The sequence below is a fragment of the Sinohyriopsis cumingii genome, unplaced genomic scaffold (assembly GCF_028554795.1).
Source record: "Sinohyriopsis cumingii isolate HCF-2022 unplaced genomic scaffold, ASM2855479v2 utg001628l, whole genome shotgun sequence".
NCBI lineage: Eukaryota > Metazoa > Mollusca > Bivalvia > Unionida > Unionidae > Sinohyriopsis > Sinohyriopsis cumingii.
This window is the reverse complement of record NW_028316029.1, coordinates 272,818-376,020: the sequence shown is the minus strand read 5'-3', so window position 1 is coordinate 376,020 and position 103,203 is coordinate 272,818. Positions and strand designations below refer to the sequence as shown.

Sequence of the window (103,203 nt, the reverse complement as noted above, 5' to 3'; positions counted from 1 at the left end):
TAGAAATAAAGAAAGAAAAGAGCCATATTCGGGCAGCTCAACGTAATTAAAGCAAGGCGCAACGTACTGTATGAGCAGAGTCAGTGGCACAGATTACCCGTTGGCGCACTTATTACAACAACAAAGAAAAACAATACATAGGCTCATAGTTTTCGATACTGTGAGAAAGACAGTTAAGTGATTGAGAGTATTATGGCGGCAAACTCAGTTTGATTTGGAAGCCACGGGCGAAAGGTTTTATTGCTGTACGAGTTGTCTCCCTGGACTCGTAGAGCCTGTGTATCATTTCGATATCTTCCATATTTCCATCGTTGGATATTATGAACGTTGTTGTGCAACAGACCTCTGCAGTTTTGTCAACTTAAAACAATGACTAAGCGAGACCTTTAAGCGAGTACTATTTATCATGTAACAGCAATGAACTCTGACATTGCAATGGATATAATGAATTTTAATATTTTACATTAACAAGTTTGGGAAAAATGAGCTACATTCACTCACCATCATTATTACCAGGAGGCTTGGCATTAACGATTTCACTGTCGCATTTAGACCTTTTAGAAACAAGATTGAAGAGATCATACACGGGTTCGCTATTGTGAAATGTTTTTCACTTAATCACGAGAACAAGGTTTTAACGAGGGCTTTCCAGTATTGGAGATTTTGAGATTCTTTTATTCACGTAGTTGCCGAACACACAAATGAAAACATTACAGGTTTTGTTTGCGGGATAGTCAATCAGACTGGAACGTTAACTTTCTGCGATCACTGACATTGTATTGAAAGTAATTTTGTTTGAAGTTCAAATTCGGTTGCAAGGTTGTTCATACACGTCAAATAAAACAGCTTTCCTGCATGTAAAAGATTTAAAATTATGTAGCATCTTAACAATTTATCTCCATGTTTGTTCTTGCTCTTATTCTTTGTGACAGCGGCTTTGAAAATAAAGCTGTTCTGTTATTGATTTTAAAAGAAAATAATAATATAAACCCCGAGGCTGAGGTAAATGAATCTTTCCTAGCCAAGGTTTCGATATGATAACCCTATCTATACCTAGGCGTATAGAACAGATATGTCTGTGCTTCGGGTCTCTCATTTTCATTTGATGCAGCGGCAAGCTACAAAAATCCAGTCAAAATTAAGTTCCTACATGATGAGACAAGGAGAGTACTCAACTTGAATGGACTAATAAATAAGCAATTTTCCACTGCCGGTCCGTGTTTGTACAAATACATTTCACTCAAATAAACCTATAATGGCTTCCGTCTGGTACGTGGTCATACTGTCGATGTAAAACTTAAAATGTATCCTTTTGAAGTAAATTGCCTCCACTATTTTTGGTAGATGCACAATGCACCGCTGTTAAACGATATTGCTTAGTTGATATTATACGCTAAGGGAGGCAACTCATGAAATCCAATCGATATCGCTAGGACAAAGCACTAAAATATCTATTCGATCCGCCAAGGTGTAGATAGGATCATCATATCGAAACAGTGACTGACGAAGATGGGTGAATGATGTACAACATAACAATTCTTACACCCTCGTAAACTAACTAACCGCCCAAAACATCCTGCTGAACGGCTGACGAATCATTAGTGTTTAATCAAAAGACTTTCTTTCATATCTTTTCATTTATTTCTTTTGTTTCAGGCATTGGTGTTGGTTGTGGGGTATTTCCCCATATAATAAACGACACAGTAATTTACTTCTACATATGATTTGCCAAGTTGCTATTGACAGTCGTCATTTGCGGTACTTACAACCTGCTTGTAATTCACATGCTCAACTCATGACCTTGGATTTCTTACACCCTGCTTGTAATTCACATGATCAACTCATGACATTGGATTTCTTACAATCCGCTTATAATTCACATGATCAACTCATGACTTGGATTTTCTTACAATCCGCTTGTAATTCACATGATCAACTCATGACCTTTGATTTCTTAAAACCCCGCTTGTAATTCACATCATCAACTCATGACCTTGGATTTCTTACACCCCGTATGTAATTCCCATGATCAACTCATGACCTTGGATTTCTTACACCCCGCTTGTAATTCACGTGATCAACTCATGACCTTGGATTTCTTACACCCCCGCTTGTAATTCACATGATCAACTCATGACCTTGGATTTTTTACACCCCCGCTTGTAATTCACATGATCAACTCATGACCTTGGATTTTTTACACGTGCTTGTAATTCACATGATCAACTCATGACCTTGGATTTCTTACAATCCGCTTGTAATTCACATGATCAACTCATGATCTTGGATTTCTTACACCCCGCTCGTAATTCACATGATTAATTCATGACCTTGGATTTCTTACACCCCGCTATAATGGAATTAAAAGATATTGTGGGTTTTATGTTTTGAAAATGTATTAATTATATTACTAGAATGTATTTATGAGGTAATACAAGAACTGTGCTGTTCCGTGGAAAATGTTATCGGAAGTGTGATTGCCAATAAAAAACAAAATGATTCCGATTGACTTGTGTTTGATAACGTTTTAACATTTAGATGTATCATTATCACAGACGGAATGGGCTTGTTACGGCCATGCCAGCATATTACTTTTTTATTGGGTACTCCTTATAAGACTGCACTCACTAATTTCGTTCTTTGCATAAGGTTTAATTTTTAAAGAAAAAGAATTACACAGGTATTCCTCACTGACAATCACGGTTAGTTAAAACAAAATTTGCATATCTTAGGTGTTGTTACAAGAACTTTTGATTCTCCTTATTTTTGTGTATTGTTGGTAGGTATAGTTTGGATTATAGAGAAAACAGTTTGGCCTTACTTCCATTGGCACCTCTCAAAAATGCTATCTCTGCTTGGATATTTTCACTTCCTGGACGACTTCAAGGGTAATCAAGGGAAGAAAAAAAAGTACTAGTTAATAGCTTTTCTACTTTCTGCATATTTTATAATTAATTTCTTACACTTTCAGAAGCTGTTATTGTCTAATCTGGCAACACTCATTTTTCCCTATTTTAATAACTGCTAAATTTAGTATATGTTGGACTAACCGAGGCTAATATATCGAGCATATGGAGGCAGCCATTTTAATCAGCTTTCTGATATGATAACCCTATCTACAGTTACATTTAAGTCACAGTACATGAAAGTTTCATAGAGGTATGCCAGAATCCCAATATGCATGATGTCAATGCGGTCAACGTCATGTTATAATGTTGCCTCTCTCTCAAGTACATACTGACTGTACAGCATGATCTAAATGTACTCCAGCAAGAGGGACCTTGAGTGGCCGAGTAGTCTAAAGCGCTCACCGTTACGAATCATTGCCATCTCACCTCTGTCTGCATGAGTTTGAGTCTCGGGCTTGGCCAGTGTAGGTACGTGAGAAAGGTTGCGATTAGCTTCTCGTGGGTCGATGGTTCTATCCGGGGTTTTCCTGGGTTTTTCCTCCACCATTTATACAGGTGGCTATGACTAGCCTATCTTGTGCTGAGAAATGGCCTTAAACCCTATAACAACAACAACAACTATAGCAATATTTGCTCTCCTTGGGAACTCTTCTTATAAAAGGCTCAGAGGTTTTCCATTCATATTTAAAAACGGATTTATCTCAAAACTTTTTTTGCAATGATATTTGTTTGATTTTATTGAGTTTTCAATATACTGATTTAATTTATTTCCCTTAAACTTAATTTAACGTGGATCACTGTTAGTATAGTGTTTTGTTGCTAGGTTTTGCTTTATCTATTTGAATCGCGGTGGTAGAGCAACGGTTACGTAGATACGTAAGGACGTATTTGCATGATATTTTCGACAGCTGTCGAAAATCTTATTTCTCGCGCAGTTATGAGGTCATTATTGCTGTTGCCCGTAAAGAAACTAATTGGAGAAAATGCATCTCTAGGTATTAGTTTCGAATCTGATTAGCCAAGAAGCAGCAGATTCTTGCAGTATATTATATTCTTAGGCATATGATAAAATCGTTAGAGCTCACTTTATCATACTCCATAAGCCAAGTAATTATGATGCTTTTCTGCCATTTATCAGAAAATTGATTCATTAGTACGTCTGGAATGGCGGGTTAGAATGAAATATCAGCTTAATTTTTTTCTTTAATGAAAGCGACATGTCATTTTAAGTGCCTCGTCACCGCAATCCAGTTTTGAATAGATAATGTAAGTGGTTCGCCTTGCGATATAGTTAAAATTATCGTTTTCAGTTTAACGTGTTTGATTTATGTAAAATATTTGGTGCATGACGTTCTTCTTTAGATTTATACATGACTGCACCGCTACTTAAAAAAAAACAAACAAAAAAAACCCCCACAACGTCGATACGTGAGAAAGCTTATAACTTCACGTGAATCGGCGGTTCTTCCCGGGTTCTTCCTCCAACAGTTCTACTGTCCGTTATCATGTGCTGAAAAATGGCATTTTGCCCACAAGAACAGCAACAATTAATAATAGCATGTACTTCCTGTTTATGACAAAACTAAACGCAGCAAGCACAAACATATATATTTTCAAGAGCTTCTGGATTGATACGACGTTTAGCATTTGTCAAAATATGTTTTGACATTTAACGTGTGTGTGTGTGTGTGAAAGTTCAATACACCTGTAACAAGATAACCGGGTTCTATTTCGGATTTATAACAGAACACTTTTGATGGTGAAGCTGGTACAATGTTTAATGATGAATGACTTGAATGAGAAAATAATTGTGATTAATACGTGCGTGTATAGGATCCAGATATTGGACAAATTGACATATTCCGCACAAACCTAATAATGCAACAAATGAAAATACAAATAAATGACCTTACACAGTACAAGGACAAAGGTGAAAGATTCACAGTAATTTCACACAACGAAAAGAATGATGTGTTTTACTCAAATTTTAACAATGAAATCACTCAAATTGTAACAAATGCGGTATTTTACTCAAATAATAAAATGATGAAAACAAATCGACAGATATCATACGAAATAGCTTTACAATCCCAAAACACTGGGTATTACAAACCCCCAAATTAGCCCACGGCTAGAAGATTACATGGATGGAGTTACACACTCCGTCACCAGCACACTAGACTACCAGTCACACTGGTCAATCAAACAGTCAGTATTCCAGGTAGTCACCGACCACCATTCATCCCTGATGGTCAGCTGTTATATCAATGGGTCTAGATGCATATCCTTTTCCTATTTGCCTTTCCACCCTCCACCCACTCATTCATACGTAAAACTAGTATCAATTCCATTTCATGTATTGTTTTTAAAGATTCGTATGTAGTACTGCTGTCAGGAATCTATGTCATGTAGATTTCACATCCTTTTTATAAATTATTAAGAAGTAATCTTTTCAGAATTTCATGCCATGTATAATTCGTATTGTCCTTAAAGATTAGTAATAAATATTCTTTTCAGTATTTTCATTTCATTTGTTTTGCTCTGCATTTATCTTAATAGAAAGGAAACATTTAAAGTAGTCGTTATATCAACGTTCCAGGACTGACAGATGACAAAAATATTTTAAATCTTCACAATTTCTTCGATCTGTTATTTGCACATGTCATGATGCTGCCATATCAAGATGGAACAATCACATACAAATTTAGAAGGAATGTTCTTTTTGCGTTTCTTCTTTTTCATACTGGTAAATTGTTAATTTTCTTTAGGTCGAAATTGACGTTTTTCAATTACATCAAGTATATATCTAGTTAAAATATGAATATAAGATCCCGAGTTCTTCAGTCATAAAGTTGTATCGCATTTACGGTTGTGATCTAGTTATTGTCCTGTTAAATCTCATTTCTCATGCAATTATTAGGTCATTATTGCCCTTTTACAGCTGTCGTAAAATCTCATTTCTCATGCAATTATGAGGTGATCCTTGCTCTCTTTCAGCTGTCGTAAAATCTCATTTCTCATGTAATTATGGGGTCATTATTGCCCTCTTACAGCTGTCGAAAATCTGATTTATCATGTAATTATTAGGTAATTATCGCCCTCTTACAGCTGTCGAATATCTCATTTCTCATGTAATTATGAGATCATTATCGCCCTCTTACGGCTGTCGAAAATCATATTTCTCATGCAATTATGAGGTCATTATTGCCCTCTTACAGCTGTTGAGTATTTCATTTCTCATATAATTATAAGGTCATTATTGTCCTCTTACAGCTGTCAAAGATCGTATTTCTTATGCTTTTATGAGGTCATTATTGCCCTCTTGCAGCTGTCGAGTATTTCATTTATCATGTAATTATGAGATCATTGTTGGCGTCTTACAGCTATCGAAAATCTCATTTCTCATGTATTTATGAGATCATTATTGCCCTCTTACAGCTGTGGAGAATCTCATTTTCGCATGCAATGCTAATATTTAAAGGACTTTGGTTCGTATGACATATCAGTTTATAGTAGAGCGACAATTTCGATCTTTATTCGCAGATATAACATAACAAGGAATGAAATAACACCCAGGCTGTAGACAAAATGTATCAATAGTCTAGTCGCTTATTTCCCCGAAGGAAAGTGCCGCGTTGGCTCAGTGGTATTAGTTATTTATATGAGAGTGCGAGACATCTAGTGGACTTTAGATTTTATGAAACCAAAAAAGGAAAAAATAAGACTATCTAAATTCTAATCACTGCACTCTCATATACATTCAATTTGATATGCTGGTAAACTTATTAAATTCAAATGATCATCCAGTGGATGTGTACACAAAATCATCTAGTGTATGCGTACACAAAATCATCCAGTGTATGAGTACACAAAATCATCTAGAATATGTGTACTCAAGATCATCTAGTGTATGCGTACACAAAATCATCCAGTGTATGAGTACACAAAATCATCTAGAATATGTGTACTCAAAATCATCTAGTGTATGTGTACAAAAAATTTGTCTCTACAACACTTGCACCGAAAGAGCAACGAGAATATTTCATGGATGCAATTTAGAATATTTCGTAAATGGTACATTTAATTTAGAACATTTCATAAATCATAAATTTGATTTAGTACTATCTTCTACCAAATAGCTGGGCCAGAATAGATTAAACAAAATAAAAAATATTCTTAAAACAGCATAACTAATGGCAGGAAACGTAATTCAGATAAAATCAACAACTGTTATAGAAGCAATATAAATATTTTTTGAGTTTAACATAAAACCAACAATCTCTGTATTAGCCAGAATTGTGCATTTCTGTACAGGTTTGGATGGAATGAAACTATTTTCAGAGTTAGGTGGCATATATATGTTAATTGTAAATATTAAAAATAGATTATGCAATGCTTGAGAAAAGATTCGGATATACAGATCACATTTATTGAAAATATCGTTGATAAAAGCAGCATCAGTCATGACCGGAAGATGGTCAAAACTGCGCGAAGAAGGGATACGTTACATACTTGATGTTAATGAATGCACAAATTTGTATTAGAGTTTTACAAAACAATTTGAAGATCACGTATCTTTGGAAATAAGGTAAAATGGACTAATAGAATAATCTGAATTGAAAGATTGTTTAATTGAAAAATCTACCTACCCAGTACACTTGAAGATCACGTATCTTTGGAAATAAGGTAAAATGAACTAATAGAATAATCTGAATTGAAAGATTGTTTAATTGAAAAATCTACCTACCCAGTACACTTGAAGATCACGTATCTTTGGAAATAAGGTAAAATGGACTAATAGAATAATCTGAATTGAAAGATTGTTTAATTGAAAAATCTACCTACCCAGTACACTTGAAGATCACGTATCTTTGGAAATAAGGTAAAATGGACTAATAGAATAATCTGAATTGAAAGATTGTTTAATTGAAAAATCTACCTACCCAGTACACTTGAAGATCACGTATCTTTGGAAATAAGGTAAAATGGACTAATAGAATAATCTGAATTGAAAGATTGTTTAATTGAAAAATCTACCTACCCAGTACACTTGTAAGCTGGAAACTGTTTCCATACTGAAGAATATATGTAAGTCACCTGGATGGCCAATGTGAGACAGACATTGATGATATGTAACAATGTGAAAAATACAACGAAAGATGCAAGTTCATTTCGACGGTGATATATATTTTCTCAAAAGACAATTGAGCTCAAAATATACAACCCAAAATATGGACATAATGTACAGAGACATCGTTTCAGATAGAAGGAATGGAACGATGTAATTACACGAAGGACAAAACTATTAGGGATTTGCTGCAAAATAAAGAAATCGAATACTTTTCAGCCAGGAAAGAAAACAACGAAATACATTTCAAGCTAGTCAGGCACAGACAAATATGTATTTGACAGTTTCAACTCAACTCTAAAGACTAGAATATGGAACTCAAAATGAAAATAGAAACGCGGTTGACCTTTAGCAAAACTAACTGAGAAAAATTCTAATTAAAGATCAGTAGCAAATAAAGTACACCTCTCCGGAGGAGGAGGAGGTACAGTGAACAAATATCAGTATAGCTATGCATGAACAGTGTGGGTTTTTGAAAGATAAAGAGTTTATAGAAAGTGACAGATCTGAAAAAATGAGAAAACCAGAAAAGGAGTTAAAATATAGCATGTGAATTTGTGCTGTTAAGCAATTAAACAAAAGTAAAACTGGCACATATCAAAACTGTGATAAGACGACTACAAAATAGCCAATGTCCAAGCCGAGGTATAAAAGATACCATAAAACAAAAAATAGACAACATTGAATAATATATTAATTGAAATGTAAAAGACTAAGTCTAGGTCTAGAGACTTTTGAAAAATATAGATGGAAATAAAAATCGCATAGATGCAAGAACGAAGACATACGATCTTTCTTCAAATTCTATTCAGAGACGGTAGCAGCGATTAGCAGTTATGCTCGAATCTTACGTTGAACAATAATTCATCCTTAATACCTTCAATCATTAAAATAATTACCACAAAATTAACCACAATCATTTTATATGAGAAGTTGATTCCGATGATGTAAAACTAAACGCTTTTAATTTTATTTATAAATTTTAGGAGATTTAGTTTTGGCAGAACTGTAAGTAGACATTTAGTAGTATTTGAACTTCAGCAACACAAATAAGTGGTACAATCTAGCAATATGCATGTTTGCATTGTATCACCACTCTGTGCAATGACAGTAGATGTATACTCAAACTGAGTCAACCATTTTTAAGAAAATTCTTGCATAAACAATTTTGATAACTGTAATACTGTACATCCGCCAATAATCAGTTTGAATAATTGCATTTTTTCAGGCTGACTATCATCAAATAGTCATCTAATTTGTTTTTTCTGTCATGTATCTTTTTAGGCACTTGAGACATTTACTTTTACCTTTAAGCATTTTACAGTTGTTTTGTTTCTCGAATTTTCTTTTCATTGAGACACTGCGAAACTCCTCAAAGATATCACATCGAAGTGTGTTTTCAGACTGAAATATTCCATGATAGAATAAAAACGCTGGAATCGTCTTTCGATATGTTCGAATTGTTCAGTGATGAGTGAAACTTCTACGTAAGAGTGATATAGACTTCTCTTTAAATAGTTCAGAATATTACATGTTATCATAGAAATTTCTACATATGAGTGATATACATTTCTCCTTAAATAGTTCAGAATATTACATATTATCATAGAAATTTCTACGTATGAGTGATATAGATTTCTCTTTTAACAGTTCAGACTATTACATGTTATCTTAAAAATTTCTACGTATGAGTGATGTAAATTTCTCTTTAAATAGTTCTGAATAGTACATGTTATCATATAAATTTCTACGTATGAGAGATATAGATTTCTCTTTTAATAGTTCAGACTATTACATGTTATCATAGAAATTTCTACGTATGAGTGATGTAAATTTCTCCTTAAATAATTCTGAGTATTACATGTTATATAAATTTCTACATATGAGAGATATAGATTTCTCTTCAAATAGTTCTGAATATTACAATTTATCAGAGAAATTTCTACGTATGAGAGATATAGATTTCTCCTTAAATAGTTCAGAATATTACATGTTATCATATAAATTTATACGTATGAGTGATATAGATTTCTCTTTAAATAGTTCTGAATATTACATGTAATCATATAAATTTATATGTATGAGTGATATAGATTTCTCTTTAAATAGTTCTGAATAGTACATGTTATCATAGAAATGAACATCTTCATCCAGGTATATTACAGTCTTTCTTTAAATTGTTCATCACTCAGATTTACAGCCAGCTGATTGATAGATTCTCTCATCAGCTGTTCACTATCTACAAATCTAATCGTTCCTTTTACAGTTTTTTCCTCTACATCCTTTAAGTATATATCGATCACGAAGTTTGCATATATATTCAGTTGTAGCCAGAGTGAGCTAGATTGTGTGCTTGTTTGTGTGCTTGCTTGTATGGTTGCTTGTATGCTTGCTTGTGTGCTTGCTTGTATGCTTGCTTGTTAAGTGAACATGATCTCTAACTATGCATTTAAATATTTCACTGTCAATTAAAATCCATCTTACCTTCATTTGTGAATGCAATACGTTTTGTAATTTTCTGTCTTAATTCTTCATATACTAGTTTAGCGATATTACACAACCAGTTGTAAAACACCACCTGAATATAAGTAGTTACATTTCTTTCTTGCAAAGATACAAAATTACATTTCCCAAGCTGAGTTCATATATCTTGGGGATTTTTTTTATACTGCACGCATCGCGCTATGTGGATTGCACTTATATCGACGTAAAAATATCACTGTTCTCGATATGTATTACAGTATCGTTACAAATCTAATCTTGAACGAATTATATTAAAGTGCTCTTTGCGACTGTAGACCATCAAATCTGGTTATATACTTTTATTACTTCCATTCCAATGTATCATTCATGAGCTAATCAAATTTGGATTCTCCCAAATCACGATTGATTGCAGCTTGGAAATATTTGGATGGGATGGGTAGCTAAGTTACCGGTGTGCAACAGACGATTAATTTAATGCTGCAATAAAACAGAAATATTTTAGTAGCCGCTCTTTTTCATCAAGTTATCTCTGAAATATATAATTAATTTTGGAATATTTACATCATGTTCATCAGGATCATGCAATCTACATAGATCATGCACTCTACGCAGATCATGCACTCTACATTATCAGCACTCTACACAGATCATGCACTCTACATAGATCATGCACTCTACACAGATCAAGCACTCTACATAGATCATGCACTCTACATAATCAGCACTCTACACAGATCATGCACTCTACACAGATCATGCAGTCTATACAGTTCATGCACTCTACATAATCAGCACTCTAAACAGATCAAGAATTCTATATAATCAGCACTCTACACAGCTCATGCACTCTACATAATCAGCACTCTACACAGATCAAGCATTCTACATAGATCAAACACTCTGCACAGATCAAGCACTCTACATAATCAGCACTCTACATAGATCATACACTCAACACAGATCATGCACTCTATAAAGTTCATGCACTCTACATAATCAGCACTCTACACAGATCATGCACTCTACATAATCAGCATTCTACACAGATCATACGCTCTACATAATCAGCACTCTACACAGATCAAGCACTCTACATAGATCAAACACTCTACACAGATCAAGCATTCTACATAATCAGCACTCTACATAGATCAAGCACTCTACATAACCATCACTCTACATAGATCATGCACTCTACATAATCAGCACTCTACACAAATCATGCACTCTACTCAGATCATGCACTCTACACAGATCAAGCACTCTACATAGATCATGCACTCTACATAATCAGTAATCTACACAGATCATGTACTCTACACAGATCAAGCACTCTACACAAGTCAAGCACTCTACACAGATCAAGCACTCTACATAATCATCACTCTACATAGATCAAGCACTCTACATAATCATCCCTCTACATAATCATCACTCTCCATAGATCATGCACTCTACATAGATCATGCATTCTACACAGATCAAGCACTCTACACAGATCATGCACTCTACATAGATCATAAACTCTACATAGATCATGCACTCCACATAGATCATGCACTCTACACAGATCATGCACTCTACATAATCAGCACTCTACACAGATCATGCACTCTACATAATCAGTACTCTACACATATCAAGCACTCTACAGAATCAGCACTGTACACAGATCACGCTCTCTACATAATCAGCACTCGACATAGATGATGCACTCTACACAGATCAAGCACTCTACACAGATCAAGCACTCTATATATATCATGCACTCTATACATATCAAACACTCTACATAGATCAAGCACTCTACACAGATCAAGCACTCTACATAATCAGCACTCTACATAGATCATACACTCTGCTCAAATCATGCACTCTACATAATCAACACTCTACACAGATCATGCACTCTACACAGATCATGCACTCTACATAATCAGCACTCTTCACAGATCATACACTCTGCATAGTCAGCACTCTACACAGATCATGCATTCTACATACTCAGCACTCTACATAATGCATGCACTCTGCACAGATCAAGCACTCTGCACAGATCATGCACTCTACACAGATCAACCATTTTACACAGATCAAGCAGTCTACACAGATCAAGCACTCTACACAGATCATGTACTCCACACAGATCATGCACTCTACCTAGATCAAACCCTCTACACAGATAATACACTCTACACAGATCATACACTCTACACAATCAAGCACTATACACAGATCATACACTCTACACAGATCATGCACTCTACATAATTAGCACTCTACACAGATCATGCACTCTACACAGATAAAGCACTCTACACAGATTAAGCACTCTACATACATTAGACTAAATCAGAAACATAGTTAAGTTTTAAATATTTAACTCATGTTCATCAGGCTAAAAAAATTATATGTGGGGCTCAAGTTACCGGACCAACCAAAGTGTTTAGCCTCCGATCCTAACGTTCTTTTATTTTATTTTTTTGCTAAACAAAGCTTTTCCCTGAGTCGCCACCACCGTCGCAAACTCCGCCTGCGACGATGACTATTTGTACCGATTTAGACCATACCAACGTAGCAGCCGTCAAATCAATGGTGGCAATTATTTATTGTCCGTGAATCATGGTTGGACATTCATGGACCTGTTTCAGTCAAAACACCCAGTCATCATCCTGAAAGAAGACCGGGTGCTCTGTTCGGTTTCGTCGGCAACTGCAGACAAGGACTGATACTCCTTCTAAACAGCAAGAGATGATATACTGATCAAACCTGGTAGACATTTGGAAAGGAGATTTAAGTCAAATTAATTTTGTAAGAGTTAGTCGGTTAGTCATTTTTTTATGTATTTAGTCTATTTGGATATGGTTTTGTGGTGTCATATTCTCCTAGATGACTAATGATATCTCGATAGAACTTAGTATACGGCAATGAATCTTCTGTATCACCTATTTTTAATGTTCTCTTTTGTGATTTCTTTCGTAAAACAATAACTTCAGACTTGGCTATTTTATGAAGCTCAGCTTCAAAAAGTGGTTTATACTTCACTCCAGTACTTATTCAGAAGTCAACAGCTCCGTATGTATTAATTATAACATGTATAGTAGAGAATGTATTGCCTCATTAGGCGTCTCTCGTTATTCCGTGGCAGATACAGAGTTGTTTTTCCATGTTAAGTGTGTACATTAAAACAAATAGCCAGCAAATTAAAACATATAAAACAGATAATGATGTTATGTGTGAGTTGTCACCATAATCTCCAGAGGTTCAAATCCACTTGAGCCAGTTTGTGAGAAAATTGACATTTGTTTGCAGAAGGTTCTTGGTTCTACACTTGAAAATGGACTGAAGAGCACCTGGAGTATTCTTCCATCTGCAAAACTTGATGCCGAGGGTACATTAATACATAAAGATGCTTCTTAAGGAGGAACGTTTACTCGCGGTGAACCTTAATTATAATACACATACTTGTATTCGTGTGTGTGTGTGAGGGGGGTATTGTATTTAAAAAAAACTCCTACCCATTACTCCATATCCTACTCTGCTATGATCCTCTCTGGAACTGTGTCCAGATCACTGCTACGATCCTCTCTGTGACTGTCGTTCTATGACAACTTCTATGATCCTCTTGGAGACTGTGTCGTATACAGATCACTGCTATGATCCTCTCTGGGACTGTGTCGTATTCAGATCACTGCTATAATCCTCTCTGAGACTGTCGTCTTCAGATTACTGCTATGATCCTTGGACTGTCGTCTTATTATTACTGCTATGATCACTGCTATGATCCTGTCTGGGGCTGTCGTCTTCTGATCACTGCTATGACCACTGCTATGACCCGCTCTGAGACTTTGTCGTCTTCACGTCACTGCTCTGATCCGCTAGGAGACTTGTATTTTTAATACTATGTGATAGTTAACAACCCTTGGCTAGCGTTGGTCACGGTCACTGGAAATAATGACCATGCCATGGAGACAAGACAAAGACAGATATGTCAATATGTGGAAGTCCATGTCAATAAATTATTAATTATTGGTATAGGGAAGGAAACGGTGGACCAGCTTAGTCAGGGACCTTCGAGCACGACCAAACCAAATTAAAAAAAATAATCAAAGAGAAACCTCTGCAACTAAAACAACTATGTAACTAAACTTTTATTTCAAAATTCCGTTTGAATTATTTTTTTAAAAAAAATGGAAAACAACATGCAACATCGGTGGTGGATGTATGAAATCGTAAAAGCCTTTAAATGTTTCGGAAAATCCATAAGTGAGACACACCTGAGGCCAATAGCTTTTCATAGTTAAAGGTAGAAGGCGTGCTCACATAAAATGATGGATTGCAAAGATTCGTGCTAGTCATTGTGGGGCCATTTGACAAGTCTAATGAAAGTAAACACGCGCTACCTAAAGTCGAATGATCAGTTGGAAGAAAGAAAAGTTGGAATTAAAAGGGTTAATTCATCACGGTTGGGTATTTATCGAAGTGCCAGTTTTGCCTGATTACTCACAAAGTAGGCTAAATGAAGTCCGATTGACGTTTTGTTAACTTCGTGAGCGATTATGTACAATTTAACGTCGATAAATGACATTTATCATCTTCAAATGTATGTTAAAATGCATGAAAAACATGGATATGTAGCGTCAACAACATCACTTTTCCTTAGCTCGATCTTTCTGTACAGTATATCAGAAATGTTCGATGCTGACGTTGAATACATGTACTTTTGTTGCCAATACATGATTCCTATCATGCCAACAAGATATTCCCATTAAAAGAAATCGAAATGAATTGGCATGGTGAAATCTGATAATGACTTCGGTTCCAATTAGCCCCATGTTTTCATTTTTGTATTTTTGTTTTGCTGTTTGTAATTTTATGGGCAGTGGACCTGTCGTTGTTGGTGAGTAGGTAAGGATAAAACCATATCCCGTCGTTTCTGGTGAAATCTCAACTAGTCGAGCTTAAATTAGGTCGTAATCTACTTACATGTCGTTTTGGCGTCGCCAGGCAACCCAAGCTGAATCGATTGACCTCGGTTCTATTTGTAACAGATAATTAAGTTTGAAACGAGCTTCGAAACTCTATCAGTCTGTTAGGCTTGCTGACTATAAAGTAAAAGTAGATGTGTGCTCTTGGGTACTTCCTGATTGTTTGCTTCGTCGGTGCTTTTAATAACATGACAAGGAGATTCCTTTATACCGAGGTTTAATAAATCGATCAAGGAAATTCCTTTATACCGGGGTTTCAATAAACTGATCATGGAAATTCCTTTATACCCGGGTTTTAATAAACTGATCAAAAAATTTCCTTTATACAGGGGTTTTAATCCAATAATATAAAACTGTATCCTACCTTAAACAAAGCAAAAACAAAAAGAAACAAAAATTGAACAACAAAAATTTAGATTCTTTAAACTATATTTGGTATGGAAGCTGATATTGTTTTCTTTGAAATTTGAATATATTACTTAAGGAAATGGTGGTGGGGGTTTGTTGCCTTGAATTTAATTTCACAAGTGCACTTATCTTCCATGAATCACTAATGCCTGCCTACCTACCTACCTACCTCTACCTACCTACCTACATGCATATATGCATACGTACGTACTTTCTTACTTTTGATGAAAATACTATGGCAAATAAGTAAAGAATATTTTCGGGATTTATTAATATTTCAACCACTTGTCTCTGCTTAATTTAAGGATATGGTTTTTCTTCTTACATACGTGAAAACTTATACTTTAGCATTTTGTGCATATTGTCCAGCTTTTACTCGCCAAGGCTCGAAAAAGCTGGTCATTATCCAACGAGTTTCATCAATTTAATATTAAATCCTTACCTATTTGAGATTCTGTTTATCGCATAGTTTTTATTTTTGTGGAAATTATTCGTATACAAAGAACGAATTATTTCGTTCATTCTGACAGACGTTGCACGTTTCATTGCTGTGCATCAGAAAATGGTCCCGAAGCTGAACTAGTATTAACCTTTAAAAGTAGATTATGCTTTTCTTACAAACTATAAGTCAAAGAACAAGCATCCATCCAAATAAACAGAACATCTGACACCGACATAATAATTTCTCAACACAGAATGTCCAGTGAGCCTGATGTCACATTGTTTGACGCATTGCACACTAGAATGCAGTAGACGAGCTATGTTTTACATAACCTAACATGTCACTTTCACAACTAAACATTACAATGTATCAGTATTCATATGGAGGAATGTTTACCGGATGCAGAAATTCCCATATTTACTGTAACGTATTTTGTGACCGGCTGTTTGCAGTACTTGACTTGCAACAGTAGGCTACAGACTATGTATACAAAATTTCACTTTGAGTCGGAATTGCATCAAATATTTACCGCGTAAATATACAGTGGTTGGCCCAAATTTCTTTTAGTTTGGAGACCTGTTTATGTCCATATTCTTCTGTCAACAGAGGTGAGTTCATTTACTTCTGTAAGTTAACATTGTCTCATGTTTGTATATAGGGTAGATTCCATGCTACAGGTTTACCGCTCTCCTCCACCCACATGCCGCAAACCCGCCATCAACTTAGCAATATCTTTAGTTTTACTTTTTGTTTTTGTTGTTACTGACTTTGTGTTTTAGCCATGTTCCATGTTATGATATGTTATACATGACATAAGGAGCCCCTGTGTTGGTAAATTGGCCATATTTAGACAGACGAGACTATTTTTCCCAAATTCTTTTCGTGACTCGAATCGAAAAATGGCCGCTAAAATGTTAATTGAAAACAAACAATTCCATAAGTCGGGATTAAAAAGGTTTCTCCACGATCGCAATCAGAAAAGAGAATACTGCACAATAATAGCATGGGCTTATTTTGACCAATCACAATCACATAAAGTGATATGCTCACATGTTATAATATAAACAAATATTAAACTGCACATACTGTAGGTAAAGCGTACCGAGTACGTGATAAAAAAAAGAATAATAAACTTTATCACGTATAAAAATAGCTTCGCTAGCCAAGGTTTCGATAACCCTATCTACACCTTGGCATATCATCAGAGAGTTCTGTGCTTCGGGTCTGTGAATTTCATTTGATGCGGCGGTAAGCTAACGCATCCAATCAAAATTAAGTTGTTCAAATCTGAACATTGTTCCTACGTGATCGAGACAAAGGGAGCACACAACTAGAATGCACTGATAAATAAGCACTTTCACAGTGGTGGTCCATGTTTGTACAAATACCTTTCACTCAAATAGACATGTAATGGCTTCCCTCTGATACATTGCCATGCTTTCTATGTTAAACTTAGGTCATTTTAGGACAATGCACCAATATAACTGTTCGATTAGCCAAGGTGTAGATAGGGGTATCGGAACCTTGGCTTGCGAAGATGGTATAAAAAGGAAACAAAACGGAGTTGTTATAATGGAATCGCTGTGGCATAATCTTGAAACGGATTTTCCTCCCATCTGGTCGATATTCAAGAGGGTCAGCTACCTTTGAATCAACAAACGTATTTTTGAATTTTCCTTTCATTGACAATTTTGTAAGCAACTATATCGATCTAAAAATTTTAACAATCAGTGCACGTGTATTCATTGCGAGTTGGATTTTTGAGGCTTGCAAACAGTTATTTGACATGTAGGATAGTATATCGTATTCGGGGCGTTTTTCTATTTATTTGACATGTAGGATAATAAATTGTATTCGAGGAGTTTTTCTATTTATTTGACATGTAGGATAATACACGTTATAAGGTGTGTTATGCCATTTATTTGAAATGTATTTGAATATTTCGCATTAGTTGTTCTCTGAGAATACATGAAGCAAAAAACCGTTTGCCAAGTACATGCTACACGTGCATGTTACACACGAATGACCTCTTTTTGAACTTGGTTAGTACGTGTTAGCAGATTTCGTGCTTAACGTTTCACGTGGTGATCATCTGCATATGTCTGTTGATGGAATAGTCTAATATGTCTTCAAAGATGGACAATGTCCGAGGAAGATAAATGCTTGTTATTTTAGTTCGGCAGTGTCCGAGGAAGGTAAAAGCTTGATACTATACTTTGACAATGTCCGAGGAAGGTAATCGCTTGGCAGTGTAGTTTTATTTTATGCACTCAAAGAAACAAAGAATTTTTTTGTATCACTGTAAAGGAAATACCTGTTGGTGCAATTGACATAAGAACCACGAGTTTTGTAATTGGTACATTACATTGGTTATACATTCCCACGTGTTTTAAATCCTGAAACAAGTTTCACTTCGGTCGCAACTCTTTTAATAAAATTTTGTATTGTATGTACTTGATTACCAATTGTTTGATGTTTAGTTTCAATTACTTGCAAAACCAATGCAAAGAGATAAGTGTAAATTTAAGAAGCACATGAAACCATTATTGATCTTCACTAGCCAAGGATCGTAGAACCTCTTTGCTACACACCCATCCTTGGCAATAGTAGGTACTGTTTTAAACAAGTACCCTCTTGTGGATTCAAGAGTTATTTCCGGTAATAACCAAATCAGTTGTCCGATGAGCGATCTTGTTTCAGATGTTAGGTATTAAATATGTCGGCTTGCATGATGCGAACATGTCTTTACTCTAAAGAAAAGCTTCATTGCGAAGGATTTAAAGACGAGAAAAAGGCATGTGACATTTTTAGTTTTAGTTATCTGAAAATGCCGCAACATTTATTCCCAACTATATTTCTTGATAAATACAACGCGCATTCTGATTCAATATATTTCTTTCTCAATCGAATATATATGGTGAAAAAGCTAAATTTTCAAATCAAAGGAAGCTAATATAATATGCTGGTGAAACTGAACTGCATACAAGTATTTAAAAAATGGAGTGTTCAGCAAAAAACATAGAAAGACCTGTCGGACATTCAGTGCATTCTTTAATCTACATTTTACTAAATACTTTCTCTTTATCATACTTTAACAAACAAAATGCTTATTCAGTATTGATTTCGTCAAAAATTAAAGAGCTTTACAGATTAAATTTCAGAAAATGTAGTTATTTGTTTTAATCATCGTCTTTCCTTTTAAGAAGCTAAAGACCGTAATTATTTTCTTTTGTAATTATACCTAGCTTTTGTATTTCTTCTCATTAATGAAGATCTAGGACATATGGATTAAATCAAAGAAAGCTTACAACTCATTACTTTCCTTCTATCCTGTCATCAGTGTTAAAATGTAATCAGCATTGCCATTGGAAAGTTTTCCTTCAACGCAACTTTATAACATGGTTAATGGAACATGACAAGTCTAATACAGAATCGGGACTCTTACACCCACATAAATACAAGTTTTTTGAATATAAAATAAATGTTATGAATTCTGAGAAATCTTTTCTGTAAACTCTACAAAACATAACCATCCATATACCTTCTTATCCAGCCAATTAACACACGTATCCCATATGTGACGTTAGAAATGGTCTTAATACGCTTTGAAAATAGAATTATATCAGTTTGTTTTTCTTCTCACATTCAGTAAATTAAATGTTTTCATACCGGAGGAAACTATTTGTTATCTATAAGGAGGGTTAAGACGTTATGTAAGTAACAGTAGTTAGTGCAAAAGCTACCGCTGATGGACCGAAAGCAATATTGAATTTTAGAAATAATTATATGTTAAAATTTAATATATCGTTACGTGTTAAGGCTCTCATAAACAAAATAGCAACAAGAAAAAAGTGAAAACAGCAAGCTTTGTAAAATTTACCAACTAATTTATTTCCCTAGAAAATAAAAGGTAAAAATGAGGAAAAAAGTTACGGATTTATGAATCTAAAATCCAAAAAGAATCCAAGATTAATCCAAGAATTAAAAATTAGAAGTCCTATTAATAAAATGAAATGTTCTAATGAATTTGAATTCGAATCCCGAAGATCCAAAATGGAAGGTGATAACGTATGCTATAGCCAGTAAAGTACTGATGGATCTACAGTTCTTTGTTGTACCACAGAAAATAATATTCCGGTGTTTGAATTCCGAATACATTTTTAATAAATGTCTTTGTCCAAGAATTCTCTGCAAGCACTTAAATATTCACAGAGAATAGAATTAATCTCTTAGAATCAAAATAATTTGAAGAAAAATTAAAATTTAACTCCAACTGGTCACAGCACAAACGAACACCTTGACGTCTAAGTGTTTAAAAGCCCAACTAAAATTATTTCTCAATACATTACTATTAAATCTGACTACTGCGTAATTCCGGTAAAAACAGAATTCCAAAATAGAGGCTATTCACATGTCTAAAGTCACGTACATCCTCGATTCCAGCATACAAATCCACCATACAAATTCCGCAATAAAAAGAAAATAAAAAAAGAAGTTACTTACTCCAACTCTTACTAATTCTGAATCAAGGTCAGGAACTACGTCAGCATTAAGATACGCAGTTCTAATAATAGGTGTTTACGAAAAAAAACCAGTCGGGTCAAGCTAATTTCTGGGAAATGTCAAATTCTAGTAAACAAAATTACATTACTATAACATGTACAGGAATAAAAAAAAATTAAAAACTAACAAACAAACAATTAAATCAAATCAAATATACATAACAATATATAACTATATATATATATAACTATATATATATAACTATATATATATATATATATATATATATATATATATATATATATATATATATATATATATATATATATATATATATATATACTATATATAACTATATATAACTATATATAACTATATATATATATATATATATATATATATATATATATATATATATATATATATATATATATATATATATATATATATATAACTATATATATAACTATATATATATATGTATATATATATATATATATATATATATATATATATATATATATATATATATATATATATATATATATATATATATAACTATATAACTATATATATATATATAACTATATATATAACTATATATATATATAACTATATATACATATAACTATATATATATAACTATATATGTATATATATATATATATAACTATATATGTATATATATATAACCATATATGTATATATATATAACTATATATGTGTGTGTATATATATATATATATATATATATATATATATATATATATATATATATATATATATATATATAATGCCATTTAAAGGGAGACATAATGGTACAGATAGATCCAGTACAACTGATATGACACTGCATATTGTAGTAACAATAAAGATTTGCAACTTACATGTGCTTTCATAAATGGTTTTGTTCAGTCGATCTTGCATTTATTTGTTTCCATCTGTTTCGTTTTTGTCTACATTCTTCTTAATCAGTAACAAACATAAGCTTATCATATTATATTTTGCAGGAATTCTGAAGCCAAACATAATTTTATTAGCAATTTTGCCTACTTGCATAATACATTTGTCGTTCTATTAGTAGTAATGTGAAAATAAGTAATATTACTGTCCTGTATAAGCACGTTATCAATCGATTAATAAAACATCAAATGAATTAAATAAATTCGGTGCATAATCTAAGCATTTTCACTCGGTAAGTGCCTGCGTTTTTAAGTTCCACGTGCCTTGCTAGGCTTTACATTATAATTGATTTATCTCCACGTACCTTGCTAAGATTTACATTATAAATGCTCTAATCTTCGTGTACCCTGCTAGGCTTTACGTTATAGATGATCTAAGCTCCACGAACCTTGCTAGTTTTTACATTATAAATGATCTAAGCTACACGTGCCTTGCTAGGCTTTACGTTACAGATGATTGAGAATACACGTGGCTTGCTAGGCTTTACATTATGGATGAGCGAAGCTCTACGTGCCTTGCTAGGCTTTACGTTATATATGATCTCATCTCCACGTGCCTTGCAAGGCTTTACGTTATATATGATTGAGGCTACACGTGCCTTGCTAGGCTTTACAATATGGATGAGCGAAGCTCCACGTGCCTTGCTACGCTTTACGTTATATATGATCTAATCTCCACGTGCCTTGCAAGGCTTTACGTTATATATGATTGAGGCTACACGTGCCTTGCTAGGCTTTACATTATGGATGTGCGAAGCTCCACGTGCCTTGCTAGGCTTTACGTTATATATGATCTAAGCTGCACGTGCCTTGCTAGGCTATACATTAGATTATATGCGCTCGCAAAGCAAATCGTGGTAGGGGAAGGTCATTGTAAATGAGATCATTTTTTTGCACAACCATAATATTAATTTTGACAGTTTTAATTATGTGAAAAGGTAAGGATTGAATTAAGTCGTCCAAATTATCATCAGAACATTAAGGTTATTGTAATAATCATCAAAACAATTATCCGATATCAAAACAAAATGTGAGAAATTACTAGTTCGGGAAAGAAATACACATTACCTAATACACATTACCTGATCATATTACCTGAACATATTACCCTTTCGTCTTAGCGTTGAATAAGATACACAGTAACTAACACACTCCAAAGGCTCTAAGTACAAGTTGTAATTAAAGCAGGTTCATGGGGTTCATCTACGATATTAAGTTAACCTCTAGCTTGAAATATCAACTGGTTACTAAACAGGTAACTGTCTTCGAATTTCGATAACAGAAACGCATTTAATGTTTGTTAAAATAAATTGCTTCCTTGAGAGTTTTGTCAGATGTTACAACTGTAAATAAACTAATTCATACATAATGTGCACTTATTGTTAACCACATTTAAACTAGGCACTGCGCCTGCACGTCAAAACTCAGCAAAACCTGAACAAAAGACGCATTATTAGTTCCCACATAAGTGCCAGGTTATATTGAGGCGTACCTTTAAGACTTTTTAGTACAAATTTTCAAGTTCAAACTTCATTGTGTTCATGCAACAAGGGCACGATTTACACAGTTAACACGGACCTACATTCGTTTATGTTTTCAACGAGAGCAAATTCAAAACATATCATTCTCGTGTTTTACTTTGTTTTTCATTTTTCCTAACTAATAGTCGCCGTATAATAGCTTTACAGTTTTAAAATTGCCAGTAGAAAACTAATTTTTAAGCGATTATGTTTATTATATATGTATGGAACACACAAAAAGGCAAGGTTTTGCTGTTTTCATGCTGTTTGTCTGTATAGTTTATATGTAAAACATAAATGCCCTTGAATGTTTATAGTTAATCACAAAAGCTAAAAATGAAATGTCAATTACAGTTCTCAAATCTTATCAAACTGTTTGTTCCTTTTATTTTATTTGTTTCGTGTATTTTGCTATTTCGATCATTTGCGGACATAAGAAGACATTCCGTGTAGTGCAATTATAAACGTAGATATATGCATCATGCCAAGTACTAGTAATTTCCTATTCTTATGTTACGTGTTTAGGCTTTAATAAACAGTAACAAAAGAAACAGTGAAAACAACAAGATTTGAAAAATTTACAAATAATTTATTTCCCTGGAAAAGAACAATGTAAAAATGAAGAACAAAAAGGAACTTACGGCTTTAAGGAATCAAATCCAAAAATAATCCAAGAATAATCCACGAATCACATTTTAGAAGTCTTAGTAACGAAATGTTCTAATGAATTCAAGTTCAAGTTCGAGTCCCGCCGAAAAAATGCATATTAGAAGGCGATGACGTATACTGTAGCTAGTAATGTGCTGTTGTGTCTACAGTTCTTTGTGAACCATAATGAATTCCGAATAAAATTTAAAGAAATATCTTTGTCCACGAATTCTGTATGAGCACTCAAATATTTCTAGGAAAGAGAATTAATCTTTTAGAATCCAAATAACTTGAATAAAAATTAAAATGCAACTTCAAACTGGTCACAAACAAACACTTTTCCAGGGTCCAAGGTAAAAGTCCAGACTGAGAAATATCTTTCTAAACATCACTATTAAATCTAACTACTGGGCAATTTCGGAAAACCCAGAATTGCGAAATAGAGGCTGTTCACATCTAAAATCACGCAATTCCAGTATTACCTTGATAACAAACAATAATTTTACTCCGAGAATAAAATAAAAATAGACATTTGTTTACTTGTCCCAGTGATTTCTAATTCAAGGTCGGAAACTAAGTCAAAAATAGAAACATTGATTCCATTATTATGTGTTTATGAAAATGATCATGTCAAACTGAATTTTTTGGAAAATATCAAATTCCTAGTAAACAAAATTACATTACTTTGACATGTTATGAAATTAAAAATAAAAAGATTTTAAAACTTACAAACAATCAAATTAAGTCAAATATAAATTCAATAAAATATACGTAACACTATGGCAATGGTGTGAAACCTTCTTTCGATAGAGCTGGGCTCAAACATATCTTATTTCACTTCGTGGTAATAGCCCGCAGTTCTAGACTGCGTTATTTTAGATGAGTATACGATTAACTGCATAGCTTCTCAGTAGCTCTGATTCGCCATTGATTTTTCACGTCCTATCTTATTTCAACAATCCTTCGCAATGAATGTGTCACTATTTAAAATGTGGGATAGAATCATTACGAGCAACATTTAGACGCACTTAGTGGATTTACAACACGAACATGACGAATCAACTTGTAAATTTGCTTCTGTGTTTCCTTTTGTTAGGAAAATGCTCCTGTCTTGCCCCATCTAAATACCTTGATGAAAAGCAATGGACCAGGCAAGCATCTGTCATATGTTGATTGCACTGCCAAGATTGAAACAAAGCGACTTCATTCCTGTTTGTTTGCTTGGCGGGACCTATTTCTTCAAAGTATACACCTACATGGTGGTTGCATAAGAATGTTAATAGCAGGAATTTTTTGATGTCTTCATGCACTTTCAGGGATAGATAGGATGTCTTACATTAAGACAAGTGCCAAGTGTATCTTTCCTCCTCGCGGAGATTACTGGTTTTAGACGACAAAAGAGGGCATAGTGCATGTTTTACATGGAATATTTGATCGGTTTAAATCAATTTTCAGAGACGGATTCGATTAAATGACGTGTCGAAAACCTATTTATCCATAGAGGAATATTGCTAGTGGAATTCAGTATTCATATCGTTTTTTTTTTATATAAATTTGCGTAAAGAGTTAGAAAGCAATATTGAACAAAGGACATTTTTAACATTATTGGGGGCCATCTGTTGATCAATATAGATAGGACATTTAAACGTTCACATTTCGCTTCTCTCCAATCACGCTTTTGAGTGGTTACCGTCAACTTTTCCTTGGAGTTACTTTGAACGCTTTACGTTTTATTAGTTGCTATATGTAAATTTTTTTATTTATAAAAAACAACATTTCTTTGGATTAAGCTGTTGTATGAGATTCGTGTTCTAATACTGGTTGGATTCTAATACATGTTGATTCAAAATGGGAGCGATTTATGACAAGATCTCAGATGGTAAATATGAATTTTCATATACTTTTGTACTTCTCACTTCAATTCATTCCAATAATTGAGCTTTAAACCACGAATTACTATTGCATGCGACTCCTAAAAGGACACCTAAGTATTTTTAGGTACTATATCTGTATGGGAAAATAAGAGAGAGAGAGAGAGAGAGAGAGAGAGAGAGAGAGAGAGACGGACAGACAGAGAGAGAGAGTGAGTAGAGGTATTTTAGAGCGACACGGCACGATGATGGCGGTTTAGTATAGCTCAGATAACATGAGTTCACAATTTTTCCATTAAAATGTGGCAACTTATTAATTACATGCTTACTTTTATATATCATGGAGTGATTAAAAATAAGAAAACATGTCGTAGCCCCTATACAATGCATATAGAAAAAGAGAAAATAAATCTGAACAGATTGCTCCTTCTTAGGCCTGCATAGGTTACCAACAGCAACGCGCTTTGTGACGTAATATCACTACATCGTAACTGACTCGCTAAGGTATTATTTAAAATTGCAACGTCGAGAAAAAGTATTTACCAATTGAAATGGATGCCTATTTTGAACTAATTATGTACTAACTAGTGAAAAGGGAACAGTATTCTGAGCAAATTAGTTTGATTTCTGTTCATTTAGATAGAATACACACCAGTAGGAAAATAAAACAATCGAGTAATCAGACGTGTCTTACGCGAACTTGTTCACGTGCAGCGCAAGAGTTGCACAGTCTACGATGCTGTAGTCTAAAGCAATGAAAAGTGAATGGAGACGAAAATGAGCGTACAAAAAGTTTAGGTTACTTCATTTGTAATGGAAAATATGTTTATTTCTGAGTGATACTGTACAACATTTGGAGTACAGTATAGTTCTGTTTTTGAAACGAGTTCATATTTTCTGTTCAAATGTAATGACTTATTTATCATATTCTCATGATTTATCTCTTTGAGTGATTCTCAGATAAACCTATTTCGTTTTCCTATACAAGGTATGGAAAAAGGGGAACTTATCTTTCACAACAGACGCTACTATATGAAGCCTGCAGATCACCAAAAGTAACGCGCTTTATGACGTAAAGGTCCGACGTCATCAATGTCGCGTTATATAATTACTTAAAATTGCAAGATTGAAAACAAAAATTATTCCTGGACACATGTGTCATTTACTTTGGAGCAGTGTAATATTTATAGGTTACTGCCTTTATATGGGAAATTATGAACGAGTTTTTTCGGATAAATACTGCAGGACCTTTGGGAGTGAAATAATCATCTGAGAAAACGAGTTCATATTTTCCCATGCAAATACACTGACCTTTTTATTATATACTCATTTTCGTATTCTACCTAAGGCTTAATTATAAAATATACACAACAAGAAACATATGTAATTGAATTTATGCTGTACTCGAAGATAAATACACAACCGCAGATTTATTAATACACAATAACACCATTAATGCGCGCATAACACATCCAGCGACCCTTGACCTTATCGCGCGCCCGACAGTAGTTTCAGAAATAATTGTCATTTTAGTTACTTTAAATTGACGTTTAGAATTATGTTGTGAAAGAATACGCATGGATTTTGTTTCTATGTTGATCCAACTCAATTCTGCTTTTCTGATAATGAGGGACTGGTTTATTGGGTCAATTCAGCGAAGAAAGGAGAATGGATTCAGCTTCAAATGTACTCGAAACTCCAGGACAGTTTCGGTGTGCATCAGGTTTTGCAGGACATGTCATTTGCATTTTCAGAACTAAGAACGTACATTTTGAAGAAATTGAAGATGCTTAAATGTTAGTATATTTATCATCATTGTTATTACCAGCTGAAGAAATGTTTCTGACTCACTTGCATGTCGCTGTTGGAGGGATGCCAGCCATGACATATATCGTACAGTGGGGTGTGTGTGTCTTCTATCGCTAGCCTAACATTGTAAAGTTAGTGGGGACAAAAATGAACATATAATAATTATAGGTTACTGCATTTGTATGGGAAAACTGAACGAGTTTTTTTTTCTTTCCTGAGCAATACTACACGACCTCAGGAATAAAATATTACTCAGAAAACACGAGTACATATTTTCGCATACAAATGTACTAACCGTTTTATTATATACCCATTATGCATCTTCTACCTACGTCTGAGTAATGAAAAAGGATACTACACGAAACAAAGTAATTGAACTCATGGTGGATTCCAAAGTAAATACACATTTGTAGGTTCAACAATTCATTGTAACAGTAATACTGCACACATTGCACAGCAAAGCTAATTTAAAACTTTGTAAAGCGCCTAATCATTCGTTTCAGTTATAAATATCGTCGTCGTCTACTTAAAAATGAAATTTATAGTCATAGTGTGAATGAATGGGCAACGAAATAAATTTTCCAGTTGGTCTGGAATGGAGCGACTTTGTTTTTCTGTCTATCCAAAATAAATTCTACTTTTATATTCGCTGGGTCTATTCCGCACGATGTACAGAATGACAGGCACGTATGCATCTGAAATGGTGTTTTAATTATGTCATTGATTGTTTGGAATCATAATGTGGGAAAACATATCAATTGAAATACTCATAAAGACGCGGTATTAAATATTGTTTGCTAGGGAATATCTCATTTACTGCGTTGTGAGTGCAATAAGGAGAATGTGATCACTGTTGGAAATGTAGAGGAAATTAAAGTAAACTTTCGCACGTGGATCAATTTTTGCAACCCATGTAATTCTGATGAGCAGAAATAAGTAAGAAAGTGCATTGGAGGAAATTCAAGATACAAAAAAGTAAGGATATTTATTGTCATCGAAAGACGACATATTTTTATGCCGTGTCTCTTGCATGATATTCATTGGAGGTCATGACCTTTATGACTTCTATTGCTACTATAAATCCAAATTTTGTTTTAAAAAGCAAAACGGGGAAAATTGTAACGCAGCTGTGGTGTGACTGACCATTTCGCTAGCGAAGATAAGATTACTTAGTCGTCATGGCTTGTTTTTCTACCAAAACCCAGCCTTCTTCAGTTGCACTTCTTCTTCGTATTTGTTGTTTCAACTGACTGGTATGTTGGTACGTCTCTGAGCGAGACAGAATTGCCGTGGCCATAATATGCCGTTCTATGCTATTTTTATTGACCCTTGAGAGCACGAATCATAGTCTGAACCATTGGATTTGCTGATAGTTATGAAAATTATCCTAAATAATCGTTTAAATGATAAGAATGGTATTGTCAATACTACGTGTTTCACGTTTGTTTTGAACATTACGGATATCACGTTGATTCGTTCGCTTGGTTAAAAAAAAATTTTTTGTATGTGTGCGTGACTCAGTGACTAATCCACACCGTTAACTTTGATCTATTCTTTATTCAAATAAACCAAAAAGCTTGTTTAGTTTATCCACAGATAAATCTAAAAAATCAAAAGCTATGAGTGTACATTGTTTGTTTACTACCAAAAGCAGTTCTTAACACATGATGCTATTTTTAGACTCGCATGACGTACGGTATGAAAAAATGCAGTATGGAAAAATACTGCATATTCTGAGAGTGTAAAATTAACGGAGAAGAAATGAGCATATAAGACTGACAAATACTCTATAGTTGCGAGAATGTAAAGTTAATGGAAAAACGAGTATATAATATTGTAAGAAACCTGGAATATGCAATATTTGTATTTGCGTCTCCGTTTATAGCCGTGTAAGATTTCAATGATTATTTGTTGATCACGTGGGGTCGGTGTTGAAAAGATGTTTCTCAAATCGAGTAATAAGTCCGTAATGGACAGACGTCGTAATGTGCAGTATTCGCGAGACATTATGGTAGCATGGATTAGTCACGGAAAATGGACCTGCTTTAATTTCTTAACACCATGAATTCTCGGAATATTCGAATGCATAAGTGGCTATTAATCTGAGATAGGAATAATTCTTTGTAGTAAGGTGTTGGGTTGCATTTTGTTGTTCATGGCGTAAAGTACCAATCTAATGCTTGGTAAGTCTTGATGATGGGTCATACAAGTGTGAAAGCAAAAAGAAAGAAACATGCAAGTGTGAAATTACAGTTTTGCGATGTGCGATCATTTGCCGATTCGATAATGATTTGTAGTAACTGCGCATTTAAGAACCTTTCAGTTGACAATGAGTATTGTCGTAAGGTCATTGGAAATAGAGAAAATATGGACCTCAAGCCAGACTAACGCAGGAACTGTTCGATTCGTACTCTGTGTGTGTGTGTGTGTGTGTGTGAAATGAATAAATCTATGACGTCGTTAAACAAATATTTCGTGGTTTATCATGTCTCATTTATGGTGTTCGGATGTAAAATACTAATGTCTGATTTTTGATACGGATTAAGTTCACAGTAAGTACTTGCATTTTTCGATATTCATGATCACTTGTACATCTGGGTAGTTATTTTTGGCGCATGTGAATAAAACCAGAAAGCTAAAATGGTTGATGGAAATGATATACTTTGTCCACATTATTAACAGTCTTTTGTCTGCTATGTGGATATAAAGTGGAAATGGCTGATGGAAGTGATACACTTTGTCGACATTATTAGTAGGTTTTCATCTGGGGATATAAATCAAAGAGGACTGAACTAAAGCGTACATGTGGTCATCATATATACATACTTACACATTCCATTCCCAAAAGTTCATCTAAATTGCTCATACATTCATGTGGCTATCATATACAATATATACACTTTGCTTCCTACAGAATTCATATACATTTTCGATATATATGTTCTTGAATTTTCATTTTTCAAACGACCGGAAAATGTCGGCACTCCAGTCAATGCAAACCAGTATACTGAAATATGAAATCTCATTGCACCATGTGATAGAAGAGTTAGGCTGAATTAAACTACAAATCAAGTTTCCAGTGTTGACCAAGAGCGGATCCGGAAATATTGAGCTGGGTTATGGGGTGTAAACAAGTAGGCATGGGGGGGTCTGTGAGACAGAACATTAGGTGAGGACCCAGAGGTAGAAGAGTAGGAAACTCCTGCACTTTAAGCGTTTCCAGGACACCATTTGCATTTTATTTTTGCTCTGTTTTTTGTTTTTTTTGGGGTGGGGGTGGGTGTGTTGGGGCGAACAGATTCGACTATTCTCCCTCTCCCCGAGTCCGCCCCTGTTAACGCTGCATTTGACCATAATACACATTGTCTTGTGCACAGTGTTGACCTACAATCGTATTGTAATACTATGTAATCGATTTGAAATAGAGAGACTCTTAACACTGTGAAATCGATTTGAAATAGAGAGACTCTTAACACTGTGAAATCGATTTGAAATAGAGAGACTCTTAACACTGTGTAATCGATTTGAAACAGAGAGACTCTTAACACTGTGAAATCGATTTGAAATAGAGAGACTCTTAACACTGTGAAATCGATTTGAAATAGGCTAGCTCATAACACTATCAAATCGATTTAAAATAGACTGCCACTTAACTATGTGTGTGAGAGTGTGTGTGTGTGTGTGTGTGTGTGTGTGTGTGTGAGAGAGAGAGAGAGAGAGAGAGAGAGAGAGAGATTTGAATTTTTAATTTAACCATAACAATTTTTTTAGTCGTATCGTTACGATGTCTGCATTGTGGCAGTATATAATGATGTATAGCACTGGGGCAACATGCCACAGATATGTAGCATGATGTCCCACCCATCCCACCCAGTCACATTATCCTGACACCAGGCCGACCAGTCCTAACACCTATTGATGCTGAGTGCCAAGCGAGGCAGCTGCTAGTACCATTTTTAAAAGTCTTTGGTATGACTCGGCCGGGCTTGACCTCCTGTATCTGAGGTGGACTCTCTAACCACTTAGGCCACCAGAGCGGCCCCTCTTACCTGTATAAATTAATTTGAAATAGACAGCCTTTTAATACTATCAAATCGATGTGAAAAAGACTTAGCCTCGTTTTGAGAGAGAAGGTGCATTTGTAAAAGTGAGTCACTCTTTTGCAAAATATCTTTCTACAGGTTCGATTTTAATCTTTCATTGACAAAAATAGGCAAAGAAGGGTTATTTCGATTTTTCGATTTGCTTGGTTTGGGCTTTTTTGGGGGTGGGTGGGTGGGATTTGCTCCGAGGTCATGGAGGTTAACTACATTATTTAGCTTATAATCCATACCAGGAAATTCACAATACTACTATTACCATTAAATTAATTAGGCTGGTTAATTATGCACATGATCAGAAATCACCATTTTAGCAGTTTTTGCAATACAGCTTGAACATATGTAAATATAATGTAAACAGAAGCTGATGTGACTCATTCCTCCTTAAAGAAGTATGATTAGTTATACATGTCTCTAAAGAAGCTGTTATTAACACAGGGAATTCTTCCTTCCTTACCTAATCCCACCACGCCCCCCGGATATATGGATTTTCATTTTCATTTTTATTTTCTTTTTTATTTTCTTCGTTTCTTACATTGGCCAGGACCATTAACGCTATATTATTTTTTATCAACCCGTCGATGTGCGCGTGGCTGTAGCACGAGGGTCATACATTCGCTTGGGTTTCGGTCCTGGAAATAAAATATATATCTAGAACAATAACAGTCAGTCATTAATAGCACGTGAAATCAGAGTTTAATGCACCGATTCGGTTGCATTTGTTTACCTCAGGCATCATATTGTTGTATACAAAATTAGCATAGCCTGTGTATTCTGCACAATCATATACAATTTTAGCATCAGTTCTAGATCCAGTGACCCCTTGTAATCGTACGATTTCAAATGAGGAGCACCGCTGTGTAAGATCGATTTTGAAACCGTTACTGATCGACAGGCCCAGTTTGAGTTCCGCCATTGCATCGACACTGTTTGGTTTTATAAATTATAAATGACTCTTTCTACTTGCTCTGTTCATGGTAAAGCGATCTTATTGTACTTCAAAGCCTACACTTGGTTTGTCATATGCGTTTTATCGGTACATGGTGAACAATATAAACGCTATGCTCTATTTACATATAAAACCCTTTGCTCCCTTTTTACATATAAAACGCTGTGCTCTGTTTGCGTATAAAATTATATGGTCTGTTTGCATTTATAACGCTATGCTCTTTTTGCATATTAAACGATATGCACTATTTGCACATAAAACGCTTTGCTCTAATTGTATATAAAATGCAATGCTCTATTTGATGTAAGAGCCTGTTATTTTTATGTATAAAACGCCATACTGTTTGGAAATAAAAAGCTATGTTCTGTTTGCATATATAAGATTGTTATAACTTAGTAATTTCATCCTGCAAGCAGTCCGTGCAAGCTTTCTTCGCCTTAAGTGCAACGTTTATGATTAAAAAAATCACCTATAAATGAAGGTATTCGTGCAATCATTGGGGATAGAAATCCTAGATTCTCTATCATGATCAATCTGATTAAAATAGAGCTCCACTGTTATACATGAAGAACTGACAGCTACCGCTTAGAGGTCATGTTCTGGTAACCTATGTTATTACCATAATCGCTCATTTTATCAACCAATCAGATGAAGTCTTATATCTTCGCGCGTGGAGACTGAATGGTATTGATGAGGAGCATGAATGTGTACCGAACGATTTGATTCACTTTCAGACTTTTTAAAGCTGCATTTCCATTGGCTGATTCAAAAACTCACCAGAACATGACCCGTAAGCGGTCATCATCAGATCTTCACGTAGGACAGCCGATATCTGATTTTAAACAGATTGGTATCATGATCGTGTATATATAAAATACAATTGACCAAGTAAGTCACAGTATTATGTCCCCCTCCTCCTTCCATGCCGCCCACCACTCACACCCTTTAAATTGTAGAATCATTTTAATTCCAATGTATTACATCCATGTTGTGCAATAATTATGCATACAATAGTTTCTGTTGCTACACATTATATAAATATTTATCAGCAGAACTCATTTTACTTTAATTTCAAAGTAGTTATTGTTTGTATCTGCATTTTCAGTTTTTGTTAACAAGGTATTCATTTTTTGATTTTGACTATTTTGATTTTACTTAAACGCGAAATGTTTGAATGATTATTTACTTTGAAAACCATTTGTTTATAGATTTTATCGTTTGCCTTCTATAGGTAATACACCGATAATGTTTTCTTTTCTAGTCATTGACCTGGTTGGGAGGACATTTCATATTCCATTCATGTCGTAGAAAAGTAGTTTTATTTCTTGAATTTTACCGGACAGAAAAACTCCTTTAAATTGATTGTCATGTATTTGTAAGTCTATCATTGCTTCTTTATTTCATTGTTTCTTATTTCTCACTAGCAAATTTAAATACAAATAAAGCTCTTTGAAGAATAAGAATAATTTAAGATTTTCGGAGAAGTATGAAGAACAATATATACAGTAGCAGAAACAAGAATGAACAATTATTTGTAGACAGAGAGACAAGAAGAACAGTCATTTTCAGAAACAGATACACTATGGAACAAAAGCGTATTTGCAGGTACAGAGACAAGAAGGAACAATTATTTGCAGGTACAAATACACGATGTAATATACAATCATTTACAGGCACAGAGACAAGTCGAAACAATCACATGCAGGAACTATCATATGCAAGCACAGATAAAGGTTGGAACAATCATTGCCAGGCACAGAGACAAGATGGAACAATCATTTGCAGGAACAGAGACAAGATGGAACAGTCATTGGCAGGCACATAGACAAGATGGAACAATCATTTGCAGGCACAGGAGACAAGATGGAACAATCATTTGCAGGCACAGAGACGATATGGAACAATTATTTGCAAGCACAGAGACGATATGGAACAATCATTTGCAGGAACAGAGACGATATGGAACAATCATTTGCAGGAACAGAGACAAGATGGAACAATCATTTGCAGGCAGATGCTGCATAAAGACAAACAATATTCGATGTATCTTAGATTCTTGAAAATGTACTATAATTTGAAATGAAAATCTTAGCACAGATTGTACAATAGCAGTTTTCTAATGTTATATAGTATTTTTGTGATTCTTTTTCCTACTTTTCTGAAGCAAATTCAAGTTGTCAACAATAATCTACATGGTGGCATTCCCTTTCAGATGATGGTGAAAATAATGACATGGAACTTGCAAGTGTTGAAAGCTTTCTTATGGTTGGCATAAGAAGGCTCTATTCAATGGATACGCATTTTTGTTGAACAGAAGGTAGAGCATTAAGTGTGCGATACCATAACTAATAGGGTTTGCCCATTACTTACAGCAGACTTTTTATCTTTGGGAAGAAGGGGAGATTAGCTTGCGTAAGTTATGTATCGTTAGTCTATTGATTTAATGATATTGTTTTTAAGCATAGTCTTTTACCTGCATCTTGACAGACCAGAACATTCTCTAAGCATGATATTTTACTGCCGAATCTAAAGTTTATGAGCGTTTAAATGCATGTAAGAGTTCGAGTGTGCATGCACGGTACAGTATTGAATAATTATCTCGGTGCAGAGGTTTTGGTTTGTGCCGTTTTTCATCCATGATACTACAGATGCAGCAACCAGTGTAATGGATACTCCAGTGTTAATAGTCGTATGTGTCTGATTCTGTGTCTGCATTACTGCAATAGTTAGGGTCTGCATTTTAATTCTGTGCACATTTTGCGATTTCATCTTAGTAAGCATGTAGGTTTATTTGTTTTACATGTGTGTCGAATTATGAGCACATCAAGTTTTAGAATTGTATCATGTTTAAACAGACGTTTGATTGAAGCTTTCAAAGACTGCTGATAAACACATAGAGGGGCTTGGAAAAGAAATGCTTTACACCCCAGTCAGGTTAAAATTGGACGATTATGCCAAGTTCGAAGGAAAGCTACGTGTAAATTCTCAAAGGTATACCAACGACATGCATTCATCAGTAGACTGACAAACGTATACCAACGGCATGCAATCGTGAGTACGCTGTCAAACGTATACCAACGGGATTAATTCGTGTGTACACTGTCAAACGTATACCAACGACATGCATTTATGTGAAAACTGTCAAAGGAACACCAACGGTATGCATTTATGTGTAGACTGTCAAAGGCATACCTATGACACGCATTCATGTGTAGACTGTCAAAGGAACACCAACGGCATGCATTTATGTGTAGATTATCAAAGGCATACCAATGACATACATTTATGTGTAGACTGTCGAAGGGATACCAGTGACATGTATTCATGTGAAGACTGTCAAAGGCATACCAGTGACATGCATTTATGTGTAGACTGTCAAAGGCGCACCAATGACATGTATTCATGTGTAGGCTGTCAAACGTATACGAATGACATACCTTTATGTGTAGACTGTGAATGGCATACCAACAGCATGCAATCGTGTGTACACTGTCAAAGGCATACCAACAACATGCATTTATAGTAACCTATGAAATAACTGAATATGTCTTTTGTCTCTCTCTCTATGAATAGATTTCTGCACCGCATGGTATAACATTTAACGATGTGAGCGTTCCGGAGTAAAGTTAAAATGTAACGGAATAAGCTACACTTCAGGGATAGAGTGAACTTGATTATTTATATATCTGTCATTAAAAATCATTCTTTCATGTGGACATATGCGAATCATTAGGTGGTCTGCGTGAATTCGTTGGGAGGGTGGGTGTAAATAACTTCAAACTATTAATGTATGGAGCTCGTGTACAATTGCTTGGAACATGAAGAGTTTAATTATTTGCTTAAACTTGTTTAGATAGATCGACACATAGATAACAACATAATAATATTCTGTTCTTAAACGTTATTTAGGGTATTGGTCTAGAATCGCTTCTATCTAACGTGTTTGCTTTTTTAAGATTTGGATTCGAGATTAATATAAAATTGATTTTTCATCCTTTTGAAGTTGCAAGCGTTTGATATCTGTGTTGCTTTTGTCATGTTTTACACACGCCAATTATACAACGTTACATATCAGAGCACATGACAAACACAAAGTGGTTTGCAGCTGTTGCAAGTTTTCAGTTGTTTTTCAGAAATCTGTTATATTCAGTATGTACACCAATTTTCCATAGAGATATATAGTTACATCATTTTACATACCTCGGCCGAATTTATTGGTTTTGCATGCATTTTATGTCAGTTCTAAATTAAGACCTAAGTTCTGAGTGAATCGCCATTTATCAAATGATTGGCAAGTTTCCATCTGAAAGGCGAATAAATACGTACGCTTTCATTAGGTTACGCTTAAAGATACTGATTTTAAATCTCCTATTTATATCATTGAGTGGCTTTTTATATAGACAGTTAACCATGTTATAAATTATGGTCTCTTGATACAGAAAAATTAATACTAAGACACACGTTGTTTATATATTCTACCAACTGATTTTTGTAACGTGTACTGAATTCGGAATCTTGTTCAAAGCATTTGCAGGCGAAAACTTGTTCCAAGACCAGGGTTTTCCATTCATTCATATTGACTTTGACACATGTATTGTGAAAAGCACTGATACATACAGTTGTCATTTGTTGACCCATTCGGCAGTCTTCTTTGGTCAAATACTGACTTTGCCTGTTTGGGCGTATACATTAAGTTACAGTTCTGATACAAAGATCGTACAAAAAAAAAATGGTGTTACAAGATCATAAGCATTTGCGCATTAGCACTGCCTTGCGTGGAATTAAAATTTGGAAGAGGTCATTATCGATATATTTGTTAAACTCGTTAGTATGTATGCATGTAAAGCAGACACAAATAATGGAATAACATCAGAGTTGTATACTAACCACGCCAGAAAGTTGCAAGAATTATATACTGAAATAGATAGATATTGTACTTAGTAGCTGTTCTTAGTGTCATTCAATCTGATGTTATTATTGGAAAGCATTGTATCTGCAAACTAATTATTATATAATTATTACTCATTTTTATATAATTATTACTAATTTTTATATTTCCTCACTTTAATCTTACTCACGCGCAAGTCATTTATATCATCACCTGTGCCCAAGTCCTGCGGCAATGGGCGAACTGCGACGCGAGAGGTGTGAATCCACTGGCAGCCGTAGTGGCGGACCTGCACGCAGGCGGCTCAGATTATAGGGTCGTCTTCCATTGCCCCGAAGCAGAAATGGATGTCGGCAGCTGTCTGAGTGACTAAGCAGACCTCTTCAGGATGCGCTGCTTACCTCAGTAGCCTGTGAAAGGGAATTTAAAAGGTGCCCTGCTTCAACTACCCCGACCAGCTCACCATGGCTGGAGGGAATCCCATTCTTGCGATAGAAACAAAAAGAAAACCCGAAAGGTTCCACTCACTCTTGGCGCGTGAAACATATGCACTCTATTGGATCGTGCAGAGTATGACAGACCGGAGAGAAGAACTGCCCTGTTTGCAAGAGAACTTGCTCGCTGAAAGATACAGATAGCAACCTTGAGTGAAACTCGCTTGGCCTACGAGGGCCAGTTGACTGAAGCTGGAGCCGGCTACACCTTTTTCTGTAGTGGACGTGGCACCGATGAACGTCGTGAGTCTGGAGTTTTTTTTCGCTGTCAAGTCGAGTTTGGTGAATAAGCTCTTCATCTTACCAAAGGGAATTAATGACCAGCTTATAATGCTGAAGCTACCCTTACATGGAAAAAAGCAAGCCACACTCATTAGTCCTTATGCACCAACCATGACCAACTCGGAGGAAACCAAAGACAAGTTCTACTAGGACCTGGAAGCTCTGATTTCTTTAGTACCAAAGTGAGACAAGCTGATTATTCTTGGTGATTTTAACACCACAGTAGGCGTGGACCACATCTCGTGGGAGGGAGTTATTGGTAGATATGGCATTGGCAACTGCAACAGCAATAGACATCTTCTTTTGAGGATGTGTGCAACATATGATCCCCTGATCACAAACACCATCTTCCGTCTGCCTAACCGTAATAAACAAATTTGATGCACCCATGGTCTAAGCATTGGCATTTGATCGACTACATCTTAGTCGGTAGGAATAAAAGGCAGGGTGTCCGTGTTACCAAGGCAATGTGTGGTGCTGACTGCTGGACAGACCACAGGCTACTGATTTCCTAGATGAATCTTAGAATTCAACCTCCTAGACATCCATAAGGAATTAAAGTCCAAAAGAGACACAACGTCTCGAGGCTGAAAGTCTGCAACACTGAGCAAGCTCTGTCTGAAGCTCTGACAAGCCAGCTAGAAGCACAGACTCTGATACCAACAACTTAGAGAAGTTCTGTGCGGCCTTCAAACATCTTGTGTACTCAATTCCATCTGAAACCCTTGGCGTCACTGCGCGAAAGCACCAAGACTGGTTCGACGAGAACTGTTAAGAAATACAGTCCCTGCTAGAGGAGAAGCATCTTCTCTAACGCGCGTTCAACATCAACCCCAAGTCCACTGCAAAGAAGATGCCTTCAACAGAGTCAGCCAAGCTGTGCAGAATAAACTACGCGAGATGAAGGGCACATAACTGAGCCGAAAGGCTGATGATATTCAGTCCTTTGCCCACAGACACGACATGAAGAATTTCTATAGTGCTTTTTTGTGTATGTTGTGGCCCAGTAACATCAGGCACAGCCCCATTCTTGATCTCCGATGGCAGCACTTTCATAACCGAGAAGGAGAATATACTGGATCGCTGAGCGGAACACTTTGACGGTGTCCTCAACAGACCATCTTACATCGACGATGAAACGATCAACCGTCTACCCCAAGTGGAGATGAACATGAAATTGGCTCTCCCTCCAACAGTGCTCAAAACTCATGAGGCCATTGAGCTCGCGTCTAGTGGGAAAGCTAGGAGAAGATTCCATCCCAGCTAAGACCTACAAGAGAGACTAACAGAGATGTTCTGTGGGATGTGGAAGCGGAAACGCATACCGCAGGAATTCAAAGATGCATCCATCATCCACATTTACAAACGCAAAGGCAATCGCCAATCCTGCGACAACCATAGAGAATCACTCTAGTCTGCATCGTAGCCAAGGTCCTCGCCATACAATTGCTGAACAGACTCACAGAGCACCTTAATCATGGTCTACTGCCAGAAATCCAGTGGCTTCAGAAAGGAGAGAGGCACCATCGACATGATCTTTGATGCCAGGCAAATGCAAGAAATGTGTCTTAAACAAAATGTCCAGCTATGCACCACCTTCGTTGACCTAAGTTATTCGACACTCTCAGCCTGGAAGGCTTTTGGAAGGTCCTGGTTAAGTGTGGATGTCCAGAAGTCTTCATTGAAATGGTGAGGCATTTTCATGATAGCATGCATGCCAGAGTCCAGAAGTCTTCATTGAAATGGTGAGGCATTTTCATGATAGCATGCATGCCAGAGTCCAGGACCAGGGTAATTATTCTGAACTCTTTGAAGTTACGAATGGTGTGAAACAAATATGCGTCTTAGCCCCCACTCTCTTCAAGTTGTTCAACCTGAGGAGGTTTCAAGCCAAAACCAATTTGAAAACATTCGCGACCTCCTGTTTGCAGATGAATGTGCCCTCAGTCGCAGCACGGAGGCAGTTATACAACAGAACATGTACCTTTTTTTCCACAGCGTGTACCAACTTCGACCTCACCATCTCTACCAGCAAGAACAACTTCGAACTCACCATCATCCAGCTCCTGGAGAAGATTACATGGAACCATCCATCACTTTCAGTGGCCAAAAGCTCAAAAATGTAGACGGGTTCACATACCTCGGCAGCACCCTCTCACAAGCAGTCCACATAGATGATAAGGTCAACACCAGGATTGTCAAAGCTAGCGTAGCATTTGAAAGGTTCCTCTCAAATTTCTGGGATAGGAGAGGCACCTAGCGTGCCACCAAACTCAAATTCTATGCAGCGGTTGTTCTCCCCACCCTCCTCTATGCTTACAAGACTTTGTATATGTTAAAAAAAACTGAACCACTTCCGTATGTGCTCCCTGAGAAAACGACTGAAAATCGGATGGCTAGACAAGGTACCGAACACAGAGGTGCTCACTCAAACCTACATGACAAGCATCCACACCATGCTGTGCAAGACGCAACTCCGATGGGCTGGCCATGTTGTCCGCATGCCGTTAGAGCGCATACGTAAGAAAGTCTTCTGTGGAGAGCTGCAGCAAGGCAAGAGATCTCACGGTGGTAAAAAAAGAGGTACAATGACACCCTTAAGACCTAGCTGAAGAACTTAAGCATTGTTCCTGACAGCTGGGAGAGTGTCGCTGCTAATTGATTTGTTTGGCGCAGTCAAGTCAATACCGGTGCGGAAGCCTTTGAGCAGATAAGACTGATGGACGCAACTGAGAAACTTGATCTGCACAAATCCAGGAACACCAGTTCGGCAACTCTCAGTCAGCATCCTGTACATCCATGTTCCCACTGCAACAGACTCTTCCGGGTCCGGATCGGACTGATATTCCATCTCTGGACCCATCCACAGTGAACCGATGACATTGAATGGTCCTCATCGACACCGATGGACGAACATCATCATCATCATTATATAAATTTAAAAGTAAATTGTATACAATACAATCACAGGGCGAGTACAATATACATAAAGAAATTTACATAGTTCTCAACTGAAATACATTTGATGACAGTTTTTAATAATTTATACGTTTTGCTGGCCTTGGCTTGTTTGTGTACGAAAGTAGTGCCTGGGTACATTTATTGTCAACCTTGACTGGTTACTGTACGAGAGTAATGCATGGTATATTTATTGCTAGCCTTGACTGGTTATCGTAAGAAAGTAATGCGTGGGGTATATTTACTGCCAGTCTTAGTTTGTTATTATACCAGAGTAGTGATGGGGTATTTTTTTGTTTGCCTTTGGCTTGTTCGTACACGAGAGTAATGCATGAATAAATTTATTGCCAGCCTTTATCTTGTTACAGGGCTGTAGAGAGCGATCACGGGTCCTGGGGTAAGAAATTTACAGGCCTCTCCAAGTTCTTGCTTAAACAAAAAATTTCTTTTGTAAAATTAAAAAGTAATGTCAGGTGCGGGTCCCCTTACTGGCGTGCAGGAAATATATTCCCGGTTGCCCCGTCAGCCCTGTCTTGTTATTATCCGTGAGCAGAGAAGGGGTATATGTATTGCCAGCCTTGACTAGTTATTAGTTATTGTACGAGGGTAATGCAGGGTATATTTATAGCTAGCCTTGACTGATTATTATAACAGACTAATCCAGTGTATATATATATATATATATATATATATATATATATATATATATATATATATATATATATATATATATATATATATATATATATATATATTGCTTGCCTTGACTGGTTATTGTGCGAGAGTAAAGTAGGGTATATGTATTGCTAACTTTAACTGGTTGTTGTGCGAGTGTAATGCAGGGTATAATTATTGGTAGCCTTGACTAGTTATTGTACGAGAGTAATGCAGGGTATATTTATTGCCAGCATTGACAGGTTATTGTACGAGAATAATGCAGGGTATATTTGTTGCTAGCCTTGACTGGTTATTGTACGATAGTAATGCAGGGTATATTTATTGCTAGCCTTGACTGGTTACTGTACGAGAATAATGCAGGGTATATTTATTGCCAGCACTGACAGGTTATTGTACGAGAATAATGCAGGGTATATTTATTGCTAGCCTTGACTGGTTACTGTACGAGAGTAATGCAGGGTATATTTATTGCTAGCCTTGACTGATTATTGTACGAGAATGATGCAGGGTATATTTGTTGCTAGCCTTGACTGGTTATTGTACGAGAGTAATGCAGGGTATATTTATTGCTAGTCTTGACCTATTAAAATATGAGTATTTCAGGGAATTTGTATTGATAGTTGTGACCTATTATAATATCAGTAGTGCAGAGTATATTTATTGCTAGCTTGAGCTTGGTATTATTCGAGAGTATCCCGGGGATATTTTTTATTGATATCCTCCATAACAAAAGTGAGTCATAGACTTCCGGGGATGTTAACAGTGTTTGATGCACGGGAATCTTTATTATCCACCCAACTGATCCTGAAACGTATTTGTCGATCAAAGGTATGTTGATATTGATGATGGTTTTATAGAAAAAGCAAAGGTAGCAAAGTAATATTTTTCAAAATATTTTGTAGAGTGTCTCCAGTGTATACCGCTCACCAGGTGAACGAGAAACCTACTAATTTGGGAGAAACGGGTCAAATGTCGAGTCACTGTGTTTGAAACAATAAAATTGATTTCTGTACAAACATTAGCTATCTACTACATATTTTCAAAGATTTTAGTGAATCATACACCTGTTCGGTAAGAAAGATGCCGCCTGATTTTGGGTCATGAAATCAAACGTCATGATAACTGTGACTGGTACAACAAAACTATTTACGCACAATAAATTTATTTATGGGTTTTGTACATCGAAACAACATTTGGGAACGCTTAAACCTAATATAGGGTAAAGACTAATAGGTCTGGGGTTCAAAGGTCATTTTCATTGTGACGGAGAGGAAAATGTCTTTTGTAGAATAACTATTGTTCTAGGGTTAGATCCTTGGTCAAAACGGTTTTGGATGGATTGCGCACAGAATAATACAGAAATCCATATATTCTAGGATCTGTAAGTCAGAGATCGGGGTAAATCTAATTAGACAAAAAGGCTTTTGAGCAATAGATTTCGTTCAAGACCTCATAGATTTTTCTGAGACCCGTTCGTCAATAACCTCTCGAGATAACGACGCCCACCCAGTTTTTTCAAAACCGACTACTCGCGGTTGAATAAAGACCGTTATTCAGTGTATTCTTGTTCGTATTAAAAAAGCTCAGTTTTGTAGGTATTTAGTTAAATATAATCTGTACTTTTGGCTGACCATGCCAGAATAACGATTTCGCACTGTTTGCTATGTTTAAACGTTCGCGGAACACTCCGGTAGAACTCTTCCGTCGTGCTTCGGAGAACGTTTGCACACACCAATCAGGGTATAATTCTCATATTCGTTTAAATTTAATGAATTGGAATTAAGTCTTCAGTTTCACTTTATAAGTCTGCACTTTGCCTACTGTCCGCACGAGTCTCTATTTTCTCACTTTTAAAAGTCGATAGACAATAAACTTGAAAAGACGCACTAGAAATATTCTTTTACGGACAGTTTTTTCAGTGATAGCCCGTATAATATAACAAGCCATACAATTACATTTTCTATGCTACTTGCATCAAACAAATGATGTCTTAGAAGACGCATTTAATTTTTTCAAAACTTCATTGCTCGTTCGTCAACAATCAGCAGCTGTTTGTGTACAATTGTATTTCTTAACGCATTATTTACTTCTACGCCTAGTTTGCTTGGCATGGATTGATTACATGGAAATAAATTCAATGGATTTTTAGTTATAGTTACGTTTTATCACAGAGAGGCAGAAGTAATGGTATACTTATGAGTGCATTCACTAATGCGGGACTCAGGCGCGGCTCTGGCATAACTTCCAGCAACTGGCGATACAGCCATGCAATCTTAAATTTATATTGACATTTATATTGACGCTCTTGGCAACCGCCTAGTTAGCCCACATAGACGGGCTGCCCCTGGCTGGACTTATTGTCATGGATTCGATGTGCTATTCTGTCACTCTTACATTTGCAGTGACCTTTTCTAATTTATAATGAAACGTATATTCTGTTTTAACTTTATATATAATGTACACCTGGTAATAGATACTGGATGGCACGTACACATTTATTGATAGGATGCCACGTATTTGAGTACTACTGTGTTTTTAAAAAAATATTCAATATTATTTTATTTGAAACATTGGCGACAGTTGGTCAAATTATTGCTTACCTTTATGAAAACGTGTTCTCGTCATTTTGCGAAAGTAATAAATGCTGACTATGGTTCATTCATCAATAATGGTCTCACTTGTCTTCACTGACGATCAAATTCAGCTTACTGTTTTCGCATACAAGCTGCTTATTTTATGTCCTTTAATAAACCTATGGTATATGATATTTTATTGACGTCTTCGTTTGTAGCTTTGTTAGATGTTAGTGATTATTTGTTGAAATTGACGAGTCGATGTTTGGAAGTTATTTCTCAACCCGAGTAATTATCCATTTTCCACGGACCATACTTCATAATATGCATTATGTACGAGGCTTTATGACAACATGGAGTAGTTTCGTAAAACAGACCTCCTTAAATTATTAAGAGGGGGGTTTCTCTAGATATTTTAGGTGTGTGTGTTTAGTAATTTGAGATAGTAATAATTCTTCCTGTTAGGTGTTTGGATCGTGTTTTGTATTGCATTGCTTGAAATACTCACATTCATCTCGAAAATGCTTACTAATAGGTCATACAAATGTGGAACAAGAGAAAAGCCATGCAAGTGTGCAACTAGAGTTTCGTGATGTGCGTTCATTGTGTGATTAGAACAACATCAGTGTACTATTTGAAAATTTAAGAACCTTTCAGTTGTCAACGACTGTTGTCTTGAGGTCATTGGCGATATGGGAAACATGAACTATCAAGCCACGTTCACGTAGATGTTCGATTCGCTTGGTATAAGACCATTGCGCGTGGCAATATCATAAAAAAGTCATGTTATACATTAAGAAGACAAATCCTCTTATTCTTTAATATATAAATTGTTGTTTGTAGATATACATATTTGCTACAAACGAAATGTATTACTCTTGTGTACAAATTTATTTTCTAAACATAATCATCTTAAATTTAATGCCATTACAGAATCTGCTTTTGAGAAAATCCAAGTCATCGCTTCAGATGAATATCACTCGATGAAATATATCCGTTATGCACTCTATCCAAGCAAATTATAGTTTTATGTTATGCTCAAACTTATTGACTAACAAGCTGTACTGTGTTAGTCTGTATAACAGATTAAAGTAGCAGTACTGAATCCCATGCAATGTCCGCGATTTACCAATTATGTTTTGCTGTGTTTTCTGATTATTCACACACCAAATGTAACGAGCAAGATAATTTTCCTTTAGAATTAAAAGTAAAATAACACATCAAGAAACAAAAGTTATTAGTGCCTTATAATTATTCTTGGCATTTGTACTGTACATCACGTAACTATTATCATTTTGGGCATTTGTACTGTCCATCACGTAGCTATACTTATTTTTAGCATGTATACTGTACATCACGTGGCTGTCCTGAATATTGCCTCAAGGGAATTTTGACGCGATAACAACAGTAGTTGAAGATGGTTTCGTTAGTTTTGATTTTTGCTTTCTCTGCTCAATTTGCCTCAGCCTTCCTATCCTGCCGCTTCATCAAACTGGTGTTATATCACCGTCTCTCTAAGTCGTTCAAGCCTTCGTTTCATGCTCAGTATTTCTTGATTCCGCCTTCTTTGAAACAGCTGTTGTTTTCTGACTCTGTCTCCGCATCTTTATATCACTTGATTCTAGCACTTTTTTTCATTATTCTGTCTCTTTCAATTATACAATGATTGCTACAATGTTTATTGTCCTCTCATATTTTCAAGCACATCTGGTCCCTTTATCATTGATATAGTTCAATATATATTTGCTAGCAATGTATGAATGTTGATTCATATTTTTCATATTTCAATTCTTGTATTCAAATTACGTAAATTTTAGCGATATTTCTGTGTTACAATGTTTCTTTTAGTTATTGATAGTTTTGTCGGTGAAGAAAATCTTCTGATTTTGATGCACTTATATATTTTAATATATACATCAGTGAGCTAACATTTGATACACTTATATATTTCAGTATATACATCAGTGTATATTCTATTATATCCATTAATGAGGTAACATTTGATATATAATGTGATGTACTTTTCACATCAACTGTGGACTGGTTGAACGGATTTTGTACATTGTCCTTACGCATTTATATATGTAGTTTTTCTAATTGTTGGTACACTGCTATTTGTCGTCTATACAGTACTGACATTACTAGCATAATTGTACATCTCATCTATCTATTATTTATTCTTTCAATCTTACTTGCATACTTTTGTTGATGACACTCCCAACAGGTGATTTTGATAACTTGACAATATGGCCTTCCTTCGACAGGCATATCTGCTATATCTCGTCTGCAACTAGAATGTGTTTTAGAAAGAAAGTTTTAATATTCATCGATTTAGCAATTAAAGGTGTCATTCAGTTACTTGCTTGCCATTCATCGATTTAGCAATTAAAGGTGTCATTCAGTTACTTGCTTGCAGCATCTTCCACTCAAACCTATTTCTACCTATTATCAACTAGATGTGTCCTATAGCACAATTTAGCAATTAAAGGTGTCATTCATTTACTTACTTGCAGCATCTTCCACTCAAACCTATTTCTACCTATTATCAACTAGATGTGTCCTATAGCACAATTTAGCAATTAAAGGTGTCATTCATTTACTTACTTGCAGCATTTTCCACTCAAACCTATTTCTACCTATTATCAACTAGATGTGTCCTATAGCACAATTTAGCAATTAAAGGTGTCATTCGGTTACTTGTTTGCAGCATCTTCCACTCAAACCTATTTCTACCTATTATCAACTAGATGTGTCCTATAGCACAAGTTAGCAGTTAAAGGTGCCATTCAGTTACTTGCTTGCAGCATCTTCCACTGAAACCTATTTCTACCATTTATCAACTAAATGTGTCCTATAGCACAATTTAGCAATTAAAGGTGTCATCGGTTACTTGTTTGCAGCATCTTCCACTAAAACCTATTTCTACCATTTATCCACTAGATGTGTCCTATAGCACAATTTAGCAATTAAAGGTGTCATTCAGTTACTTGCTTGCAACATCTTCCACTCAAACCTATTTCTAACATTTATCAACTGAATGTGTCATATAGTACAATTTAGCAATTAAAGGTGTCATTCAGTTACGTGCTTGTAGTACCTTCCACTCAAACCTATTTCTACCATTTATCAACTGGATGTGTCCTATAGCACAATTTAGCAATTAAAGAAGTCATTCAGTTACTTGCTTGCAGTATCTTCCACTCAAACCTATTTCTACCATTTATCAACTGGATGTGTCCTATAGCACAATTTAGTAATTAAAAATGTCATTCAGTTACTTGCTTGCAGTATCTTCCATTCAAACATATTTCTAACATTTATCAACTAAATGTGTCCAGTAGCATGTTTTAACTGCTGCATTTTGTAATTGTAGTAAATTTAATTATAATTAGTTAGTTACTTTGAGTGATTATAGTAGCATTAGCTAGTAACATTTAGTATTTACGTTTCTACAAATTAAAATAATTATCATGCCGAAAAACGGGGTATTAATCAACCTGATCATGGAACGTGTGGAATCAAACATATCATATTAAAAATAGTCAATCTAACGGGCTAGCTGAAAGTAACTCGCTCATTACTTCTAATGCATGTCCCTAATGACATCAGAGGAAGGAACACAAAAAAAAAATGTAACAATTAGAGCTATAAAATGTTTGTTGAGAAAAGTTGACTTAAAGAATGAAGAAGCAATCAGTCTTATTTCATGTGTGTGTGTGTGTGTGTGTGTGTGTGTGTGTTTAAAAGATAAATCTTTGAAAGGTTGACATAAAATTAAATTTAGAAATTAATTATTGATGTAGTAATGCAGCCGTTAATTGGAGGAAAACGAACGAAGTCCATGCAAATCGACGGTTTTGCCTTAATTTATATAATAAACAGTTATATATATATATATATATATATATATATATATATATATATATATATATATATATATATATATATATATATATATATATATACTGAGAGAGAGAATACAAGCATAACAAATTAAAAAATGCATGGTCAGAAAATATTGTACATAGAAAAGCATAATGAGTTCAATACAGATTTTGCAAACGCACCCCTCTCTAAAATTTAACAAATTTGACACTCCCCAAAAGAAATATCTCGAATGAAGGAATAAGATATAGTACAAATATCTCTAATGAGAGAATCACATGTAAAACAAATATCTCTGATAAAAAGATCACGCATAGTACAAATATCTCTAATGAGAGAGTACAAATTCTTTAATATGACAGAGTACAAAAATCTCCAAGATAGTACAAATATCTCTGTTAAGAGGGTACACATATCTCTAATAAGAGAGTACAAATATCTCTAATGAAGGAATCATATGTAGTTTTATTACTATTACTCTTCTTTGCCATTCAATTAATTCACGAAAAACTATTATTCCCATCAAATGTGTATTGTCTTACAAGATAGTGTCATTATTGCTAAATATTTTAGTTTATCACTGTCCCATCTTTAGGTGAGCATATTGAGATATTGATTCCTTGAACTTAAACAAAAATGACTATAAAATAATATTTTGGGCGCGTTGAACGAATTATGGAACATTTTATGAATCTTTCAAGCAAAAATATAAGCTGCAATGCATGACTATGTATTGTCATGAATGTTGATTTAAAGGAAAATAAACTCTTATTTTCAGTTATGGATTGTATGATTTATTTTAGCAAATAGAAGTACAGGACAAAATTCTATTAAAATCTGCTGATCAGTTTGTATGATATGACCGATCTATCAACATTATGAGTTATGAGATTCGCCTCGGATGGATATAATTGCGACGTCATTGAGTCACATCCGGTCTATCGCCAATTTATTGCTAAATTGATTGCTTGCATGCAACTGTGTTTGTTCTGGAAGTATTGAAAAAAGCACAAAGAACGAATATGATAAACTAAACAGCACATAATGAGCATGAATTCGAATAATGGAGATATGCGAAGCACCAATTTTTAAAACTCAAAGTATTGCTACCCACTCAGTAAACCTACCGCTTTTCACTACGCAATTTAACTATTACAGATCGGTGACGTGTAACTGACAATCGAATCATGATGTTTTGAGATGATGCTAAGAAGAATTCGTTCAAGCAAATTGTATCCAAATTATTTCCAAACTTACTGAAATCAACCAAAACTTTGAGTCCCTTTCAACCAAATGACAACCTGTAGCATAACCGGAAATGACTTGGCAATGTCACGGTACGGGTTATTATTATTTTCACAGTTGAATAGCCTACATATATGGCGAAATCTAATACGTCAGAAAAGTCATCGATTGCGCAGAATAAAGCAATAATGTATCCCTTACATAAATATTAATAATCAAAACTTTTTGAAAGGATTTTTACACTTATCACAAGAAAAAAAACATGGTTTGTTAAAAGCAGATTCAAGTTTTCATTACTTTTAATTATTATTATATGTATGAAAAAAATACTGTCAAGAAGATTTCAAGCCAAGCACATCCTGTTAGTAAACGCATATAAATATTTAATGAAGTTTTTAGGGAAATGCATGTGTGCATGTATATATAAAAATGCACACATGCATGTAGGCCGGCGGGTGGGCTAACGCTGCTGTTAACATATATCTATACCCAAGATGTGTATGATTTGTTGATGAACGACCGTTTATTGTGAAGTTAGGTAGATTATGATTTGCAGATATATATGTATAGATTGAGCAGACTGCATAGTTTTGTATGTCTCTTTAATATCTGGTGGGAGATGTATGACGTTTTATAGCTTTTAGAGACGCTGTCCATCTGTATTTTTATCTTAACGAACCAATTATTAGGCTGACATATCCCTTGCAATTCATTAACTCGACTAGCATCTTTAATTTTTCCCTGTAATATCGATAAGTTCAAAATGTTTAATGTGTTTCTACATTTTTGTTTTAAAAACTGGACAAATGTTTTTTATATCGGAACTCATACGAATAATTAATTTAAGGGCCATTGCAGAAGACAAAGCTGCATTTTATGATAATTGTCTTGTCTATTGTGTAACGCTAGAGATAACTAAGTTACACAACGCGTACAAGGAAAAGATGCTGAAAAATTCGACAATTTTACCGCTACTGTAATTACTAACCTTCAAAACAACGCTTGTTTGCAAGACAGATCTCCATTGTCTGCTTTTGCAGATAAACCGAACGAAAAAGATACAACAACCCGAGCTCAATGGTGCCACCGACCAAAGTTTCAGAAAATATAATTGAAGGATAATAACGAATTATAGATACATAGAAGAACTTTGCTAAAGAGAGCAAATTGAAGAATCTTGGAAGAAAGTTAGAAAGATATTAAATACTTTACTATATCAAGTACAAATTGGAAAATAAGAACCAAGATGACGAATGTCAGGAAGAAATAGGAAACAAGCTGTGGAATACAGGATATGAAGAGGAAAATACAGATAGTTTTAAAGGAGGAATCGACAAATCTTAACTAGTTAAAACATGTTGACAAATTGCATAACATGAACTCCATATGTATGTAATTTGCAAGCAAGAGAAATCAAAGCATACATATATTATTCACGGTGTGTTAAAGGGACAATATAAAACCGCCTTCCTATCCGCTTTCGTTTTGAAAATTGCTCTCCTATTTGAACTGCCAACTGCATGTGTTGAGTTTTTCTTTAATTATATTTCTCTTGAAGCAAGCGTATACTATCCTACTCGTCATCCATCTGCACTTTCTTGAAATAACTGAACAGTTGGATTGTGTTGCTGTCACAGAGTAATACTACACTTCAATATTTCTCATGAGATTATACTTTTTGTATTCCTTTCTTCCGTTGTTCCTTGCTTCTGACTTCATCATTAAATACTCTCAAATAGCCTTATTTCTCAGATAACATTTGTTGGTGCTCTGCAGGAATAAATGAATCCACCTATCCAACAAAAGAGTTCAGAGCCTCGACAAATTTATTTAATGATTGTTTCATGACTGAAAAATAAATATATTTTTACAAGTTCTCTTCAACTGCACTAAAAATGAAACTTCTAAAAGACAGCATTACAATTTAAATGTACTGAAGCAAAATCCTAATTGCAGAGAAACGAAATAAATAAAACACTCTACATGTCATGTTCTGGCACTAAGTTAATACTTTTACCTTCTTACTTTCCTTTCATAATCCTAGAATATGCTCATGAAGCAAATCGAGTACTTTGATATGTTGGGTTTTTGTGCGTTTGGTTTTCGATGGCGACCGTCAGTAACAAAATGACAAAAAAAAATTCAGTACTTGTCTTCAAACGACTTCGTGACATGCGAATGAATCCAATATACATCATGGAAAAAAATTTTTTGTAATGTCTTTGATATGACACACAATACGAGAATTTCCGATTTCACGTAATTCATTTATACAAGATGAATAAATGTGAATCGCTCGAGCAAAATGCCGTATACCCGTGAATGAGAAAGCTCACATAAAACAGATTGTTTTAAAATTCCTCACAACTGTCTGAAAAGACTTCTATTCTACACCCCAGAACAGCGTAAGGCGTAAGATCAATATAATATTTGCCTTGACTGTAATTTAAAATAAGTAAACAATTGTTAACATTGTATTATATCCGTGATCTGGGTGAGTCTAAAGTCTATACCTAGTTATTTTCACGTGTATATTATTTACTGTATGACGATGATAACGAATATCTATTTTATTTATTTTGTTGCAGATCATGATATCGATGACCTTGAGATGCAGGTTGTCCGGTACAAGCCGGAGGGGCTGGATATTCTGTGCAAAAATACCAAGTTCACACGTAAAGAACTACAAATTATGTATAGAGGCTTCAAGCAGGTCAGTCGATATGTTAAACTGTATACAAATGTCTCATGATATAACTGTATACAAATGTCACATGCTAGAACTGTATAAAATTTGTCACATGCTAGAACTGTATACAAATGTCACATGATATAACTGTATAAAATTTGTCACCTGCTAGAACTGTAGACAAATGTCACATGCTAGAACTGTAGACAAATGTCACATGATATAACTATACAAATGTCACGTGCTAGAACTGTAGACAAATGTCACATGATATAACTATACAAATGTCACGTGCTAGAACTGTAGACAAATGTCACATGATAGAACTATATACAAAATGTCACATGCTAGAACTGTATCCAACTGTCACATGCTAGAACTGTATACAAATGTCACATGCTAGGACTGTATTAAAATGTCACATGATAGAACTGTATACAAATGTCACATGCTAGAACTGTATACAAATGTCACATGCTAGAACTGTGTCCAAATGTCACATGCTAGAACTGTATACAAATGTCACATGAAAGTACTGTACACAAATGTCACATACTAGAACTGTATGCAAATGACACATGCTAGAACTGTCACATTGTAGTAGATAGTACAAGTTAAGAAAATAATATTTAGATAACATTAATTGTCTCTGTACTAAAAGATCAAGTGCGTCGAAGAACCGGAACATTGTCGTTCAACATTTGCATTTTCAAAAATGATACACTTAAGATCCTACATGTGGTGTTTGTATAATCAATGCTATTGTGAAAATGACTTCTCTTGATTGGAGATAATTGAATGTTGAACGTTTTAAAAGTCGGTCATAATCAATTCTGGTTGATTATATAGCCTGTTTAGGAAGAAAGTAGGACAATGTACAATTTAGAAGATGCATTTCAGTCCGTTATTTTATGGCTCTCCGATATAAATAAAAAAGACTAAAGCGTGTTGCTTTAGAGAAAGCGATTTACTATTAGATATGTATACCCAGCTGAAGCGAGAGATAATTAAGCTGCATTCTTGCAATAAGGCAGATTGATAATACAAATGCATTTGCAAATATGCTCGTGGACGTTTCGACTTTCATTGTCATTGTAACGAATTCAGAGAGCAATTCCCGTAGGATGTTTTTCGCTTCAAGTACATCTGCAATGCGATTCCTAATGATAATAATCACTCCCTGCTGGATGTTCTAAATTGTATATGCCCACGTATAAAAGTTGGAGTTTCTATCGATAAAAGTCGTGTTTTGCCTCCAGCAGCATTCTGTGGTTTCAATACTATAGAAATTGATCGCGACTGGTTCTTAGAATCAATATATTATCTCCAACCGCTGCTGCAGCAATACCAGATTTCTTGCCACAACAGAGCAATATGCAGAAATGTGGCTTTGAAGTTACTTTATTTACTACTACACTTTCAACCCAAAGTACGTAAACTTAAAGACAACTGGAGAAACAAAGAAAAAGAAACAAAACCCACAAATATGTGATAGCGTTTATGAGTTTCACTAAGATGAGTAACTGTACGATGGGTGGTTACAGTGATACATACGTGCGAGTCGAAATACATCTCGTGCTGTCTCGCTGTGTAGTGATCGAATGGGTAATTAAAATTGCATCTAACTTAGGCAGATGTAAATATTCAAATATAAAGCAAGGCTCTATTGATTGACAATAAAGTTACAATGGATATTTCTTGATTACCCATAAAACTTGAATAAATTTTGGAGTTCTTGTTTACTTTTCTTTCTGGGCATGAACAGAAGTAAATTTATTCTCTGGAAAGCAATTAAGCTTAATTGTGATGCAATGTTTAAAAGCTAATAAATACTTGTCTTGCCCACGTAGACATAATATGCAATATTTGGGGCTGGTAAATACTTGTCTTGCACATGTAGATATAATTTCACATAAAATATTACAACTTCAGCACCTGAATGTGGATTTGTATAATCGCTTTCTTGTTCTTTCATTGGCTGTTAAGTGAACTTGTCTTAAAATTATATATTTCCAGAGGACTGACTGCGAACTCAGTCTTGGGCTAACTCCTGTATAATTTCTGCAGAGCTGTTTAAGGTTTCGTTGGGATTTCTTTTAAATACGATAAAATTTGATAAAGAAGTTTTTATAGGATTACCACACGTTTTACTCAGTAGATTTATGAGCGCAAGAACAACCCGTAATTAAGTAACTTTCAGACATGCGTCGTTAGCTTTGTTGACCAGCATTTTCACTAAACAAATTCACCCCAAAATAACACCTGGTCACAATGAGGATACAAGGTAATAGCCTTTATTAGCTAGTCTTTGTGTGTGAAATGCCAGTTGTCATATATTAAGGTACTGTAGACGATAACCCAGAATTAAATAAAAATGAAAATTGAAAATTAAAACTTGAAGTTGAAAATTTTTAAATGCTGACATAGCCGTTTGTTTTTAATCTTTGAATTGAAACATAATTTGGACTTAGAGATATGTCCTATTAAGTCCCTTAATAGGTACATGAGTTTCCTGTCTATGCGTAGAGCTTAATGTAGATAATAGGTACATGAGTTTACCTGTCTATGAATTCGGCTTAATGTAGATAATAGGTACATGAGTTTACCTGTCTTTCATTAGGGCTTAATGTAAAAAATAGGTACATGAGTTTTCCTGTCTATGCATAGGGGTCATTGTAGAAAATAGGTACTTGAGTTTTGCTATCATTACGGCTTAATGTAGAGAATAGGTACATCATTTTTCCTGTCTATGAATAGAGCTTAATGAAGATAATAGGTACATGAGTTTACCTGTCTTTCATTAGGGTTTAATGTAGTTAATAGGTACATGAGTTTTCCTGTCAATGAATAGGGCTTAATGCATAAAATAGGTACATTCGTTTTGTATCATCAGGGCTTAATATAGACAATAGGTATATGAGTTTCCTGTCTATGAATAGGGCTTAATGTAGAGAATAGGTACATGAGTTTTCCTCTCTATGAATAAGGCTTAATGTAGAGAATAGGTACATGAATTTTCCTGTCTATGCATAAGGCTTAATGTAGAGAATAGGTACATAAGTTTTCCTGTCTGTGAATAGGGCTTAATGTAGAGAATAGGTACATGAGTTTTCCTCTCTATGAATAAGGCTTAATGTAGAGAATAGGTACATGAGTTTTCCTGTCTATAAATAGGGCTTAATGTAGAGAATAGGTACGTGAGTTTTCCTATCAATCATTAGGGCTTAATGTAGAGAACAGGTAAACGAGTTTTCCTGCCTATGCATAGCGCTCAATGTAGAGAATGGGTACATAAGTTTTCCTGTCTATCAATGTGGCTTAATGTATAAAATAGGTTCATGACTTTTCCTTCCTGTCTATACATAGGGCTGTATGTAGAGAATAGGTATATGAAATTTGCTGTCTGTCAATAGGGCTTAATATAGATGATAGGTACACGAATTTTCCTGTCTCTCAATACGGTTTAATACTGAGAATAAGCAAACTAGTAGTACCGTCCATCCATGGGACTTGATGTAGAGAATACGCATATTAGTTTTCCTTATCGAATGTTCTTTTATGAACTTTTAAATTGCTGCTATTTTTTAACTTCAAATTACCTTTCATATTTGTCCCATTCTCTAATTACCTGGACCAAATTAGTGTGATATATACATACATGCTACGCATGGTTTGGTATAGACGATAGACTAATGACAAGAAAAGGAGCTAGGGTAGACCAGGTCAAAATGAAATTAAGGTATGGCAAAAACACATGGTATGGGAAATGAGTTTTCAGCTTGGTAATAGAGTTCTGGCTCTCATGCCCATACCTCAAAATCCTCTTCAGGCTGAATATTATGGCCATTATGAAGTTAGAGAAAGTGATTTACATTAAATACTCCTTGGAATGTATTTATATTTGTTTAACCTATCTTCGGAATTCTGAAATATTGAATAATCTGAACTAGAAACTTTAACATCTGCAACCACGAGAAAAGGGTGAACTTGCATAACTATTATTTGAATATGATCACTTGTTTCCAGCTGTTCCGACACGAAAAAATACAATTTACCATGACGCTGAAGTTTTAGATTCCATACGTGTGAAACAGCATTCATACAGGATGAATCTTCTCAAACAGGAATGTTAAAAAAATTAAAAAATTCAGTGTTTGCTGATGATTTCATAGAACCAAGGAAAAGTAACCCGAGTTCACCATGTCATTCTTCTGCCGAAGCCAGATAATCCTTTCCACATGAGCACTGACTATAGAAAAATTAACAGTGTGACCAAACCATGTTAATTTTCTTTGCCAAGAATAGATAACTACATGACAAAATTAAATATGTAAAATATGTCACCAACGTTGACCTTCTGAAAGGACTATCGCAAATTCCGCTAACTGAAAGGGCAATGGAAATTTCGGCATTCTTAACTCCAGATGGCTTTTATTAATAGAAAACGATGCCGTTTTAGATGAAAGATTCACCTTGTACTTTTTAACATTTAATGAACATAATTACATCTGGTCTAGATAATTGTCACGCTTACATCGATGACGTCATCATCTATAACGAGACATGGAAGATCACTCAGAAAAAGTGAGTTTGGCCTCGCTTACATTACTTTTCTAGAAAGTATTGTGGCACACGGACAAGTTAAACCTTTAGAAGTTAAGGCAAATGCTGTAGCTGAATTCCCTGCACCATCAGTAAATAAAATAGCAGATGTGATTTTTTTGTATGGCTGGATACTATTGGATATTTTTCTCCCATTTTTCCAATATTTGCTGACCTCTGACCAATTTGTAGAGGGAGAAAATCAAATTGCATTGATCTTAAAAATGTCAGGAGGCTTTTGATAAATTCAAGACCATACTTAAGAGTACACCAGTTCTTTCAGCTCCAAATTTCAGTCAATTATTTAAAAGTTGATGTAAATGATGTTGGGTTGGTGAAGTATTGATTCAAGAAGACAAAAAAAATGATTTAAAAATTATCTTGATGTGAGCTATTTTTCTAAAAAATATTAAATAAATACCAGAAAAATTGTTCAACACTCGAGAAGAAATGTTTGGCTTTGATATTGAGTCAGCAACAATTTGAAGTGTATATTCGTTCAGTGATCACAACCGCCATATTTTCATTAGCAAGATCAAAAATAAAAATCAGCGATTATTAAGTTTGAATTTGATTTGCATGAATACAATTTTGACCTCAGTCGCATCAAGACTAAGATAATCTAATTGCAGATGCACTTTCACGTGTATATATTATACTGTTTCATAGATATTGTATGTAATTTATAAGAATTCAGTTTATGTCATTTTAATCACATTTATATTTGATTAATATTAGAAAGAAAACTTTATTTTATAAATCGTTCTTTTCTTTTGAGCGGAGGAGTTATGTATATTTAATATGTATTATCTGTTTGCTTTTTCTAACGATTATATGTAATATACATTTGTATTTTGTACTTAACCTTGTCCAAGATCAAGTTCAATGTGTACCTGACCAGGGACATTTATTGTACAAACAACAGAATATATAGCTAATATTTTCCTTGTGATTGTGTATTAAGTATTCAGATCATTAATAATATAAATTTGTTTACCTGAATTTTAGTTAAAAGATAGAGTCTTGATTCTGACCATAGAAACTTCTACATTGGAAGTTCCCGTTACGTTACAGAGTACTTTCCAAAAATGATAATTGCGACTTTGGTCAAGAAGAGGGGTATATAATCTTATTTATCTAAGACCTAATAATTCTTGCCTTAACTTTTTGAAATATAATCAGTCTTATTGTTGCGTTAAGTTTTTCTTTTGGGTGGAATTATTTATCCAAATTATTATTCACTAAAAATACAAAGTGCTCATCAATAATATTATTTGGTTGGAACGTCAATATGACATTAGAATGAATTCAGGAAAGAACATTTTGGATTATACTATTGTGAAACATCACAAGACTCTAAGCATATCGCCACACTGCCGGCAACGGGTACATTAGCATATTCGAGACTACAGGCAGCACGTCAATACATCCAGTATTAGAACTTATTTTGAGTACCACTGGAAGTATGTTGAAATCATGCATCTGGACTTGCGATAGAGCTTTTAGGACCATTTGGAATTTGATTAATAATACTGTAAGTTCTTTTTCAAATTTTCACTTTGCATTTTAGGGAAATAACTTTATTGAAATTTCCAAAATTTGTTGGGTTTTGCTGATTTCTGTAACTTAGTTTATGACCATAGAGTCCTAGCAATATAAGACAAGAGTACAAAAATAAACACGGTGAAATGACAAACAAAACTTTGTTGAAAATAATCCCCAAAAAATTACCGTAGGACTTGGTTTTGATATTTCGAATAATGAGAATACGCTTATCAGAATCGGAGCGTTAAGTATCTAGAATGGGTGTGCGCAGGGGTGAAGTCATATATGTGCTTTGTACTGGAGGCAGTTAGCAAAATGTAACATAGAGAACATATTTTGTGTTTGATTCCCAAATGAACTAGTTAGCCTGATTGACATGAACCAGATGGAAGAGAATTACAAGTCTTGAAAGTACTAAGGAAAACGCTAGTTTTTTAGTGGCATCAGTTGAAAGAAAATTGTGAATGAAGCAAATGCATCTTAGCTCCAGATATGCAGCCTTGGATATGTGATGATCTGCTGGTGTAATGAGAGAGTACTGTCAAGCGTAAGACCTAGATTTCGTAGTGACTGAATTTAATGTTGTTGTTGCTGTTACTTCTTGTTTGAGGTAAATGATAGTAATGAGGAAATATTTATGTAGTGATCAGAATGACGTAAGATTTTAATTTAGAAGAGATACAGTTGGGACAGAAACAATTTTGTTAGATTATTTGCATGTATATAAAGTTATAAACAAGGTGGACGTTTTTAAATCGTTAGGGTGAAGCGTTGGTTTCTTCAACAAGGGATTTACAGTGGTAATTAGTAAAAATGACGGGAATTCACTGGATGACAGAACTATATTAATTTACAACCGATTGTGAATGCAATATTGAATATAAGCACTCGAGCAACAGTGATGTTAGAATCACATCGAACTCACATGATTCAGGATTGTGCGTGAGAAATCCGTTGAGACAGGTTCAAATGCTGTTAAAGATTGCATTTGAAATTCTGTATCACAACTATATGGTGACGATGAATCGATTGAAATTATGTTGATCTCTAATAGTTTATACTCTGTCAAGGAAGGAATTTGCAAACAGATTTTGGAAGGTCGGCAGGAGAGAAGATCTTTGGAAGTAGTGTAAATTGTTCCTTGACATTAGCTTGTTAGTAATATCGAAGATCTCTTTGCAGCTAGAACTTTCAGTGGTCTTAGCACTAAAGTTGTTCGATTTCGCTGTATGAACTATGCTTGTGCCATTCTTCTTTACATCTTCATATGTGTTTTTATGACTTGTTAGACCGCATTAAATCCAACGCCTCGCAGTCTTACGACATTTTCTTTCAATGGCGCGATGCTGGAAGCTAACACTGCTATACCATGGAGGACAGTTCTAATGAACACTTTGCTCTTGGTTCCTGGGTCATGTTTGTCAAGCAATGAACGTAATCACGTATCACGTTGTTCATATTTGAGACGGAACAAAGATATTAGGTGTGCTTGGATGACATGCGGTAATTGGGTACTATGTATCATACAGAGGTCTCTCTTAGTAGCAATACAAGATGGGGGATTAGAGATTGATACGCCAAGATGGCAGATGACGCACATTCATGGGAAACCAGTGAAAACTGTACAAAATTATTATCAGCTGTGTGTAAAAATCCAATCTTCTGATACCTTTATGAAACACAGGAAATAGGCGTTTGACACGTAGTCTCTTAATACGATTTTGAGCAGTATTGCCTCTAAAATCCATCAACATCGTCAAGGTTTATAAGGTACCGTTCTAAGGCACGTCATATGTACAACAGTATATCCGGTAATTATAAACATACTTTATTCTTCCCACTGTTTCTCCACGTCATAAGCAAGAAAGAAAGAAATGTAAACAACATGCCTTCAAAGAGTTGTAGTAACCGGTTATTATTCAGAGAGAGGCATTCATATTTAATACGGTATAGTTGGTATCTCACAGTCGTTAAATTTCTATCAAATATCGTATAACATGTATGTCATACACGTTGCTCTGTACTATTTTTACCAGTCCAGCTCTTCCATTTAAAGTGAGTGTAGTAATCGGTTATTACTCTCGAGAGAAGTATTTAATACCTTAAAGCAGGTATGTCATAACTTGTACATGTCTATTAAATAGCACATAACGGATATGTCATACACGTTGTTATATGATGTTTATACTCGTCTAGCTCTTCCATTTTAAGTAAGCGCGTAAAGATTCGTACGATTTATCGCTGCTTTTTGTTTTCTTCCATAACCCGTAAAATAATCTCTCCTTTTCCTGCGCTTTTGTCAAATAGTTAAAGAATACCAATTATTAATTTAGACATTTATACCTTATTGTGATGTGCATTTGACTTAAACAGTCATAAAAGATGTTGTTTTTGTTGTTGTTGTAGGGTTAACGCTATTTTTCAGCACACGATAGGCTATACATGGCGGCCAGTATTAATGGTGGAGGAAGAACCCGGGAAAACCCCCGGAAAGAACCACCGACCCACGAGAAGCTACTGGCAAGCTTTCTCACATACCCACATTGGCTGAATCCGAGACTCGAACCCACGCAGACAGAGGTGAGATGGCAGTGATCCGTAACGGAGAGCGCTTTAGACCACTCGGCCACTCGGGGCCCCTTCATAAAAGATGCACATTGCAAAAAAACATTATTCCAAAGAAACACAACGTTGCCTACAGTGAAAATGGCAGTTACGATTTTTGTTCACTTATATGAAGAGAACACTTACGAAGACCGCTCCCGTGGCCTAGTGGTTAGAGAGTCCGCCTTGGATGTGGGAGGTCGATGGTTCGAACCCCGGCCGAGTCATACCAAACACTTTAAAATATGGTACTAACAGCTGCTTCGCTTGGCGCTCAGCATTAAGAGGTCATTGTTAGGACTGGTCGGCATCATGTCAGGATAATGTGACTGGGTGGGACATCATGATACATGTCTGCGTCATGATGCCCCAGTGCTAGACATCACTATAAACTGTCATACTGCAGACATCGTAGCCCTATGACTGAAAAATTGTTAGAGCTACGTTAAAAATCTAAATCACACACACACACACACACACACACACACACACACACACACACACACACACTTACGAAGCTTGAACAATAAAACTGAACATGTATGAAAGTGTTAAAACTTGCACGACAAAACCGAAATCTATGAACGCAGTATAACTTGCACGACAATAATATGTATGAACGTGGTATAACTTGCACGACAATAACGAATATGTATGAACACGGTGTAACTTGCGACAATACTGAATATGTATGAATGCGGTGTAACTTAGACGTGTGTGTGTGTGTGTGTGTGTGTGAGAGAGAGAGAGAGAGAGAGAGAGAGAGAGATTTGGATTTTTAAGGTAGCTGTAAAACAAAATCCAGTCATATCGCTACAATGTCTGCCATGTGGCAGTTTATAGTGATGTCTAGCACTGGGGCATCATGCAAGATTAACGAGAAAGAATTGTTAAAAGGCTGCAGACTCTGTTAAATTGTTTCAAGTTCATGTTATTGTTAGCCTAATTAAATTTAGCATCGCAAGATACTTCAATATCATATTCAGGCAGCAGTGTTCTTAATTTGAAGGAAATATGAACATAGATTTAACAAAATCTAGAGTCATTTTATCCGTTAGATGCCAGTATGATTTACAGTGGTAATTAGTAAAAATGGCAGCTGTTTACATCCACACTACTCGATTCCACTGATTCTGTCAGAATTTCATGTCTCAAAACAATTATCCACATTTATTAACTGAATCGTCGTCATCAAGTTGTAAAGCGTAATTATCAAAATATTTGATAGCCTGCATGTGAATAAATCTTTGTGAATGTAATATATTATCTTATCAAACATATTTATAATATCAAGGTTATGGTAATATCATTTCTATTATTAGGAGATATTTTATATGTAAGAGAAGTTGCTGACTTTATTAATTAGCAAAGTCTGGATTGCACTTTTTAAGTTAAAAGAAATTATTGTGTAATGGTCTTTTCCTGTACGAAAGACATTGGGCTTCCATTTTCTGCTCTGAAGTAAATAACCTACTTGTACTGTTGTGCTGGAAAACACCAAACCAACACAATTCTATTTAATGCTTTGACTCACTAACCTGTAACCCATTGCTGGTTCTGTTCATTTCCAACATTCTAATACAGTTTTATTTCCACTACCGTAAGACAGGTTCGTTTGTGTGGATCGTACGCAACATTTTAAATCTTTGTTACTTTTCCCATTTCCTTTATCAGTTTTTCTCTGTTGCATTCGTAACATTAAACAAATATATAAAGTACGGTTTTCTTGATTTTACTTCATCCCTATGTTGCCAAATCTTCCAAAAAGAACAGTTAATTTTGTGGTTATTATTTGTAAGAAGTTGCTTTATGAATGGGTTAGTATTGTACATATAAAGCTGATGACGTACTTGGCACGAATGTTATATCTTATTTTAGTGAAAATCCAAGTACGTGTGTATGTCGTCTCACGATTGTATCACCATTATGGGATTAGCAATACATTTCTGTTTGTTTAACATTCTCTTAGCCTAGCTTGTAGCCTTTCAAACTGCATCTACCGTTTAGCTTTTATTAGTTATTGTCAAAATGTATTTATATCCATTGTTTTCACATTCTTGCGTGTCAATAATGTCTGATTGGAACTAGCCTTACACGTGACTCACTTCGCCTGCAGAACGTCTGCAACAGAAACTTTTATTTCAGAAATTTGCTACGCTTTTTCAGTCGTTTCAGAATTTGAATCATTTTATATTTATATCATTGCAATTCCTACACAATAGATAATTCTAAAAGAACTATTACATATACAAAAGAATCAAATACTGTTTTAACGTTACCTTTATTCTCTATAGAGTTACCTTCGTTTTGTAATTCACCGTGTAAAGTTTGCGAGATCTTAAAATTGTATTGTAAATTAGACGAGTTGAAATTTTATTTTTCTTTACATCAAATACGTCATTGTTTCCTCTTTACCTATCTGTTATTACGAATATATCTAATTCAATGTTATGATAACTGCAAATCTGCATCGTATCAGAAATATTGTAATATATTTTTTATGTTTGAATTTAAAAAAGCAATAGTTCTAACAAATACGTTTTATCTTTTGGTATCGGTACTGATGCTTTTTATTCAACTCTTGAAATATTGAACCCACCTTTCCGAAAACTGCTCTTTCAGCACGCATACATACAATAATATTGTTATTATCTTGTCTTCTTTGTCAGCTGGTAATATTTTATCTTTATTTTATCCCTGATCGACTTGGTTCGGGCCAAAAAGTATACTGCGATAGGGTGGTATTTTTTCTATTGAACTTTTGTCGAATTCCTACATTGGTATGGAAAAAAAGCACTCGAACGGAAAATAAACAAAAGACCGCCTTCCCTTCCTCAACAGAGACCCCCCCCACACACACACACACACAACAAACAAAGGATCGCCTCACATGGAAACAGCACATTGAACAACTCACCCAGAATTGTAACAAAGATCTCATTTTACTCAGGAACATCACAGGGACTGACTGGGGATCCAACCAGGAAACCCTCCTCACGATATATAAAAGCCTAATTAGATCAAAAGTGGATTACGATTGCCAAGCACATAACTCGGCTAAGCAGCCTGTACAACAAAAACTTGACACTATCCAGAGAAAAGCCTTGCTATTATGCACAGGAACACTCCCCTCAACATCATTAGAAGAACTACAAACACTAACAGGAGAACTACTCTTAAAATTACGTAGGCAAGAACTGCTCCTCCGATACTCCATTCGATTAGATACCCACCCAGACAACCATCCCACCAAAATAGCTATAAATAAGTGTAAAGTTGTCTTCAAACCCAAAATCATACCTATCACAACAAGTGGCAAAGTAATCCTTGAACTAAGAGAAAAGATACCGCTACTAAAAAAACAGGTAACAAACAATACAGACCAGAACAAATCACCATGGTTACAAAAACCACCAAGGATTAACACTGAAGCTACCAAATTAGGCAATAAAGAAGGACAAGAAAACTTACTAAAACCTGTACTGGTAAACGAAATCAACCAAAAATACCCGGACTATGTTAAAATATATACCGATGGATCAAAAACAAACAACCCACCAAGAACAGCAGCAGCAATAGTCATCCCTGAATTCAATATACAAACGGGATCCAGATTACCTGACTATTGCTCCATTTACACCACTGAATTCTGGGCTATACTTGAATCATTACAATGGATCAAAGACAACCGAATACCTAAAGCAGTCATTATAAGCGATTCCCTAAGCGTTATCAAATCGATCCAAAATCGCAATACACACTCTAGGGAACAATTCCTCGACAGAGCATGCCAATTAATCGACGATATCACCACAGCACATCAATTAGTCGAGCTCATGTGGATACCGTCGCACATTGGAATCTCTGGCAACGAAACAGCAGACAAAGTTGCAAAAACCAAACTAGGAGATCAAAACTCTATCAAGCTTAACTATAGCTCTACAGAAGCAATAAGCTTCGCACAAACATATATAGACCAAACATGGCAAGATTTTTGGAATTCCTCCACAAAAGGTAAAAAGCACCATGAAACCCAAAAAAACGTAGATAGGAACATACAGCTACCTAAGGGTACCTATTTAGAACAGAAAACCATAAACAGGATAATAACTGGGAAAACTAAACTAGCAAGCAGTTTTGGAAGGTTTATAGGACCCAAACCAGCAACCATTAACTGTTTTAACTGCCACACCACCGAAGATCTACACCACGTATTCAATATATGCCCAAAATATCAACCCGCTCGGAAAATATTTATCAAAAACCAAAAAGAGATTGGATCACCACACACATACCCAGAGTTACTTATGGACTCTAATAAAAATAAACAATCAGCATATAAAAATATAAATCAATTCATAGACTCAGCAGGATTTAGGAACAAAATATAATTACTATCCCCACAAAACCAAAAGACCCAGTAACTAGCTAAATAAATTTAGAAGCCACCACATAAAAAACCATAACATATCATTCAATTTTATAAAAGTATTAATAAATAATTCACTTACGAAGCACCTATAAAAAACTAAGGAAACCGCAAAATCGGATGTCCTAGATGTCCTTAACGAACCGAGCAATCAGCTAGGATTCCTGTCCTAGATGTCCTTAACGAACCGTGTAATCGGCTAGGACTCCGGTCTCTTGCTAAATAAAGTATAAATAACATTCAATCTATAAAAACATCAATTAATACATAACTTAAAGAGGTAATATCTAAAAACTTATAAATAACATAACGTAGGAAACACACCCTAAACACCTCGACTAGTAATACCATAATAACCTTGAAAATCTCTCTTCATACATGATATCTACTAAGAACCTCTATAAACAGCAAAGAACATCCCCCCTCCTTTTAGAACATTTTGAAGAAGAAAAAAAAAATCTCAAAAAAAAAACAAAAAAAAAAAAAACACCAGGCAAATGCAACAAGAAACGGTCCTAAAGCAAGCAGGACCGTTCCCGAGCTCTCCTTCCCACTAATGACAGCCAACCATTCAACTGTAGGGACCTTTATGGACCCACAGATTGAGGCCAAACTATCAGGGTTCCTTGAATCCATAAAAGCCTGGGGGAGGTGGCACCATCCCCTTCCCCAGGAACAACTAACAGGCTGCGGTGAAGTCAGAAAAAAGTGGCACATGCACAATTGTGCGAACGCTACTATAATTAAACTCAACAAAAAAGGACCGCCTTGCCTTTGTCATCAGACCACAGAAACACACACACACACACACACACACACATATATATATATATATATATATATATATATATATATATATATATATATATATATATATATATATATATATATATATATATATATATATATATATATATATATATAATTTGTTGGCTTTTCTCAACGATTACATGTTAAGTATATTGTAATTTTGTATTTGACCTTTGCCCACAATCACGTTAATGGGGTACCTGAGTATAGCTTGAATATTCAGATCATTATTAATTGTAAACATGTTTACATGTTTACATGGCCGAGTGGTCTAAAGCGTTTGCCGTTACGGATCACTGCCATCTCACCTCTGTCTGCGCCGGTTCGAGTCTCAGATTCAGCCAATGTAGATATGTGAGAAAGCATGCCAGTAGCTTCTCGTGGGTCGGTGGTTCTTTCCGGGGTTTTCCCGGTTTCTTCCTCCACCATTAATACTGGCCGCCATATATGGCCTATCGTGTGCTGAAAAATGGCGTTAAACCCCACAACAACAACAACAACAACAAGTTTACTTCAGCTTGAGTTAAAGATATGGTGTTGATTCTGAACTTAGACGCCACCAGAAAGGACATTTCCCATTAAGATGACAGAATTTCCAGAAAATGGTAACTGCGACCCAGATCAAGTAGATGGATTTATATAAACTTGCTTACAATAGGATTATTCAATATTTCCTTAACATCTGAAGCAGAATCGGTCTTATTGTTGTGTTCAGTTTTAACTTGAGTGGATTAATTTATTCAAATTATTCACTGGAATTACAAAATGTTCAATAATATTCATTGACTAAATTACTCAGGTAATGACATTATAGATTACGTTATTGTGAAATATCAAAAGACTCACATCACCACATTCCAAGTCACGGGCACATTCGAGGCTACAGACACATCAATACATTCAATATCGGAATTTATTTGGAATATCACTGGAATTTAATTGAAACTTCATACATTATGACTTCTGACAGATCTTTAAGGACTCTTTTTGGTTTCAATTATCAATGCTTTGAGTTCTTTTTAAACCTTTTACTTTGTGTTCTAGGGAAATAAATTATATGTTGAATTTCACAAAGCTTGTTTGTTTTAGCTCTTTTTATTTACTTAGTTTAAAACCATATAATGATAACAGAGAATTAGTAGCTCTTGTCTGTGTTCAGAATTTCTCTAGAATATTTCAGAAAGCAAACGTTTTGTTTAAAAAAAAATAAATTCTCTTATTTTGGAATTTTGTAAGTCCAGGATATTATTTTATTTAATTCAGAAATCTACATTGAAGCCAACAAGCGTTGACAATGTCATCTAAAGTGGGGAATTCAGCTTTCAATCCTATCCTGGAAGAGTCGAAAAATCCTTGAAAAAGGATGAATTGCCAGCTTGCCAAACAATATGATCTTTCAACGGCGAAGTCTTCTGAAACAAAACAAGAAAATTAAAAAAATAATAATTTTGGTTTAATATTTGGTAGGAAAGACTTGTTTTGGATAAAAGTGATATAGGTTTGACTAGTTAGTCTGTATCGTACTCTAACATGAAAGTAATAGAGTTTAAATTAAAACACCAGATGGAAATAAGGTTAAAAAAAGTTTCAGCTTCGGAAAGAAGAAAGATAAATGCTGTTGCAGAAAGAATAAATAGAAAAGTAAATGCAAATAAAAAAGGAGATGGAAATGGTATTTAGGCTAAAAGAATTAGACGTATCAAGTGAAAAACATCCCGTCCTTTACACACAAGTCCAGTTTTTTGATGTTACCATAAATATCAGGTTATTAAGCAGCATAATCGAGACAGTGATATTCCAAATGCTATTATTGCTAAGGAGTCATGGTAACAGGTATGTATTGAAGGTGATACATTTGTTTTATCAAACAAATCCAGTCTGATTTCATTATACAGAATTATGAACCATTCCTTTCGAATGGTTCTGTATCACTTATTAGTGATCCTGCCAAATTTGTACCTGTTAAAATTGTAATGGACACGGGAGTTTCTCCGAGTCTTTTATTATCAGTTACTTGCCTCAGTTACAAGATTTTGAATCAGTTTTGTTGTCCAGAAATTAAAATGTGATGTTTATAAATACTGTAGATCTTTTCACACTTGTCAGAAGGTAGGAAAACACAATCCGAATATACTTAAGGCTGATCTGCATCATGTTCCTGCATTTGACGAACCACTTAGCAGAATAATGGCAGTCAAAAATGCAATTTAGGTATGACAAAGATGTGCAGCAAGGGAATTTTAAGCTTGGTGATATAATTCGGGTTCTTTTACCCATGCCTCAAAAATCCTCATCAGCCTAAGTATTATTGTCCTTGTAAAGTTAGAAAGAAGTAAGTGACTTAGATTATATGATTAACACTCATGTGAGGAGACGACAAACGACCTTGAGATATAAATATGTTACAGGAGTATATTGATAGAGTTATTCGTGTTAATCATTAAGTCAATTTAGTTGTAACTGTCACACACAATGAGGTTTTAAGTGATGGAATGAATTCGGACTGTATTGACGTTTTTTAATCAATCTTCGGAATTCAGAAATAATGAATAATTTTGATCAAAAACTTTAATGTATGCAGCCGTATAAAATAGAACTCAAACATCTATCATTTTCAGTATGAGCACTTGTTTACAGATGTTCCCACACGAACAAACAAAATCAACCATAAAGTTGAAATTGTAATTTCCACACCTGTGATAAAGCATCCGTACAGGATGAATCTTCTCAAACAGGGATATTTGAAAAACTAAATTCCTTATTTGCTGGAGATCGATTTCGCAGAAAGAAGTAAAAGTGATTGGAGTTCACCATGCATTGTTGTGCCGAAACGAGATAATACTTTCCGCATGTGCACAAACTATAGAAAAGCGAACAGTTTGGCCAAAAGAGACTCATTTCCATTGCCAATAATTGATGACTGCACTGACGAAACTGAAAATGCAATATATGTTACAAAATTTGATCTTTTAAATGATCCTGACAAATTTTGCTGACGGAAATGACAAGGGAACTTCTTAATCCGTATCTTCAGATGGACTTTATCGATCCGTTTGGGATGAAAGGTTATCCATAAACTTTTAAACATTTATTTAACAGGACTATATCACGTCTAGATAATTTTGAAGCTTACGTCGATGATTTCATCAGTTACAACGACATCTGGAAATTCGTTGATAGACTCACCGATGCAAATTTTGACAATTAATTTAAGCAAAAGTGAGTTTTGCCGTGCTTGTGTTACATTTTCAGAACATATTGTGGGACACGGTCAAGTTAAGCCTATATAATTTAAGGTCAAGGCTATCTGAATTCTTTGTGCCTATCAGTAAAAACAGCTGCTGCGATTTTTGGGTGTGGCTGGATCTTATCGGATATTGTGTTCCAACTTTTTTATAATCGCTGAACCCATGCCCAATTTTTTGAGAAAGAAAACCAAGTTTCGTTGGTCTGAGAAATGTCAGAAGGCTTTTGATAAGTTAAGGGGTTTTCTTATGAGTGCACCAGTTCTTTCAGCTCCAAATCATATAAAATACCTGTTGATGCAAGTAATGTTGGGGTTTGTGAAGTACTGATTCAAGACGACTAAAATGTAGATCATCCAGTGTGCTATTTTTTCTACAAAATAATTAAGTAGCAGAGAAATTATTCAACAATCGAGAAGTAAAATTTGGCTTCGCTATTTGCGTTGCAGCATGTTAAATTGTGTATTAGTTCAGCGCCTTCTCTGATCATTGTATTTAGTGATCACAAACATTTTACTTTGAATAGCAGGATCACAAACAAAACGAGGAGACTATTAAGGTTCAGTTTGACATTGCAGGCATACAATATTGACAACAAGCACATCAATGGTAAAGATAATCAAATTGCAGATGCACGTTTACGTGTACAGAAGTATTATATTGAATCATCCATATTTTGTGCTATTCATAAGACATGATAATATGTTATTTTAGTTATATGTATAGTTGACTAATGTGTGAAAGAAAGCTAAATTTTTTTGTAAAATCTTTCTTTTTCTTTGTGTGTATGTGTGTGTGTGTGTGTTTTATGTATGCTAAATTTGTATTGGTAGTTGTCTTCAATGACTTATTATATATATATTTATGTTGCACTTGAAATTTGTCCCAAACCGAGTTAATGGTATAACTGAAAAGTGACATTTATTTTGTAAACAACACAATAAATTGCTAATATTATTATACGAGTATAGAACAAATTTTTGGATTATTTTTAATGTAAATATGTTTACTTCAGTTTGAGTTAAAGACATGGTCATGTTCCTTACCTTTGAAACTTCCGAAAAGGACATTTCCCATTAAGTTGAGAGAGTATTTCCAGAAAATAGTTTCGACGTAGGCCAAGTCGAGGGGTATATAAACTTGTTTACATATGGATTATATATGATTACCTTAGCATCCTGAGTAAAATTAGTCTTATTGTAGGGTTCCGTATTTAATTTGGATGGATTTATTTATTAAAGGTTAATATTCACTGGAATTACGAAGTTGTCAGTAATATTCTTGGACTAAAACATTAATTTGGAATTATTGTGAATTCAAACAAGGACATTTTGGATTATATTATCGTGATACTTCAAAATACTGTTAACACATCACCACATTCCAGAGAATCGGCACATTAGCACTTTCGAGACTGCAGACACATCAACACATTCAATATTTGGAATTTACCACTGGAATTCAGTTATAACTTTACACATTTGGACCTGTGATAGAACTTTTAGGACTATTTGATATTTAATTCGCAATACTGCAAGTTTTTTGTTTTAAATTTTCACTTTGTATTCTTGGAGAATATATTATTTGTTGAATCGTACAAAACTTGTTGGTTTTCGCTCATTTCTGATACTTAGTTTAAGATCATATATTAAAGTCTGTATTTTATATATACACGATACCCAAAGGAACTTCTAGTTTCGAAAATGACTCAGAAATGTATAGAAGAACATGCCTGCAGGAACCAACTCAACTGAATTATATTTTGGGAAGCATTTTCTCGTGTTCGTTAGCAGGATGTTGCTATCAGCTAACGCTATGTATAACCAAGATTGCCTTCTCTATATTACATTATCCATTTTTCATTTTCCAAGGCAAACAAACTTATTTGTAGTTTTATGACAATGCAGGGTTTGGTAGAAATTCAGAACCGCATTATGTATGAATATGTCTGCTGGTGGTTTGAAAAAAAAACCAAGGTTCCTCTGAAAATCAATAGCGTCATACTTGCCAATACTTTATTAAATAAACGAAAGACCGAAAGACTTTTGCAAGGTACCTGTTATATTATATTCAGGAATTCTTTAGGGGTAGTCTTTCAAAGACATTGGCATTAGAGATAAATCAATTGTCATGGAATAATCTAGAGTGAACTGTAAACAGTCTCCAAGAAGGAAAATTTTTAGCAATAGTTTATTTTCTTCATGGGTGGCATTACCTTAAGAAAGCATAATAATTTATAATTTCTCTGGGTGTAATTGTGTTTTATGTATTTTGGAAACAAATTAATGAGATGTTTTCGAAAAGTACAAATCGTTTGTGGCATCCTTATGTCTATATGTTTCAGTGGCAATGAAGCCCGAACGATATGTACGAAGTAGTTGTTATGTGCATACCTCCATGATGCCAATAGCAATGTCGTTCGATCAAAATATAATTTCCATTAACGGCGGCAAAAATAACTCGTCTAGATTATTATGCTTTCAGAGTTAGTGTTTAGTTTACTTATTAGCATAATTGAGTGTTATTATTGTTGAAACGAATGAGCTAATTGTCCTGATTAGTGTTTTATTTTATTATGTGTTCCAAACGTGATTTTGGGCATCAAGGATTGCAATACCAACTTTAATCCACAAAGGGTTGGTTCAGTCGATCTTTTACCCTCGCCACTATTTTCTGGTGAAATTGCAGAACAACAAAGTGTATCGTACTGAACAATCTAAATTTATCTTAGATTCTCATAAATTATGCTTAAAACATACATGAAACAAACCGAAATTTCAGATAAATATGTACTCATCAGAGATAACTCAGGTATTTAAAGAACAGTGACAGTAATCTAAATAGTAATATTACAAGAAGAATTAAAATTTCACCAGAGATATTCCTTATTTTTCAGGTGTTTAAAGTACATTGTTGTGCATATTTAATGGTAGGTTACTGCGACGCAATATCACTAGAATGTCCATTCTCTATTCATTTGACAAAAGGATGCTTCGAACGAAAGTACTGACAGCACTCAGGCTAGTGACATATAGCGATCAATTATATCATACTCTCCTTTCTGAAGCAATTTTGTCTGCAATTTCAAAACATCGAGGGTCTGAAAGGGAGTCGGGTGGGAAGTGTTTAATGCAAATGGAGTTTGTGATTTCTGGCAGAATAGACTCAGTGGTGCCTAAAATCGATGATTAGACATTAGATTTCAGGGCTAATTTCGTAAATGACTCCCTAAGGTTTAAAAATTGATAGAGTTCATAAAGCACTATAATCACTTATCGAAAAATCCTAAACCTGCTTTTTCAAGGCAGAACCTCCGCAATAAATTGATCCAGGTAGAATATTTTTATTGCATATTTTTCCAGCCTCAGGAGAGGAATTATAAACATGGTCTTTTAAATGTTTCTTTTCATTATTGAATTCGACCTTTACTGTAATTCGAAATTTTGAAAACAGATGTCATTAAAAACCAAAATCTAAATGTTCTAGTGCGCTAACGCAGATTAAGAATTTTAGAACCTGATCATGTCAGGCCACAACAAAAACCAAAACGTGAAATCCATAATTTTTAGCGCAGGCGCAATATAACATTTTAACACCAATCCATTCGTATAGACTAGGGATACGACAACACCAAAAATGTTATTTTTGCCTTTCCCTTTGGGAGGTATGCTTCTATAGGCTGTGTTGTAGTTGTAAGGCAATATCCATGGCTCTGTACTCGTCCGGACACATAGTCGAAGAAAATTTCCATGGGAGCAAGCAGTAAAAGTTGTAGTATTTGACATGGCCTTTTATTTTAAATATTTTTATATATCTTTTATATATTTTTTCATATTTCTTTTAAATATTTTATCTTCTGAAACTAAATATTTATATTGATTTGGCAGAATTATCAGCCTAATAGTGTTTTAATGTTATTCTTTATATTTTTTGGAATTTAACCTTGAAAAGGCACTATATACCCCCGTGCATACTAGAAATTCAATATTGCCGGCTGACGCAGGTGTAAAACCCCGTCTTGTATAGCATCCAGGAAGTTAGGGGAAATGGATACTCTCCGAAATATAAACCCCAGCACATGGCCGATCGAAACTCGGAAACCACCAGTTATCATACAATGAACGGTCTGATTTATCGGACTATTCTGGCATTCATTTCTATCTGTGTGATGCCAATGGCTATTTTTGGCGTTTTGTCTTGAATTAGAAACCCACTGGAACAGTTTTATAGCGAATATATATATATATATATATATATATATATATATATATATATATATATATATATATATATATGGTGTCTAATTTGTCCTAAATGAAATTGGTGACAATCTGATATCTAATATGAATGACATAGTCAAACAGTTTAAAATAGTATTGCTCAAGAATAAAACAGTTCTTGCAAGACTCGTGTTAGAAAGACAAAATAGTCTTATCTTGAATACCTGGAAATTCTTTTCGGACAGTAGAACTTCAGTTCCTTTTCGGACAGTAGAACTTCAATTCCTTTTCGGACAGTAGAACTTCAATTCCTTCGTGAGACTCTTGTTCAAGAGACAAGATTTTCTAGTTTTACATTTTAAATCTTCCTACCATTTAGAAATCATTTTAGAATGAGCAGCAGCAATACCAATATTCTTTCCGTGCACTTGGTTTGTCTGCCGATAGCAATGCAGTGTATTTAAACGTCGTTTCTCCTCTTTACTTGAATAAGTTCTCTTGTACGGGCCGAGGCCCCACTAAAATGAGAATACTAACTAGTATATAATCGGAATGAGAAAGTGTGTTGAGGTGCATAGGAAGTATTTTGAGTGGATTTACTGATGTACGGTTCACTAACAAAGAACGTTGTTGCACAGCGCAGTCATGTTCAGAACGTTTAGAATACATATTTTAGCAGTTATGATCCAATAAGAAGCTAAGCTGATTGGTCGAATCGTTTTAATCGTTTGACAAGAAGATTGTTTTTTCCTGACTCAAAACATGTTCTTCTTCACCAGCAAAAACAGTTCTTGTTCATCTAGATCGGAAATAGATAGATAGATAGATAGACAGACAGACGGACAGACAGACAGACAGACAGATAGATAGAGAGATAGATAGATAGATAGATAGATGCATGCATGCAAACATACATACATACATACATACAAAGATACATACCTTAGTGAATAAGGTAAAATTAGATATATGAAGGCGTGACATTTAACAGCCTGTGTATAAACTGAAATATCAAACTATGTCTTTTCAAATATTGAAAACAACGTTTCGAATAATAAAATCGTATAGCTTCATTAATGATAAACATAGAATTACACAAGAAAGACCATAGTATTGAGTGTGTGTGTGTGTGTGTGATTTGGATTTTTAACGTAGCTTTAACAATTTTTCAAACATATCGCTACAATGTCTGCACTGTGGCAGTTTATAGTGATGTCTAGCACTGGGGCATCATGCCGCGGACATGTAGCAGCTGTTGGTACCATTTTTGTACAAGAAAGGTCATATTATTGAAAACAACGCTTTGAATAATGAAATCATATAGCATCATTAAGGATAAACATTGAATTGCACAAAAAAGGCCATATTATTGAAAACAACGCTCTGAATAATGAAATCGTATAGCATTATGAACGATAAACATTGAATTGCTCAAGAAAGGTCATAGTACTAAAAACACCGCTTTGAAAAATGAAATCGTATAGCATTATTAAGGATAAAAAATAGAATTGGACAAGAAAGGCCATAGTACTAAAAACAACACTTTGAATAATGAAATCGTATAGCATTATTAAGGATAAACATTGAATTGCACAAGGAAGGCCATAGTATTGAAAACAACGCTTTGAATAATGAAATCGTAGTTAAAGATTTCTTTTTTGTTTGTCAGATCATTAGGAACGAACCTTTATAATTTAATTTGATACATTTATTTTTCTTTAGGAGTGTCCGACAGGTATCGTCAATGAAGAGACTTTCAAAGAAATATATGCTCAGTTCTTTCCACAGGGAGGTCAGTATAATTCCAATATAGATTTTTGATACATTTATCGCCTGTTTGTTGATATCGTAAACTCCATGTAGCAGTTTCTTTGCTTACATTTTTGGAACAGAAAATAATACTCTGGTATGTATCATTGGTTTTTGAGAAATACTGGATACAATCCGTGGCTTCCTGGAGAAAATATTAATTAACCAATAGATTATTATGTTTCCCTGTTATCAATTTGAAATACTTCTTAGAGTATTAAAGGACACGTTTACAGACTTTGTATCAAAATCGTATTTACGTTATAGCTTATTTTGTTGTGTTTCCTCTTGTCGTTCTTATCCTATTCCTTTTCTAAATTGTTGCAATTTTAAAAGCTTATATACGGGGTTAACATGTTACTAAAGCCGTCCATTTTACGATTTGGACTGGATTAGAAAGAAAAAGAAGAAAATAAAATAGTGGTTCCATTCTGTATGTGTTTCTTTCGCTTTCCTTGCAGATTCAACACAATACGCTCACTATGTATTCAAAACATTCGATCATGACTGTAATGGTCACATAAGTTTCGAGGTAAGTAAACACAGATTCCATACTAATTTTGTGATTTTTGTATTTGAATGAGACGGTAACATTTAAATGTTATTCGACTGAAACGGTACTCGCTACATCAATACAGTATTCGACAGCAGACGGCGCATGTTGTCTCGCATTCGACGGACGATTCTTTCAAATGCGGCATTGGCAATACCGTCCACGATCGAATGCGATAACTGTCGGTTTAGTAACAAGGATCGTTATACACGATTCAATGGCAAGGATTCAAGACAATGACATGAAACAAAATCAACGAAACAAAAGAAGAAAAAAAAATAATAATACGACACTCAATACTCTGGCGTCATAAGTGAGCAATAAACCAAATCTTTCAATGGAGACGAAAATCGCTCTCCGCCAAATTTAGATAGCTATATAAATGCCATTTGTTGCCTCATTCTGTAGTCAAATGTTTATATAACTAATTATATCGACCACAAAATTACACCAAATACAAATATAATTCACAATTTAAAAATGTCAAATCAATTTCAGTTATTTCCGCATGTGCGGACCCAAGTTTGTTCCATTACCTGTTCACATATATTTATGCGAACAAATGCTTACTTTTGTTTCTAATTTATTAAGTTAATAGTATAGTACTATATTCGTTCCAGGTAGACAACATCAGCTAAAAGTAAAAACCATGACAAACGCACAATATTGGCCATTTTTCGATGCATGCTTTCACTCAAAAATGACTTTCACATCTAATACGTACCATCAATCCACAATAAAAAAAACATAAGAAAAAATAGCATAAACAATATTCCATTTAAATTTACTCTGTTTTCAATGGTCCATATAGCAGAAGCTTCCGTCAATGTTGTGTATCAGTCTCACAGCAGAATGAGTTACCATTTTAAGCTTTCCTCAATGTTGTGTATCAGTCTCACAGCAGAACGAGTTACCATTTTAAGCTTTCCTCAATGTTGTGTATCAGTCTCACAGCAGAACGAGTTACCATTTTAAGCTTTCCTCAATGTTGTGTATCAGTCTCACAGCAGAACGAGTTACCATTTTAAGCTAGCGTCAATGTTGTGTATCAGTCTCACAGCAGAACGAGTTACCATTTTAAGCTAGCGTCAATGTTGTGTATCAGTCTCACAGCAGAACGAGTTAACATTTTAAACTAGCGTTAATGTTGTGTATCGGTCTCACAGCAGAACGAGTTACGATTTATTTTCATCTCATCTGTATCACAACGAACTAACCTGACTGTGCCGAGTTGTTTGGTTTCACCACAAGTTATGCCACATATTTTCCAGGAATTTGTCTTTTGTAATATTACTTGGATATATAAAACCACAAGTTACGCCACATATTTCCTGTCTACAACTTCTAATCATAATCTAGAGTATAAAATCTCAAGGTTATGCCACATATTTTCAGTCTACCACTTCTAATAATATTATAGAGTATAAAACCTCAAGATTATGCCACATATTTTCAGTCTACCATTTGTAATAATACTATAGAGTATAAAACCTCAAGGTTATGCCACATATTTTCAGTCTACCACTTCTAATAATATTATAGAGTATAAAACCTCAAGGTTATGTCACATATTTTCAGTCTACCACTTGTAATAATATTATAGAGTATAAAATCTCAAGGTTATGCCACATATTTTCAGTCTACCACTTCTAATAATAATCTAGAGTATAAAATCTCAAGGTTATTCCACATATTTTCAGTCTACCACTTGTAATAATATTATAGAGTATAAAACCTCAAGGTTATGCCACATATTTTCAGTCTACCACTTCTAATAATATTATAGAGTATAAAACCTCAAGGTTATGCCACATAATTTCAGTCTACCACTTGTAATAATATTATAGAGTATAAAATCTCAAGGTTATGCCACATATTTCCTGTCTACCACTTGTAATAATATCATAGAGTATAAAACAACAAAGTTACATATTTTATTAGAGCCAATGACTTATAATAATATATTATAGTATAAAACCATAATGGTCCTGTAACATAATTTCTAGGAGTCCACCATTTCCAAAAATAGTATGTATAATAAACTGCTAGACAGCCTGATACCCTGCCCAGACTGAATATACCAAATAGACAGCCCCATGATTGATGGGTGTCAGTCAGTTTCGTCAGATAATTAATCAAATAAAAAATTATTGCATACACTTTATGATTCAATGTCTGTGGAAAAATGTCCCCAAGAATGTTTAAATGGCGACCATCATGTCGCACATATTTGGTCGAAGAAATGTAGCATGCCTCTTCCAAGGGATTTACACTGTTTTCTACTCCATTATCAACCACTCGTTTTAATTAGGATATGCTTAAACGAATCCGTTAGGGCGCCAAATTGGATCACTTAAAAGATTTCTAAACAATTCTGTCGCGCGACTCTTTCTGCTTGTGGCTCCGCCTTATGTATATCATATAGGACACTATTTTTTCTTCTTTACTGTTAATTCACTTATTGTTTATACGCATTAGTTTTCTTTTTCTTAAAGAAAGACAAAACAAGAACGAAATGTTTTTCCTTCTTTAGCTCATGGCTGTGACCGATGGAAAAGAGATCCCATTCACTTATATTAAACCTTGTTTTAAGTCCTCCAAAATTGCTAAACTCCCTTAAGGAGTTAACTAAGAGACCAAACAATTTTGAGATTTAAGAGGTGTTGTTCGTCAAAAGAGGCGGGGTGGGGTTTGGTGGTATTCGTAAACATTATAACAAGGAAAATTGAAAATGGTTAGATAGGAGAAGTGCTGTTGAAAGAATGCGGCTATTATGAGATGTTAAACTGCAAGTTCCATGTTTTAGAAACGAGTGCGTAAATAACAAATTATTCGTTTTGCATGTTCAGAGTACAATCTAATTTGGCTGGCAAATGTATGCACTGACTGGTATATGGTACGTACTTTATATGGCCAACATCATCCCTTGCTACACAGTTATTGATTTTCAAGAAGCTGAATTACCCATATATTGTACCATTATCGCGGTATCATCTATAAGGTGAGACTGGCGATACTGCGCTTAATAGATGTTGAGAGTTCAGTCATTTCTGCCATATCTAATTACTACAACTTGCATTAGATTATGGCTTGGTTATTAAGTTCCACCGAGAGCTGCGATCTGAATGAGTCAATTATAACCAAACCTGGGATAAACAAGTGTGAGTTACATGATTACAAATTTCTATCTCAGACATTTTAAGAAGAATCGGCATAAAGAACACACACTCATCTCTCTCTCTCTCTCTCTCTCTCTCTCTCTCTCTCTCTCTCATACATACATTCAACGCAACTAATCTTTATTTAAACCAGTATTAATGAATAGTACTTTTTTTCTGTCAGTTAGATAGTTTACATATTGTTCTCGTTTAAATATACATCGATACTTATCTGCTTCAGTGCGTGTTGTTGCTGTTTTTTTAAATAGGAATTTGTCATGGGCTTGTCCATGCTTTCGAGGGGTACCGCACAGGAGCGGCTTCAATGGGCTTTCAGTTTATATGATGTCAACGGTGACGGAATAATTAGCAAGGAGGAAATGCTGCACATTGTGTCCGCAATATATGACATGATGGGACGATTCACCGAACCAATCATTGACGAATGCACTACAAAAGAGCATGTGGAAAGGATATTCCAGGTACAATACCGTGTGTGTGTGTGTGTGTGTGTGTGTGTGTGCTGAGGATGGAGGGGGTAAGGGCTGGGGCACTTATTGTATAGATCCACAAATACACCCTAAAAACTATTCTTATAATGTGTATAATTATTATAGCTATATTAGGATAAAGATTAGACGGTTTACACCTATACATGGCTTATATTCTGTTACGGCTCTATTGTCTTAACATATGTAACAGAAAAGAGTTAAAACTAACAAGATTAGTAAAATTCAACAAATAATTTATTTCCCTAGAACACAAAGTGAAAATTTTAAAAGAACTTACAATATTTTTAATTAAATTCCATATGACAATAATTTAACAAGATGTGTCGGAAATGTTATGACAATATATCAATATATGTAGCTAATATCATGACAACATAGTTAGTATGACGACACTCTATCAACGTGTGTAGGAAATATGACGATAATCTATCAAAGTGTGTTGGAAATATGACGACACTCTATCAAAGTGTGTAGGAAATATGACGACAATACGACACTCTGTCAAAGTGTGTAGGAAATATGACGACAATACGACACTCTGTCAAAGTGTGTAGGAAATATGTTGACAATCTATCAAAGTGTGTAGGAAATATGACGACAATCTATCAAGATACGTAGTGTGATGTGATTTGGATTTTTAACGTAGCTTTAAAAAAATTTCAGTCATATCGCTACGATGTCTGCAACGTGGCAGTTTATAGTGATGTCTCGCACTGGTGCCGCCGACATGTAGCATGATGTCCCACCCAGTTACATTATCCTGACACCAGGCCGACTAGTCCTAACACTAACCTCTTAATGCTTAGCGCTAAGCGAGGCAGATGTTAGTACCATTTTTGTAAGTCTTTGGTATGACTCGGCCGGGGATCGAACCCACGACCTCTTGCATCCGAGGCGGACGCTCTAACCACTAGACCACCGGAGCGGTCTCAAGATACGTAGTAAATACATCTTACTCTATCAAGATGTTTAGTAAATATGATGACAGTCTATCAAGGTGTGTAGGAAATAAGATGACAATATATCACGATGTGTAGGAATATGACAAGTTATCAAGGTGTGTAGTAAATATGACGATAATATATTAAGGTGTGCTGTTAGTATGATGAGAAGCTATCAAGGCATTCAGGAAATATGATTACAAACTATCAAGATATTTAGTTAATATGATAATGTATCAATATGTTAAGAAATATGACGATACTTTATCAAGCTGACATGTTAATATGATAACAATCTATTACGGTTATAGTTAAAATGATGAATATCTATCCAGGTGCGTAGTTAATATGATGATGATCTATCAAGATGTGTAAGAAATATAACGGTAATAAAATTTCAAATTGCGTAGTTAACATGATGACACTATCAACGTGTATAGGAAATATGATGACAATCTATCAAGGTGTATAGTTAATATGGTGATCAATCTATCAATGTGTGTAGGAAATATGATGCTCAGTCTATCAATGTGTGTAGGAAATATGACGATAACTATCAAGATGTATTGTTAATGTGTCGACAATCTATCAATGCGTGCAATTAATTGATGTCACTCTATCAAAGTGTATAGGAAATATGATGACAATCTATTATGTGTTTAGTTAATATGATGACAATCTATCAAGTTGTGTAGGAAATATGATGATTATCAATCAAGGTGTGTAGTTAATAAGATGACAATCTATCAAGGTGTGTTGGAAATATAATGACAATCTATCAAGTTGTGTAGGAAATATTATGACAGTCTAATAAGGTGTACAGGAACTGTGACGACAATCTATCAAGATATCAGCGAAATATGATGACAAGCTCTCAAGGTGTGTAGTAAATATGACGATAATATATCAGGCTGTGTTGTTGATACGATGAGAATCTATCAACTTATTCAGGAAATATGATAACAAAATATCAAGATGTGTAGTTAATATGACAGTTTATCAAGATGTTAAGAAATATGTCGATAATTTATCAAGATGTGTAGTTGATATGATGACAGTCTAACAAGGTATTTATGAAATATGACCATAATCTGTCAAGATGTATAGGAAATAAGACGATAATATTTCAAGGGGCGTAGTTAATATGATGACAATCTATCAAGACTTGTAGGAAATATGATGACAATATATCAAGGCGTGTAGGAAATGATGACAATCTATCAAGGCGTGTATGAAATATGATGACAATCTATCAAGGCTTGTAGGAAATATGATGACAATCTATCAAGGTGCGTAGTTAATATGATGACAATCTATCAAGGCGTGTAGGAAATATGATGACAATCTATCAAGGCGTGTAGGAAATATGATGACAATCTATCAAGGTGTGTAGGAAATGATGAAAATCTATCAAGGTGTGTATGAAATATGATGACAATCTATCAAGGCGTGTAGGAAATATGATGACAATCTATCAAGGTGCGTAGTTAATATGAAAATATCTATCAAGATGTTTAGTTAATATTATGACAATCTATCAAGGTGCTTAGCTAATATGATGACAATCTATCAAGGTGTTTAGTTAATATGATGACAATATACCCAGATTTGTAGGAAATATAACGACATATATAAATATGAGTAGCTGATATGATGACGGTCTATGAAGATGCGTAGGAAATATGATGACAGTCTGTTAAGGTGTGTGGTTAATATGATGACACGGTCAGGATGAGTAGGAAATATAACAAAATCGATCGAGATGTGAAATTGATATGACGGCGGTCTGTCGAGATCTGTAGGAAATATGACGATAATCCATCAAGATAGTAGAACATATATACCAAACAAACATTTAACCCAAATCATAGCACTACTGTTGTTTCCCGTTGCCGTTGCCTACACATAGTGACTGCAATGTTCCACTTCCCATTACCGTGGGCTCAACAACAACCAATGTTACGCTGATCGACGTCAATGCGTGTAATCCGAACGAAAAAGATAATTGTCGGGACCTAATTCTTGGTTACGTTTGAACAACAACGCTAGAAAACGTCTCTTGGGCCAAGATACTATTTTTGGTAGCTACAATTTTTGTTCCGTTGTATAGTGTATATAGTGTGTATGCAGTAATTTGTGCGCAGCTGTGGTATGAATAAAGTCAAAGCAAAAGGAATGCACTAACACGAAACGCAGGAATGTCATAACACCTAGCACTAGTGGCATCATTTAGAGGTGTCATTTGGTACTGTAAAATAGCAGGCCCTTTTACATAAGAAAATTACCAAAATGTGCAGTCATTAGACCTGAAATGTGTAAATAATACAAATTGCTCCGTGTTGCCAACGACTGGTGATACCAAATTATAATTAATACTGTTGAATAAATTTCGTATCTATGAAAAATGTATTCAAGACCATTAATAAATCTCCCTCACCATTCGCATACATTATGCTTTAAATTTAACGAGAAAAATAATTGTAGAACTGCCCAGTACTTTTGGAGTGTATGCATTACATAAAGTATGTCTCAATGTTCGTATGCGTGCTGGAAGAAACCTTCGTTTTTTCTGCTTTTTGGTAAGAAAGAAAGTGAAATATATGCTAATTTTCTTCAACTTTTATGTCAATTTGAGAATGAAGAAGGTCATATTATGTTTATCACGTACTCTATTTCGTGTGCAGGATTGTTTTTAATTTCAATCCATCATTGAAACTATCGAAAATGTTCTTTCTCTAACTTTTTTCAACTTTGACCATGAAGCAAATGTAATATTAAAATACGTAATATTAAAATACGTAACATCATGTTTCGAAAATTTTCTTTTCAGAAAATGGACTTGAATAAAGATGGGGTAATATCCTTCGACGAATTTATGGATTCTTGTCGAAGAGTAAGTTCAATTAAGAATGTGTTTACAAATTTCTTGCGCCACTGCTCCTGGCACTAACAATCTCAAGAAGTGCATCTCTACAACTAGATTGACACAAGCTTAAAGTTTGACAGATTGACATGACCTTACAGCTTGACAGATTGACACGACCTTACAGCCTGACAGACCCCTAAGACCTTACAGCCTGACACAGACTGACACGATCTTATAGCTTGACATGCCTATGATTGTATACAATCACAGCTCACAGTGTAATGTGAGTCTTGTTGTTGTTGTTGTTGTTGTAGGGTTTAACGCCATTTTTCAGCACAAAATAGGCTATACATGGTGGCCAATATAAATGATGGAGGAAGAACCCCGGAAAGAACAACCAACCCACGAGAAGCTACTGGCATACCCACATTGGCCGAATCCGAGACTCGAACCCACGCAGACAGAGGTGAGATGGCAGTGATCCGTAACGGTGAGCACTTTAGACCACTCGGCCACTCTGGGCCCCGTAATGGAGTCTGCATTGTCACAGTAGAGGTTACGACTGCGTGAAATTTAAATTGTTATTGATTAATTGACACTTAGCTCCATCCCCAATACAAATTGTACGCATTTGAGATCTATGCGGTTTATACGTCATTTACAGTAAAACGTTCTCCGTCTAGAAGATAGTTACACGCAGAAAAAAACGTAGATTTTGGATCTGCTATATAAAAGAGTATGCGTACAGTAAATTTTGAAGTACCGATAGAACTAATTGCAAGAGTTGATATGGTTGCATGGGATTTTAGCCCCTATTGTAATATGAACTTTTTAATCAGACTGCTTGTCACTATGAATTTCAAGTTCAGCAGCTGTTCTGATCAAATTATAAAGAATATGACAGCGTAAGACCATAGTAAATAAATTGCACCTCATAAAGTGCATTACAAAAAGGACTACAATTACAAGCATTCTCAAAAAGATGCACTCCATGCTATTACAATGGAGCTTGTGGATGCATTTCAGTCGCTAATGGGGGACCCGGGTGGCCGAGTGGTCTGATCACTGCCATCTCACATCAGCCCACGTTGGTTTGAGTCTCGGGCTCGGTCCATGTGGGTAAGCGAGAAAGCTTGCCAGTAAGCTTCCGGTGTGTCGTTGATTCTTATCGGTGTTTTCCCGCGGTCTTCCTCCACCAGTTACAATTGGCCACCATGTATAGCCTATCCTGCGCTGAGAAATGGAGTTAAGTTCCAAAATACCATTCTCTAATGTAATAAGGAATATTTAGTTAGATAATTTTTTTCTATAATTGTCTGGATCAACAGCTATTAAATCTAATTAAAGAAAATATCACAGCGTCAAAGTCAAAGTAAACTGATAGCACTGTGTAAGATTTATTCACAAAGGATTGCAATTTCAAGCCAAGACAACGTATTTGGCAAAGAATCCATTTTATTACAATATGGTGTGCGTTCAATTTTTGTACTATTGTTTTAATAAATTACATAGAAGAAAAAGAAACATTTAAGCAGATTACTTGGACTGTATTTTCTATGAGGGGTTGAGAAAGCAAGATATTAACAACTTTATTTTTTTATACTTATTGTGTGTCAGCATGTGTGTGTGGTTGTGTGTGTGTGTTTTGTTTCTTCAACACACAATCAGTACCTGTTTGGTTTGAAAGAGCCCGCAGTAAGATATGTAACATCACAAATGTTTTCTTTGTTGTATTTTTTTTTGTTTGTTTGTTTGTTCAGGAAGTCATCCATAATTTAGACAGCTTCCTGTATTGTTGAAACAAAAATTGTTTTTAGAGTAATATTCTATGACGTATTGGTATAAAGGTCAAGGTCGACAGCTGGTACCATTCTACCTAAATAGAATGTAATAGCACCAAGGTAATGGTACCTTGAACTGGCTTAATATAAAGTATGACATAACTGTATGCAATCTGGATGTATATTTTGTAAGAAAATCTACCGATGCACGACGAAAAGCTAACTTATTTGGGTGTGACGTACAAGGAAAACATAACGTATTTGAAAAAGAGAGACACTGTACAATAGTCCCATTGTGTCAGAAATTGTTTGTTTGGGGCGGGGGGCTTTCTGAAATGTGTGCTCTGGGACGTCTATTTCAGTTGTTGTTTGGGGCTGTTGGGGCACAGAGGTTAGGCAAATAACAGGGACACGTAATGCTATCTGACTCTGGTTAATACGATTATAAGTTTCGAACCAACACCCTCTACTTCAGCATGGTAAGAACCGCGCCAATGCGGCTGTCAAGAACTGAATGTAACAGACTTAAGGGATGTGCTATTTGTATTTGCGTTTCCGCTGATAGCTTTTTAAGATTTCAGTGATTAATTGTTGATTTTGTGGAGTCGGCGTTGGGAAGATATTTATCAACCTGATTAATTAGCCATTTCCTAGGAGCAGACGTTTTAATATACAGTACTAACGAGATTGTGACAGCATGGATACAGACACAAACATTGATAATGGCGCAAATCGAGAAGAGTTTCCCAAATAACTTATATCCAGTCACTAAATATGTAAGTCAAGAGCAATTATTGACTTGTACATGTTTGAATTGCATGAGGGTATTTGTAAACAAGAGATTAAAATATAGAAGAAAGAACGACGAAAACTTGGAAAACAGTCATAAAATGGGAAAACTACATGCCTGTTTCGTGATGCCATCAGTTCAAGAATGTTCTATTACTGATAATTTCGCGAGTTCGAACTCTAGTGCCTATGGGCTGTTTGAAATACCGTTGAACCTGTTACTACTCTGTATAGCTCTGTTTGGTCTAACTGTTTGGTGGTGCCAAAATGGCTTGAACGGCTGATGTTATTTGATGAAAATTAAAAGCTTCGTTCAATGTAAATTATTATTATTATTATTAGTAGTAGTAGTAGTAGTAGTAGTAGTACACCAAACTAATGACATCGTGGATCATAGTAAGACCTGGAAACAAACTTTTTAGGTCTTATGGCATCTTAGATAGCCACGGGTGAATTAGCTTTTTACACATCAAAAGAAGTAACCGTTATCGATCAGTAAGTGACTGGTTGGATGAGGAAATCTGACTGATTTATCAGCATAGCGGTACACGAATGAATAGCTAATGGCATTGTAATAACCCCAGTTGATGTCTGTCACCTACTGGTTTTGCTATCCGTTTTTCTTACCTCCTATTCACCCATGCCTGTATGTCATTTTATCCATCAGTATCACTACCGCTCCAAACAAATATGCATATGTATGTGTCCATCTGTCTGTCTGTCTGTCTGTGATAACTTTTTTTAATATAAACTGCATATATTGGTGTTTCTGTCTTTTTTTCAGGATGAAAATATTCAAAGAGGAATATCTCTATTCGACACAGTGCTGTAGCGAGATTCTACAAAAGTGTACAGTGTATGGAAGACAGAAATCTGTCAACTCTGAAATGAGCATATGTACATCAAAGTTACAATTGTTGAGAATCAGGGTCTAAGCATCAGTGTCGGTCTTCTTGTAGCTGAACATTTGCACTTTTCTTGTTTTATTTCCACATATGCGTATATACAACACGACCAAACTCGCGCACGCTTTGTTTCCTTGGCTATGATCCATGGATATATTATTTCCAAGATTAAAATCTTCATGGAGGTTCCATGGGACCCATGTTACTATCAATAGAGTTTTCATAAGTGAACGAGATAGAGACAGACAGAGAACTTGTTTCTCACGATTTCGTGACTTTTATTTCATAAATATTTATCGAACTCCACATTTTCTGAAATGAAATCTAGGAAAAAGATACAGCAAAACAAATGTTCAGAACAAATAAATGTGTACATGATTTAAGGAGATGGAAATGACTGAAGAAACCCGTATGTACTTATGTATGACATGCTCTCAAATGCGAACAGTGTTCATTATGATCTACGAATGTTTACTAATCATTGCAAGTACAGCAAGTAACGTAGATCGTACAATGACAGATATGGACTGGTAGGTATGGTCATCACACCATCCTTCTGTCTTTTTGCACCTAATGTGTGGCATAGGGTAGAAACCATCACACGCCATCTTCCTCTGAACTTGACCATAGCTGTCATCTCGTCTATTTTTCAAAACTTGAAGTTTTTCCCTCTCTATACATGCACATGTACATACATTTCTCTCTGCGTGTACTGTAGCTGGTGGCTAAATCCTGTGTTCATGATAAAGCTGATTTACCTGATTTTAAATTGATACGTTTGAAGGTTTCTATGTAATAATCACAAATGTTTTGGATGAAAACTGGATTCGAGTTGTCTTTGCGCTCTATAACGTATCTCTTTGGTAACAAATTGCATAACCTTTTAATTCTGAGTATCTCATATATATATATATATATATATATATATATATATATATATATATATATATATATATATATATATATATATATATATTGAATGGTGACCCCTCCACCTTGTTGAAATGTTACTGAAATTCAAATTCGTTTTCAAAAGCAAGCTCATTTATTGTTGAGTAACGTTTGAAACCTTTATTTTCCAATTAACGAAAATAAATGATAATAGTCGTTTTTATTTTTAATTAGCTACGGATATAGGTCACAGTCTTCTATCCCACATCATATTGTCCTCATATTACACGAAATCACACACATATATCCATGTGAACCCGTGAGAGGTACCATCGGGAGCCCTTGCTTGAAGTCATGTTGTGTATAGGACACAGGGTGCTAACTGTAAGGAAAAATGGGAACCAGTCTGGAAATGGGTGAAAATAAAACAGACTAACATACGGGTTTAGTAGCCAGGATTGGTTGATTATGAAAGTCAGAATTTGGTATAAAAAAGTAATCTTATCCTTGTTGAAACTGAAAAAATCGAGATATGGTTTTATTGATGAAATTTCAATCCTTTATCTGGCTTGAGTTAAGAACACTCATTACTGAAATTAGCATCTAATTCTTTGATGCGAAATTGAAAGCACGTTTAAAACACACTTAGATCCAGAAAATTATGCGGCTCATTTGTTTTTCTCTGCACAGAATCTCACATCTAGGATGCATTTATACTGATAAATATAGCACTCAGAAATGTAAGGTTACTGAATTTTTAATATCACGGTGTTCGCAAAGGTTTACTATGGGAACTGAATTAATAACGTGGGTCCTGAAAGGTTGGCCTACATCAGCAACCAATAAAAGACCATTATTATCACTCTACTTGCACACAGAATGTATCAACGCTCACTTGGTAAACTAAGCGGCCACGAATCTTTCACACGTAATCGAGGTTTCAGTGAGGCCTATTTTATTGTGACTATACTACAATATTTATGTGCGGCTGCTCAGTATGATTACTGATCGCCACTACGTTGTAGATTTTCTGTGGCAGAGATCATCTGAGAATATTTTATACTGGCAGAAATTGTTTAATACCAACTACGGGGTACAAGCGTTTTCGAAGGATGTACGGATATATCCATTTCTATGATCAATATATCAAGTCAGTGTGGTGTGTGCAACGTTACAGAACAAATAAACGACTTTCGTTTTGGATGCATCATATACGGTTGTAGGCTTGAAAGATGTTATATGACTTTTCAAACATATTTTCAGGCATTTTGAAAATTAATAGAGTTAGGAATTATCACAGAGCAGCAACGATGTAAACCTGGCAAATATATTTTTTTAAGAAACAGATTAAAGGTTATTATATGATAGTGTGCGGTACAAATGAAGTCGCTGACTTTGTCTAGAAATTATTAGAAATAACAAAACTAATGAATACTACAATGATGTTGATCTCAAAACAGCAAGTAAACATAGTTGTAGTAGCTAAGATCACCCAGGATAAATTAATTAGAGACATGTTTTTGTATAATTTACAAAACCACTTAATGGCACTAGGACGTATACAAAACAAAAAAATTATTTTATAATGATAAAGAAAAGGCGGAATTGAGTGAGGACATGAAATAGTGTCATTTTTGTACAGAGTTATTTCGATGTAAAGATATAGAACCCACACAGCCAAGGACAGCACGATAATTGTGAATAATTTCAGATTAAAAAGAAGCACCAGGACACGTTTGTAATTTTTGCATATGAGAGCACTATATATGGTTTCAATTTAGTGTGATGCATTATTTCAACTGTAATGGTTTCACCAACCACCCAATTTAAGAAATTATTTTGTGTGCAGGAAGAGTTTTTTATATCCAACTTCAGAGCCATACACGTGATAAAATATCGCGCTTGCGAAACACTAAACAATTACCTTGTAACATTAGTATTTGTGGTATAGTATAATTAATAGTTAATTAGTGGAATATTATCAATTATTATCCAATACAGTATAATACGATAGATCAACGACATACCGACTATGATTAACCAAATGCTACTCGTGCGTGAGCGTGGGATACGAAGACTAAGCCGTACGCGAAAGCAAACATACTTGTTTTATTAGGACTACAATAGGTTGGGCAATACCTTCAACAGGATCAACAACGATTGGTTGCACGGATCAACTAAAGGCAATGACACCAGTACAGCAACTAGAACAATTCGCTCGCGAGCGTAATAAACAAATGCCGAGAGATGCAAGAAAAGCTGACATACATTATTAGGTATTACAGAAGCTCTTTGTCAGTCTGCGAGACGGTTTCTTGAAAGTGCATCACGATTAAATACCCAAATTCTTCCACAAACCCGACGAACTGCAATTGCAAGCGTGATCGAGGATGACAATACCGCCGTCGTATTGCAGCCGCTATTGCTGCCGATGGTGCTGCGTATATTCATGAAAAAACCATCGTCGCCGTATTACACATACCATTGCTACTGAAGTTGCCATGAAAGCAAAGCAATTTTACACGGGTTTACGTTTCACAAGCGTCGTGGTGATTTACAAAATTATCAAGCAGTTATTCCGATTGAATACGTACCAGGTAAAGGCTGGTTGAACAGTTTTCAAAAGATGCGTCTAAGACTCGTATCAACGTTAAAACCCACAGGTACCATCGGAATTAAATTAAATATTGTTTTATATGTGCAGTTGAATCAACCACTTAACGATGATAAGGATGGATTAGAAATTATATCCTTGTAGTTTTATGTCGAGTCGCTTAAAATATTAAACCACAAAGACACCGATGATAAAATTGAGTAAAATGTTTACAAAAATTCTCGAAACGTTGAAAACATGGACCGAAGCAGGATGTGAATGGACATTCGAAAGACGTGTGCTAATTGAAATGCATATTTCCCAGTTAGTACCATTTCGTGGGGCCATATACCAACACAATGTGCTAATTGAAATGCACATTTCCCAGTTAGTACCATTTCGCGGGTCTATATACCAACACCAGAGCATATTCAGCCTTTGTCAGTGATAAACGTAAGCAACGATGACAATACATTTTTGAATATGCAGTCTCGTCTATTTTGCGTCCCGCGATTGACAACAAAGACCATCCGTGGGCATATTGGAAAACTTTCGGTGAACTCAATTTTGATGATAAAGTATGTCTATTTCAGGTTACTTAGGCCACCTTCAAAAAGTTTGAAACATTTATTTCTGGGTAACGCTGTTAATGTATGGAATAAAATCAAGCAGTGTGACATGTTTGCAAACTTAGTTCGCGCTATAATCATTGCTCTGACTGGATCGGGAACACGCATCTCTTGTTTGAGCATAAGTATGATATAGTTAAGGTGAAGTGTGATTCCGCGGCGGCAAATGATCAACGTTATTATGATGTTCTCGGAAGATTTTGCGGTTGCGCTTCAGACGTCGTTGAAAAGTACATCGTTCGCCATTGATTTCATTTCCACAGTCTATGAAGCTCCTACAATTGATGATTTGGATTCAAGTGTAAATAATCTTGTTGTTTACGACGATGTGATTTTAACATGAACTAATCCCATTTTGCCGATGCCGAAACAAAAATACTGATGTGATCTATTTGGCTCAACAGGACATGCATGTGAATAAAGAAATCAGACGACTGTAACATGATGATAGTTCATGGTCTTGATGCGCATGGTCTCGGATACATTCATATGGCCTGATGTTCCCCGGATATTTAGCGGAATGAATTTCGAAATATATTTACGGATGTCACCAAAGAGCCGTATAATTGTCTCATTATTGGCATAATTACAACTTTTGGAAATGTATGGGTTTAAATATTTATATTAATTTTTTTTTAACGACGTTAAACAAATAAAATGTAGAAACAGGCGTTTTCCACTGGTGATGTCAAAGAGCAGAAAGGCAAGCGATGCCGAAAAGCTGCTCGTCAACACCCACAACGGATTAGTAGTGTAATATGCCGGCAGTAAGGGGGGGGGGGTGTCAAAGATAAATTACAGTGAAGACAACTTAGCAGGAAGATCTCACAAAAGGCCTAGAACGAACATTTGCACTCTGATCAAACCAACACGTGAAACCGCAGAACGTGTTGCGGATATTAAAATGTCCCAAAGCGTAACCGTGGAACATGTAACAGGGAACAGAAGAAGAAGATAAACCTGGACAATTCTTAAAAGTGCTTTAGACCACTGAATGATAGCCAAAGACGATTGCATAAATCAAAGTAGATACATGGGAACGTAAGAAAATGTTGAATTAATCGCAAAGGCACCCGTATATCTCCTGAAGACGTTAGGAGTTTGCTTAATCGGATGCCAGAAGTAGGCCTATCACCTGAGTACCAGTCACAAATGTTTTAACGAAACAGCTCGCCAGACTATCTTCAGAGACGCTGTGCGGGTCGCTCTTTACAGAACCCTAAAACCCCAAAACCCGAAAGATAATCTGGCAAAAATACCAGCAAAAACACATAATAAACACATGGAAAAAGAATAGCCTGATTGTGTTGATAGAAAGGGAAAACCACCGACGACTCCACGCACAGACACGGAACCGGGCGGTAGTACATTAAAACAAATACTAAAAGCAAGCACTGTGTATTGTAGTTGTCACTTCACAATCTCAAAGACTTGTACAAGTAGAGTGATGATGACGTTTTTTTAAAATTAGTTTATGCTGCTATAGGTCACAATATTATACCAAACACGACTATCCTCTTGCTTCAGTGCCGTTTGGCAACTTTCACAGATTACAAGCCAAGGGGATTGCATTCATACACGTGTAAATTTCGTGTAATATGACAACAGAGTCATGTAGGGTATAAGGCTCTGACCTATATCAGCAACCAAAAATCGCTACTATAAATTTACTGGATGAGTAAGGTGCAAATTGAGGTCTTAATTATCTATCCAAGGATGTAGTTTCCTTAGTAACTAATTTAATAAAACTGATAATTATCAAATAATACATTTAAGGTAAAATAAGAAAACTTAAAATATAAATTACAGTATGCTTAGATATTAGTGAAAGAAGGAAAGGGTTTCAATGTCTTAACGAAAAGGTTTACATTAGTATGGTCTAAATTATAGATACGAAACTAAGGAATACATGAATAACATACATTCCGTTGAGTTGATTTAATAATAAGATACATACTCTTGAGGTGATTTAATAATAATACACCAAGTTCAGGTTTAATGCAAGCTGCCAAAACATTTACAGTAAAAAGAAATTCTACGTGGCAGTAGTTGCACAAACATTTAACAAATGACAGTTGTACTGAAATAATATCAAATTCGAAAATTGACTCAAAGATTTAACATACTTATAGTTTTCTGATTGTGACAGTGAGTGTGATATCTTTGGGATGACTGTTCAGTCCTAATTCTCGTTTATAAGTATTATTTAACAAGTTATTAATTTAATATCTTGTGCTAAAATTTAAATATGTTTTGTTATTGGAGTATGTATTTCACAATATACAATCATTACCGAGACTGGTTGGGTAGGGCCGTCTAAGTTATTTCGCATTTCAGGCAATTTGTTGGTCAGGAAGCCATCTGTAAAGTGGAAAGTTTTCTGACACAGCTTGTGTTTTATAATACTGGAATAAAGCCCCAGTTCTATTGTTATTTCTCAATGTTAAATTGAAGACATTCTTTGGCTTATAAATAATAATAATACTAATGATAATAATAATAATAATAATAATAATAAGGATTTTGTATAGCGCCTAATCTTTAGAAGCTCTAAGCGCTTTACAACATTAGACAACACCTATAACATAAAAACATAAACATAAAAACATATATAAAGATATTATTACAGAAAACAAACACCATGAAATTATAAAACACACAAACATGCTGTAAATATTTAAGGTATTGAACATTATTGGGTCTTTAAGTTTGTTCTTGCAGTCGAAATAAGTTTTAAGTGCGCTCTTGAATGGGAGTGACAATGGTAAGGAAATTTCGTAAAAGAGTTCACTTTCCTCAAAACTCTACTTTGTGCATTTGGAATGAAATATATCACGCACACACAGACGTATATTCCCTTTCATTAAAAATGTAGTAAACAATTTTACCCCATAAAATGTAAAAAATATATTTAATTCGTTTCCATTGAACCAATAACTGTTTTACTATGGCTGAAAGTGTTTGTGAAATAAATCATCCACTACTACACGAAAAATCAAATGTTATGAAATGCCGTTTCATATTTTGTTACGTTACGTTCGACTAAGATGGTTGTGAATACATTTATCACCTAATTAGTAAATACACAATGTCAGTTACCTTCTTTCTATTCTAATATTTTAATGCATTTTAAAACATTAGGACAGCAAACTAAGTATTTTTATTAATCAGTTTTACTTTGTCATTTCGAGGGGTGGAGGTGGGGGTCTTGCATGCTGTAGAAAACAAGATATGCAACGAATTCTCCCGAAATGTTTCTTTAGAAAATGTACTGTCTCCAGATATGTCGGATGTTACCTCTTAAATTGTATACCCTTACCACAATATAAATTGTACGTGTTTTATTTCATGAAGTTGTCAAAACGTCATCATTATACATCAAAATAAAACATATTTCCATGACTGAAACAGTTCTTTTTCGCTTCATCTTTCTCTAACCATTAATCCTCGAAGCAAATCCTCGTGTCAATTTATAATATTCCCTTCCCTTCATCTGACATTGACCAAAAAGGTCATACTCCATCTGACATTGACCAAAAAGGTCACGCTCTATATTATTCCTTACGTGTATGATTTGCTTTTCTTCCATGATTGCACATGTAAATTTCGGACGAAAATATTTGAAAATGTTAGTGTAGTTGACATTGACACCCATCCCAGAGACCACAGAGGAGGGAGACAAAAATAACATCAATATTTTCTAAGAATGTAACGTATATTTGATTTAATTTATGTTTGATTTAATTTAATTGTTTGTAAGTTTAAAAATCTTTTTTCTTTACATTTCCTTGCGTGTCAAACTGATGTAATCTTGTTTACTTCATTTGGCATTTTTTTTCCAGAAAATTTAGTTTCACCTGACTCTTTTCATAAACATCTAATATTGCAAACACAGTTTCTTTTTTTAACTTAGTTCCCGACCGTGATTCAGAAATCACTGAGACATGGAAAACTTTCTATTTTTATTTTAGTCTCGCAGGAAAATGATTGGTTTTTATCAAGGTTATGAGTAATTTTAGATATGTAAACAGCCTCTATTTCGCAATTCTGGATTCCCGAAATTGCGCAGTAGTTAGATTTAATAGTGATGTTTAGAGAGATATTTTCAGGCTGGGCATTTACTTTGGACACTGGAAAAGTGTTTCGTTGTGACTAATTTGGAGTTACATTTTTATTTTTATTCAAATTAATTGGATTCTAAAAGATTAATTCTTTTCCTGGAAATATGTGAGGGCTCATACATAATTCGTGGACAAAGACTTTTAAATTTTATTCGGAAATTCAAACACCGGAACATTGTTTGTGGATCAACGAAGAACAGAATATAAATCTGTGCTATAAAGGCTACAGTGTATTTCGTCGCCTTCCATTTTGGATTTTTTCGTCGGGACTCGAACTTTAATTCATTAGAACATTTCATTACTAGTACTTCTAAAATTTAATTCGTGGATTATCTTCGGATTGTTTTTGGATTTGATTCTTAAAACCGTAAGTTCTTATTTTATTATTTATACAGTGTTTTTTTCTCCAGGGAAATAAATTATTTGCTAAATGTTTTAAAGCTTATTGTTTTCAGCCTTTCTTTTGTTACTGTTTATTAGAGCCTAAACACGCAACATATGAAGACAAAAGAAAAACTACATTTGGTGGCTTTCTACATTGTATTTTAAAGGAGATGTAGTAACAGACAGAAGGATGTATCTATCTATTTCGGGATGATAATGTAGTGAATATATATATATATATATATATATATATATATATATATATATATATATATATATATATATATATATATATATATATATATATATATTGTTACGAATCTTTTTTCTAACACTAAGTAACAGGAAAAAACAAAACCAGTTCCAATATTCAATTTACTAATGTTCCAATAGTCTTGAATAAGTTGATGTACCGACAGTCCTGATATTTTACAAAAACATAATCCGGAATGTCATTAAATGAATTTACAATAATCTCCAAAAACTGTTTTAGTCCTAACGTTCAATGCACAATGTGTAATTGTAATGGGAAATTTGAATGAATGATTCCTCTAAAATTATGTCAGAATCGTCAGATAGGCCTAATTTCTACTCTCAGTTACGGACAATATGCCAAGAAAATAACGCCAATTAATTTTTATAACGCCTCGTCTCATAAAGAAAAAGAAAGAGTTTTACATATTATTCAACTATACAGATTTTACTATAAAAATTAAAATTACACAGGAAGATGTGTTTTAATTGACATAAACCATAAACAAAATAAATCGACATAATACTTCTATACCCGTGACAGTGCATCGTCAATCTCATTATTCTTTTCCTTGATGTCATTAATGTCATTGTTGTAATCCTGCAAAACCAAACAATATGGCAACAATCGCTGATTTCGGTTTCATTTTGTTAGTGAAAGCAAGGGGTTTATGATCACTGAATACAATAATCGGAGGAGCTGAACTAATAAACACTTCGATGTTTTTCAAAACCAATATCAAAACCAAACATTCCTATTCAATAGTGGAATATTTCTCTGGTGCTTTTTTAGTTGCATAGAAAAATAACAATCTGGATGATACGCAAACATCTACCCTCAATCACACATAAAAACAAACAGAAAATACAGATAAATCTATATATAAAAAACCCACAAAATACAGATATATATATATATATATATATATATATATATATATATATATATATATATATATATATATATATATATTTATATAAACACAAAATACAGATAAATCTATTTAAAAAACACCCACAATATAGATAAATGTATAATAAAAAACACAAAATACAGATAAATCTATTTTTTAAAAACACAAAATGCAGATAAATCTATAAAATAAAACAAACACAAAATACAGATAAATCTATTAAAACAACCCACAAAATACAGAAAAATCTATATAAAAAAACCCACAAAATACAAATAAATGTATTTTTTTTAAAACACAAAATACAGATAAATCTATAATAAAAACCCACAAAATACAGATGAATCTATTTTTTTTTTAAAAAAAACACAAAATACAGATAAATCTATAAAATAAAACAAACACATAATACAGATAAATCTTTTTTAAAAACCCACAAAATACAGATAAATCTATAAAATAAAGCAAACACATAATACAGATAATTCTTTTACAAAAAACCCACCAAAAAAAAGATAAATCTATATACAAAATCCACAAAATACAAATAAATCTATAAAATTCAAAAACAAAATACAGAAAATTCCAACTATACAATAATAATGTTTTCAAAGGAGCGATGCATGAAAATTAATTAAACCTCTTGGAAATTGCCATCTTGTAAAAGCAGAACATTCTGGTCGGTTTAGCACATTTAAAACAATTGGGCTTCCATAGATAATCGAACTCAAAGTTTCAGATATGGTTGAGTGACGTAGACACTTTTTGAAGTCTTTACATATCACATAAGGCATATGTATACACATTCGAAAATCAACGGCTGTTACTGTAGAAGCTGATGATCGGATGTAAACAATACCAGCAGAAGAATTGTGTCATACATGTAATATATGTAATGACCGTGTGTCTATAGATAACGTTGCAGTTTTGGTCTCATAGTTACTATCAACAAGACAGATGCGATGCAGCAGACTGTATCAGGAAAACCTGATGAAGAGACTCCATCACAGTAAACGGACAAACCTATCTGGCAGTGGACAACATCCTCTATCATGGCATTACACTTGCACACGCAGTCGACATCGATGATGAAACAAGATTTCTAAAACAAGCGTGGCCTTTGGCAGAATACGCCCAAAAGTGTCGATGTTACGTATATTTATAGTTTACTGTATTTATATGGTAAAATATGAACTCGTATGGTCGTGCAGTATTTCCATCCGAAAAACTCGTTCATGCAGTAACCATTTTTATACGCACATTTTCTTATTCTACCTAAAGCTTAATTATATAAACAAACATACACTAGAAAAAACAAAGTAACTGAATGTATGCCGTATTACAAACTAAATACAAAGCGCAAATTCATCATTACACAACAACAACATTATTAATACGCACATAACTCCGCCCAGATAAATTTGAATTTAGTCGCGTTGTATACATAACTTTCGAAAACAAAATGGCGTTTTGGTCTACTTAAAATAGAAGTTCAATATCGTAAAATACTGAACGATTCTGACAAAGCAAAGTTCACCGAAGAAAAAAAAAATGAACGAATAATATCTGTAGTTATTCGAATTTCTGTTCATGACTGTAAAGTGTATGTATTATCTATAGATACGTTTGTACAAGGGTGAAGATTATATTTCATGATATTAAGAGTGCCTGTAATTTGATGGATCTATAAATAGATGTTGTCAAGTTTCCAATAATAAAAGCTGTTCACAAGTTTGGGATCGTTTCCCCTTAGATAAGTAATTACCCAGTATTAAAAAATGCGTTTTAGGGCGTATGCTTGCATATAATGAGAAAAATTGAGCAGCTAATTTCATTTCTATTTTGAGTTCTTATTTAGTATGTTCATGTGTTAATGTCAATCTGCAGAAGTGTTTAATGTTGTGCTTAGATAATTTGAGATGAGGCATTTGTTAGGATTATTCATTGGAATTACAAAGTGCTCATTGGATTAATATATTCCGCGACTCTTATGAAGTATTCAATGGAGTTCTGGACAATGCCATTGCGATACGCGAGGACTGTTGGCAGACCTTACATTCGATGATATTAAATTCATTTCGGAACATTCAATTCATGTCGACTTATGTACAACTTGTTTTGGATTATTTTGGATTTAATTCATAATACTATATGTTCCACTTACATTTTCATTTTCAAACGTTGATAACTAAATTATTTGTCAAGTTTCACAAAACGTTTGGTTTTGTCTTCTTTATGTTAATTAGCTTATAAGCATAAAGTCAGTGGAATCGGAGATGGATCAGTTTAAAAAACAACAACAAAACCTACGGTCTACAAAGCCATTGTGTTGAAATCCTGCTGTATGCTTGCAAAACCTGGAAAGTGTACAGACGACATGCAAAGATGCTGAATCATTTTCACATCGGTCGCATGATGTAACTGATGAGAATAAGATAACAGGATATGGTTCCTATCACTGAGGTTTTCACACTGGCTGACATTCCAAGCTTCAACACTTTGCTGATGAAATGGGCAGGTTTCCAGCATGACAGAAGAGCGACTACCAAAACAAGATCTCCAAACTGCAAGATAAAGGATAGAAAGCAATATCAGGGTGGTCAGAATAAGTTATTAAAATAATCGCTCATGTCATCATTGAAACTCTTCAAGACTTACCCAGAGCATTAGACATATCTCTCAGAGCCACATACATCCTGGAGCTAAGGATTTTGGAAGGATTATAACTGAAGAAGTAGTTTAGAAGCGTGATTAGCGTAAATCTCATAACTGCAGCATGTCCTTTATTGATCAAGCAAACACAAGATGCATCTTCTGTCAAGTGTATCACATACAGTTCAGTGCACGAAATTGGGCAACGAAACCAGTTACTGATGTCGTGGTCATCGTCAAACACGAAGGACAAACAACAGCAGCTTTGCATATCGTAACCTGGAAAAGAATATACCGTGTGCAATTCAATTAAACTGCTTCTGTTTCTTGATTTGACACAAAATGAAAATCTTGTACATAGCAAAGGCTGGATATTCAGATTGTAACAGTTCCATAAAAAAAGATGATGCTAGTGATTGTCTCTATCGATAACGCTATGTCCAATTTTCTCTTCCGGTATCCTTTCTTTCGATTTAGTCACCCTATAGCCTGAATCACATTATATTACATCATCACACTTATCGAGTCTTACTTCTTGGACCTTTCCACACGGACTAAACATTAATTAAGTCAAAAGTTTTAGAGCCATTGGGTGAAAAATAATGAACATGAACTACGACCAGTACGTGAAATGCGTTTTCTTTTAAGACCGGTGTATATTCATACTTGGAGGTTAGTCTAACAGGTCCGCTTAAGTGTCTTATTTGGCTGTAAACGAACCGTTGAATTGATTGCCGTCTACCGGGATACGAATATCTTTAAAATATTTCAGAGAAATTGAAAATTGTCTTTGAAATATAAATCGACTTTGTTTTGTCTCAGGTAATGATTTTTATTTCACATTTTTATAAATCGTTCGTGAAACCAGTAACCTTGTCTAATGCATCTAATTTTGCGAACTTTGTTTCCATTCTACCTAGGAAGGATTAATGTCTGTAAAAGGAGGAGTTAGTTCAGCTTGCCAGACATTATGATCTTACTGAAGCGAAGGCGTCCTCCACCAAGGATGAGATTATAAATATTTTGGATCAATATATGGTGACCTAGAGATTTTTGGATAAAGTGCTTAGGCTTTGATTAGTAAATACGTCTCTAGGAATTATTGGAAATTAGACAAATTGCAGTTACGATACCAGATGGAACTGAAAATATCAAAACGTCAGCTTCAGAAAGAAATGATGCATATGCCAATTCAGCGAGAGAGAGAGAGAGAGAGAGAGAGAGAGAGTAAACAGATAAATACAAATCCAGAGAGATGACAAGGAGAGGGAAAGGCAGATACAAAGAGAGCGACAGAAGAGAGGCAGACGTAGAGAGAAGAAAATGGAAATGTTGTTGTTGTTATGGGGTTTCACGCCATATTTCAGCACACGATAGGCTATACATGGCGGCCAGTATTAATGGTAGAGGAAGAACCCGGGAAAGCCCCAGAAAGAACCACCGACCCACGAGAAGCTACTGGCATGCTTTCTCACATACCAACATTGGCCGAATCCAAGACTCGAACCCACGCAGACAGAGAAAATGGAAATGTAATTAAAATTAAAAGAATTAGAATAGGCAGGCGAAGCCCACTCCCACCCTATTTACATACAAGTTCAAGATTTGATGATACCAGAAATATTAGGTTCGTACCACCTAGTCAGGAAAAAAAGTATATAAATAATTGTATCATATTGATAAACTTGAATGGCTCAAGACCGGAAATGGCCATTAGAGCATTGGACTTTATTATTACATAGTGTAATAATAGAAGCTTACACTTTAAAGTCAGTACAGCGGTGCTGAATGTGGTCTGATAATGGAATGTACCGTAAAGGATTATGAGTAGTAGTATTCTGAGGGATATCGAATAAAGTCTAGGAATTGTAGAAACAAAACTGGACAAGGGAAAAAGAACAACTGTTTGATAGATGATTCATTTATTACTAGGCAATGACCTAGCTGGACATAAGGTTGTGGTTACTCCACTTGTAAATTCTTTTGATCAGAATTTTAATCCTGCTAAAAATGAAATCCCTGATTTATACCCTCCGTGTGCAGTTACTTGAACATTATCAAAGAACATTCTTGATGATGCTGATCAAGACATTAGTCCTTTATTTGACACATTTACTGGTCAGACTTTTGATGAGGCAACCTTTGCTCCTGGAATTGATCATATCAGACGTATTTATCACTGTGATCGTCTTCTTACTACTCATTCTCTTTATTCTAATCTGCGTTACAGAAACGCAATCACTGCTTATCGAACATGAAAAATATCCTGATATGCTCGGCTACTTATGAAATATATGGTCCATATGAGACAGAGGAGACCACTTGAAGTATCCGTGGTGACGAGTAGGCATTGAGCAATCAAATTATTGTTTCTAAGTCATAACGAAAGGAAGTTCTTAGTCTAGTCCGAACAAATTCCTTGGCTGAAAATTTAGTGTTAATAAGACGTATCACAAAAAAAAATTAAAAGTGATGTTTGTAGATACTGTATATCTTGTTACACTTGTTAAATACTAGAAAAACCGAATAAGAACATACCTAAGGCTCATCCAAAATATTCCTGGCAGAATGTATCGTTCCCTTACATAAATCCAAGTCCGGCAACCAATACTTGCTGACCACGTTGTGCGTTTCCACAAACTTTCAAAAGAAATTCCTTTGAAGAATATGATTCGGTCATATTGCTTGGATACATACAGAAATAGGGATGAGGGTATTCATTTGCTGGTGTTGTTGTTAGTGAATCAGTTGAAAAATCGCCGGGTTTAAGTCCTTTTCAATTAGGTTTTAGACATAGTATCTGTGGACTACTGCATATATATTAAAAAAGAAAATTCTTTCAAATGAGGCTCCAAAGACTAATCTTCTTGACTGCGTCTCTGTTCGAAACATAATTTGTGAAAGGCTTCTGAAATAGCAAGAACTATCTTTTATTCTACTCATTCAGAAATGAAAGGATTTCATTGACATAACCATAATGGAAAAGAACTTTTAGAATGATGAGAGAGTTCTGGCTCTCGTTCCCATACCTCAAATTCATTCTCAAGCTAATTTTATGATCATTATATTTTTGAAAGAAAGTTAGTGACTTAAGCTATAACAGTAACACTCTAGGGGTGGAGGAAAAAGAAAAACTTTGTCTTATGAATATTAAAGGAGCCATAATATTGATTGCCAAGCTAGGAATTCAATCAGTTGATTGTATTTCTTCCAGATAATGAGGATTTAAGCGTTAAAACGCATTCGAACTGTAGTGACTTGGATTTAACCCCTTTTGGAATTGAGCAAAATTAAACAATATGGACCATAAACTTTTGCACATACAGCCACTGCAACGAGAATGTGTGTACTTGTTGTCAGATGCTCAAGCACGAACAAAAAAAATAAATAAAAATAACATGACGTTGAAATTGTAGGTTCTGTAACTTTGAAACAGCATACTCACAGGTTGATTAAATGCATTACTGGGTGGAAATGATTTTTTTCCCCCGAATAATAGTAACTGGAGTTCAATGTATATTCTTGTGCAGAATCCAGAGAGTACAGTCCGCATGTTTACTGATTATAAGCAGGTCAAACGTTTCA

At 34.8% G+C, this 103,203-nt stretch overlaps 1 protein-coding gene across 1 annotated transcript; it reads left to right on the top strand.

The window, feature by feature from the left end:
• Positions 1-24,946: 24,946 nt before the first annotated feature.
• On the top strand, positions 24,947-94,703 carry LOC149771855 (Kv channel-interacting protein 4-like). Its single transcript, XM_089948132.1, has 7 exons — positions 24,947-25,871; positions 52,313-52,437; positions 75,591-75,660; positions 76,139-76,209; positions 79,658-79,870; positions 83,672-83,734; positions 87,062-94,703. The coding sequence occupies exons 1-7, from the start codon at positions 25,841-25,843 to the stop codon at positions 87,107-87,109; spliced, it is 621 nt and encodes a 206-aa protein (XP_089804258.1). The 5' UTR covers positions 24,947-25,840; the 3' UTR covers positions 87,110-94,703.
• Positions 94,704-103,203: the final 8,500 nt, after the last annotated feature.

What these genes read in the sequence shown, in the direction of transcription:
- LOC149771855 (XM_089948132.1), top strand. Translation starts at nt 25,841, where the DNA reads ATGGGAGCGATTTATGACAAGATCTCAGATG. An exon ending in TCAGTTCTTTCCACAGGGAG is followed by an intron (nt 75,661 to 76,138) that starts GTCAGTATAATT and finishes CTTTCCTTGCAG; the next exon opens with ATTCAACACAATACGCTCAC. An exon ending in TTATGGATTCTTGTCGAAGA is followed by an intron (nt 83,735 to 87,061) that starts GTAAGTTCAATT and finishes TCTTTTTTTCAG; the next exon opens with GATGAAAATATTCAAAGAGG.